The following is a 124,232-nucleotide window of genomic DNA, read 5'->3' on the forward strand; positions in this document are numbered from 1 at the left end:
TGGCAAGATGGATCTCATGGGGTTCATGTCACAAAAGCTGAAAGAAACATGGCAGACAGTCTGGTCCAAGGCCTCCTCCATTTCACAGATGTGGAAATCGAGTCCCGCAGAGGGGCAGGGACCTGCCAAGAGCACACAGTGAGGCCCTGGCAGGGGAGACTAGGACTAAGGGCTCCTGCCCTCGGGCCAGCCTCCTTCCTCCATCCAGGGACCCCCAGTGGGGAGGCCGTGGTGTCCCCAACCCAAAGGTCTGGACCACACATACCCGCCCCCTCCCGTCACGCTCCCTCCTCCCATGAAACCCTGGGCTCTGAGATCCCAGCTCCGACCGGAGGGTTGCCAGACCAGCCATCTTCTCCAAGCCTCAGTTCCCCCAGGGAAACTGGGCACCACACCAGCCCATTTCTTGGCCTGCGGTGTGGGCCTGGCACAGAGAGGCGCCCGCCTCCTCCCCCCAGGCCGCCCGCACTCTGAGAAGCCTGTCTGTCTCTCTCTCGGCCCCCACTGTGAGTGCCTCCTGCCTCCTCCACCTCCACCTTGGCGGGCTGCCCTCCTGGCTGCTCACCCGCCTTGCCCCCTCCCAGTGCTCCCGCCGCTCAGCGCTGTGAAGATGATCAAAACCCCAGCTGCCAGGCAGGGAGGGCGGAAGCGCGGTGGAGAGCAGACTGGCTGGCACTTAGGATCTAGGCTCAGAAATCTCGGTGGTCCCCACCCACTCAGCCTCCCATCTCCAGCCTCCTGCTCTCACCATCCCCCTTCCAAGTCCCCAGACCCCTCCAGGCCCCTGACTCCGTCAATTCCCAGTCTCCTCGAGCCAGCCCCTAGCCCCTTCCCAAACTCCAAGACCCCTCCAGCTCTGCAGCCCTCCCACCCTTTCTAGATCCCCATCCTCAGACCCTTCCAGCCCCTCAGCCCTCTCCAGATCCTTCCAGATGTCCCCGACCCTCTGCCCCCTAGCCATCCCATTCTCCTCTAGTCCCTCCACTTCAGGCCTCTGATCCTCAGGCTCCCCCAAACAGAGGGGTGGGCAGAGCAGTGGGGAGGGGCCTAAAGGGTGGAGAGGCTGAGTGCTGGTCACCCACCTATCTGGTAGACCAACAGAACCTGGAGGCTCTGAGAGCCACACTGGGCTCCTACGCTGAAGTGGTAAAAGCCGCCCCCCGCTGCCCAGCCCTCAGGGCCTGACCTCAGTGATCTTGGCCTGAAGCAGGTTTTAGGTTCCCACCAGAGACTGAAGTCAGGCCATGACACTGAGCGTGCTCAATCCTAGCCATTAAGCCTTGGCCTGTGTAGAAATGAATTTTCACGTAGAGATGGAAAGTAGTGAAGCAAGTCAAGTGTTTATTAGGAGGAGAACGGGTACATGTGCATAGACACCTGGGTGGGCTCAGAGAGAGAGTCACACACCCTCGTGGTGGTTTGAATCGCTTACATGGGGCATTTCTTGTTTCCTTTGGCCAGTCATCTTGCTTGGCCTCTCTCTGAGTCTGTATCGGTACATCTCAGGGTCCTCCCATGGGTGTGTGGACATCTCTTAGCCAAGATGGATTCTACTGAAGCGGCTTTTGGGTAGGTTGGCACCACTTGCTATGAGGTGACGCCCCCCTCCCTTTTGACCTCCAAGGAGCCTTTCTGCACATGTGTAGCTGGAAAGGTCTCCTTGACTTCAAGAGTGAAGAAAATGTGGTCTTTCATCTCTTATCAGGGCAAGGTTCAGCTTCTCCTCCCTTCTGCTATTTTGGAGAATCTGTCCACAGCGGACGAGCTCTGCACAAGCTGGGGCCCATCTGTCTCCTGCCTCAGGCCCACCACCCTCTCCCGACTCTGAATGACAGACACATCCTACCCTGGGCCCCCCGTACCATGCCCACAGCTACCTCTGCCACCAGCAGCAGTGCACACACACACACACACACACACACACACCGGGGAGCTCTAAGCCCCCACAGAAGCCCCTGGCGCTCCCCACTCTCAGGGGCCAGGCAGACAGAGCACTGGGAGAGACACGGCCTGGTCACACACCAGGAAATTCTGCCTCGGAGCCCACCTCTGCGGCCACCTAACAGGCTGCCTTTGTCTCCTGGTCCGCCCCGCACTGCCTCTGCTGGTGGCAGGGAGGTGGATAACGTGACAGTGGCCCTGGCCGTCTTGCCACCCCAGCTCCTTTCCTGAAGACTCGCATGCACCCAGCCTCTAGGGGAAGCCCAGACTCCTTAGCATGGCCTTCACAGGTCCTCACATGCTGGTCTCTTTCTCCTCTCCCTGCCCACACTGGTCCCCTCGGCCAGTGGGCACCCAGCCCTCCCTACCCCGCCACTCTCTCCAGCAGCACGACAGCGGGCAGTGAGGGGCAAGTTTGTGTGCAGTGCCCAGCTTGGCCACTTCTTAGCTCTGCCTTAACTTCTCTGGGCCTCAGTTTCCTCACCTGTAAAGTGGGCAGTCATGGTACTCACCTCATCAGGTCATTGAACACCTAGCACCCAGTAAGTGTTCAATCAGTAAGCCATCATCACCACTCCGCCCCCACCTCCATGTGCTCCACCAGACGCCCACCCTCCCAGGTTTCCCTTCTCTGCCCACTGAGCACCACTCTCCCCAGGGCCCTGGACCTCCTCCACCTTAGCGCTAACGCCCCCCACCATCATCCACAGGGGTCAGTGGGCCCGTTCCCTGCCTGTGCACCCTCCAGACTGTGAGCCTCTTCCTAGTCATCCCCACTTTCCCCACCCTCTTCGCCTGTCACCGTGAAGTGTCCTCTGCCAGGAACACCCTCTCTGCTCTTCCCTCCCCAGCATCCCTATAAGCCACCTCCCCCAGGAAGCCCTCCCAGTGCTCTCCATGGTGACCCTGGGTGGTGTACAGGCGTTAGACCTGGGATGATCTGGGTTCTCTCCCTGTCTATGAGACCTCAGGCAAGTTGCTCCTTCTCTCCAAGTCTGAGTTCCTTGTGTGTAAAATGGATTCATAAATGCCAACGGCACACAGTAGGTACTCAGCAAACCCTGAGGCACACACCTGTCCCCCATGAGGGATCACCCCTGGACTCTTCTGTGACTGTCCATTGTATGAGTGCCCCCCGCCCCCCCGTGCCTTTGACCCTCATACTGAGCCTAAATGCAGTGCTAAGCACTTCTCACCTGTTCTCACCTGAATCCTCTCCACTACCCTCTCACAAAACTCCACAAGCCACAGTTTCTTTGTCATTAAAACAGAATGATAATATGGACTAGAATTTATATGAGGGTGAAATGAAAACAGGGCAGCCACGGTTATTTCTGAGTTTGTTGTTGAAACCCATTTCCACCCCCAGAAGACCTCAGACCTGAGCATGAGGTGGACCCTTCCAACCAGGCCACTTGCAAAGGGTTGGAACGGAGGGGCTGGAGGAGCTGAGGTTGTCCCGGCTGAGGCTGGGAGGACCAAGCAACCCAGCCCAGGGTCCAGAGTGTCCTGGGGCCTTTGCGTCTTGGAGAGCCACAGCCACGTCCAGGGACCGCCTTTCATGGGGGATGGGTGTGTGCCTCAGGGTTTTCTGAGTACCTACTGTGTGCCCTTGGCATTCAGGCATCCATTTTACACACAGGAAACTCAGGCTCCCAGAGGCAGAGCAACTTGCCTGAGGTCTCACAGGCAGGGAGAGAACCCAGATAACCTGGGGCCAAAGCCCCCGCACCACCCCCTGCCTGCAGAGGCCCTGGCGACGGCTCCGACCCCACGCTGTGGCCTCCCCACCTTCCTCCTCTTATTTCTCTTTGGAATTGCTTCTCCAAAAGTTCATTTTGAGACAAATCGATTTCCAAGCTGCTTGGAGATGCAATTTGGGTTTTTCATTTTGAAGAAAAGATGGTTAAGGAGAAGTTCGGACCCTTAATCACTGTGGAAGGCCATGGAAATAAAGCATTCCCCTCTCTTGGCCAGCGACAGCGGGGCCTGTGTGTCCAGTTCTCTGAGACAGCAGAAAAAAGGTGTGCACGGGAGGGCATGGGTACTGGACACACACATGTGCACATCAGCACACATACAAACCACACACACACACACACAATACACAGACATGCGTGCACATGCACACATACACACAATCCATGCTCAGTGAACTGCCTGCACCCACCCCACAGGGACGCCCAGCCACCTCCCTGCAAACCCCTCAGCAGGGCAGGGAGGGCCCGTGGTTGGACTACCTCCATCCCACAGCACTTCAGAGCATCCTGCTCTGGGACCAACCTCACTGTTGTTATTTCTGGGATGGACTGGCTTCCTTACCTCTTCCAGAGGTCCATTCCAGATCTGAAGCTGCAGGTATGCAAAATTGGACATCCCCACCTCATTCATTAACATTCATGGGCTCCCTATCACCTGACTGAACAAAGATTACAGCCATATCCATGGGCATAAAAACCCTCTCCTCCTGGCACTGAAGCACACGTGCTCTCGACATCACACGTGCTCTCGATATCACACCTCCCCCAGCAGCCCCTGACCGATCAGGCAGTTTCTGTGTCTGGGACTGTGGCCTCCAAGTTGTGATGAACATGGAGCTCAGAGAGGCTGAGGGGTTCACTCAAAGTTGCTCAGCTGGTAGGTGGCCACACACACACACACACACACACACACACACACACACACGTCACTGGGCCTCCAACCTGCATTATCATCCCATTCTTTTGCATCTGGAAGATTTCAAAGGTTTCTCTCTGAAGATGCATTGTACCTGGAAAGGTGTAATATCTGATACTCTAAGGCCAGGGACTCCCAAATTCCTTAAACCTGGGACCAGGAGAAACTCTAAATTTCATCTAGTCCAACTCCTCTGATATTCAAACTCCCTTCAGAATATCCTCGCCTAGGGCCATTGGGCCTGTACTAGCACCCCTCCAGGCCTGGGGGACTCACTCCTACCGGCTCCCTCCCAGCTCCTATGAAGGTTGAGGACCCTCTCTTAGGCTGAATGCTGGCCATCAGGGTCTCTCCCACCTTGGGTCCTGGGTCTCTTCCATGGGACTCTAAACCCTCTCCTTCTCTGGCTGCTGCCAGGTTCAGAGGACCTATAGAGGTTTCCCAGATCACCCCCCCCCCACACACACACACACACACAAACTCGTACACACTCACATGTGTGAATCAGGGGCTATCCCTTGAGGTGGACAGCTCCTGGGGCACTGTGCAGAGAGAGGGGGGTCCTGGGGGTGATAGACAGAGGGCCCTGCTTTGAGGGTGGACGGGGATGAGGGCTTCAGGAAACAAGAGGGGGGCACAGATGAGCACAAGGGCCCTGACTGAAGAGGCAGGAGACTTCCTGGAGAGTCTCCGCCCATGGTCTGGGCATCTCTCATTAAGGACAGGTTGCCACAGGGAGCGACACTCAGGGACCTTCCCTAAGCCCTCCCTCTGCCTCAAGCTCCCAGGTTCACCCATCAGCCAAGGGTGCCTGGGACGGGGACAGGGAGGGGATGCAAAGTCAGACCCTTCAGGAGGTGAGGCCACACTGGGGATGGGGAGGATCCCAGCCACTTGGTGGATGTGAAGTGATTGGGGGTGATCTGCCCTGTTCCTGGGACTCACGGTGTCCTCACCTCTTACATACTTACCCACTGGCTTATCTCCCTTTTGTTGTGCATTTCCTACATGCTGAGGGCTTTACACCATTAGTATGTCCCTAAGTATCTGTTTTTTTTCTTATTTTTAGTTGCACCGGGTCTTTGATGCTGCTAGGCTTTCTCTAGTTGCAGCGAGCTGGGACTACTCTATGTCGTGGTGCACAGGCTTCTTGTTGCAGAGCACGGGCTCTAGGTGCACAGACTTCATTAGTTGCAGATGCTGGGCTCTAGTGCGCGGACTCAGCAGTTGTGATGCACGGGCTTAGCTGCTCCACGGCATGTGGAATCTTGCTGGACAAGGGATCCAACCTGTGTCCCCTGAACTGGCAGGTGGATTCTTATCCACTTCGCTGCCAGAGAAGTCGCCCAGATGTCTGTTGAGCACCTACTGTGTGCCTGTGTGCCAGGCATTGGCCTGGGCTGGGTGGGTGACTCTGGTGGGCAGCCCTGGGTCTCTGGCTCCCCCACAGCAGTGTGATGGCCTCGTAAAGGCCAAGCCCTGACCATTAAGGATGTCTGGGTACAGGCCCCCAGCCTCACCACTCCGAGCTTGTGCGATCAGAGATGAGTTACTTGGTCTCTTTGGGCCTCGTGGTGGGTGGAGCCAGGAGCTGTGGTTTGTGAGGTGCAAGCCCTGACCAGTGGATGGACAGGGAGTCCTGCCCTGGACTCCCCCAGCGGGGCAGGCAGCAGAGAGGTGTCAGCGCACAAGGCGTGGCCCTAGGGACCAGCCAGGCCGCTGGCCCAGATTCCCTGCACCTGCCCCAGTTTGACGGACCGGCCTATTTCTGCTCAAGGATGTTTGGAGGTTCCTGAGAAGCATGCGGGGTCGGGGTGGGGGGCGATGTGTGGAGGGCTTCCCCCCTCCCCCCAGCTCCAGCCTCAACTCCATCTTAGACCCACACCCTGACTCCCCTGGCACCCACTCCTCCCTCTGTAGAAAGAAGCCCCTATGGGTCCCGGGATTCAAGGAGCTGAAAGAGAGCCCCCAGCTCTGCCCACACTGAGGAGCATTTTGAAGCAGACCCAGGTGCCCTACTGTGCTCCTCCCCTCCTTGTTGCCCTCCCGCTCCCCACCTCAGGTCTCTCTCTGGGCCCATCTGCCTTCTTTTCCTCGGATGGCATCCCAGCAGGGCTGAACATGTGTGATAACAGAGCCTGAAGTCCTGTCATTAGCTCTAATTACCCCAATCAGCATCGTGGGGGACAGAGGGCGCAGCTCTGGCGCCCACCCCAGTCATCAGCCCACAGAGTCAGAAATGCCAATCACCCTGCTCTATGCAGGGGGTAGGCACCAGTGCCCAGCAATTTCCCATGAGCCAGGGGCCACTTGACCCCCGAGACAGTCCCCTCTCACCTCCAATGGCCCCAGAAGCCCCCTTCCCTCCCTTTATGATTCTCTCTCCCTCCTGCAGCCTGAGAGGCAGGAAACCAGGAAACCAGGACTCTTCTCATCCTGCCTTCTGCGCTCCCGCTCCAGTGGCCGTGTAACCCCAGGTTAGTCATTTCTCCTCTCTGGGCCTGTTTCCTCCTCCCTTAAACCAGGAGGTGGCCTTTCTTGCCTCCCTTCCAGCTGCATCATCCTGCCAAACTCTCCTCCCTGGCAGCCACCAGTGTCAGTGTCCACCTGCCTGTCCCGAGGGGTCAGCTGCTTCCTCTGCCCCCTCCTTCCTACACGTCTCCCCCGTCTCCCACTCACCTCCACACCCCCTTCTCTTCTTTCCCACCTCCCCCCTCTCTCTCCCGACTCTGTCCCTCTCTTCCCCAGCCCCCCCCACACCATCCTCTCCCACCCCCAACCCTCAGCAGCCTCTTCTCTTCCTGTCAATTAGACTGGCTCTGGCAGGATGCTCCGAGAGCAGACCAGGGCACCCAGCTGGAAAATTGGGTGTCGGGAGCTGTCTGGAATCGCAATGCCCCCAGCCCTGCCCTCCCCTGACCCTCGCCTCTCCCCTTCTGCTGCTCCCCCTCCTCCCAGAACACTGGCTCCTCTCACTTCCCCAAATGGGAGCAAACCACCCCCTCCCCTTGCTCGGCCGTCCCCTCCCCCAGCTCTAGCTGCTAGTGGAATTCACAGCTTGGAGGAAAGAGTCCTGGGCTGACAGTCCAGAGACCCCATCCTGGCCAGTCCCCCTCTCTGGGCCTCAGTTTGCCCATCTGTAAAATGAGGTTCCACCTCAGAGCCCTTCCAGCTCAGGCTATGTGGCTTCCAGGTCTTTCGGTTTTTCCTCCGAAGCAACAGGCTCCATACCTGCTCTCATGGCTGACCTCATTTTGTGCTTTTGTCTTTCTTATGAATGGTTTGAGCTTCCCTGGTGGTTCAGATGGTAAAGAATCTGCCTGCAATGCGGGAGACCCTGGGATCGAATCCTGGGTTGGGAAGATCCCCTGGAAAAGTGCACAGCAACTTACTCCAATATTCTTGCCTGGACAGAGGAGCCTGGCGGGATACAGTCCACGGGGTCGCAAAGAACTGACCCCATGGTCGACTTAGCTGACTGAGCGACTGAGCACACAGCACATGAATGGTCTGGGACTGGGCACAGAGTTCCTGATCCTCACAAACCCTCTCACTCCCTCTGTCTCTGGGGGTCACCTCACTCATCTTTGCTCCTGCCTGGCCCCTGCGTAGTGCTTTTGCTCCTCCTGGATTCCTTGGGCTTCCCAACTCTGAGATAGCAGTCACCCAGGGCTAGCAGGCATTTAGGGAACCCAAGTCCCACCTCCGCCTCCTCCCAGACAGTCCAAGACAGTGCCTCTGAGTGGAATGGAAGACTCACTCTCCCTGGCCCCCACCTACTCCCATCCAAAGCCAACCCCTGTCTCAAGGGTCTAGCTCGGTTTCAGTTCCTCAAATCCTGTAAGTGTCAGAAGTTGGCCAGGGCTAAGGACACTGATGGTTCACTCAGATCAATAGTTTTCCTTTATAACTGCTATTACTTTTTAAATTATTTTTTAATTACCCAGGTAACAAGAATCCCCAACAAGAAGACCCTTCTCCACACAATGCACATTCCATCAGCTGGTGGAGGACACACAGGATCCCAGGGGCTCTCCCATCAGTCCAGACTCCAGGGATCTTTGGGGGCGAGTCAGTGTCAAGTTCTTACTGCGTGCCAGGAGCATGCTGGGACTCAGGGCACAGCAAGGGACCTGACAGACGAGTCCTCTTGTCTCACAGTCTACAAATGGGGAAGTGCTATGGTAGATCATTTCAGAGAGACCAGCATTAGGAAAGAAAGAAAACAGAGGGACAGGATAATGCTTCGGGACAAGGCCAGCTTCGAGGACTCTGGGAAGACACCTCGGGGGAGGTGACATGGAGATGGGGCTGGAATGACAAGAAGCTGATATGACAGGGTTTGGGGCGCATCATTCTGGATGGAGGGACTGAAAATACAGATGCCCTGAGGCTAGAACATGTGGTTGTCTGAGAACCAGCAGCCAGTGTGGTTGGAGCAGAAGGGGTCAGAGACACTGTCCCCGCTGAATCGCATCTTGCCTGGTAGATCCTGGAAGTTGCTGGCGATGCATTCTAACCACAACGAACACCCGGTAGAGCTTTTAAGCACAAGAGAAATGTGTTCTATTGTTCCTGTAAAAGATCTCCATATTCTGGTGGCTGGCACAGGATGGGTTGTTGAGGGTGGGGTGGGAAGAATAGAAGCTAGGAGGCCAGTTAAAGGGATGTCGGCAAGGGATGTTGCAGAGATGCAGGCAAGAGATGCTGGTGGCACAGGCACAGTGGCAGCAGGAGAGAAGTGGCTCTGGAGAGCAGAGGGAGGTCCACGGGGTGAGGTCCACTGAACTTGTTCCACCTATGGCAGCAGGAAGTGCTTTCCCAGGATCCTCCCCCCCTTCACATTCCTCACCTTCCACTCCATACCCATACCTCGGTTCTTTTTCATTCCCTGTCTCACCAAAATCCTGCCTCCTCTTGCCTCCAGCCTTCCACATGGGCTTTCCCGTCCTTCTCAGCTTTATCCAGTCCTGCAACTGCTCTGGTGGGGAATGGGGCAGGGGAGGAGGTGCAGGCAAATCAGGTCTTCAAGGAGAGGGGGGAAGAGTAGAGCCCTCATGGGGTCCAGTCCAATAGCAGCACTTCTTTAAAAAGCAACCAGACCTTTTACACTGCAAAGATCAACCTCTGGCTAAGGGTGTTCTTTATCCTGTACTGTATTATATAATGCAAAGAGTGTCCATTACCTTCTCAGCCTTGAGCCAGTTTACAGCAGTCTCCCTTCTATGACCTCAGCCTGGGTGTTGTCCAGAAAAGGATGCAGCACTGTGAAAGAAAAGACAAGACACTCCTTGGGAAAAGATACTTACCAATAAGACTCCATTACAAATCAGCGGGAGAAAAGGAGATAACCTAACAGAAAAGTGGACAAATGACTTGAGGAGGCATTTCAGAACAGAGGATATCCAGAAGGTCAATAAAGATACTTAAAAAGCACTCAACTTTATTTACTCAGAGTAATGCAACTTAAACTCGCAGTGATTAACAATTCGCACACCCACGAGAGGGATTGAAATGAAATTAATAGACTGTATCAAGGGTTGGTAAGGATATGGATGGCACAATCAGAACCTTCATGTATAATTGGGGAATGTGTAAATTGGTGCGAGCATTTTGGCAGCTCTTTGCTCATATCTAGTAAAACTGAGCATAGGTGTGTGTGCGCTCAGTAATGTCAGACGCTTTTTCATCCCCATGGACTGTATAGCCCACCTCTGTCCATGGGATTTCTCAGGCAAGAATATTGGAGTAGGTTGCCATTTCCTCCTCCATGGGATCTTCCTGACACAGGGATCAAACCAGAGTCTCCTGCACCTCCTGCATTGCAGGCAAGTTCTTTACCACTGAGCCACTGGGGAAGCCCCCAAACAGAGCATATACACACCCTGTGGTGGAATGATCCAGACCCAGGTACACACCCACCAAGAGGGAGTACAGACGCCACCAGAAGAAGGGTAAATGAATGTTCATACCAGCTTCGTTCATCACAGTGCCAGACTAGAAGCCACCCAAGTGTCTGTCAGCAGTGGAAGGAATAAACGGTAGCCTATTTCAGAGGAAGAGGAACAAACTACTGTTACACTCGTGTTAGTCGTGTCTGTTTCTTTGCGACCCCATGGGCTGTAGCCCACCAGGCTCCTCTGTCCACAGAACCTTCCAGGCAAGAATACCTGAGTGGGTTGCCATTTCCTCCTCTAGGGGATCTTCCGGACCCAGGGATTGAATCTGAGTCTCTTGCATCTCCTGCATTGATAGATGGATTCTTTATCACTAGCGCCACCTGGGAAGCCCTAAATGCATATATACATACTGCGTGATTCCATTTATATGAAGTTCAAAACAGGTTAGCATCCAGGAGAGTTATTATCCTTGTAGGGCAGTGAGGACTAGAAGGCGACAGAAGCAGCCTCAAGGAAAGCTGGTCATTTTGTCTTCGTCTGGGGTCCCTGTGTCATGGGTGTGCTCACTTTGTGAAAAATCCATCATTTTCATCTATGTACTTTGTGGGTATATATATATATATATATATATATATATAAACTTCAAATTTATTAACTTTTAAAAAACAAAACACTGCAGAAGGATTTAGAGTAAGGAGTATATTCATGCCCTATCCCACATGACCTTGGAGTGTGAAAGAAAGTGAAAATTGCTTAGTCATCTCCAACTCTTTGAGACCCTGTGGACTATACAGTCCATGGAATTCTCCAAGCCAGAATACTGGAGTGGGTAGCCTGTCCCTTCTCCAGGAGATCTCCCCAACAGAGGGATCGAACCTAGGTCTCCTGCTTTGCATGCGGATTCTTTACCAACTGAGCTACTAGGGAAGCTCAAAAATACTGGAGAAATGGGTAGCCTATCCCTTCTCTAGGGGATCTTCCTGACCCAGGAATCAAACCGGGGGTCTCCTGCATTGCAGGCGGATTCTTTACCAACTGAGCTATCAGGGAAGCCCATGGAGTGTGACCTCCATAAATTTTCTATGCAATCATGTAGCTTAGTTCAAATTTTAACAACAGTGGGATTCCACTGTAGCTTACTGAGTTGTTTCTCATTTTATAACAGGGATCCTCACTATTGACATTTTAGGCTGGAACATGCTTTGTTGGGAGGGCCACCCTGTGCATTGTGGGATGTCTGCGAGCATCCTTGGCCTCTACTTACTAGTGCCCTCCTGTCAGTCACGATAACCAGAAAGGTCTCCAGACATTGCCAAAGTCCCGAAGGCAGGGTCGCCAGATAAAATACAGATATTCAGTTAGTAATGTACTCCCTGGGACTTTTTTTACTTTAAAAAATTATCCGTTGGTTATCTGAGATTCATATTTATTCTGTATTTTTATTTAGTCAATCTGGCAACCTGCCTGGGGAGAAAATAATTCCTGGTGAGAACCAGAATTATCTCCTGTGGCTGGTTCCCTTTCTAGACACAAGGATCCCGCTCTTCTTTACAATGGCTCTGCCATGTTCCACAATACTGACGTGCCCTGATTTGCTAAGACTTCCCTTCTGATAGGCATTTTGCTTGTCCATCAAAGGTTTCCTGCTGCAAGTAACAGAAACCCCTGCTCAATCTCACGTCGACCACAAGCATATCCCCATTTCTGCGCAACAGGAAGCCTGGAGTGAGATTTGGGTTCCGGGGTGCAGGAAGCAGCCTCTTCCCTCATTGTGCTCACTCCCATCTCAGTGGTGTAGCAGACATCACCGCCAAGCTGGCTGTGTCGGTAGACTCCGCAGCACAGTCCTGGCTGCTTCCCTGATGTTTCATTGGGTGGGGTTGGCCACATGCAGACTCTTGACCTATCACTGACAGAGGATGTGTCATCCTTAGGCCAATCAAGAGCACCCGTGGTGGTGATGGTGGCGGCGGGGGGCTTGTGTTCCCTGAAGCAGTTGCTAGAGGCCAGAGGGCCCAGGACAGGTGCTGTTATTGTTAAGACAAGATGGGCATGGGTGCCGGTGGGCAGCAGATACCACTCTGCTGATTCTGAGTCTGCACTGTTGCCACTAACTCCCATCCGCTCCCTGAGCAACATGCAGAGGGCTCTTCCAAATCAGATCATGGTGCTCCCTGCAAGGAAGCCCCTCAGTGCCTCCCTCTGCTGTTGGAAGCTAGAAAGCCTTCACTAGGGCTCTTCCCTTCGCCCTGCTGGCAGGATCTTGTGCCTACCTATCTGGCATCCTTGCTCTTCCTCAAACAGGGCAAACCCCACCCTGTCTCAGGAAATTAAATCTGCTCTTCCCCTTAGCCAAATTGTGTGTCCAGGGCTCCTTCTCCTTGTCCCCTCCCTGCTCAGAATTCTCCAGAGATGGGCCTCCCCTGAGCACCCCATCACCTATAATCACCCTGGGATCTCCTTCCCCCGTGTTACCAGAGGTCAAATTACCTTGTTTACCTACCTGTATTTGTCGATTGTCTCCTCCTGCTTAGATGTCAGCTCCTTGAGGGCAGGCCCTCAAAGTCCTGGTCACTGTTGTGTCCTTGGGCACTTCTGGGAGCATCCATGGCACCAAGACATTCCCCACTCACACTGACTTAATCAAGCCTGAGAAGATGCACCTCTGTGTACCAGGCAAGTATAGGCCGGGCCCTTATCTGCAGCCATAAAATTCTGGTGCTCAGAAGATCTTCTCTTTACCTAGATGGCAGCAAACCTGACCCAAATCAATGTGAGACTATTTCGTCTTTGTGTATCTCACTTACTGTGAATATGTATGCAGCTTGCTGAAGAAATATTAAAGTGTTTCATTAAGGGATTATTCTGGGCTGGGCTCCCTAAAAGCAGAGCCAGAGACAAGACTTGGGTGCTGGTAGTTTATTTGGAAGATGATGCCAGGAAGCAGGAACTAGGGAGTGGGAAGAGAAAGATAGGAACAGGGAGAAACCAAAACAAGGGTCATTGCCGAGGTAGCTGCAGAGGGGCGGTCAGTCCTCTGGGACTTCACGGGTAGCCTGGAGTATTCGCCTGAAAGATGGAGTCTACTAGGCACTTACCCACCTGCTCCTGGGCCCTAGCCAAGGGTTGCCCCAAGGAACTTCCACTCTCCGGAACATCCCAGCCACACTTGAGGTGGGACCTGTGTGCACGAGGCTGAAATCAGAAGTGGAACTGAAGACCCCAGTGTGGGACCCCTCCAGACCCTGTGGGAGAGTGATGAAGAATGTGGCGTAAGCACTAAATTACCTTTTTAAAGTCTGGAACATATCTGGCCGCAAGGATTTCCACTTCCTAGAGGCAGAATTGCTCCATTAGAGCAAAGTTTTAATAGATGCAACCAAGAACCTTCTGGAATGGCTCTCTATATTTCACACCGCCTCTGCCCCAGTCAACAACAGATATGATAAAGTAGCAATTTTAAGGGCAGGCACATTAGTGCCTTTTCTAAGCATTTATTTCCCACAATACGCACGGAGAAGGCAATGGCAGCTCACTCCAGTACTCTTGCCTGGAAAATGCCATGGACAGAGGAGCGTGGTGGGCTGCAAGTCCACGGGGTCGCTAAGAGTCGGACATGACTGAGCGACTTCACTTTCACTTTTCACTTTCATGCACTGGAGAAGGAAATGGCAACCCACTCCAGTGTTCTTGCCTAGAGAATCCCAGGGACGGCGGATCCTGGTGGGCTGCCGTCTATGGGGTCGCACAGAGACGGACACAACTGAAGTGGCTTAGCGCGGCAGCACTAATACTGTGTTCGTTTTTTTTTTTTTTTTTTAATCATTTGTTTCAGGTAAGGAACCTGAAAAGGGCATGGGACACAGAGATTACATAATTCATCCACATTTCCATAGCTGCTAAATCCGAGGCAGGAGTCCAACCCAGGCGGGACATTAACCACAAGGCTACACTGTCTCCAATGATATAATCATCTTTTAATTCTTATCAATATCATAAATGAAAAGTGACAGTTTACTGTCATTTTATCAGTTAGGATCAGGCATGGGTACAAGTAACAGAGACCTAAGCCAGAAATGTGTTGCTCAAGTAAAATCTTGAGGCTGATAGTTGAAAACTGGCATGGTGGCTCTACTCCACAGTATCAATCACTCAGGCTCCTTCTCTTATTACTTCTCTGTGTATGATCTCTGTTCCCAAGATCTCTTCTCAGTCCAGTATAGCTGCTGGTGCTCCAACCATCAAGTCCAGTCTTCCAGTCACAGGAAGAAGGGATAAAGACAAAAAGCACCTACCAGTTATCTTTTCAGAAGATTCCTGGAATCTGCTACTTTGCATTGGCCAGAACTTGGGCATATGGCCTCACCTAGATGGGAGACTGCAGAATGTCTTTATTCTAGATGACCATGTGCCTAGCCAAAAATCAAGGACTCTGCTCCTATGGAGGAAGGAAAGCTAAATTGGAGAACAGCCTGTGATCTCTGCCACACTGGAGGAGTATCTTTGCATAGAGTTTTCTTGCAAAGAAACCTCTGTGTATCTCACTGAGTCTTTGGGTATCTCACTGTGAATGTGTAAGAGCTCTTCCCCTTTTCACTTCTTTGCCTCAGAATTATCTTTTCGTAGTCTCCATTTCTATTGTATTAGTTATTCTCATTTTTAGTGATGCTTCTTGTGGGGAATGACTGTAACAATGCTTGACACTAAGGATTTGTGTCCCAATCACATGGAAGACAGTGGTGGACCCAGCTCAGCACCTGACTCATCTTAGGTGCCCTGCAAATATTGACTTCCTTCCCCTAAGTCAGGGGACGCCCAGTGCTGGTGTGTATCACAAGCCACTGGAGTGCAAAGAACTCAGAGTCTGGGACTCACTGAAAGACAGGGACTGGGCCTGTGGTTTTACCAAGTTCCTGAGGTGAGAACAATGCCCAACAAGTTTGAGTTTGCCCTAAATTGTTAGCAAACTTCTTTATGCTGTCATTCTCTTCCTTTTGGTGGTCTGTAGTAATACAAACATGGCTGATCTCTCCTCCATTCAGCCACCCCCCCCCCATACATCTTGAAGAGATTAATGAGGCCATCCACTGAGCCTTCCCTTTGCCAGGCTAAAACCCCCATTATCTTACGTGTCCATTGTCTGACAGGATTTCCAAACCTTCCAAATGGTATTGTTCTCAGGAGAGGGGCCCCATTGGGTCAACCTCTCTCCTGAATTGACCACAGTTTCTCCAGGTGGGGTCTGGGCAATACAGAAGAGTAGGGAACCCTCACCTCCCTCGGCCTAGACCCTATGTTCTATTAATGCAGCCCACAGTTGCATCAACCCTAGAAGCAGTTGTCGCTCTGTGAATTGACTCTGAGCCTAAATCTACCACAACCTCCAGGAGTAGGAGTGACATGTTGATGGTGTGTATCTGCATATGGCTACAAGTGACACAAAATCCCTATTCAAGCGAAGTTCCAGCTAAAGAGACATCATCTCACATGAGAAGGCAGAGGCAGACAGGTCCAGACCCAGTGCGGTCCTCAGCTCCATTTCTTCAAATGTGCTCTTTCCACTTGGCTTTCCTGGTGTGTCAGCAGTGCTCACAGAGAAAGCCCTCGTGGCCACAAGGCTGAAGTGGTTCCAGTATCCGCATCCCAATCACATACAACAAGGGCATCCGGGAGAACACAGAAGATCCTTCCCCTTTCAAAGCCCACCAGTAGGTTTCCTTCCCTTGGTAGGAAATGGGTCAGGTGTCCATTCCTAAACCAATCACTGGCAGGGGGCGGGGGTGGGTAGGGCCACCATGATTGCCCAGCCCAATCCACATTTACCTGGAGCTAGGGGTGGGGCGATGTCCAGTGCTGAGTGTAGGTGGGGAAAGTTCTCCTGAACCTAAGGAGGATTCTTTTAGGGAAGGTACAGGGAAGAAATGGAGGCTCGGGGGGAAATCTCCAGCAGAGAGAACAGCAGGTTCAAAGGTCCAGAGGCATGACTGGGTGAAGAAGGGTCTTCTCAGCCTGGCTGAAGGAGGCGGTGAGATTATTTAGACAGATGAGGGGCACAACCAGATGCATGCCCATCATGATCCCTGTGCCCGTTTCAAGGAAACAGACTGGGGCCTGCACCCCAGCCAGAGAGGCCAGTTAGGAGGCTGCTGCAGTTGCCCAGGTGAAGGGTGATGTGCTTGGACTACAGGAGAATAGCATGCACGGTGTCAGATTCGAGGTGGGTTTTCAGAGGCAGGTCAGTAGGATGTGCTGCAGCCTCAGACCTGGGGAACCAAGGGGAGAGCTCAGTAGAGAGGACCCATGGTGCTGGCTTGAGCAGCTGAGTGGTGCCATTTACATAGAAAGCAGGTTGTTTTGGGGGGCTGTTGGGAGTGTCTGGGTCGGATATGTAGCTGAGAGTCATCAACATATGGATGGTATTTGAAGCCCTAGGACCTCAGAAAGTGTATTAAGGAGCAAGTCAACGAGTGGGTGTTTTTGTGAACCCACACCTTTCTCTAACCGTTGTAGGAATCCGAGAGACAGACAGACAGGTCAAGATTAAGGTGTACTAGAGAGGATGGACTTCAGATGACTTGAAGATACCACCTGTAGGCCCTCTGAACCTAAGCAAATGCAAGTAGGGAAGGAGAGGGAGAAATCGAGCTAATTTGCAGGTTTGGGCTTCAGAGAGGACTGGGTGGTACAAGGTTCAATGTTAACCATTAACCCTGTAGGCTCTGCCCTGCCCAGGGCCCAGGCCTTCCCCAGAGCCCACACTGAGGCCTCCCCACACGCTGCTCGTCCCTCTTTTCTTTCATCCCACTCTGAGATTCTCTTTGTTTCCCTCTCTGGTTTAGAGCTGCCCCCACATGCCTCCCGCCATGGGGTCTGTTTCTTTTGGACAAAGCATGTGCTTCCGCTGCTGTGTTGGCCACTCCGTCACACACTCTTCCATTCAGCTAACATTCTTGGCAGCCTCCCTGGGCCGGGCCCTGGTAGGAGTGCTCCTCAGCTCTCAGGTCTTCAACACCTCCCTACAGCTCGGGAGGTGGATGCAGCTATAGCTTTATTTCACGGAGGTGGAAACTGAGATTCTGCAGTTGGGGAAGCACTCTAAGGTTCACCATCCAGCCACCATACTCCTCTTATCAGAGTCACCCCGGGCAGTCAGTCCAGCGATTGGCTCTAGACTGGCCTGGGACATATTATCTATTGATGGCTATTGAGAGGCAGTCAGGTCTGGGGCAGGGGCATGATCTGGGGGAATCTGGTCTTGCCTGTGTTAATCAACACCTGCTGGGCCTCACTCCCCTGGCCTGTACACTGGGGCTAAGAAGCACGTTTAATCTCATGGACATACTGCAAAGATTTAACAACCTAATGCCTACCTCATGGTGCTATTGTGAGGTTTAAGTAGCTGAGCACCATGCCGATACAGTGAGGTCCTCCAGGGCAGGAGCCATGGCCCACTCTCCTTCCCACCCCTGAAAGCAGCCCGTGGCAGGTCTGGCCCAGTGACAGCTCAAGGACTGACTATCAGGAATGGATTGCATTGGTAGTGAGGCTTCTACCCTCAGGTCCTAAAGCCAGAACAGTCCTTAGGCTAGAAGTGGCTGGGCAAGGGGGACCCATGGCCCGAACCTGGGGTTGCTAGGATCAGAGGTGACAGCAGCAACACCAGAGAAGTGGAAGGATGGGGGGCTGTAACAAGCTTCTGGGCAGGAGACAAATGAGCAGAATAAAGAAGGAGCTTCTGAGTAGAATTGCCATGAATCCTAAATGCAATCTAGAGGTACTTCAAGAGAGCAAAGAGTAACATTCCTCTTTTATTGCTGTTTGATGGGGAGGCTAGGCTGTTTGGAATAGGGTTCACTTCAGAGACTGAGCCACAGACGCCCCTCTTGTCTACTAGGGTTACAGCCCAGCATTCATGCCTCACCTGAAGAACTTTACAAGTAGTTAAGGGATGGTAACATCCTGCAGCTCCCATGCCTGGCCCTTGCCCCGACTCTCACCCCCATGCCTCCACCCCCACCCCCGGAGGCCCTTGTTCTGCCTCAACATCTCTCGGCTCCCAGGAGCCAGAGGCTGTGTCTTCTTGAGCTTTCTCCACTGCATATACCAGCCAGGGCCAGGGCTGCACATAGTACATAGGCTCGTGGGTTAACCCTCAGAGTAAGAAACTAGGAAACCCATCTGGGCTGGGGATTCCGCTGAGTAGCAGGAGAGGGAAGAAAAAATTGGCCATTTACTCAGCAAGGCAAAGGAAGGACACACCCCAAATGCAAACGGCCTTTCTGAATTCATCTGATCCCTGCCACCTCTCTTCCTGCAGAAACCGGTTCCTTCATCCTCTCACTCCTCCAGGAGATGAGTCCAGCCCCCCAAGCCAGGCCATCTCCACTCCTATTTCCTCTCCTCTTTTCAGTGTCACGCCCTCTCCGGTGACTGGCTTCCAAGCCCATTCTGCTCCTGCCCAGACATAAAAAGGCAAAACCATTTACTCGTCCAACACCATTTATTGAGCCACTTTCTCCAAGCAGTGGGCCCCTCCTCCCATCCTTCACTGAGGGCACCCTAAGCTCCCCCCAGCTGAACCCCTCCAAGTGCTAGTAAGGCCTGGGCAAGAATACAAAGGGAAGCTCAAATACTGTAGGTCTAAATATTTAAGTTATAAATCAAGCTTAGAAATCATTAGCAGATCCTTCTGCTTTGACAAATATACCTTCATAATGACCTAGGAAGACATGAATTTCAAATCCTTGGATGCCTTGAGCGTGGCAGGTCTGGGAAGCCGAGCTCCCATTTTCTGGCCCCCCACACACCACTTCTCTGCTTTTCCCCATGCTTTGTCACAACTTAAGGGGTCTCACATGCAAATAGCAGCCCCCCCCAACCCACACATCTAAGCTGTGTCCACACTTGCCACTCACAGCTACCCCTTGGCCATCTCCTGTGCCCACGTGGGGTGGCCCAGCTCACCCTGAGCAGACAGACCCTGGAAGCAGGCCTAAGGCCAACTGGACAGATGATCCCGGGATCCCAGGTTATTTCAAGCAGGATCTAGAAGGGGGAGACCCTGGGCATGCACATGTTGGCCCTGTAGACTCACTGCCCGGCAGGGAGGAACAGGATGCTGGAGGTAGGTCAAAGCAGGCCCTCTGATGTGTGCGGCCCAAGGCAGGTCCCTTCTTGATGCTAGTCACATCTGCCTCCTTCCCTTCCCTTGTCTGGGGCCTAGTTGAAATAGTGTAAGACCTGACCTCCATCCTCCCAGGTCATACCATGCTCCCATGACTGGGAAGGCTTTCTCCCCCACCCCCTATTTTCTGGACTTCATTCATTTCATCTTGAAATGAGGAATTTGTATAGATATATCAGAAGTAACCAGAATTCTAATAGCAAGAATCAGAATGCAGGGTCTGACAGTGCTTAGGACATCTTACCTCGGTCTGAGGCTCAGGATGGCCACAGGTCCTGGGTCTGAAGCTGGCCTTCCTCCGCTCTCTGTTGGAGCCTACAGGTTGGGATGTATCCTAACTGGGCCTCGGGCCTTTGGGCGCTGTCCTGAGGGGATGTCTGGATGAAGCTATCTAAAGGAATGAGCAAAACTTGGGAGTCAAGTGGGGTGGAGTTCCCTCCCAGGCTGCCCCTGATAAGCCATGCCAGCTCAGGGGAATCCCTGTTTCTGACCCTGTTCCATTTCCCAAATGTAAATCAGAGCCAAAACATCAACTTCACAGAGTTTTTATGGGAATTCGATTTAACTTGGTCTGTACAGTGGACAGGCGGGATTGGCCCATTGCCCTACAGTGTACCTCCTGGCACTAGGGAGGCCAGAAAGCTAAAAAATGGCCCAAGTAAGACCTTATTGAAGCTGAGGGTCAGGCGGATTCGGTTCTGCAGATCAGGGGCTCTTTGGAGAGAGGTGGAAGGAGGCAATGAGCCAGAGGGTATACTTCGGTGACCATGCCCTGCTTTAGCAGAGGAACCTTCAGCCCATCATCAGCTTCCATGGGCATCCACTGGGCCGCTGTTGTCCTGGCACCAGAAGCCTGGATCCTGCTAATGGACCAAGGGGCAGCTGCCTCCTAGGTGACCCAGGTCTGCACTGTTACTTAGAAAGTCGGTCCAGAAAGTACAAGCTCGAGTCTGGGTCTTCGGCTCACCTGATAATTCTGTACAACTCTTGGTCCCCCTCTTTAACCCTTCTCTGTTTCAACTGGTTACAGAAAATTCTGTTGTCTTCAACAGAGTCCAAACCAAATTCATAGCTGTTGTGTCTCGCTAATAGGGACAGGGACAAGAAATGTTTTTTGTATTGACTAGAAGAAGGAATGGATGAGCGGGTTTTACCTCCCGGGCCATTATAGATTCTGATGCAGAGGGGTGGCTGCTGGATGAGGAGGTCAGGAAAAAGGCAGGCAAGAATATTGAGGACAAGGACTTTCAGAGGCTACAACTTCCAGGTCTTCACCTCTGTCACTGTGACTCCCACATGTGTGATCTTGCTTAGTTTGGCAAGAACCATGACGACCCAAGACAGGCTGTCAGGGATATCATGGAGGGAAGTATTGCAGTCCAAGAAAGGAGATTTGGGGTGGGACTTCCAATTCTCATGGGAGCTGGGCAGGAATGAATGTGACAGACTTGGTACTGAGGAGAGAGGACAGATTGGCTGGCAACCCAGGCCTACGGGAGAAAAATGGGGACCTAGGCCAGGCAGAGAGGCAGCCTTGGGCCTCATGTGGAAGGTGGACTGTGGAGACCCCATCACATACCCCTTTGGGCACCAGTGAGAGAGTGGGGAGGGAGTAAGCCCTGAGTTAACTGCTGATGAGGGTGGCAGCATCAGAGGCCCTGCCACCCTGACTCACACATCAGGATGTCCTAGGGCCAAAGACAAGCGTGAAGGGGGAAGACACTCTGAGAGCTAAGGGCCCATGGAAGGAGACAGTAGCTGAGTTCCCAAGATGGCAAAGATGAGAGCAGGGCTAGGAACAGAGAATGGGTGACCCACAGGAGGGGGAAGGACAGACAATGAGTGTGCCCAGAACTGTCACATCTGACCTGTATCTTTCTTACAGGTAAAGAGCCCTGCGAAGGTGGCTCCTGGGGGCTGAGTCCTCACCCTGAGCGAGACTACAAATGCAGAGGCTGAGAAGCGACAAATTGGGACCTGAAATCAGGCAAGCCTTTCATATAGTTCATGGGGTTCTCAAGGCAGGAATGGTGAAGTGGTTTGCCATTCCCTTCTCGGTGGACCATATTTTGTCAGAACTCTCCACCATGACCCGTCCGTCTTGGGTGGCCCTGCATAGCATGGCTCATAGTTCCATTGAGTCAGACAAGGCTGTGATCCATGTGATCAGTTTGGCTAGTTTTCTGTGACTGTGGTTTTCATTCTGTGGTCCTCTGAGGGATAAGGATAAGAGGCTTGTGGAAGCTTCCTGATGGGAGGGACTGGCTGTTCAGGTATCTGGGTCTTGCTCTGATGGGCGGGGCTCAGTTAATCTTTAATCCAATTTTCTGTTGTTGGGTGGGGTTGTATTCCCTCCCATAGGGGTAATGGTGATAATGGCCACTTCCTTCAAAAGGATTTATGCTAGCATGCCAGGGCTCCCAGGACTGTTGTATTCAGTGTCCCTGACCCCGTGGCAGACCACTGTCGACCCACACCTCCACTGGAGTCTCCTGGATACTCACAGGCAAGTCTGGTTCAGTCTCTTGTGGGGTCACTACAAGATAAGGAAATGAGTCTTGAATATTCATTGGAAGGACTATACTGAAGCTGAAGCTCCAATACTTTGGCCACCTGATGCAAAGACTTGACTCATGGGAAAAGACTGATGCTGGGAAAGATTGAAGGCAGGAGGAGAATGGGATGACAGAGGATGAGATGGTTGGATGGCATCACCAACTCGATGGATATGAGTTGGAGCAAGTTCCAGGAGTTGGTGATGGACAGGGAAGCCTGGCATGCACCAGTGCATGGGGTCTCAAAGAGTAAGACACGACTGAGTGACTCAACTGAACTGAATCAGGGAAGTGGGATGAGCTGGGGCCAAGAGAGAGTCCAGACCCAGAACTGGATTCTCCAACCTCACAGTCTAGAAAGCAATGAGGAAAATACCTCAGTTGCTGTGAGACCATCTTAACTAGCCTACTGTTGGGGAGCAGAATTTGAGGACTTTCTTGGAAGAAGGGGTTAGCAGACCCCCATCCTCACAGCTATGGCATAGGGAGACCTCATGAATGGCAAGGGGAAGGCAACTGGAACAGGTGGCCCTGAGCCAGAGCTGGGCTGAGGGACCCTAGGCCAGTCCTGAAATGACAGAGCCTGTGAGATTCCAGCACCTGTTCTCTGAACCCCCCCACACACCTGCTCCCTCCCCCTCCACCAGGGGGCAAGTTACCAGGGAAGCAGGACACAGTTGCTCAAGAAGAGCTGAGGAGCAGAGGGAGACCATGGCCTGGGCTGTGACCACTTATGACAGCGGCACAGAGGGTGCTTGAGGGCAGCTTGGAGGGGACAGGATACAAGCTGGGGCTCCAGCCTGGGCCTTTCCGGGGAGCCCTCCCCCCAATCCATACCAACTCCCAGGGAGGCAAAAGGCTCCAGGAGAGGCCCACAGGTCAGGAGCCAGGGGGCCACAGGGAACACGGACCCCAGCTGGGACTGCCGAATGCCTGAGTGTGGCCTCACTCATGGGGAAGAGCTCAGAGTGAGGGAGGCCAAGCTCCCTTAGAGCAACCCAGGCTGAATCCAGGGGCTGCCCAGAGGTGGGGGGTTGCAGCAGTTGGAGAGCAGAGGTCTGGGAAGAGAGGGGGAGGGGCTCTGAAACCATTTACCACAGATTGAGACTCAAATCCAGTCAAAACCCTGCCTGGGACTTGAACCCACGCGGCTGGGACGTGAACCCAGCCAAAACCCTGCCTGGGACTTGAACCCACGCGGCTGGGATGCAAACCCAGCCAAAACCCTGCCTGGGACTTGAACCCATGCAGCTGGGACACAAACCCAGACAGAACCCACAATACCTGAGGACCTAATGAAGCTTGGGTTCTTGTTCTCTCATCAGCGAGAACTCAGTGGGAGACAAAGTGATAAGAAGTGGATTTATTCAGATTCAGAGAGAAGCACTCTCCACCTACAGAGTGTTGGCCATCGCAGAGGGTGAATGCCACGGCTGTGAACTGTGGCCTGGTTAGTTTTTATAGGCTAGGTGTTTTCATATGCTAATGAGTTTGGAGGACTGTTCCAACTATTCTGGGGAAGGGGCAGAGATTTCCTGGATTTGGGCCACCTCCCGTCCTTGATCTTTTAATAGTGCCTTGCAACTGTCATGGCACCTCTGGGTGTGTCATTTCACTTGCTGACTCAGGATCAAGGTCTAATCTTGTCTGCCATCTTGGTCCCATTTGATTCTAATCAGTTTATGTTGTGTCCTTGGGCTATGTCATTCTTTCAAAAGTTGCGCCCTGCCCCTTTCCCTCCTGTTACAGCTCTGCCTATAGGGGAGACAGAGAGACTGGGGTTGGAGCTGGGCTTCAGGCTCCTCCACTTCCCCTTCCCAATCCAAGCTTGGCAACTCAGCCTGAGGTCACGGGATGAAGCCTGAGCTCCATGCCTGTCCAGAAAGACAAGTTGCATCTCTTGATCCCTGAGAAAGAGCAGGGATAGTTTTAGAACCATGGAGAAAGGGCCCACAGACTGGTGTGGTCAGGCAACAGGAGACAGTGCAAGTAAGAGGGTTCATGTGCAAGCAGAGGTCCAGTGAAGTCTGGAGGCTGACCTTGCCTTGGCCTGAAGGAAGCAGCCTGTGGGTGCCCCAGATACTCCAAGCACTCAAGGCAGAGATAGAAGGAGACGCCTGGAACCTGTCACAGGACATTGGTGCCTCACCCCTGGGAATAAGCTGAAAGCCGGCTATACCCTCCGATGTCACTATTACTGCAAATTCTAGGCACCTTCCTGCAAGAAGGCATTTCTAATCCCAACAGGATGGCAAGGGTCTGGAAGAAGGGCTGATGGCCTAGCAGCAAACAATAGTGCAAAGTAGCTGGAGATCACTGGATGAGGACCTTCAGGGTCCCCTGGGATGAGAAGGATATTTTCTATGCAGTCCCCTCCTCCTTCCTCAACAGTGGGTGCCTTGGGCCCACTGCCAGGCCCTCCCTACTGCAGTTTGGGGTGACCTGGCTTTGGGACATGCACTTGGCTCAAGCCACCTAGGAGCAGACTGTGTAGGTCCCTGCAGCTCCCTGAGGCACTCAGCTGGGAGGAAGAGGCTGTGAGGAGTAGAGGGACCAGTTGGGGGGTACAGGCCCAAGGAGACCGGCAAGGCATAGGCATGGGCTGCAGTTTAGGCCTGGGAGGCAGACCACCTCCCCACGCCCTGCCCCACCCCCCACCCCCGTCCACCTTCCCTCAAAATGAAGACTTCATGTGACCCGGAAAGGTAACTTCCAGGTTGAAAGAAAGTCCTGGAAGGGTTGGGGCCTAAGAGAAGCACAGACCCAGGTCCTAGCTACTGGCCTTACAGTGTGTACATGACCCTTCTAAGAGCCTCTTTTCCTAAGGACTTCATTCCAGGTCCTTCCTGGAGGATAGGTTGTAGACACATACACCCCCTCCCCCATCCTCACAATGACAGCAGGGGAGGGCAAGGGAGAAGGCAGCTGGTCAGGGCACCCTGAAACTGACCCAGGCTGGGGGACTTCGGAGCAACCCCAGCTGCAGGCCTGAGAAGACAGAGCTTGTGAGATTCTAACACCTGCTCCTCTGACCACCCCCATAAGCCCCATAAGCCTGCCCCTTCTCCTCCTCCTCCCATGATGCAAGTTCATAGTGAACCTTCCCTTAGGAAACAAGACATGGGCTATATTAACCTAAAATAATAAAACAGCCAGTTATTCTACCAGCTAAGAATTGCAACTTGGGGACATGTAACTATGGTGAAATAGTTGTAAATCCCAAGAAAGTGAAGGAGAGGAAACTCTTTTATAGAGGAGAAGGGGACATGGGAGGGGCTGTTATAAACAAAAAGTCCATTGGAGAAAAGTGCTTTATACTGGCAGGAGTTGTGACAGTCTCTCACGGGCTCAGCTGTTACCAAGCCAGGAGAAAATCTTCCTCCTGCTGGCAGTGCTAAGGTAGTGTCACTTCCTGCCAGAAAAGCAGGGTCTATCTCTTTCTGTTGGGATCAGTATTGATAGCTAATGGTACATGCCTGAGCACTCTCCCTTCTGGTCTCCCACGTCCATTTTAGTGAGGTTTCCCTTTATCACTATTCACAGCTGCTTGGGAAGTCAGTAAACAGCGTGACTGGGACCAGGCTGTGGCCACCTTGGGACAGCAGACAGAGGGTGATTGAGGTCAGCTTGGAGGGGACAGGATACAAGCTGGGACTCCAGCCTGGGTCCTTCTGGGGAGTCCCTGCTAACACCGCTTCCCCAATCCACACCAACTCCCAGGGAGGCAAAAGTCCACAGTAAAGGTCGATGGGCCAGGAGCCAGGAGGGACGCAGGGCCCACTGACCCTTGGTGGGGCTGCTGAATATACCTGTGCGTGGCCTCACTCATGGGGAAGAGCTCAGAGTGAGGGAGGCCAAGCTCCGTTAGAGCAACCCAGGCTGAATCCAGGGGCTGCCCAGAGGCAGGGGATTGCAGCAGTTGGAGAGCAGAGGTCTGGAAAGAGAGGGGGAGGGGCTCTGTCTACTGGGGACACAGGGAGGCTGGGGCTTGGAGCTGGGCTTCAGGCTCCCCCACTCACCCTTCCCAATCCAAGCTTTGGCAGCTCAGCCTGACATCACTGGATGAAGCCTGAGCTCCATGCCTGTCCAGAGAGACAAGGTGCATCTTTTGACCACTGAGAAGGAGCAGAGTTGGTTCAGAGCTGTGGAGAAAAGGGGCCGCAGACCATTGGCAGCAAGTAGGGAGACAAGGTAAGCTAGAGGGCCTAGGTCAGGGGTCCTGCCAGGCCTAGAGGAGGTGGCCCTTGGGTCCTACAGAAACCTCACCCCCCCAAGGCAGAGGCAGGAGGTGGCAACCTGGGAGAAGCAAGGGTCTGGGAGTCACAAACCCTGGGCTGCCTCAGAACCAGTGAAGCCCCAATGGACTCAATTTGAGGGTGTTTCGGGAGAAAGAACTTTTTGTTGTTGTGAAGGCAAAGTGGGAGCCCAGGGGAGGGGAACTGAACTAAGTGACTAAACAGAAGTTCCCTGGCCAGCAACTGTGAGGGGTCACAGAAAAACCTAGGAACTGTGAACACCTTCAAACCAAGCCCCGGTGGAACTCGGGTAGTGGGGGCTCTTGTATATAGGGGGTGTGTTTGTGAATGTGGAGGAGGAGGAAGCAGTCCTGAGCTAGACAGGGTCAAGGTTGAGAGGACATGAGGGGGCTGGCAGACTTTCTGGAGAAGGCAGAAGAGCCATGGGCGCTGGTTTAGAAGAACCCCAATTTGGAAGGCACGACACAGAACGTGTAAAAGTGGGTGCCTCCTGGCATTGGGCTCTTTCTATAGCACCCCAATCGCACCCGAAGCCTCAGGTCCTTGGGAGCCGTAGCCCAGCAAATTTTACCCAAAATTGCTCACAAGGCATTTGTTTCCTTACTGAATGAATACCGCCTCATCCTAGAAAGAATTAGAAGTTGGTACTATATAGGTATGTCACATTTGCCTAATTAATAAACATTTGTGTTGAGTGATCTCAGATATTTAGTGTTCTGGGTATTTATGATGTTTGTCTGCTCTGTTAAATGTTAAAGCACCAGTGTCCTTGACATTCAAATGGATGATTTGAAAATAAGGAATTAGTTCAGAATTGTGATTTTCCTGGAAATACCACTAGTGTGATAAGAAGCTTGGGACATGACAAGAACCCAGAGTCATGCTAGGAGTAAGCAGAAACTTAGCAGGATACAAGATTCCTCACAAAAATGAAGTATTGAAAAAGGAAATCAGATATATTAAACTTCCTGATATAGTTTTGGGAGAGTTAAGGACACTTACTTAATTACATGTGTACACAGAACTTAAATTAACCCAAAGTCCCCTTAAGAATGAATGTTCAAATTGACTAGATTTATTCATAGAGTAACTTTTACGTTGAAAGGGCATGGGTCTTTGAACCTAACTTTGTAAATAAAAGTTCATTTTGGAATCAAAGTAACAAAGGAACGAGCCTTTCTGTACCCCAAAGCAAAACTGTCTTTGAGGATACTTTCCAAAGGCCCAGTAACTATAAACTCCCTAATCCCAGTGGTGTGGTGGCACTCAGCGGGGTGGGGGAGCTGGGGCGGCCAGAAGGGGGACGATCTGACCTGACCCCGACACTGCTCCCCCTACACACATGTCCACATTGGGTCACATCTTTGTTTCTTCAGGAATAATAAGAATTTTCCAAGAGAAAAGGCCCATGCTGATGAAGAGAAACCAAGACAGAGTGTCAAAAGAAGGTAGCTGGGCTGGGCAGGGGGACCCTAGGCCAGTCCCACCTGCAGACCTGAAATGACAGAGCCTGTGAGATTCCAGCACCTGTTCTCTGAACCCCCCCACACACCTGCTCCCTCTCCCTCCACCCAGGGGGCAAGTTACCAGGGAAGCAGGACACAGTTGCTCAAGAAGAGCTGAGGAGCAGAGGGAGACCATGGCCTGGGCTGTGACCACTTATGACAGCGGCACAGAGGGTGCTTGAGGGCAGCTTGGAGGGGACAGGATACAAGCTGGGGCTCCAGCCTGGGCCTTTCCGGGGAGCCCTCCCCCCAATCCATACCAACTCCCAGGGAGGCAAAAGGCTCCAGGAGAGGCCCACAGGTCAGGAGCCAGGGGGCCACAGGGAACACGGACCCCAGCTGGGACTGCCGAATGCCTGAGTGTGGCCTCACTCATGGGGAAGAGCTCAGAGTGAGGGAGGCCAAGCTCCCTTAGAGCAACCCAGGCTGAATCCAGGGGCTGCCCAGAGGTGGGGGGTTGCAGCAGTTGGAGAGAAGATGTCTGGAAAGAGAGTGGGGGGGGGGGGGCTCTGTCTACTGGGGACACAGGGAGGCTGGGGCTTGGAGCTGGGCTTCAGGCTCCCCGACTCGCCCTTCCCAATCCAAGCTTTGGCAGCTCAGCCTGACTCACTGGATGAAGCCTGAGCTCCATGCCTGTCCAGAGAGACAAGGTGCACCTCTTGATCCCTGAGAAGCAGCATGGATGGTTCAGAGCTGTGGAGAAAAGGGTAGCAGACAGCTGGAAGAGGCAGGCAGTCTGGAAGTTGGCCTTGGCAACCTTGGCCAGGAGAAAGAGTATTCCCACCATCCCAAACTTCTAAGGACAGAGAGCTGTTAGAGGCAGGTCTATGAGAAAGTGGGGTCCTTGGCCACTCACTATAGTGTGTAACCCCCAGAAATCAGCTGAGACTGAAGTGATGCCCAATGCTTCTCCCACCTCTACAGTCTAGATCCAGTGATAATGGAGGCCAGGACACCAGGAGGGGAAGTGGGGGCACGTGGCAGTTGGGCTCCCACGTTCCTAGTGGGATGACACCACGAAGCCCCCAGCCAGCTAGCCTTGGGGCAGGGAAAGTGACACTGAGTTCCCAGCTGGCCCATGTGCTGTCTGGGGGACACACTTCTTTTTTCCTTGACCATGGGCGAGGACTTGCCCATTTGATAGGCCCCCTTCCTTAACCCTGTGTGTGAGGCTCTGGTGAGAAAGGGAAATGGGAACTGGCTACCAGAAACTGGAGGCACTAGGATCCCAACTTGCAGAGGGAGGGGCGACATTCAACAAAGACCTTGGTCCTATTGTTTTAAATAAGAAATTTATTGCAAATATAGAAATTGATTCTCTCCATACAGGAATCTCCGAGTTGAGGAAAACAATTTCGTGCCATTCAGTTTAAAACAGGAAATAGGGAGGAGGGAGAGGCAGATATAGGGAAGAGAAAATAAATGAAGTTACCCCTCCCCCCACCCCAAAAAGAAGAAAAGGAGAGTTCAGGCCCCGCCACGGGAAGAAAGGTCCACACACAGCTGGGGTTCACAGGTTCGTAGCCCGGGGCCAGGAGCCCAGCTCTGCAGGACCCAAACCAGGTGCCAAGCTGTGGGGTGGGATGGAGGGGCTGGTGGCCCCAGGGCCGGGGTTGGGGGGCGCAGAGGAAGCCAGGGGACAAGAGTGGACCCCTTCAGCCCTGCCCAGCCCTGTGCTTGTTTGGTGAGGGGCAGGTGAGGGAAGGGGAGGCTGACCAGACCCTCTCAAGCCCACCCCATTCCACCCCCTTTTCTCTCCCTACTTCTCAGCAGCACTGATGGCCCTTAATGGGGGACTCTGTGGCAGGCATGAGAACAAGGAGTCTAATACTGGTTCTGTCTTAAAGGTGGGAGGATAGACCAGGAGCACCGCAGCTCCTAGGACTGAGGTGGCTGTGTAGCAGAGGTCTCGGCAGAGAGGAGACCAGCCCTGCCGTCAGGCAAGCCCAAACCTTCACTCTGGCCTGGCGGGCTCCTTAAGCCCTGTGGGGCTCTGACATCCCCAGGCCTCCTCATGCCTGGACCACCCATCCACCACCTCAGAAAGAAGGCCCCCACTCCCTCCTCAGGAATGTGGTGGGATGCTGCTGAACCCTGGGGTCCTTGCAGGGCAGGGCCAGAGTGGTGGAGGTCACCGGAGGAGGTACGCGGGGGCATCCAGCCCCTGCTAACAACCTTACTTCTCCCTCATTCCATGTCATCCTCCCCTGGCCAGTGGGCTAGTCCTCTGGCTCTGTCGTTCAGAGCTTGGCTCCCCTGCCCTGAGGACTCCCCCGGCCCCTGCCTCACTCTATTCTCCCAATTTTTAATTCTCTGTGCAACGTACATTCACTGGGGAGCACTTTGTGGCTGTCCCTTCACTGCATGTAAAGCCCCTTATAAGCCAGGACCTGTCACTCTTGTCCCCCATGTCTGGTGCCTCTCCTGGCCTTAGTATGTTTTGAGACCCTAGAAGATTTCTTTCCTTCCCCTCCCTGTACTTCTGCTTCCCCATCTTTTAGCATGTCCAGGACAGGAGGGGTGCAGGTGGGCAACTCCTCGCTAGGAACCTCAGAGCCCTCCGGCCAGGCTCAGACTCTCCTCCCTGTGCCTCTCTGGGATTCTGCAGACCTCCTCTTCCCCAGGTGGGTCTTTCTACTCCAACCTACCCCCACCCCCCACTCCCGCAGACAGTTCCTTCCCAGCCTGGACACAGGCCACCACCGTCCTCCTGCTCTATCCCCTAGGAGGGGTCAGGGGCGAGGAGCCTCTGGGGGGCCAACACAGGCCCCCCTGTGGAGAGGAGACAAGCCTGGGATCCCCGAGGAGGTGGCCACTCCAGACTAAGCTTTCTTCCTGTCAGACCCCCACTTTTCCCTTCTGGAAGGCCATTAGCTCCAGCAGAGGGGTCACGGTCCCTAGTGCATTCTCCAGGAGACCATGGGTGCCCCTTCCCGGGGACAGGCGCCAAGGAAGCTCCTGTGAAGGTTTATTCAGAGGCCAGCCAGCCTCCAGAAGGTCCAGGGTACAGCAACCCCACTCCACCAAGCCCTCCTGTCACCTGCTCCCTGGGAGACCCCCACCCTTTCCCTTCTCTCTTGATTGCCTGCCCTCCTGACCGGCCCAGGCCACGAACCCGGGGCCCACCGTGCTCATTGCCATTACAAACACAGGACCCAGGCCAGCCAGATTCCTGGACGTAAATGTTCACCGGTCTTTGGTGAATATTTTTCCCTGAACAGGACACAGGACATAGATGCAGGAAAGCCTCTGGGGTGAGCGACAGTGTGTAACCCCTCCCCGGAGCTTTGGCCTGGCCTGGGCACCTAGGAGGTCATCTTATTCTGCATCATAGACCTGTATGCCCTGGGCTGTGAACGTGGATTCACCTCCTGAAGTGAAAGACCCCGGCACCTAGGAGGTCATCTTAGTCTGCATCATAGACCTGTATGTCCTGGGCTGTGAATATGGGTTCACCTCTTGGAGTGGAAGACCCTTGCAGTTAAGATGGGGACCTATCCTCTGAAGCCCCACAAAGTCAGCCTATCTGAGGTTTTTATAGGTCATCTTCAACTAGGAATGACAGAGGATTTGAGGGGAGCTCTTGCTCCTGCTGCAGGATTCCTCCCTGTGGGCAGCACTGTCCCCAGGCCAACCTCAAGGGAGGGGAGCCCCTTATGGGTTCTTCCCTCAGGGCCCCAAGCCCCCCACTTGTAGAGCCATCCATGAAGCCCCAAGCTCTTGGCCTCCTGTACTCAGCAAGGTGACTGACTCTCCCAGCAAATCACCAGACCCCTCCCTTTTGGGGAGCTCCCACTTCTTCATCTGCAAAATGGGAGCAAGTGGGACAGAGGAGCAGTCCTCCCAGGCGGCCTTCCCTGGGGCTGCCCTTCCCTGGCCAGGAAAAGGCTGATGGGAGGAGGGGAGGCGGCACTTGTGGGCTGGCCCCGACGTCCAGAAAGACAGAGGTGGGTCGGGGGTGGGGGGTGTTTTTGGTGGCACCTGTTTTGGGTCTTTTGCAGAGCGGGCCCCTCCCTGGGTTTCAAGAGCTGCTTGTCAGATCACAACAGAGGGAATGTGGGAATGGGAGCGTGGCGGGGAGGGAGGGCCAGGGAGTCTGGACAAACTGGCACATACACGACAGATGTTTGCTCAGAAAAATACAGTAAAATCGTCATGCAAATATAACAGGGAATCTGCTTTCTCACATCACTGCTTCTCTGCTTGCTTTTCTGTTTCATCAATCCGGTGTGAGGAGGGGTTGGGGCAGGTTTTGGGGAGTTGGGGGAGGTCTGCTCTGCATATCCATGCTGGCCCCCTCCCCTCCACTCCCCCAGGAGAACAGTCCTTTCTTTGCAAATGTCATCCCCAAAGTGAGCCCCAGGCTTGGTCCATCTCCCAAGTGGGGCTCAGTTGAGCCCTAAGGCCTCTTTCCCCTCCACTGTCCTCCCCCAGGAAGGTCACTGGAGTCCACCACCCAGGGAATGGCACTACCTTTCCTGGTCAGCATCTCCTCCACAGTATAGGTCTTGGTCCCATCCAGCACCCACCCTCACCCCACAGTCACACCCCCAAAACTCAAGAACCCAACTGAGTGACAGGCCGAAAGCAGGAGTGTGAGGAGAGCCCAGTGGGCTCCTTCTGCTCCTGAGGTGGGTGGGGCGCCAAGGGGCACATGGGCAGGTGGGCAAAGCTAGAGTCGTCTCACTCCCCACTGGCCCACCTCCCATCCACAGGTGCAGGGGAGCTGACTCTGGCCCCTCAGCACCCTGACAGTGTTCAAGACAGTCTCCAAGACAGTCTCAGGACCCCAGATCCGTCCCTTAGAGCTGACCCCAGGAAGCCCCTAGCTCGTGAGAAAGGCAGCCACCCCATCTGGCCCTGCCCTCCCTCATCGCCCTCTGCCACCCACAATGACAGAGAGAGAGCCCAAGAAGCCCAACGGTCCCAACTGCCAGGCTCTGGGTTGCCATGGCGACAGAGGCAGGCCAGGGAGGGGGAGGGGCCCCAGGAACCCAGCCTGCTCCTTCCCAGGAGGGGTGCGGGGGGTGTTCACCATTTGTGCTTTGTTCGATGTTGGGTGGGGGTCAGCATGGGAGGAGTGGCCATTTCCATGGAAACATGGGGGCCTCTCAGGCCAGTGGGTAAGGTGGGGATAGGCAGCCAAGAGGGTGTGAGTGGAAAAGCCCCAGAAGGCACTCCTTCCTCTGGGCAGGCTGAGATGCTGCCCAGAGAGCCCACAGCAGGGTTCTGGCAGGTGGAAGGCCAGGACGTAGGGGCAGAAGCAGGAAGGCCCCCAGTGGACTCCACCTCCCGGCTGCTCTCAGGTATCCCAGCTCACCCCTGCCCTTCTGGGATAAGCAGGGGTCTTGGAGGCCCAGAGAGGCTGGGGGACTGGGGTGTGGAGGCCTGCACCTGAGATGGCGAGGCCGCTGGCCCAGGCGCACTCCTCAGACCCCATCCACAGCTCCCAGGCTACTTGGAAGACACTTGAAGGGGGCTGGTGAGCCGTCCCATGTCTGCACCTCCCCTATGACCAGGACCTCCCACTTCTCCTGGGTGCTGGCATCAGGGGGCAGAGACCCCCCCACCAACAGCCGTCCATGATGAATCACAGTTCCACGCCCTGGGGGCGTGGCCATAAGCCTTTCTAGAAAGGAAAAGCACCTGCCTGACCCCTCAGCTCCAGGAGACCACAGCTCTGGAACCGGGTAGTGGATGAGCAGAGGGTGAGGGCCCCAGAGGAGCCACCGGGGGAGTGGGGGACCGCACTGGGCTTGGAAACTGGGAGACTGCCTCTAACCTGCCGCATGACCCTGGGGCTATCACTCCCTTCCTCTGGGCCTCGGTCTCCCCATCCATAAAGGGAGAAGATGATGCCCGATGTCCATCTGCTACTAAGTCTCCCAGTAACCTGTCCCCCATCTGGGGGGACCCGCTCCCTGCCCCAGGGGAGCTTGGGTCCATCTCCACCCCAGGTTCCTTTACCCCAAAGCCTGTCCCTAGTCCCAGGACCCCAGACCCCACACCCTCTTCTGGCTTCCTCGTCTGCCCCTGCCCCGCCCCCAACCCGGCCCGCACACCCCGGCAGAGTCCCTGGGCAGCACAGTAAAGACGACTGGTTTCGGTATCAGTGTGTAAACTTTAAGGAGAACATGTCTTTGTTTTCCTGTCCGTTATTGTCGGGTGGTGGTTGTTCACAGTCAGGTGGTGGTCAGGTGTGTGCGTGGGTGCGTGCGTGCGGGTGTGCGTGTGCGTCCACTCCTCGGCCCCCAGCGCGCGCGGCCCGGCCGCCCCGGCCCTTCCCCGCGTGCCCCTGGCCCTCCCCCTCCAACCTCACCAGGGTCGGGGGTGGGGAGAGGGTCACAGCTTCTGCTGGGCCGAGACCCCCTTCCAGTAATCGAGGATGTCATGCAGGTCCTCGTCCTTGGCGAACTGGACCTTCTTGCGCAGGGCGTGGCCGGCGGCCATGTACACCTCCTCCCGGTGGTGCTTCTTGTAGGGCCGGAAGCGTTCCCAGATCTTGTGCGTGCTCTCGGACGAGTACTCAGGGCTGGAGGAGTAACCTGAGTAGTAGTGTCTGGGGGAGAGCTGCGAGTAGGTGGAGTCCCGCTTGGTGCGGGTCAGCGGCTTGAGGAAGGACACGCGCTGGCTCAGGCTGTCGGTGCCCTCCTCGTAGTACAGGGCCGGGAAGCTGTGCCGGTGCTCGCTGCAGTGGTAGGCGGGCTTCACCTCCAGGTGGTGGACGCCGCCGCCACCGCCGCCGCTACTCCCGCTGCTGCTGGCCGGCACCAGGGGGAGCCGGTCCAGCGGGCTGTTGAGGGGGCTGCCCTTCTCGATGTACTTGGAGTCGCCCTTGGCCAGCCCCGGAGTGGCCGGATGATCCGGCACATCCAGGCTGAAGACCTTGGCACTCTTGATGGAGCCGCTGGAGGAGACGCTGCAGGTCTTACGAGCCACGGCGGCATCGGCGCTCAGCTGGCGCTGCAGCGGGTGATGGGAGCCCTCCTTATAGGGGGGCGAGAGGAAGCTGGGGCGCTCCAGCACCCCAGGAACAGGGGTGGCGGTGGAGGAGGTGGTGGAGGCTGCAGGGAGGGACTGGCACTCGAAGGCCATCTCGGGGTCCCCACCACCACTGCCACTCCCCAGGAAAGAGGCCGAGTCCAGCTTGAGGGCATCAATGCAATTGTTAATGATCTGGTTGACCTTGTCCACCTCTTTGGCGATGGTGGAGATCTCAGCAGCCGAGCCCTGGCCGTTCTCCAGCTCAGGGAGGTCATCCTCCGGCCGCGCCAGGCCCTCGCTGCCCGTGCCCGTGCGCACCTCGATATAGTTGCCCTTGGTGGCCACCTTGGGCGTGTCCAACCCAGCCTCCAGCCCCTTGGAGGTGGTGGGCAGCTTCTCCCCGATCATGGAGGGGATGGAGGACATTCGGGACACGGGCAGCACGGGGGGCTCACCCAGCTTCTGGGTGGCGTGGACAACGGAGCCGGCGTCCACGTCAGCCCCGTAGCGCATCTCCAGGATGGTTTTCTTGACCTTGACCGACTTCTGCTTCTCCTCCTGCATGCGCCGCTTGCGCAGGCAGTAGTAGACGGCTCCCAGCACGATGACCATGCCGAAGAGGCAGCCCAGGATGGTCATGATGTAGTGGGTGGTGGTGGAGGTGCTGGGTGCCAGGTCGCCGGGCACTGGGTCCCTGGTGGTGAAGGTCAGGCAGGTGTGATTGAAGCGGCGGCTGTTTCGCAGCGAGGTCACGCAGAACGTGTACTCGGTGTGTGCCCGCAGCTTGTCCAGCGTCACGATCTCCTTCTTGTTCTTGAGTGTCATGACGTCGGAGAAGTAGCTGTTGTTGTATTGGACCAGCACGTACATCTTGCTGTAGGGGTGCGGGATGATGACCACCAGCGTGGCCGAGGTGAAGGTGACCTGGTGCAGCTTGATGGCCGGCCCCGCCGATGCGTCCGTGGTGGACGAGGCCGGCGGCTCCACCGACAGGATCTCGTCGGGGCTGAAGCCTGAGTTCTCGTCAGGCTCCCTCTGGGTGTCGGTGGAGTAGGGCGTGGGGTGGCTTGCAGGCCGGGCAGGCAGCGAGCCGTTTCGGCACTTGGCCTGGAGCACGGTGATGGCGTTGAGGCTGTGGTAGGGCCGGGGCACCAGCAGCGGGTAGCCGGCAAACTCACGTGGCGACTCACACTGCAGGCGGTCATAGTTCTTGGTGACATTGTTGAAGACCACGAGCCAGGCCAGGAAGCCGAAGAGGTCGCACTCGCAGTTGAAGGGGTTGCCGGCCAGCTCGCACACCATGAGGCTGGCCAGGCTGGCGAAGGTGGCGCCGTCGAGACGGCTGAGGCGGTTGGAGGACAGGTCGATGCTGATGAGGCTCGGGCACTCGGAGAAGGCAGCGGGCGTCACCACCTCGATGAGGTTGTGCTGCACGAAGAGGAACTGCAGACGACCCATGCCCCGCAGCATGCCCTCGGTCAGGTTGCTGAGCTTGTTGTAGCCCAGCTGCAGCACCTGCAGGCTCGACTGGCCCAGGAAGGCGCCGTCCTCTATGTAGGAGATCTCGTTCTTGGTGAGGTTGAGGTCGGTGAGGTTCCCGAAGCGGTTGAGCGAGGAGTAGAGCACGGCCTTGAGCTTGTTCTCGTTGAGCCGCAGGTCGTGCACAGTGCTGTTGATGTGCTGCGGGATGGTCTCGTAGGGTGGCTGGTTCTGGCTGCAGATGGCCAGCCACACGTACCCCTTGTCGCCCTCGATGAGCCAGCAGTCGGCGCGCACGGTTCCCGGCCGGCACACGCACAGCAGCGCGGCCGCGCACAGCCCCAGGCGCAGCATGGCTCCGGCCACGGCCCCCTCTCAGGCCTGGCTCAGGGTGGGGGGCCGGGGCGCCGGGGGGCCTAGTGGCCAGAGGTTGGGGCCAGCAGCACAGTCCTCCCTGGGGCTGCCACCATCTTTGGCGGGACCCCCAGCTCGGGGGCCCCAGGTGACGCGGGCACGGCCAGTGCCAACCGTCAGGGGGCCTTCTGGGGTGCTACCCACAGTCGCCAGGCACCAGAGCCAGACTACGGCCAGGGGGGCTGCGGGCCCCACAGCCTGCTTTCCCGAGGTATTCCTTTCCTGCCAGGAAGATGCCCAGGTTCTCGGGGCTTGACTTCTTCCGCCTCTTCCTCTTCCTCCTGGGACTCCGGGCTCAGAGTTTCAGACGATTCCCACAGGAGGCTGGAGACTGGGACTCTGAGGGGGGAGCACGAAAGACGGGGACAGGAAGGAAGGGACCCGTCTGTCACCTGGTTCCTGAAAGGCAGCACCGAGAAGGGGTGACGGATCAGTGTGAAGGCTCAGGGCAGCCCTCTAAGCTCCAGCACAGGCCCCCAGCCCCACTCCCACCCCCTCCCAGGGTGTCCTGTGCCAGCAGCACTCTGGGTCCCTGTTACATAAAAGAAGAGAGGTGGCAGGGGGGCAAGAGGGGGAGGAGGGGGCCAGAGGACCTGGGAGGAGGGAGATCAAAGAAACAAGAGGTAGGGGGGAGGGGAGTGTCTGAAGCCAGTAGACAAAGAAGGGAGACTGGAGACTTAACAGGGCAGGTGCAGATACACATACACACGTCAGCATCCTTGAGTCCACACTCGTCCACCTGCCTGCGCAATGCCCCCAGGTGAATCAGAACTGCATGGCAAGCTCACATATAGACAGGTGCACGCAACCACACACACACACACTCACAAGCACACCTACAGTCTTGTGTACGACAACAGGCCCGTACACACATGGCCACGTACCCGAGTAGCCACCCTCCAATCCAGAAAAGAATTAAGGAGCCCAGCAAAATGCCTCCTCTCCTCCATGCCCAAAGATAAATAATTCATTTGTTGTGTAACTGCTCTTGTTCCAAAAATAATTCCCTTGTCTCGGCTTCCATGGGGGAGGGGGAGCAGAGCAACATGGCTGTGAGCCCCCCAGGCAGGGGGGTGCACAGCGGCTGGGGTCTCCCGCAGTGGGAGGGCATGAGATGAGCTCTTCTTACAGCAAAAGCAGAGCCGAGGGAAAGAGAGGGTGAGTCTGGGAACCCAGACACACTCCCAATAGCCCCTCCTCAAAGTGCTTTCCGGTAGGGGGCACCCCCAACCCTGATCCTGCAGGGGGTGCCTCAGGCAGAAGTCAGAGGCATCTGGAATGCCCAGGCATCTCCTCAGTGGCTGGAGAGTTAGAGGCCCAGAGAGGGGCAGTGACCTGCCCAGAGTCACATACTGCAGCCTGGGTCACGGCCAGGATCAAGGTTCCTGAGCCAGCAGCAATCAGGCCTGGAGCCCCATCCACCCTGCCCAATTAGTCAGATGGACTGCACCACCTCTTAAGTCTTGTCTCCACATCTGTAAATTGGGGACCAGGCCCCTATGGGGGGAGAAGTAAAGTGAGCCATGTTGCCCATGCTGGACTTGCAGGGGGTCAGGGGAGGCTGTGCAGGGCTCCTGGCCTGCAGACCCTCAATTTCGTGAATTTCAATCTAGGGGGGACCTGCCTGGTCTCCCAGCAAGCCAGACACGGCCCCGCACCCAGATGAGTCAAACACACCCAGTGCTCTCCTGACTGTGGGAAGAACTCTGCCCTCCCTCCTTCCAACCTGGGCACTGGCCAGGGATGTGAAGATTAAGCCAGAGAAACCCATGTTTGGATCAAGGAAGCCAAAGACTGTTCACAAGGGCCACCTCTGCCTCCCGCTCCTCCTCCCGGGAAACTCCAGGAAAGAGAGCGCTTTAAGAAAAAATGTGAAACCTTTGCTGTTAAAAGCAAAACCAATTTACAGCCCTGAGCCCCAGAGGGCTGGAACTGAGGAAAGGGAAGTGGAGAGGGAGAGAAGTCCCCAGAGCAGCACAGGCAGGCAGTTTTCATTGAGGTGGCAAGTGAACAGGGCGTCCAGACGTCCCCTCGGATGGAAGGCGGATGCAGCATCAGAGGCTGTGATGATCGCGGTCGCCACAGGGGGTCAGCCTCACACCTCCTGGCCACCCCCCGGCCCCCCCCCCCAAGCCCCCACCACCAGTCCCTGGGCCAGCTCAGGCTGAGAGGCTGGATGAGGGCAGGGGAGGAGGTAACCACGAGGCTGCAGGTCAAGATGGGGGTCCCCAGGCAGCAGAGAGCATTTTTGTCCTTGGCTCTGCCAAGCATATTCTCAGGGCTGGAGTCAGGAGAACTGGGCTCCCTTCTGACATGGCAGCTGGCTCCCAGGGGGCCTCAGGCCAGTGCTACCCCTCTGGGGCCCCAGTGCCCCTCCCCGCCAGGCAGGGAGGTTGAATGGGAGGAGGCTGACTTGGCAGGTCGGAGGACCCTCCGTCTGCGCCTCCGCCGGCCGGGAAGTCTAGGGACCGCATCTGTATGCAGGTGATGTGCAGGTGTGCGCTGGCTCAGAGTACCGGCTGTGCCGGCGTGTAAGAGTAGACGAGTGTGCAGGCCAGCGTGTGCACAGGTCATGTGCCCGCCTGGCCAGCTACAGGAGTGAACGGCGGGGTAAGAAGGGGCGATCTGCGAGTGGGGGGGTGGGAAGGGATGCATGTGGGGCATCTCATGGAAATGCAGGCATTTGCCTGCCTGTATATTGACATGTTAATAAGCATGTGTGTCCCACATGAATGTGTGTATGTATGCACATGCGTGACTAGCCGCGTCAGCGCCCCCCCCCCGCCCCCCCACCCCCCTCAGATCTGAGTTGCTCAAAGCGGAACCCACTCAGGCAGACCTAGCAGCTAGCAGGCAGGCAAAGCTGGCCAGACTTAGAAATCCCAGGCCAAGCTGAGGGTGTGGGAAGAGGCAAAGGGGAGGGGAGGGGAGTAGGTGAACGGGCCCAGGCTTGAGAGAGGGCTGGGGCGGGGCGGGGGCCACACTAGTCCCTTCCTGCCTCCTCCTTCCCAAACAGTCCAAGGGGTGCGGTGGCACCCGTGCCGCTCCCCCAGCCCCTCTGAGCTCTGCCCACCTCGGCCCTCAAGGTGACCCCGCCCTCTCTCCTGCTCCTCCCGGTGTCCAGCTCCCCCCACCCTCCCCCATGACTCAGAGTGGGGAGGAGGCTCCCCATCACCCCATCCCATCTTCCCGTGTGCGTCAACCGCCTGTCCCTGTCCCCGGGCTGCCTGCCCACCACCCATCGAGGCCTGACGCAGCCAGGGAGGGGGGACGGCAAGGCCGCTAAGGCGCTGACAGCAGCACTTGGCCCCCTGCCCGGCTGCACACCCACTCGAGGTGTGGGGAGGGGTGTGGTGCTGCCAGGCCTAGGGCTGAGCGTCCTGGGGGCCGGGCCTCCCTCTGCTCCCGCAGGAGTGATGCCCCAGCCCAGACACTACTGGGAGGAACCAGGGCCCCATCCGCCCCCCCCACCCTGCCCCGCCCCACACGCCAGGGGCTGGTGAGAGAGGAAGTGAGGAGCTGCAGACCAGAGGCGAGACCTGAGGAGGAGGGAGAAGCCAAAATCTGGAGCCAGCTGAGCAAGGAGAGGCAGAGGAATAGAGATAAATGGAGAGGGAGCATGGGAGACGGAGGAATCGATCGGCAGAGAAGCTCGGCGAGATGACAAATGTGGGGGCTTCGAGGGAGGGCACACAGTCCAGCTGCCCACTCCGCCCACCCACCCAGGGGCCAGGGAGACAGATGAGCTCTGAAGCCACCAAGATGCTGTCTGTGACCAGCCAGAGGCATGAAGCGGCTGTTGAAGCAGAGGTCTTTACTGCCCAGGAGGCAACCGGTGCAAAACCTGGGAGGGTGTGGCCACCCTGGGAAGCCAACGGTGGGCCAGTGGCCAGGCGCCAGGGCTTGTGCGGCAAGGAGTAGTGCTCCCAGCTGACTTGGACCCCTCCCCTAATGTCCCGCCCTCGCCCCACTCCCATAGGTGTGGGGTATTGAGTGACCTCTGGCCAGAGAGGGGGGCAGACCGGCATCTCTCTGAGGGTCTCTGTCTCCTGCCACCACAGAGGTGGAACGTGGCAAAGTTGGGGGGCAGCGTGCCATCGAGGGGTCCTGGGGACCCCAGTCTAGCAGGCTACACACTGCATGATGTCCGCTGTCATGTGGACACCCCTGCACAGAAGGAAGAGTCGGCGAGACCATGAGGGTCTTGAGGAATTGATGAGGGGCCGGGGGTCTCTGTTTGGAGCTAGGCACGGCCTCAGAACATCCAAGTCACTCTGGGCAGAGCCCTCCCCTCTCTCCGGGGTTCAGCACCCACCCTCAAGTCACCGGTTGACCCTGTTGGATTCTACACCCTCCTCCAGTGGCCAGGATTCAAGACCCCTCCATGGACTCAGAATCCTAGAGCCTCTGAGCAACCTGGACGAGGCGTCCTGGCTCTGCCCAACCCGTCACTGTCAGAGGGGAAGCTGAGGCCAGGACTGGGGAGGACACGTCCAGCTGGTGGCAGGTCTGCGCAGGACCCAGGGTTGCAGCGACAGACCCTGATACTCCAACCTCGAATCCTCTCTGGGTGCTTACTCCCCCGACAGGGGCCCCGCCCCCCAGCTGCCCCAGGACGCTGGGCGCGGGCGAGTTTCTCTGCCTGGGAAGTGGGTTTGAATGATCCCTCCCTGCAGGGCTGCAGGGCAAGCACGCTGCCTGGGGCAGAGCAGGTGGCCTCAGAGAATGTTAGCTACCGTCCTTCATGAGGCTCTTCTCATGATTTCCTCAGAAGCCCATCAGGGTTCCCCTGGACTCAGGCTCCCTGAAGCCCTTGGTCACATCCCCCCAGACCCTTTCACTTCAGGCCGACCACCAAGCTCCCCAGTCAGAGAGGTTAAGTCAGAGCCTTAACCTCTCCACCCCAGGCTGTGGGGCTGGGAGGGTTAGGGGGTCATTGGGCCACTCCTGCCTGGGCCCAGGCTCAGGGCGGCTGGGGTGGGGAACAGGGGTCAGAAGGTCAGAAGGCAAGAGGTGGGGCTGCTGACTCAGAGACCCTGGGTCCTTGCCAGACCTCAGTTTTTCCACTTGTGTGGCAAGGTGAGTGTCTCCCATCTTGCAGGGCTCCCACAAAACCCTAGGACACAGTGGAGACAAACACTCTCTACAGGGCAGTAGGTCTGGCGAATGCACAGCTCCTGCCCATAACGTGACACCCTCATGGGTGTTGGTGGGGTCCCGGGAGCGGATGGGGGAGATGCCGTGCGTGTTGGCCCTCCCAGGAGCAGGACGTGAGGCTTAGCCAGGGAAATCTCATTTGCAGCAGCTGATCAGCCCTGGCACGGGCTTCTCCCTGAGCCGGCTGGCCAAGGCTCCCTGAGGTGCCACTGACACTGTCTGTGTCAATGCCATTACCCAGGATTAGGAGAACCGAGGACCCCTGGGGTCCAGCCAGAACTCAAGGGGCTGGCGGCCACCTCATCTCTGCTGGAAGCACAGCACCAAGCTAGGGGTCCCAGAGGTCGGCTGCCACCGCTCTGCCCTCAGGGACAAAACCTGCCACCCCCTGGGAACTGGATGCTGGGTCTTGTCACTGCCTCCACATCACCAGGGCTCCCTGGGCAGGCTGCTCTGGGCCTTGCTTCCTCACCTGTGAAATGGGATAATTATACCTTCAGCCCTGAACTACTGTCTGGTAAATGAACCATCAGGATTTCAGGTACAAAGGGCCCCAGCTGCAGGACAGAGAGAAAAAAAGAAAGCATGAATGTGGGAGGCAAAGGGTCCTGAGAGTGACTGCTGTACTATGTGACACAGGGCACTTTAATTAACCTCTTGGGGCTTCAGTCCCTTTCCCATAAGAGCCAAACAGACTCATCTGCATCTGATATTTCACATTCCTTGAATCTCGTATTAGCCCTGCATGGTTGGTGCTATTGACTTCATCTAACAGATGAAACACCAAGGCCCCCCCCGTCCCCAGCTTCCTCCAAAGAGCTGGGTCCATCACAGGGACTGGACCTGTGGGCTATCTTTTGGGTTTCCTGCCCCTTGAGTAGACACCTTCCTCCCGATCAGAAAAGCATGTGAAAGTGGACCAGCCATAAACTGAGAGAGAATTCAACATGTCCACTCATCAGGAAGTACTTAGTCCAGGCCAGCTATGCTCCTCCAGTTTCCCCAGGCACACGCCCGCCTCAGGGCCTTTGCACATGCTACTCTCTCTGCTTGGTGTGCCCTTCCCCTAATATCCACACAACCCACTACCTCACTTCATTCAGGTCTCTACTCAACTGCTCTCCTCAACCTCGCCCTCCCTAATACCAAATCTTAGATGATTCACTTGCTTTGGTTCCTTCAGAGCCCTCAACAATACCAGACACCATTTAGTTCCTTATCATCCCCTCGGCGCCCCCATCATAAAATCAAAGGAGGCTTTACCTTGTTCGAAACTGTAACCTCCATGCCTGGAACAGGGTCAGACATTTAGCAGGTGCCAGAACATGATGTGTGGAGTGACAGATTGGGGACAGGGACGAGGGACAGAAAGAGATCCTGGAGTCCCTGACTCCACTGAGTCAGGACTTGAACCATCAGCGGGAGGGGTTCCACTACTGATGAGATGCTCATGGTGTGCAAGAAATGTGCTGAGCCTTCTCTTTAGCTTCATGGCTCTGCTGATGCCTCCTATTTCTCAGGTGAGGAAACAGGCTCAGAGAGGTGCCATCATCTGCCCTAGACCACATAGCCAGGAACTTGAACTGGCCTGAGCTCTTAGAACTACCAGACTTCCCAGGATCCCTGCAGATATGACTTCCCCTGACTTGCATACCCCCAGGGACAGGGATCTCAGCACCCATCTGAGGTTACTGACTCCCTTCTTGAACAGCTCTGATTGTTAGAGATTTCTTTATATTACAAAGCCAGACCTAGCTGCTGTACCTCTGTCCACTCATTGGTCCCAGCCGGCCACTGGCCAGACACAGCCTATCTGGAGCCACTGCGGCCAAGAGCCCTCCTCAGAGGTCCTTCTGGTATTTGTTCAACTGTTATCTCATGCTTCTGCCATCCGCATATCCAGCCTAAACGGCCTCAAGTTCTCTACTGCTCTCCCTACTCCATGGTGTCAAGTCCCACACCCTTGGGTCCAGCCGTGCTGGGTCATGCTTGCTGTCAGGGTCCCTCCTAAAAGGTGTCACCTAGAGCTAAGCCTCAGCACCAACATGGTTGGAGTGGAGACAAGCACCAGGGACCCTCTGCCTCACTCGCTTCGGCTCCATGCTTGTTAGAGCAGCGTGAACATGCACAGCAGTGTGTCCTCACCTTGTCCGAGATGTCAACCAACCCCCCAGGCCCTCTCGCACATCCTGCCAGGCTGCCCCGATGCCCTCAGAATGTCATCAGGCAGCTCCGGGAAGTATCTGTTTTGGTTTCACCCGAGGTGCCGGGTTTCCGTCCACTCCCATTCAATCACGTCTTGTTAGTCTCAGGCCTCCGTGCCAGCTGCTCCACATCTCGGAGGAGCTGGCTCCTGCCCCCTGACGCCGTGGCACCTGCTCCCGGCTCCGTGCCCCGGTGCACCAGGGGAGCAGGATGGGCCGGCTGCATCCATGTCACAGATGGAATCAGGGAGCAGGCCCGCAGCTCAGCGCTGGGGCAGGGAGGGCACGCCGTCCAACCAGCCACACACTCGCCCACACTCTGACACACCCACACACCTTCACTGCACACCCTCTGTGTGCCTGTGATGTGTTTTATTGCAGACAGGCTTGCTCTACCTTCACCGGGTTTCCAACTTACCCAGAAGAGCTTAGTAAGAACACGGCCATATCAACAGCAACAGTTACAGGGGTTAATTGGGTTGGCAAGGCCTCGATGCACTGTGCACCCATCTCCTAGAGGAGTAACCTCGGCCAGAGAAGGGGGCTGGGCCAGCTTGCTGTGCCACGCGCTGTTACGACACTTGGAGGGCAGGCTCTCTGTGTCACCTTGGGCAGGCCAGCGCCTTGCCCCCTCTGGGCCTCAGTTTCCTCATCTGTTTATAGGGGGGACAGCTGAGTGCTTGTCTCTCTGGTCTTCTGGGGCCATCCCCAGCCCTCTGTGACTGATTACTGGGTCATCTCCCAAGAACCCCACTGGGGCCTGGGCTTCCCCTGCTCCCAGGGACGTAGGATCTGTTGGCACCAGTGCTGGGTCCAGACCTCCATGGAAGGAGGTAGGCAGGAGGATGGAAGGACTTTTGGGAAACCACCCAGCCTCCTGGTAGGAGAGACCCTGACGCTGGTTCTATGGGCAAGTCTTCACATGGCCCACTCCCTGGTACCCACCCCCCGAACCTAAGCAACACACCATCCACCCCAGCCACCCCCAGGACTCCTGTGTAGAGCATGTGACCCCCCTGCTCACAGCCAAGAATGACCTGTATTAAAAGTCTGTCTCCCAGTCCCACCGCAAGAGTCATCTCTGACGTTCCCAGAATCCTCCAGGCCATTCAAGGGACTGCCTCCTCCATCTGACCTGTGATTTCCCAACTGACCCCTGCTTTCCCCCACCTGACCCTTGCCTCCCCACCTTGCCCCTCACCCCCACCTGGCCCCTGCCCTCCCCCACCTGGCCCTGCCTTCCCACCTGGTCTCTGCCGCTCACCTGGCCCCTGCCTCCCCCCACACCTGTCCTCTGCCCACCCCCCACCTGCTCCCTGCTGGCCGCTTGGCCTTGGCTCCGGCACACCCCAGGCCCCGCTCAGCTGCAGCCCCGGGCACTACTCACCAGTCTCCACTGGACCCGCTCTTTCACCAGTGCCTGCGCACGCACGGCTGCCTCTGCCTGCATGGCCTCCATTCATTCATTCAATAAACATTTATGGAGCACCTACTATGTACCAGGCGCCGGCTAGGCCCACCCTCCCGGCTCTGCTCCCTCTCCAGGGCCCCAGGGGGTGAATATTTCCCTGCTTTCCAACACCCTCAGGGCTGTCCTAGGGCAGACTGGCACGGCTGGAGCCCACGGGGAGAAGCGGAGGCTCCGGGTGGCAGAGAGCGCAGCCCCGGGGGCAAAATGAAAGCAGAGTCCTGGGCTGACACGGGTAGGCCTAAGCACTTCTCATGTGAATTCACTCAATCCTCTGCACAACCTCATGAGTCGTGCTGTTATTATTCCCACTTTACAGAGGAGGAAACTGAGGTTTCACAACTGCTACAGAGTGGCTTTGACCCTCCATGGCACCAGGCTCTGGGTCAAGGCATACTATGAGTGCCTGTTTCATCAGGACAATGGCTTAAAAAAAATTTTTTTTTAATTACTTGCCAATGTTGGTAACTTGGGAGATTTTATTTTTAAAATCCCCACTTCTGGAATGACTGGCAAACCTGGAAGAACTGGCTGCCTACCTTCTACATCCCTGTGGAGATAGGGCAGGTGGCACAAGCCTCCCTAGTTCTGTGGCTCTGGGACACTCTGAAGGCATAGATCTTTTTGTGGGGATGGCAGGTCTCTGATTACGAATCTGGGGCTCAAGAGTTCTGTAGTTCCTTGATCCTAAAAGTCTATTTGGCCTCTTTGTCACTGATGGTACAGGACTGCCCTGGCTCATGCACAACCCTTGCTCACCTCCAAGCAGGCCCACCGGAGTGGGGACCCCAAACCAGGAGGGCACCCCCACACAGCCCCCTGACCTGCCTGTTGCCCTGTGGGGTCCCTGGCTCTTCAACAATGCTGCTCGATTTGCTGGGTCAAGTTGGGGGCTCCTGCTGGGGTTTGGGAGTAACAGGCTCCCAAATACAATTCTTACTCCATAAAATGTTGCCAGCCAAGGCGGGCTGAGGCTCCCACCAAGGCTACTGTGAACACCAGGAGGCCTAAAGCCGTGGCTGCTCAAGTCACAGTCCAGAGGGGGTACTGCGGCAAAGGGCTCTGGGGCTTCTAGAATGGCCCCTTGCTCCTGCCCCTCAACCAGAGCTCAGGTTCCCCTTGCTCTGCTCACCTGGGACTCCTGCCCACCCTCCCCACGGCCTCTCCCAGGCCACCACCTGGGCACATAGCCAGCCAGGGCCAGGCCCGTCCCAGGGTGACAGCCCATCACAATCCCGAACCAGGTGGTTGCATGGGGTCCCTCTCCTGGCCCTGAGATTAGCTTCTCTGCAGGGGGGGGGGGGGGGGGCGCTGGGTACGGCTTGCAGGGGCCTGCAGCTGTGGCATCAGAGAACAAGGAAGCTCTGTTTGGGCAGGAGGAGCCCCGGAAGTGCCCAGGGGAGGGCCACCCCATGGACTGCCGGCTGCACAGAAACCACAGCCCAAGACACGTGTCCACCAAGTCTGTGTGGCCAACCCATGGAGACTGGCCCTCCTTAGTGTTCTCCTGGAAGGACAGGCCACCTTCAACTCAAATCCCAGCCCTGCCACTGAATGAAGAGTGTGGCCCAGGCAAGCTTTCCTCTGAGTCTCAGTCTCCTCTTCTGTAAAATGGGACTAGAAGGGCACGACCTCAGAGGGTGGGAGAACGAAAGCTTCAGAGCAGGTCTGGCACATAGTAAGTGCTCGTGGCTACCTCTAGATGGTTAGGATGGCCTGGCTCACAGATGTGGCACAGTGCCTGGCACAAACAGGGTCCCTGTCACCCATCGCTGCAGCAGTGGCAGCGAGGAAGGGATGAGGCCTGCCCCTGGACAGTATCTGCCTTCCTGCCTGTTCCTGCCCCCTCAGAGACCTGCTCCCACCCCTGCCTTTAGCCTGCTCCCCAGCCTCGGTTTCTCTCCATTGCCAAAGCACAATGGCTGTTATAATTAACGGATTATCTCAGTGCGACAGCTGTGGTCCTTTGAAAATTGGGTTGAATAACAAGATCCCGGCGTATGGTAATTTCTTTTCATCCCCTGCTCCCTCTTTCTCTCTCCCTCGCTTCAGCCTTGTTATGCATGCAAATGTTTCTTCCCCTTTCCCTCCTTCCCAAACACCTCCTCCTCCTCGGTGGCCCCCTCCTCTTCGGGATGGCAGTGGGGGACAGACTACGGTTCTGCTTCCTGGTGAGAGCCAGGTGGGAACTTCACCTCCAGGGCCCCTCCCATGCTCCTGGCACTGGGCAGATTGCCTGACACACGTGACTTCTGTCATCTCCTGGGCAGACCTAAGTCCCTACACCCCGGGATTCCTCCTACCTGCCAGGCAACTCCCGCTTTGGGCTACTTTGCAGGGACCTTCCCTGAAGTCCTGGTCCCCACCCTCTGATCTTCCTAAATCCACTTTCCCACTCCTACTGCCCAGCATCTCCACCCCTCCCAAAGCTTCTGTTAGCAGCTTGGTACCAACCACCATCTCCCTCCCACTGCCTTCTGGGCCCCTCCCTGGCATGTGAAACTCAACCTGTCCTCACCCATGACTGGACTCGCCTCCCACTACCCGCCCGCTCCCCGACCCCTGCTTCTCTCCCCTGTCCTTGAGCCAGCCAGGAGCATCCCCACGTGCCCACACCTGGATGGTCTTGGTGTATGTCCGCCCACTGCTCCTGTCCTGCTTCAGTCTCCTTCCTTGCCCCAAGTGAATTTCTCAATCTGCATGCTCAAGGGTCTCCCTGCCTCCACTCTTAGCGCCCCCTCCACCCAGCAGAGGAGGAGCATTCTAAAACATACATCAGAGCATGGTGCTCCCCTGCTCAAAAGCCTTCACCGGCTCCCTTACTGATCTGAGAAATTTCCAACAAGAATCATCTGAAGCCCAGCCTCTGGGGTCTTGCGGAGCTGGTTTCCTGCTTCCCTCTCCTGCCCTCCTGCTTCCCTCTCCTGCCCTCCTGCTTCCCTCCACCAATCAAAACAGTCTGGCTGGGGTCCCTCCTGTGGGTTCCCACGGCACCCTGGGCTTCTTCCATCACAACCAGAATGAAAACCGCTGCTCTGACTCCTGAGCTGAGTTCTCCGAGTAAAGGTCTGATTCTCCACTAAAGCCCAACAGCGGACACCCAGGAGGTTCTGAATAAACATGTATTGATGACTGAATGAAAGAGGCCTGCTGTCTCCCTTTATAGATAAGAAAACTCGAGTAATAACTTGCTCAAGATCACACTGTTTGTGCAAGACAAAACCAGGATTTGAACCCAGGTCTGTGATTCTAATGCCAGTCTTTCCCACTCCCTGGGGGTGGGGGGAGGGCTGTAGGGGTCAGCTTCTGCACAGATCTCAGGGGATTTGAACCTCCCTCCAGCCTCAGCTGGGTGATAAGATGGGGCTCCCTGCCCATACTGTCACTGCATTGACCTTGGACTCCAAGGGCCTCAGTCTGCTCATCTGTAAAGTGGGAAGGAGCCCTGCCTCACTCCCATCTCAGAGGATGTCTGTGGGGACAGAAGCTCAGATCTTGGAGAAAGCCAGCCCTGCTAACATCTGAGGGTTTGCCCACCCCCAACCTCCAAATCCAACTGCACTGCTCTTGGCAGGTACTTCTGTGAGCTTGGGGCTTCTGAGGATGGCTGGTGTCACACAGGACAAAAATGCACCCCCCTCAAAAAAAGTGAGAGCTAGTGGAAGAAGCATGGGAAAACTGAGGGTCAGATCATGACTTTGGGCAAAAACCTCCCTCTCTCAGCCTCAGTGTCTTCGTCTGTGAATGGGCCCAGTAATGCCCACTTTATGGGGTTGCCATGGGAACTGATGTGTAACGTGTCCAGCAGATGCAGGCACCACCATGGTTACAGGTTCTACAGGAACGTGACGGTCAAGTGTACGCAGGAGAGAGGGCAGGCGAAGGGGGCAGCACAAGGTGGGCCACTCTTACTGACTCTCGGTCCTCAGCAGCCCACAGAACAGAGCTCACACCCCACCATGAAGCCGTGGGTCCCCCCTCCCTCTCTAGCTTCACACCCCACCACATCCCTTCTCAACCTACAGAGTTACAGGGATTCCCATCTGCGTGTCCCCTGGGCCTTAGCTCAAGCTCTTCTTGACCCTGGGGTACCATTTCCACCTTCCCTACCCCCTTGCAGCCCAGGCTTCATGCCTCCTCTTCCAGGAAGCCTTCAGAGGTTTCTTCTCCACAGGAAGGGTGTGGGCCTCCCTACCGTGTCTTCCCCCAGGCCCTGATTCCACCCTCCTGGTCCCCTGGAAGGATCCTAGAGATTGTCTCACCCCACCCCACCCCACCCCTTGTTTTACAGATGGGGAAACTGAGGCACAGGCGAGGGACAGCAGCTCTCCAGGGATGTACTTGAACCCAAGTATCTGCTGCTACCAAACCTACAGGCAGCTTCTCTCCTGGAGCTGAGCTGTCCTTGCTCAGCCCTTGCTTGTCTTCTCCTCACCCCCCAGCCCAGAGCTACCTGAGGACGGGCCTCCATCTTCCTCTCTGCGCCCCCACCCCAGTGCCTAGCCTAAGGCCTGGCGCATAGTAGGCACTCAGTAAATGTCTGTTGAATTGAATTGCGCTCAGGGCGGCCAGTCGTCTCTGCTCTGTAAGAGAAGCATAGAGTTAGTGGAGCCGTTCCCATGGCGACGGGGATGGGAACCAAGCTGGTGGGGTGAGGGGGCAGCCTGCCCCAAGGACCCCGAGGGCCCTGGAAAGGAGAGGGTCTGGGAAGCTGGAACATTCAGACTTAGAGGAGTCCGAAATTCTGCTCCAACAGGCAGCACGGCCCTGACAAGTCGTACCGCCCCTGGGGCCTCAGTGGCCTCCTCTGGCCGTTGGATAGGACACTCCAGTCCCTAGGGGCTCTGAGGACGGCTTGTGATGAGGACCAGAAGAGATGTGAGGAGGGTACACAGTGACTCCCGCTCACACTGAGCCCTCAGTGCCTGGAACACCAAGTCAGGTGGGAATGATGGCCCATTCTACAGACGAGGAGACTGAGGCTCAGGGAGGCGGGGAGGCTTCTCCCCTGAGGCCGCACAGCCCGCATGCTTGATCCCATGCTGTACACACAGTCTCCCTGCAGAGAAGGGAGGAAAGCGAGGCATAATAAAAAAAACCCCAAAGACGCTGAAACCACCAAAAGGTGGCTGGAGCCCAGGCCCGGGCTGAAGAAAGAACTCCAGGCACAGGGCCCAGCATGAGCCCCATGGCTGTGAAGGTTCAAAGCCTTTCAGATCCAGAGGCTGCAAAGGCCTGGGCAGGCCCTGATGTTAATATAGATCAGCAGAGACTATAAATACTTGGCCAGGCCAGGTATTGCAGGGCCAAGCCCACGGAGCAGCCCAGCAGGGGCTCAAACCCTGGCCCCCTCCTCCTTGGGCCTCCGTTTCCCCATCTGGCAAGAGCAGGCTACAACACAACCATGATGGCTCAGGTTCTTTATCCAACAACCTAGAGTTCCCTGACCCAGCCAGGCCGGCAGGGGGGCCTCGAGGCCCAGGCTAGAGTCCCAGGAGGAATGAAAAAGGATGCAAGAGAGGCTGCCCTGGTCTACCTGGGACAACCAAGGGAGGGCTTGGCTGGGCCTCTGCTCCCTGGCCTGGAGCCCGGGAGAGCCAGGGCAAGGGGCCTAGGATGCCAGCCATTCACTCCTTCACTTTCTCATTCATTCCAACGGCCATTCTCTGAGGATCTCCTGCTGGGGGAGCCGAGGATTCGCTGTCAAAAGGCACAGCCTCAGGTAGATGCTCCAGTGAGGAAGACAGCAAGACAAACAAGCCCGGCAGGGTAGAGGCCGACCTCAGGCTCCGTGCCCCATCCCAGCCCGTGTCACCTGACACTAGATTCACACCTGCGTCTGCCTGGACCAGTACCTCGTCAAGGCCAAGGACAAGGAGGGCAGTCTCGCTCTTCTTGTAAACCCAGAGCCCAACCCGGCACCAGGAAGCACTCCATAAATATTCACAAAAGGACCGAAGAATGAATAAAATGTCATGGAGCTTAAAAGAAAGGGCGCCAATATACAAGGCCATGACATGGCGGGGGCGGGGGGGTGGGGAGCGGGAAGGAGCTCACACAATTAATACACAATTTGCCCACTTGGAGGATGGAGAAATGGAGACTGAAAGAGGCTAGGGGATGTGCCTAAGGACCTCAAAGCTACAAGCATGGCCCAGGACCCGCAGCTCCCCATATATAAGATAGGCTGGTGCATATAAACTCCAGGTACAGCTACTTCAAGCATCAGAGGGGTAAACATTTGCAGGGTCTGAGACTCCCCGAAACGCTAAGCACAGGTGAGGGTGCACTATCCCATCTTCTCTCCAAAGCTTCAAAACAGCTCTGGTTGGCAGACAGACCCTCATGCCACAGACAGAAAAACTGGGGCTCTGGGAGAGGGTGCAGGATTCCCCAACCCCAGGCCCTTCTTGGTCAATACCTCAGTGGGACTCTCCTGCTGACTGGCAGTTCCACCTCCGTCCCCTCCGAAATTCACCAGCAAGGGGTGCAGACCTGGGCCTGGGCCTGAATCTGCCTCTGCCGACTGGGTGACTCAGGCAGGGACCAGCCCTCTTTGAGCCTCAACTTTTCCACGAGCCATCTCCTCTGCCCCATGCAGCTGCTTCAAGGAGCAGAGGAAAGAGCATGCGTGCACGATCAGTCACTTCAGTCGTCTCTGACTCTTTGCGACCCTGTGGACTGTACCCTCCAGGCTCCTCTGTCCATGGGATTCTCCAGGCAAGAATACTGGAGTGGGTTGCCATGCCCTCCTCTAGGGGATCTTCCCAACCCAGGGATCGAACCCTCATCTCTTATATCTCCTGCATCAGAAAGCAGGTTGTTTACCACTAACGCCACCTGGGAAGCCACAGAGGAAAGATCAACCCCCTTACAAACTGTAAAGTGTTAGTGATATTGAGGGGAATTTAATCATTACTGTTATACTTTCCTTCCTCAACCACTCCTCTACCCTCCTTTCTAACAAGGCAATGACAGTTTTTATCAGATGCCCGCACTACGCCTGCTTCTGGTACTAAGGGGTTGTAATGAATTTCATCCCCAGAATCTTAGGAATCAGCTACTATTTTTATGCCCATTCTGCAGATGAGGACATGGAGGTTCAGAGAAGTGATGTGACTTTCTCAAGATCACACAGCAAGAAATGAGAGCACTTAGCCATGACCCTGTGTATCTGCTTTCAAGTATCTGTATATTCAGCCCTTTGGAGCCACTAGAGTCCTCCAGTTCATTAATGCCCACCTGTTCCCTGGTTTATCCAACTTCCCAGATGTATGCAATATTCATATTTCCATCAGCAGCAGCTCACGCACCCCTCTCTGAGGCCTTCGGGAGCCCCATTAATCATTCAGACACACCTGCATATTCATTAACTTACGAATTAATACAGGGCCCCTTATTACTTCGGGCCTGCTGCCTGCATTAAAGATACTTCGACTTCATTCATTATTAAACTCCTCTGATAAATGATCACATCCTTCCTTCACAGAGTGGGGCAGCGCCCCGGCCCCCAAGCTAGTAGGTCTGCACCAGCTGCTGTGTGACCTTGAGCCAGGCCCTCACCTTCTCTGGGCCTGCCGTATGTTTACCTGGTAAAATGAGGCAAAGGACAGTCTCCAAACACTGCCCGGGCTTGTCAAGATTGGCCCTGTCCCACCTTCTGCAGGCTCCTTCAACCCTTCCCTGCACTTACAAGTCTTCCTTGGGCTCACATGACCTTTTGTTCTCCACAAAACAGGACCCAGTTGTCCCTGTTGTTTTCCGGATCCTCTCCCACCAGTGGCCCCCATTCACACCTGGGCCTGAGCCTGGGCTTTGCAGCCATCATCATGTATTCTGAGCTAAGCTGGCTTGGCAGACCAGAACATTTCCCAGATTACAGAGGCCAACTGACTCCCGTAGCCAGTAAGGGTGGACTCCGGCTGCCACACAACAACAATGATGACAACAACAATAATCATAAGTGCGCCCAGCATTTCCTGAGCACATACCAGGCCCCAGGCCCTGGGCAAAGTCCTGCAGTGTCTCAGCCTTCTCAGAACCACGTCCACTTTACAGATGGGGAAACCAAGCCCAGTGAGGTCAAGGCCATTTCCCCATCTCACTTGGGATCCCCAGCTCATCACCATCACATGCTTTGGTTGGAGTTGGGACCCTCAGTCAGCATCCTGCCTTGGCTCCATCCTTTCCTGACTGGTTCCTCTGTACACCGACCCTACCTAATGGGGGGGGTGCAGGCAACACAGAATGGGCCCCCACTCCCTGACATATGCCCTAATCGATCCCCTGATGCCTGGCACAGAGCAGAGCCCGTGAACAAAGCGTGAGGACGCTGCCCTGCTGGTTGCACTGCCCTCCTGCTCCGCGCCTCGGGCGCCTCTGTGTGGGGCTGCCGGGCTGCCAACAGCAGAAGGGCCAGGCTGCTGCCTCATGCCGGTGCTGGGCCTGAGGCTTCACTCTCTGGCTGTGTGACTATGGGCCCATTACCAAACCTCTCTGTGCCTCGGCCGCATTATCTAAACCACACCTGACTCCACCCCCTGCCTCATCCCTCATCTCCAATCCATCCTGACACCTGCCCAGGCCACATACCTGAGTGTTCAAGTCACTGATGGCCCTTGCCTAGAAGGCAGCACTGGTTCCCAGCAATTCCAGGTGTCCCCTGGGTGCCTCCCCAAACCCTTAGCTCAGATGCCAGAGAGCCTCTCAAAACAGCCTGTTTATTGTGGACCCGCTGAGGACCCTCTCTTAAAGCCCTTCCAGAATCTTCTGTGGCTCCAGGCTGAAGCTGGAAGTCCTTCTGAAGGTCAAGGCCCTATGAGGCCTGGCCCAACCTCCCTCTCCAGCCCCCTCTCCTGCGTCTCCCCTCAAGGCAGCTCTCCCCTCTCCCATGGAGTCTCTCCTGGCTCTTGTCTGACCCCCTTGATGGCATCTGTCCCTCCCACGTCGCCCAGCCATTGAGCACAGGGTGTTCTCCACTGCAGCTCCAGCCCCCGGCACAGTCAGCCTGCCAGCTCTGTGGCCTGAACCAATGCCTCTGTCAAGTCCAGAGAGCAAGCCCATAGGGCTGCATCATGCCAACGAGGAACTCAGCAGACCCGGTGAAGGCCTTGCCACTCTTCATCGGCATGCAGACACAGCCCCCGCTTACACAGCCCCCTGTGACCTTGTCAACAGGGAGACAAGGTGAAGGTCATCAGACCTATTTCTCAAGTGAGAGGTTCAGAAAGAGAAAGTGGGCTCCCAGGTCACCCCTAGTCAGTGGCGGGGCTGGGGCCAAGCCTTACTGCCTGGGCTCCAGGCACCGAGCACTAACTACATGCCAGACCTCAGTCAGGTTTTTTTTTGTTTGTTTTTTTTCCCCCCACTCCCTCAGTGAGGTTTTACACTAACTCATTCAAGCCTCTCCATAGCCCTGGGAGATGGGCACAATTATTATACCCATTTGAGAGATAAAGAAACTGAGGCCCAGAGCAGTGAAGCCACTCATCCAAGGGCACACAGCAAGGAAGTGAAATAGCCTGGGACACCCCGAGTTGTAGCCGTGGAGCTAGTCTGTCCCCCCAGCTCTGCTCAAATCCCCCTAGGCCTCTGATGCCAGGGCTGCCCTTGGTGAGAAGCATCTCCACCGTGGCTCCCTCACCAGCCCCAGCTCCATGGCAGCAAGGACTTGAGCCACACCATTCCCTTTCAAGCCCCAGATTCATCATCTGGAAGAGTGTGACAGACACACCAGGGGCCCTTCACCAGCAGCGTATGATCCCCACGCCTAAGAGCCTATAACACACCAGGCCCTGGGCTGGCAAAACAGGTCTCTGGTCCACAGGAGATCACCAGGGGGTGAGGGACCCTGGGTGGAAAGGGGCAGGGGTCTCATTCACAGTTTGGGAGCAACAGGGTTCAGGTGCCTGCCTGTTGTCATCAAGAGTAACAGGAGGCCAGAAGAGAAGACGATGGTTAACTGAGGGGCTTGGCACCTCTGAAGACCTGCCGCCCAGGACCCAGGGGGACCGGGCATCCCCAGAAAGGACTGCACCCTGCCAACTAGACAGTCCATAGCTAATAAGCCCCTGCTGCGGGGCTGGACTAGGACTCCCGGCACAAGGCAGAGGAAACAAAGATGGGCAAGGAAGTCTCTGGCCAGGAGGGAATTCAGGCAAGAGGAGACTCAGCACACACGCCCTGGGATCTTGGCTGTTTAAGAAAACCCTCCTGCAGATTATTGGGTTGGCCAAAACATTCCCTCACCGAGGGTTAACCCTGAATGAACGTTTTGGCCAATCCATATTTTGTACAACATAGAAAGTGTTAGTTGCTCAGTCATGTCCAACTCTGTGACCCCACGGACTGTAGCCCACCAGGCTCCTCTGTCTATGTAATTCTCCAGGCAAGAATACTGGAGTGGGTTTGCCATTCCTTTTTCCAGGGGATTGTCCCGACCCAGGGATCAAACCCTGGTCTTCTGCATTATAGTCAGATGCTTTACCATCTGAGCCACCAGGAGGCGAACCAAGCTCTAATTTCTCTTAAGAGAGAATCTGAATTTTCATAGATTGGGGTTGCTAAAAGTGGGGTAACACCAGTGGATTTCTGGGTACTTTCTCACTGCACTCCCAGGGAGAGTGCTGAGGGTGGGGACCATGGACGGGTCCCCTCTCTGCCCTAGGCCCCAACTTGGGGGGCTGGCACACAAAAGGTGCTCAGTAATTCTGGCCAAACTGTTAGTGCATCATTTCCAGGGCCCTGTATCAAAACTACTGTGTGTGGGGAACCCCCCCAGGTCACCTCCCTCATCCACTTTCAGGCCCTCTGGGGTACTTGAGAGAAGGTCAGAGCTGGCAGCCCCCTCAGCATATCTGGGCTCCTGACATGTAACAGGTAAGGAAACTGAGTCCAGAGAGGGTGAGAGTCTTGCCCAAGACTGGCAGCCACATCCTTTCTCCTTCAGGCCCCCGCTTCCTGCCTCAGCTCCCCAAAGGCTGCTGTCCCTCTAGGCTCTGTCTCCACCCACCTATGTGTGCATCCCCCTCCAGGGTGACCTCGGGCACGCCTTTGGTCCCCCAGATCCTGAACTTTAGCTTGTCAGATATCTCCCCAGGTGCCCTGAAAGGCCCCAAGCTCAGCCCCAGGTCATCCTCTCGCCCAAGCCACTTCTGTGCACGTCTTCTCTTGGTCAAGGTCACCACCATCCTGCCTGCCTTCCCAGACCACAGATCCCACCATCACAAACTCCTCCTGCCCCTGCCGGAAAAGAATATTGAGACCAGCCGCCAACTTCATCCTCGAAACGTCTCCCCCATGTGTCCTCCGCTTCACACCTCACCAGGGCCTGCCGCCATCATCACTCGCCCCTTGCCCATCATGGCCCCGTTTTTCTCCAGCCCCTCCCTCATGGCGGCCAGGGGGAGTCTAGAACAGGGCAGCCCTGACCCTGTCTCTCTCCCTCAGAATCTTTCTGGGAGTTCCCTGCAGCCCCGAGGACAGGGGCCAAGTTCCTTCCTGGCATGTGAAGCTTCCATGAGGGGACTCCATACCACCTCCTGCCCCGGCCCCTGCTCACTTTCCTGGCCCAGCCCCCTGACTGACAAAGGCTCTTTCCTCTCCCTGCCACTTGCCACCAGCACTGTGAACCCCTACCAGCTTCAGCTCAGGCACCACCTCCTCCAGGAAGCCTGAGCTGAACCCTAACCCTGGCCTCACCATTCCACAGCATCCCCGGGCTCACAAGCTCCAAGTGGTGTCCCCCCGGACAGTCACCATTTCCCTTCCTGAGAGCCAAGGCAATACAGCGTGTCCCTTCAGTGCCATCAAGAGGCCTGGCACGGAGGAAGTACCTGGGGCATGCAGACTGAAAAAGCACAAGAATCACACGGCCCCCAGGCATGTCCTTCCCAGCTGGCCTCTGTCCCTATTCACCTGCCCCCCTCCCCACTCGCTGAGTGGACCTGTTTTTACTACTGATGACAACACGGCCTCCCAGCTCCTTATCATTATTATTATGACCACTCAGGCCTCAACCAGTGCTGTGGCTCCCGTGTTCACCATGGTCCCAGCCTGCTTGGGGCAGCATGGTCAGGCAGGGGCAGAGGAGCGGAGGAATGGAGAGAAGGTGGACAGAGCCCCTCCTGGGAGCCTCACCCGGGCCAGGGGGCTGACAAAACTGACCTTGAAGAAGACCCAGCAGCTCTTATCTGGGCACGCAGGGCCTCTGTTTACAGATGAGGAGACTGAGGCTCTGACCAAGGGCAAGCAGCTAATCTGGAGCCTCATGGCCGGTAAGGGTCAAGCCAGGGATTCGAACCTGCCCACCAGACTCCTGTCCACTCTCCTTGCACCAGATCTGGTAGCTCTCAAAGTCAAAGGAAGGGACTTGTTCACCCCGAGTCCAGGCATTCCAGGAGGCCTCAGGCACTGAGGAGAGAGCGCTAAGACTGGGGTCCTGCACACCCTCAGTTCAGATACTTACTCTGTACCTCTGTCAGCTGTGTGGCCTCAGAGAGGCTGAACAGCTTCTCTGAGCCGATTTCTCATCTGTCCCTGAGGATGGGAGGCTGCCCTGCAGGCCTGCCATGAGTGCTAAAGGAGACAGAAATGACCACAGACAATAACTACAGAGAATCTCCTAGGCTGGGCTACAGGTAGATTAACTCCCCTAAGTGGCCCCACAAGAGGCAAATTCTTACAATATCCCCATTTTACAGACAACAAAATGAAGGCACAAAGGATCTTCCCAAAGCCTTGGAGCTGGGCATGCAGCGCTGGGCAGAGAATGATCAGCACGGGATGGGTCCTCACTAATGATATTCCTTTCCAGCTCAGACCTTCCCTTTAATCCTTCAAAGCCATCCTGAATAGACTGGCCTCTCCCATCTCCACTGAAACCACCTGCTGGGTCCTCCTTCCACCTTCACAGAGTGAACCCTCTCACCCTCAGTGGCCCGGATCAAATACCACCCCTCCCCTGAGCCCTTCCTGAGCTCCACCACCCTCCGTCCTCTCCATTGCCACCTGCTAAAGTTCCCCGGATGGGTCCCACGGCCTGGCAAACAGACACGTAGAAGACCTGCCCCTGCCCAGCCCCTGCACAGCTGCCTGAAGAAACTTCTTGAAGCATAGGCAGGTTCATGGAGCGCCTCTCTGCTCGGAAGCCTCTGGTGCCTCCCAGGCCCTTATCCCCACAGTCAAGATCGGGCTTGGTCCCATCTCTGCAACTCTGCCCGCCGACACCCTTCCTGCAATGAGGCTACTATCCAGAGACACGGCAACCCACTCTGCACACAAATGCCTCCACACACACATGCCTGTGCACACACATGCCTACGCACACGTGCCTCCCATACACATGCCTGTGCACACATGCCTCCGCACACACATGCCTGCGCACACACATACCCACACACACACATGCCCGCACACACACATGCCTACACATGCATGCCTCCTACACGCATGTCTGCACATACACGCACACACATGCCTACACACATGCCTACACACGCCTACACATGCGTGCTTCCTACACACATGCCTGCACACACACATGCCTGTGCACACACACACCTACACACACGTGCCTGTGCACACATGCCTCCGCACACACATGCCCCCACACACATGCCTGCACACACACATGCCTCTGCATACACATGCCCGCACACACACTGCCTGCACACACACACACACACATGCCTGTGCACACGTGCCTCCCCCACACATATCTGCACATACACATGCCTGCATATACATGCCTCCGCCACAACCTGCCTGACTCCTCCTACCTGGGACTCTCCCTCGAGCCCCCTTCTACTACACCAGCCTCCCACTCCTCAGCCTAACCCCAGAAGAGCACCTTGGAGAACTCCCCTCCCCAACTCCTCAGCTCTTCCCACTCCTTCCGTCCTGATCCGCATCATCCGCAATACCATTTCTGAAAGCTGGTGGCAGGCTCTCTCTTGCTGGAAGGCTACACAATTTGGACTCCTCTGGCTTGCCTGGAGCTCACAGGCCCTGCAGAGACTCCTGCACACTCCTTGCCCACTGCAAAGTCCTCACAGAGGAGCTTCTTACCCTTCTCACCCAACACCTCTTGGCCTTTCCCCTTGAAATGGCCACAACCTGTCATGTCCCGCTCCTACCTCCTGCCTGCTACTCCTCAGACTCAAAGCCACCTCCCACAGGAAGCCCTCCAGCCCACCCAGGCAGCAGTCAGCCTCATCTGCCTTCCGCTTGGCTCTGAGATTCCTAATGGCAGGGACTGTTCTCATTCACCCCCCCAATTCCCCAGAATCCTGCACGATGCTCAGCCCACACCAGACGCTGGAGAACTGTCTGCCGAATAAACACGCTGCTTCCCTCTTGAGCTCCTGGAGGCAGAGGGAACAAGTTCCATTAGCCAACCGTGACCAATGTGAATCCACCCGCTTCTCCCCACCTCCGCCAGCCTCCAGTGGCTCACATGAACTACTGCTGTGGCCCTCACCTTCCTCCCCGCTGACACTCCCACCTGCCTGCCGACTCCCATCAGGCCTGAAGAACCTCCACAGCCCTCCCTGACTTCCTGGCTTCACCTCTCTCCTCACTCGTGTGCTCCAGCCCCAGGGAAGGCCACCTTACTCCTCTGGGTGAACGAAAGAATAAGAGTTTGCAGCTTCCTAACCCTCGACCCTTATTGCACCTGTTTTTTTGAGTGCAGCCTCTAAGACTCTGAAGGGCAGGACATGGCTTACTCTTCCCAAGATCCCCAATACCCAGCACAGAGCAGGAGTTCAAAAGTTTCCATGAACAAATAAATGAAGGACTTCCCTGGTGGTCCAGTGGCTAAGAATCCGCCTTGTGATTCAGGGACCTGGGTTTCAAGGGAACTAAGATCCCACATGCTCAGAAGCAACTAAATCCATGCACAGCAACTACTAAAGCCTGAAGCCCATGCACCCTGGAGCCCACGCGCCACAACTAGAGAGTCTGTGCAACACAACGAAGATCCCACGTGATACAACTAAGATCTGACACAGCCAAATGAACAAACTCTGGTTGTTTAATCGCTCAGTCGTGTCTGACTCTCTGCAACCCCAAGGACTGCAGCATTCCAGGGCTTCCCTGTCCATCACCAACTCCCAGAGCTTGCTCAAACTTATGTCCATCGTGTTGGTGATGCCATCAACCATCTGATCTTCTGTCACCCCCTTCTCCTCCTGCCCTCGATCTTTCCCAGCAACCAAAACAAATGAATGAGTGCTGGATTCAAATCCTGACGCTCCTGCCTGGGCCTGTTTCCTCATTGCAGTCCTTGACCTCCCTTCTCCAAGGCTGGGGTGAGGGGAGCACAAGGGATGTAGGGATCAAAAGGTGGAGATCAAATGACAGCCATGTCTGAAAGTGCTGTAAAACCACACATCACTACACGCCTGGAAGGGGCTTTTCATTCCAGAGCAGTGAAAACGAGGCTGAGGTTAAATATTTCACGGACTCATTCATTTAGTACCATTTCTCAAGCCCTGGGGCAGGAGCAGGGCCTCCCAGGGCTCTGGACACAGTGGTTCTGCCCTGAGGACATTCACAGCTCAAAGGCAGGAGTGCAGGAGACCAGGCATCTCAGGGAGAAAGTCAGGGAGCCATGGGGCTTCAAGACAAAGTGGCTGAGGCCCAGTAGGGGTTCCAGGAAGCCTCCTAGAAAGGGGGTCTGCCAGTTCTCACATCATCCAGCTCCACCGGAAACAAAGGGACCCAAAGAGCCAGGTTAACTAGGAATACGGGCAGGCCAGCCCCACAAGCCAACGTCATCTCAGATGAGCATGTGCTGCTGCTACTGTCCCCATTTCACAGCTGAGAAAAATTGAGGCCCAGGGAGATGAAACCACATGTCTCAGGCCCCCCAGCTCTTGGGCAGCCAAGCTGGTGGTCTCTGGGCCTCCTGCACCTTCTCAGGCCCTTGGAGAGACTACAAACCATGTTTAGAACATTCAACCTCTGAACCAAGGGCCACGTCACTCTGATGGCATCCAGGTCAGCTGCTTCTAGACACAGCAAGGACAGCCACAGCTGTTGGTGCCAGGCACACAGTGGGCCATCAGGAAACGGATCTGAAGAAACCCCAGAAAACAGCTACTTCCTGTGAGCTGAGGGGCAGGTGCCCTGGGGGACTTGTGAGCATCCAGGTACCACACTGGGCCCAGGGAGCCCTTCCTGAATGCATGCAAATGAATGGCATAAATTTCTACTTACTTAACTTCACAAATGCTAACAAGCTCATAAAAAATAAGTTATTCTTCCTCAGCTCCACAACACCCTGAGTTTGTTTAATTTTGTTTTTCCTCCTTCTCCCAGCCTCCTCTCCAACAGAAACGAAAAGCCATATCTTTGGGGGTTTCCCTGCCAAGTGGGTCTGCCCTTCCCCCTACCCCATTCTGCCCTCCAGATAGGAAACCAAAGTCCCGGGAATGGGCCCTGCTCCCTACCCCCACAGCTGTGTGATCTTGGGCTCTGACTTAACCTCTCTGGTTTCACTGGCTCAGTTACCAAGTAGGAAGCACGCTTGCACTCAGCTGGCCTCTGGGTCAGCGTGAGGATCAAACACGGTAATCCTAGTGAAGTGCTGAGTCTGCTGCAGGCACAGAGCAAGCCCTCAATAAATGTCAGACCTTATTATTATGTAAAAAAAAAGTTAAACAGCTCCCTTTCAGTTAATCCATCTGTAGGGTTTGCCTTCTGGGGCCAGCTGGCTGCCCATGGATCAGTTTTATTGGTGGGCTCAGAGCTGATGCAAATCTTGGTTTGATGCTATGAGGCAGAGCCTTTACCACAGGCCCCATCACACCCTACTGCCTTCCTCGGCCCAGATGCTCACTTTTTGTGACGAAGCCCCCATGGGTATCTGAGTTAGCTACCCCTAGTTTATGCTTCTCAAAAACTTTTCCAGTGGGTCATTGATCTCATCATTAGGCTCAACTCATAGATGAGGAAACAGGCCCACGGATGGGTAGCGACTACCCACAGTCCCTGAAGGAGGGGCTGTGGAACGGAGGAGAGTTCCCCCCAGTCCTGGCCCGTTTTCTCTCCAGAGCCCCTGCCTCACCATGCCAGCTTAAGAGCCACCTCCCTGATGGCCCTGGAAAAGCAAATGGCCTATTAGCCAGACGATGGCAAGCCTAGCAGAGCCCAGCACTGGGGCCTCCAAAAGATGGGGCCTGGGCATCAGAGCTGCCCTTTCCTCTCAGGTTCCCTCTACAACATCTACCTTGAGTGCACTTCCAGGAACGGCCCTGGCCAGACAGTGCACCTCGTTTGCCCACACTGGCCCCCTTCTGCTGGCACAGAATCTAAACAGCCATGGCCCCGGCCAGCTCCAATCAGTTATCACTAGCTCCAGCCCCGTGAGCTCCCATTTTGCAGAAGAGAGAACTGAGGCCCAGGCAGGAGAAGAACATTCCCTGTGGTTACAATGAGGGAGACTCAAGCCCTGGCTTTTGAAGATCTGGCTTGTCCCACCCTCCAGCCAGCATCAACTAGCAAGATCCAGAGAGCAGGGCCAGCCCCTGAGACGCCAGCTACAACTGCCACCACTGTCCCCTCCCCCTGCTGGCCTTGATTTTTCCATCTGCAGTGCGACGGGACACAGTGAGCCCGTCCTAGAGAGCAGAGAGGTAAGGCTGGGAGTCTCAACAACTCAACAGTGTGGCCGTAATCACCATCCTCAACTTCCCCAAGAAGAAGGTGGGACCACTGTTCCGTGTTCCTCACAACCCCTCTCACAGGGCACCCCCTGGCCCGCAGCCAGCAGAGGCACAGAAGCAACGAGTGGTTAGCACAGACTAAATATTAACACCACGCTGGGGGCTTTTCACACTCACTAGGTGGATGCTGTTATGCCCATTTTCCAGACAAGTGGAAGCACAGAGAAGCTAAGTAACTTGCTCGGGGTCACCCAGGAAGAGACAGTGCAGAGTGGACTGGTGGGCAGACCAACAGACAAAAGATGGAGAACACAACCCTGGCTGTTGGTGTCCAGTCAGCAAGATGCAGGCTTAGAGGATGCCAGGAAGGTCGGGATGGAGGGGGCAGAGCTGAGTCAGAACCTGCGGCCAGGGTAGGGGGCCCCAGAGCTGCTGCCAGCTGTAGCTCTGACAGCTCCCGACCCTGGACACCTGCTGCTGCAGTCCACATGCCCACTGCTAGTCTCAATGGTATCACCAGTTCAGGCCACTTTCATTTTTCCTTTCTTACCAGTCTCTCAAATCCATTCACGGGTACCCCTCCCCAGGTAGGTCAGGTCATAGCATGGTTCCCAGTGGTTCAGGACCTTGCCCAAGCTCCCACCAAGCCAAGAGTGTCCTAGTGGGGACGAGAACCCAGCTCTTCGATACACCTATCCTCTCTCCCTCCTCGATTCTCCAAGGGCACAAGGGCACCACCAGCTGCTGCTGGGGAAGAGGTGGGGCCAGGGCCTTGAGGGGTGGGGCCGAGAGATGCAGGGGCGGGGCCTAGGAGGTAGGGGCAGGCCGGAGAGAGAAGACTGGATCCCAGTTGCCTTGGCAACAGAACTAATTAATTCCAACTCTGGTTCCATCTGTGCCTTGGCTGGATGGGTGGTTTGGGCTCGCGGGTGTTTATTTTGAAGGAAGGGGAGAGAAGTGGGAGGAGCTGGGAGGCTGTGGTCTCGGGGGCTAGTGAGGGGCTGACACCCCCACAAGGCTCACATATAGCATCTCCACCCCTAACAGGAAGAGACAGGTTTGGGCCTCCAGAGAATCTCAGACCTCCTCCCAGGGAGGCAGCGCTCATCCTAGCCCAAACACTGCCTGGCTCAAAGGGCAGACAGCAGTGCCTGCTGAATGCGCACATGTGCAGACACACAGAGACACAGATGGGGGAGAACACAGGCTCCACAGCAAGAGACTTAGCTTTCCGAGTCTCAGCTTCCCCATCTGCAAAATGGGCAACACTGCTCCCTGCAAAGGGCTCTTAGAATTAGAAGGATGTCCCCAGTGCAGGGGAGGGAATGTTCTACTGAGGGTGATCCTGGTGATCAAACTGCCTGCACAGAACCCAGAAGGTAGCACTTCTGAGAAACTGCAATGAAGCCAGGAGACAAGATCACAGCATAGGAGAAGGAGGGGGAGCCCAGAGGCAGGAGCCCTGTGGCTGGGCCAAGTTCAGCAGGTCTCAGAAGCTAGGCTAAGGAACTTAGACTTAAGCCCCAGGACAACAGGCAACCAGTGACATGCTAGGGAGCCCAGGCCAACAGAAGAGTGCAGGATGAACTGGGCAAAATGAGAGCTGGCCTTTGAGGAGGCTGCTGCGATAATCTAGACTCATGATGGTGACTTGACGCAGATAAGGGTAGCAGGGAGGACAGGCAGTGGGATAATCAGAGTGCAGGACTTGGTGACCTGCAGGCTGGGAGGCCCGGGGTGAAGTTCAGAGATGACTTCCAGGTCCAGGTGGCTAGCTGAAGTGACTGGCTGAGTGATGGCAATGCCCACACTGGAACAGGGAACTTCAGAGAAGAAGCTAATGGGCCAGAAGGCAGGAGGAGAAAGGAAGAGCCTGCATCGGACAAGCTGAGTTCTTGGGGCCAGAGGGACACCCCAAAAGGCATGTTCAGTCAGCAGGTAGCCACACCCATTGCCGAACAGCCAGAGAAGGATGAGACCTGGGCATCCCCTGTACACGGCTGCTAAGAGGAACCAGGGAAGCAGAGGGATCGCCCAGAGACCAGGCAGGCAGGATCAGCCCTCAGGGGTGGACACAGTTGGGAGCCGACACTCATGCTCGGGAGTCTGCCACACGGCTGCACCAGGACCCAGACCAACCAGGTTCAAATCCCGGACCCTTCACCTCACCAGCTGTGAGAGCCTGGGCAAGTCATTTCACCTCTCTGAGCCTCAACTTTCCCTCCTGTAAAATGGAAATAAAAGTAATACCTACCCCATGGGATATTATGAGGAGGGCCATCCCCCTGGACCCTTAGGCTGCGCCCCAGAGACACAGGCTCTCCAGGAGCCAGCCCTTTCAGGGAGGGTAGAGGCCAGGACCTTTGCTGAGCATCTGCCAGGCCCACGGCACCTCACAGGGGTTTTAGACCACACACAAGGGCCGCAATCAAGGAGGAAGGGTCTGGGGTCAGACGGCACCTGGCTGAATCCTGGGCCCCTACTTACTAACTGGGACCAGGAGCGGCCCCTCACCTCCCCGGACTTTGGCTTTTGAGACTGTGAAGTGGGGTGATTAGGCTGTCTGCCACGGCTCCTGGGATCACTGTGAGCATGGAACGTGAAAACACGTAAAGCATTTGTCACCAGCCTGGCACCCAGAAAGCACTACATTAATCATCACTTAGTTGTCATCAGTACAGCTGTTGTTACCGCTTTCCCCCACAACCCAAGAAGGTAGATGGACTGGCCCCCATCTAACTGAGGAGACGGACACAGGCCTCACCCACCATAGTGTCCAGGACCTGGGCTGGCCACCATTTGGTCAGAGGATCCTCTCTCCCCCAGCCCAGGGCAGGGCCACATGAGACCTCCTGGGTATGAACCCTGCCCTGGCTGCTCCGAGCTGTGTGACCTTAGATTAGTCACCTCACCTCTCTGAGCCTTAGATTCTGAGCCTGAAGAAATGAGGGTCCCTTACCTGAACCATCATCTGAAGATTGAGCAAGGAAATACACAAAAGGCATCTAGCCGAGGGGATGTACACAGTAGGTGCTCAATAAAAGCAGCAGTTATGACTAATTTTTGGATGTGAGGACCTGAAGGAAGGAATGAATACAGAGGACCTCTGACAGAGGGGTCCCAGGTGTGATGCCCTCCCAGGGGGTTGCAGCCTGGGCACCTACCCACAGGCACACCTGCCCTGGCATTCCTCCACCAGGCCACCCCATTCGACCGTGCCCTCCATCCACACCGACCCCCACCCCTGCCACCCCTGCAGCGAGCACATAGCCACGCGTGCTCCCATCCAGCCCCGTGACCAACCCCGCAGTCCCTCCCCCTCCCCCGCTCTGCATCTGCTCAATTAGGGAAACTGGGGAGTGAAGAAAACAAAGACTTAATTTCTGAGCTAATCAGCCTGCCTCATACTAATTACCATCCTCCCGGGCATTAGGGCAGACTTCCCGGGGGAGGCAGGGGGAGTCTGGTCCCCAGGAATGATACCGCTTCCCTCAAACCTAAGACAGCTTCAGTGTTGGGGTGCGGGGACCAGAAGACTTGGGCAGGTGGGCCTTCAAGGTGGGGCTGGAAGAAGGGAACACAGAGAATTCACTGGGTTCACAGCAGGGAATGTACTTTGTGGGGGGGGTGTCACTTGGACAGATCACACCTTCCCAGGGCCCCCTTCCAGGACCCCTGCCCCTTCCTGGGACAGCCTCAGGCTCTGGGAGAGGCCCCAGAGCAGGTGCCTCAGTAGGTGTCCAGCCCACGGCCTTGGCAGAGAGATGGACAGATGGACACTTTAAAGCTAAAAAGCTAGAAAATTGAGCAATGATCAGCGTGAAGCTTTTGAATCATGGCATAGAGTATGTGTGCATTTTGGAGTGTGTGTGTGTGTGTGTGTGTGTGTGTTACATCTGTTTACAAATGCACAGAGGGCTCAAGATGGGAGCCAGGAGGCCTGGCTGTAGTTTCCGGCTTGGCCCTGGGCAATTCTCCACTCCCCGCCCCCCTGCTGAAATTCAGACTCTCTGAGGAGACAATGCTGGAGGGATCACTCCTAAGGTCACTTATTCCTCACCCATTGTTTACTGAGCATCTACTGCGTATGCACCAGGCTCTGTGCTCGGGAGACAGGCTCAGCTGTGACAAGGTCCTGTGCTTAGGGCTCCTGCTGTGGTGGACAAGCCAGGGAGTCAGATGTAAGCAGAGGCACAGAGCGGAGACTGGAGAAAAATCCCCTGCAGGGCATAGACCCTGCAGAATGAGAACCAGTGTGGCCAGAACAGGGCTACTGTGGGAAGGGTTGCTGCTGCATTCCTGCTCAGCAATGACTTCAGATAATCTGAACTGTCTGTGGGCCCCAGTACAAATCCCTTCTCTGTTCCGGGCCTCAGTTTTCCATTTGCAACAACGAGGGAGCAGGACCAGAGGGTCTCCAGGGTTCACCCCAGCCCTCACAGGAGAGGATGCGCCATTGTTTCTCCACAGTGGGTGTGTCTGTGTGTGTCCCAGGTGGGAGGTGGCCCCAGTGATGAGAGGGACGGGCAGTACATCCCCTCAGACCCATCCTCTCCTAATCACAGGCTCCCAAGGGCACACACTCTCCTCTCCTGGCACAGGGCACCCCTTAAGCTGCCTCCCTCTCACCCTGTAACGGGGCTATCACAGCTGCCACCACATGCTGAGTACCCCCCACAGCGCATTGCATCAAATTCTCATAACAGCCCTGCCAAGTAGATACTGTTACCCTGTTTTACATATGGGGAAACTGAGGCTCGGCTAGGGCAAGTGCCTTACTCAGTAAATGATACACTAGACACTCAAATCTGGCCTGATCCCAAGCTGCCACAACTACGGGATGCCAAGACCACCTTCCTGGACCACTGTCAATGCTCAGACCAGGGGACCAGGCTGGCCTAGGAGTCAGTTCAAGCACTACCCTCTACAGACTACTATGGCATGCAACACAGCAAAGCAGCTGGGACAGCCCCGGAAGCCGGATGGCCCAGGCTCAAATCCCAGTCGCACCACTGACTCCCTGTGTGACCATGGGCAGAAGTCTTAACCTCTTGGGGCCTTGATTTCCCCATCTGTAAAATGGGGATAATGGTATTTTGCTGGATTGTTGTGAGTTTTTATTTCTATAAAGTTCTTCAAACAGTGCCCGCACAAGGTAAATGTGTGTGCGCAGTCACTCAGTCCTGTCCGACTCTGCGGTCCCATGGACTGTAGCCCACCAAGCTCCTCTGTCCATGACATTTCCCAGGCAAGAATACTGGGGAGGGTTGCCATTTCCTCCTCCAAGGGATCTCCCCAACCCAGGGATCAAACCCGCATCTCTTCTGTCTCCTGCATAAGAACCTGCAAACGGGTTCTTTACCACTAGTGCTACCTGGGAAGCTCCAAATGTTATATGGATGTTGTTAAATAGAAGGAATACATGACTCGCTTTGATTCCATGGGCAGCCTGAGGATTGGGGCCCACTGAGGGTTGGGGTAGAGCTGACACTCAAACCCTGGGCCCAGCTCTCTCCTGACAGCACTGAGGTGTCTCCAACTTAGGCAAGAGAACAAAGAAGTTCTGGGACTGACCAGACTCAGGCCCCTGGGGATGAGAGTGCAGCTTGGGGGCCAAGCTTCTGGACCCTGTCCCCACCTCCCGAATCCCCGCTTCTGGGGGCTGGAATTCACCCACCTGCCCCTGCCCCAGCTCCCAAAGGCTTCAGGGACTCTTGTGGCTACTCAGGGAATCTGCCCAGCCAGGTCATAAAGCAACTGCTCTTGGTCTGGGGACCCAGCAGGTGGGGATGGCAAGGGATAGCTTGGCCCCCAGCACTGCTACAGCCATCTTGATCCGGGCATCCTGCTCTGGGGACAGCCGGGGACTTCCTAGCTTGGGACCCCCACACCCCACTGCTCCCCAGGCTCCGGTGGGCCCCGCAGGAAGGAAACCCATTCAGAATGGGGGTCCTGCCTAAAACCCTCAGTCCACAGTGGAGCACAGCCGGCCATACTCAGCCCTGGCAGCAGACCCCCACAAACGAGGGCACAGGGAAGCCGGCTGTCACAGGGCAGCTAGCTGGGTGAGAGAGGTGAGGATTTGAAGTCATGCATTATTAGTGAAAGTGGAAAAACTGTAATTGACACAGTCACCCATAGCATGGACAGCCATGTGAGGGGACCCCAGGTCAAGGTGGATCGGGATGGGTCCCGCTGTGCCCGAGGGGAGATGCCTGGAGCGCGCAGTCACGGCCCCCTGAGTAGAGATGGCAAGTTGAACCCCATGGGCAAAAGGCTGGTGTTCAAGTGTCTGTAGGTGCCCGGAAACATGGCAAGGCCGCCAGTGATGCGGGGGCAGCAGCTGTCCCAGAGCACGTGCCAGGCCCCTAGTTAGAAAGAGGGTGCACACACTCCAACACACTGCAAACACATGAAACCACTCCGGGCGTGTGTGCTCACACCCACGCACACCCGGCTCTAGTCCATCCATCTCCCTCAGGTGGCTGAGGGAAGGATACGAAGGCTGCCCCAAACAGACAGGGAGGGTCAGGCTGTTGGGGGTTGGTACAGGCCAGAGGGTGGGCAGATGCTGAAGAGCAGACAGAGGCCAAGCTAAGAAAGTTCAACCCAGGCCCTGGGTGACCCTGTTCCACCTGCAGTCATTTCAGCCTGGCCCAGAGGTGCCATAGAAAATGAAAGTGCCCAAGCTAGAAGTTGCCAGACCATGTTCTACCTTCAAGCCCAGCCACTCAGGGCAGGGTGACCCTGGGCCAGTACCTCTGTGGTCATCAGCCTGTCCGTGGGTGCAGGTGTTCCTACAGATGCTCTAGATGGAAACCTCCAGACTTCTAGGGTCCTGATTTCCCATCAAATCCCACCTCCCAACTGTCCCCAGGGTCCTCAGCATCTGCAGCTGCCTTGGAGACTCAGATTGTCTCCAAGGACAGCTCCCACCTCAAGCTCCCTCCCGAGTCCAGGACAGAATTTCTGGGTCAGTTGCCATCTCAACTAAGATGGGAATTCCATTTCCAAAGCCCCTCACCTGCCAGCAACCTCAGCACCAAATCAGTAAGCGGAAGAGGAGAAGGAGGATGGGAAGCAGTAGGTATCAACAGCGTTGGCATAGGACTGGATGGGTACCGCCTTTTAATCCTCATAAAAGCCTTTGATCCCATTTTACAGATGAAGACACAAAGGTTCAGAAAATGATCCACCCAGAGCCAGGCAGCCAGCAAGCGGATGAATGAGCTGCGATGGAACCCACGCTGCCTACTCCAAAACTCATTATCTCTTTCCACTGCATCTTGCTCAGCAGGCACTGGGGAGAGTGGGAGGAGCCCCAGTGGCAGACACCCCCACATTTCCTGCCCTGGCATCCCAGGCTTTGGGATTCCACAAGCCACCGCCTGTCCTCAATAGCCTGAAAGGTGGTGGCTGGAATGGCTGTGAAGCCCTTGCCTGCCTGCTCCCAGGAAACCCAAGAAGCAGAGTTAGCATTTATTGAGTATCACTGTATGCCAGGCACAGGGCTAAGCACTTTATAGCATCAGCCTTATGAGGTGGTTACTATATTTATTTCCATTCTGTATGTGAGAATACTGAGGCACTTATGGGTAGAATTGGGGGGAGACCCAAAATTTGAACCCACATGCTTGACCACTGTGTCACCCCCTTTTACAGCACCAGGAGTTTCTCTGTTCTGACCTGCTGGCCCTAAGCCAGAACCCCAGAGTGTCTGGCAAATGCAAGAAAGGCCTTGCTCCCCCAGGCTCTGCTGAGCTCCAGGGCCCCTGAGCCACCATGGCCTGGGGTACCTGCTCAGCTCTGCCAACCCCTTTCTGTAATCTGTCTCCTACTAGGATGCTCAGGGTCCTTGGCTGGCCCCAACTCTACCCTGGAGGTCCAGAAAGAGGGAGGGACCAGGCAGAGTCACACAGTAAGTCAGAGGCAGGAAGGAGCCCTGTCTCCACCTAAGTGCTCAGCCTAGACTCTGCCCTCCCTCTTATGCCTGTAAAGATCGAAGCCGGGTTAGCGGAGCTGTGACCACGGGTGGAGGCAGAGGGTGGGGGAATGGGCTTTTGGCAGCTTCTGGAACTCTTCACGCAACTCCCAACAGCCCTGTGGGCCTACTCTGTGCTCCTCCCTCCAGCCCCATTTCATTCCATCCCCTCCAGGAGCCTGGCAGTGTCCCCATTTCACAGACAAGCAAACTGAGACTCAGGCACACATGACCACTCAGAATCAGGACCTAACCCACCAGGCCTTGCTTCCAACCACAAAACAGGCCCTCTTGTAGGCCCCGCCTTGAATCCAACCCCTTCTCAATCCTCAGGGACCACCTCTTCCAGGAAGTCTTCCCAGAATTCAGGGAGACTCTACTCAGTTGGACCATCCTCTCTTCCTGCACTCAGAAAGCAGATGGTTCCAGAAAACACCCACAATGCTTCCACCCTCAGACTGGGTCTCCTGGGAGTTAGGGCTGTGTCTCCCTCAGACAAGGATCCTGGTGGCTTGGCCTCTCCCCACCTCCCCTAAGACCTGAGGCTCCCAGAGGACAGGGCCACCACACTCTCTTTCCCTTAGACTAGGAGTCCTGAGAGTGGGACTCCCACCCCGTCCTCCTGCACCTCCATTCACAGAGCCCCCCGCCCAAGGCTCTGCCCCAAGCAGGACTTCAGACCACGCCCACGCCCCCTCCTCTCACTCCCTCCTGGCACTCATTCAGGCCTGGCCCGTACCAGGCAGGCTACCCCCTCCCCTGTCTTGTCCATGAATCCCACCTCTGTTGGGTACCACAGACCCCCCTTTCTCCTCCCCAAACAAATGGGGTCTTGAGTGAGACACTGGGATAACCACACACAAGGCTAGATCTATTCTCGGGGTAAGTGAGGCTGCCAGCACTCAGTGCGGGGGAGTTGGGTTGGTGGGAGCGGTCTGCCCATCCACAACCCCTTGAGGTCCAGCCTCTGAAATCAGAGCCACTCTAAGCTCCCATCCTGGAGGGCTGAGACCAACAGCCCTCCCCAGGGAACCCCAGAGCAGACCCACCCCAGACACTTTCATCACTCTCTCCCCTCCTCCAAAGCAGAAGAGACAGAAGTCTCTGAACCTAGGTTCAAATCCCCGCTCTTGTCCTGTGGACGACTTCCCCAAGCCTGAGTCTGGGCATTTGGAAAATGGGTATAACAAACCTGCTTGGCAGGTGCTGCTGCGACTGTGAAAGGGGATACATACAGGAATGGCCCTGGCGCATAGTAGGTGCTCAATTAAAACCTATCTCTTCTCTCTCTTTTTCTAAGGGCAGTAGGTGTGGAGTGGGACTAGAGAGACCAGGCTGCTAGGGTAGAAAATGGCCTGTCCCAGGCACAGAAAAAGTCCCCTGTTCAGAACTAAAAACCTCAAACCCCTCAAGGGCTGACAGTGGGGCCTCTGGGGACTGGGGTGATTCAGCAGATGCTGTTTTCCCACCCTGAGGAGGGGACCATGGAGGCAAGTCTGCAAACCAAAGCTGAAAGCCCACTGCCTCCCAGAAGCCAGCTGAGATCAGCCAAGATAGTATCCCCATTTTATGGACAAGTAAACTGAGACACAGAGTGATTAATTTGCCTAAGGCCACATAGCTAGCAGGCAGCTGAACTGATCTCTTTTGACAATTATGACTGCTACCAAAATCTTTTCCTTCCAGCAGGAGTCTTCCCTACTTAAAGGCCTTTCTGTGATTCTGCCTCTGTGTTCAGAGTAAAGTCTAAACTCTATAGCGTAAAATGCAAAGCTCCCCACAGCAAGGAGGTGTGGTAGGCAGGAAAAGGACTTGATCCAGAATCAGCCCAATCTGGGGTCAAGTGCCAGGTCTGCTACCTACTTCCGGTTGCGTGTCCATGGGCAACTACCAACCTTCCCTAGAGCCACTTTCCTGTGTAAAATGGGACTGATGAGATGACCCTCCAGGTAGCCGGCATGCTACCCATCCATGCTGCCATCAAGTATTTATTGAACATCTACTATGTGCCAGGCCCCATTCAAGGCCCTAAGGACAGAGCAGGGAACAAGACAGAAAAAGCTCCTACCTTCATGGAGCTGATACTCTACGACAGTAGGAGGGTAGATAACAAGTGCTCAGCAGCTCAGTCACATCAGACTCTATGACCCTTTGGACTGCCAGGATTCTCTATCCATGGGAGTTTTCAAGCAAGAATACTGCCTTCCTTCAGGGGTTCTTCCAGACCCAGGGATTGAACTCACATCTCCTGCGTCTCCTGTACTGCAGGAGGATTCTTTTACTGCTGAGCCATTGGAGAAGCCCCATGGATAATAAACAAATAAGCAAAATAGCATAGGCTGCATTAGGGGTTATAAGGAAACAGAAAGAAAGAACCAGAACAATGAACAGAGTGGTAGGGGGTGGGGGAAGCTCCCTGAGGAGTTGACAATGAGTCAGAACAGGAGACGGCCATACCACAAGCCTGAGGAGCAGCAGTGGGCATAGAAGGAACAGTCACTCCTGTAGAAGGAACAGCAAGTGCAAAGGCCAGGGAATTCAATGAGACCCGGAGCATGTGGGAAAATGCCTGGCACGTAGCAGAACATCGGTAGAGAGCAGGTGTCAGTATTACTGCTATGAACCCCTTAAGCTTCTTGAACCTTGCTTTCTTTCTGCTTCTGGAAAATGAGATGCCGTGCGGATTCAAGGGACTCCTAGATCTCTTCCACATATCTGAACTCATTTAACAGAACACTTGTTCCATTATTATTCCTCCTATCTTGCAGGTGGGGAAACTGAGGCTCCCGAGATCCCACAGCCCATAAACGGCAATATTAGGACATGAATCTGGGTCTTGTAATCCTCAACTCTTGCCCCTGCCAGTCTTCTGTGGTCTCACTGCACTTAGAGCAGTCGGTTCCTCCTCTACCCCATCTGAAGACAGCTCTGATTATTACAAAGCCTCTTGGGACTAACAGAGGTCTGTACCTGGTTGGGCCCACTTCTGTCATTTGGGGCCACCCAGGACCATCCCTCCCCTCTTACCCAACTCAGTCTGAAAGGTGAAGAAGGCTGACAGGTTCTAGAAAGAGGAGCTGCCACTCCAGGAAACACCCCCCTGTAGGTTTTAACTTCATTCCCCTGCCTCACATCGTCAAGGTGATCTAGCAATTCTCACTATGCCCATTACACAGATGAAGAAACTGAGGCCCAGAAAGGCAGAGAAAAGTTGCTAGGCCCACCCACCGAGACAGTGGCAGAGGCAGGATCTGAACTCAGATCTCTGGCACTGGAAAGAGATCCTGCTGGTCACTTCCCAGACCCCTCAGATGTCCCTCTTTGTATATCCTTTTCGGTCCCTTGCCTGGCTTGTCCTCTGGTGGTGCCAAGAGGTTAACAGGACAGCCTTCCCCTGATACTTCCAGGGTACCACCAGCCAGGGGTGGCTGAGCTGGCTCAGAACCCTGGGCCCTGGGGAGGAAGCCAAGGGGCTGCGGTACCCCAGCACAGCTAGGGGTACAAGGCCCACAAGACTAAAGTGCACGCCCAGGCCCCTGGAGCGAGCAGGCAAGGAGCACCTCACAGGGAGCATCAGACAGGGAGTCAGCCTGGAGCACCAGACAGGGAGTCAGCTTCCATCCTGACTTGACAACCAGGCCCTGCCTCCTGCTTCCTTGATGTCAGGTCAGCAGCTCCGCTGCTCAACGAGCACAGAGAAGGACAAAATGAGGTAGATCTCTGGTGAGAAGTCACCCTGTCCACCCCAGGCAAGTAAGAAAACCATTTTAAAGTCATTCTTTTTAAAGGAATTACGATAATGGTGGTAGCTACTACTTCCTGAGAGTCTGCTGCATGCCAGGAACCAGGGCATCCCAGAAGTTATCTCAGGTGACAGCAACCCTGAGAGGCAGAAGCATCATCTCCATCTTACAGAAGGGGAAACTGAGGCACAGACTCAAACAGCCGTAAGCAACAGAGTCAGGATTTAAACTCTGTGCTCTTCCGTGTTGCCTCTTAGTGACATTAAAATGGAATGTGTGCTTCTGGAGAATATCTGGGGACTGAGACAACTCTGAATAGGGTGGGGAGGCTCTGGAGGAAGGAGTTAGGCCTGAAAAGTTGGACCTTTGGGGAGGCAGGCAGCCAGGATCAAACCCCAGCTTCAGGGCATCTGTGCTGTGTGACCTTGGGCGAGTCTCTTCCCCTCTCTGATACCTCAAAGGCAAGCATCAGCGCTGGCCTTCCCAGAGCTCAGCAAACACGAAGGATAGGGACAAAGTCATCTGGGGACAAGGAGGGAGGACGTGTCCAGATGAAGGATGAGTGAGGCCCTGAAGAGGGAGAGGGCTCAAGGAGCAGAGGCAGGAGCACTTGGCCACGAAGTGCGCAGGAGGCCTGGGCAAGAGGAGGCCATGGGAGAAGGGATGCCAGGGGTGTAGCAGGGGCCCCAGTCTGGTCTGGACAGGGCAGGGTGAGCAATGGGAGCGGAGAGCACAGCTCAGACTCACCCAGTGTGCCTCACTGCCCCCACCAAAGAACCCTCCTTCAGCCTGTGCCAGCAACACCAAGACCAAAGCAGCAGCCCCTCCCCCACTGTCCCCTCCTCTGGTCCTCCATGGAGCACCCACCACCCCTACTCCCTCCCTCCACAAGCCCCCTCCAGAGCACCCAACACCAGCCCTCCCCTGGGGAACCCCAACACCTTGCCCAGCCACAGCCCCTCCACATGGGGACCACCGCATCTTAGAGACAACATCTCCCTCTCCTTAGCAACCACCAACACCAGGCCCAGCCAGCCAGCCTCCTCCCTCTGTCTCCTCTCTCCATGGAGACCACAATGCCACAGAGGCAGCTCCCTTGCCACGGCAACCACCGTCACTCAGCGCCCCGCCTGGACAACAACTCCCTCCACGTGGCCACCAGCAGCAGAGCCACAGTGACAGTGACAGCCTTGGCCTCTCCTCTCCGGGCCGCCACCAGCCCCAGCTGGGACAGCTCCTGCCGGCTGCCCTGCCTGTGGCCTCCTAGTGTCAGACTGCCTGCCTCCTTCCAAGTTCAATGACACTGGATGCGGCCTAGTTCTGATGCTGCCGGTGCTTCTCTGCTCCCAGCTCACTCCCATTCCCTCAGGCCACCCCACATGAAAAGGCCCCCACCTGAGGCAGAAGAGGCCATGCTCTCCCAGGCCATCCCCTGGAAACCAGTCCTTCCACCCCCAGCTGGGCCACAGATGCCCCCGGGGCTCTGGGGCTCAGGCAGGCCCAGTTCAGGCTCTCAGCTGGGCTACAGGGCAGGAGTGGGGTCTCTGAGCCAGCAGGGGCTTCCTCCCCGCCCTTCCCCAGTGGACTGCCCCAGCCCCTCAAAGGCCTGCGTTCTGCCAGCTGCCTCGCAGGCCCTGTGGAAGGGAAGCTGGGGAGGAGCAGAGTGGGGGGTGCCTGCAGCTGGGGGCAGGGGCGAGGGAATAGGAGGCAGAGGCCAGGCTACATCACGGGTTTTCAAGGCCAGGTCATGTGAGCCGTGATCACACACAGCCACACACTCACACACCGTGAGAAGGACCCTGTCCTTACCAGATCTCTGCAGGCGGAAGGAGCCCCTCTGACCAGCGAAGCTCTGTCTCTGGCCTGGTCTCAGGCAGGTCCCCACGGTAACAGCAGCGGCAGAGGCAGCAGTGGGGTCTCAGGTGCGGCGGCAGCTCCTCACCCAAGTACTCTCCTTCTGTGAGGAGGAGGAGGAGGAGGCAAGGGGAGAAAGGGGAGGGAGGGAGAGGAGGGGGGGGGACAGCAGGAGGGAGGGAGGAGGGAAAAATGCTGAAGTCTTGAAGGGTACACTCACTTCTTTCTTAGGTTTCCCATGGCAACCGAATATACCACAAATGAATATCAGTGTGAGAAGAGGGAGGGAAGGAGTGGAAGGAGATGGAGGCAGAGATGGAGAGAGATGGAGGCAGAGAGATGGGGCGATGAGAGCAAAGAGATGGAGACAGAAAGATGAGGGGGCAGAGACAGGGAGGGGAAGGGGCTCGAGACCCAGACGGAGGGATGGGGACTCCCCACCCTACCCCACAAGGTGCAGGAGTGAGAGGAGGGGAGGGGCGGGGGCCACAAGACTTCTTCCAATCTCTCCATGGCCCCTGGGCAGGAGGTGCAAACAACAGATGGAGAGATTTTCTGGGAGCTGAAGGGCCCCCATTCCCACCCACCTCATCCCTTCCCATGTCCTTCACTCCTGGCTGGGCCCACAGCCTGGAGGGTCCTCCCAAGTCATGGTCCCAGCCTCACACCTCACTCCCCGTCACAGACACACACCCAAGTGGGGATGGCCACACACACCCCGCACTGACCTGATGGCCGGTACCCACGCACACCCCTCCAACCACGCCACCCTCTTCTTAGTCACCTCAACACTGACTGGGCCCGCCCCCTTCTACAGCTGGGCCTCTTCCTCTCTACTGTAGGGAAGAAGCACCCCTCCCCTACCCCCAGCACATCTCTTGTTCGGAGCTTTGCGAGGACCGGCCCCCACCCGTGGCCCCCACCTGTGCTCTGCCGGCTGTAGTGTCTCTGCCCCACTGCTCAGACACCCTTAGAGCAGCGTACCTGCCTGACCTCCACCTGCAGAGACTCACAAACCCCCTGGCAGACATGCCGAATCTGCCCTCCATCTGCGCGCACACGTGCACATGCATACAACTCATCCCGTCCCGCGGAGGCCCCTCTCTGCCTGGCCCCACACCTCATCAGCCCAGATGGTACTCCAGGCCCTCCCCCGCAGGCAGGGGCTCACACCTCGGCCCCCTCGACACGGCCATTCACAAACATATTGTAGACCCACCGCGTGCTGACAGCCAGCGGCAGCAATGAAACAGAAACACACACTCAGCCAACCCCCCCCACCCCCACCGTCCCCGCGATGCCTCAAATCCACCAGTCCCAGCTGGAGCGGATAAGGAAGCAGCCAGCTAGCTCCAGCTCCAGGTCCGGAGGGACACTCTCCCCAAGCCACCGGGCTCACACTTGCCCCTGCACCCAGTGGCCAACAGGGATGGGACGCACCCTGCAAGGATGGGCTACACACTACAACCTCGCACACACACCAGCACCCATGGGTCACACCCAGACAGCAACCAACCCCCCAGAATTTCACTCTCCCGCAGACACACGTGTACACACAGACCCTGAGGTACTGGACCCAGCTGCCCACAGAACACAGACACGGGGGCGTCTGCCCTAACTTGGCGACTGGCACATGTGTCAACACACCTGAGTCCCTGCCAGACACAGGTCAACACACCCACAGAAACACACCGGCCCCTGCTCACTGCGGACCATACCCCATACACACCCAAACGAACAAGCCTACAGGGGCCCCTGTAGGCACACACAGGCCAACACAGACGTGCATCCCCAAGTTGCTCACACTGGGGGGCCACTCTGCACACGCGTGAACACGCCTGCATCCCCGCCCATCTTTCCCAGCGCAGTTCACGGAGGCGCACCCCAGCCGGCCCACACCCACCTGACCCACACACCCCATCGAAAACACGGGGCCTCGGCGGGTCCTCCTCGGCCCCCTTTCCGTGGGCGCGGGCCGGTTTACGATCGCGCGCACCGCGCCGAGCCCAGAGGCCGTGAAATTGGCTTCGTGCGCCCGGAGATGCGGCTGCAAATTCTAAACACAGGAAAGTAAGGCAGAAACCTGGCCAACGCGGCCGGGCCGGCGGCGCGGGGCTGGGGCTCCGCAGAGGGACGGGCGGCCGGGATGGGACCCCGCGGGGTCCCGGCTGCCGCACTGGGCGGAGGCCGTGTGGGCTTTCCTCTCCCCGCCGTCCTCCTCCCCCGCTCCGTCCTCCTCCCCGCCCCTCCGGCTGCTCCGGCTCCGGCCCCGCCGCCGCGCACGTGCCCAGGAGGGGGCCTGGGTACACCGCGTGGGCCAGCCTGGGGACTCGCCCTCTGGGCGGAGACACCCCACCTCCCGCCAGACCCCGGACCTGCCTCGGCCAGAGTGCCCACCGGATGAACCGCCTCGGGCCGCCGCTACGCGACTCTGCGTCGCCGCCTCCTCCGGGACGCCTTCCCGGCTCTCCGCCCTCCTCCTCCCGGCAGCTCCGCTCCGCACTCCACCCCTGCCTCTGGCCTCTGCTCACAGGCACAGCCGCAGGCTCAGCTCCACCCGCGTCCTCTCACCAAAGGCGGGGAGACGGGAGGGCATCGCTCCTTCCTAGATGCTGGGGCAGGCCCGCTCCAGCCTCACTTCCTCCCCACCCCACCACACTTCAGGCCTTTACCAGCAGTGAGGCCGCGAAGCGTGACCCACACTCTGCCTCCATCTCTCTGTGCAACAGCGAGGATGTAGAGGGTCGTTCTGAGGGTTTGATGAAGGACTCCTTGAGCAGGCTTACAACAGCAGTCGGTGAACACGAAGGTTATTAGTCAGTGTTAGTCAGTATGGGCCTAGATCTTAATGTTGTGTCACCCAAGAGAGGGCGCCTAGCTCCTCTGTGTTCAGGCCCACTTTGTAAATCAGATATGGCTTTGGTGCCTACCAGGTTGCACTGGAGAGTTGGGAAGATCCCCTGGAATAGGCAGCAGCCTCCTCAGCTGCCATCCACTCCGCAAACAGCGTGAATTCATCTTCCGGAAATGCACTAAAAATGCAGGTTCCTGGGCTCCCCATCGACCCTACTCTCTGCCAGCAGGGCCTGAGGATCTGCATCTAAATCAGTACCCACAGACTCTGATCCTCTCTGACAGAAAGGATAATGCTGGATTTCTTAGCTCTGATTTTAGGGTTATTTAGGTTGTTGTGTGGTTGATCCCCAAACTTCATGTCCAGACTCATTGTCCCAAATTCCACTCCGGGCTTTCCTACCTCCAGACCTCAGCTCACATGGTCTCCACCTGGCATGCCCCCACCCTAGAGGCCAGCTGGACCTCTTCCACAATCCTCCAGCCAAAATTAAACAAGATAATAGACAGTGTTTTGCCCTGAGCCTGGCTTGTAGCGGGCATGCAATCCTGGGGACTCTGCAGTGCCCAAAGCGGAAGCCATCCCCTCTCCGGCTCTGCTTCCAAGGCCGGCTCAGCACCAGTCCCTGGTCTGCCAGGTCACAGACTAACAGGGACCGCCCATCAAGCAAGCCCTACTGTGTGCAGGCCCCATGCCAGGCGCCTGACAGACAGACAATCCAGGTGTCTCGTGTCTCCTCAGGACAGGAACTCATCTCTGGGGGTTCCTGTCTGAGTCCCAGACACAGCAGTTATACCTGAGGGAGACATCCTTGTAATAGTATGTATGTGTGTGCATGTGAACTGAATACAAAATACATCAGCCCATTCTCAGTAGCTGGGAGATGAAAGAAAGCTGTTCAACAAGTACCTTTTGAGGGCATGCTAGTCTCTGCCTGTTTGGAGCTGACACTGTGAGAGAGGCAGACAGGAGACCTCCCCCCCACCCGCCCCAGGTAATGACAAGGGCAGGGAAGGGAGGATGGCAGGCAGGCTGACCCCACAGCCTGTGTCTCCCCCCAGATCCAAGGAGAACTGTAGGGGAAGAGAGGCAATAGAGACAGGCCAAGGAGGGAAACTGAGTCAGCCTTGAGGCTGGGCCCTTGGGAATGGCTCCCTGCTTGCCCAAGAGAGGTGGTGACCAGTGTACATACACACACACAGACACACGCGCAAAAACATGCCCTGCTCCCCTCCCAGCCCCTCTATACACTCCAGCTGGGAGGTATGCTGCTCCCAGGTTCTTCTCATGCTTCCTCGGGTTCCCCTAGCCTGGCTCTAGAAAACAATTTCTGTGCATTTCAGGGAATGAAACTACAGGCTGAAAAGAGAGAAGGCTGGAGACACACACACACACACACACACACACCCCAAGCCCCACTCCAGAGAACCAGGAATGAATAAAGGAGACAGATGGGAAGGGGGAGGGAAATCATCTAATTGACACCTACTATGTGCCAGACACAATGCTACATGCTTGTCATTCCCTTATGTAACCAACCCGAGTTAGGAATTCAGTACCACTACCCCCCCCCCCCCACCCTGTACATTGAGAGACAGAACCTTCTGGAAGTGAATTCTCTTTCCCGGGACACACATCAAGGAGACAAAGAGGCAGAAAGGGGACCCTGAGCTCCCGCTCTTCCACAAGTCAGACAAGGAGAGGGAGGGGGAGTGGTCCAGGGGGCCCCGCTGAGGCTTCGACAGCCTCAGGCCTGAGGAAGATGGTGATCCTACAGCAGCATCCCCTCCATTACCCAGGAGAGCCCCTAGGGAGCACCCACTGTGCGCCCGGCACTGTGGGAGGCACTGTGGGAGAATCTGGGAGCAAGGACCTGCCTTCCAGAATGTCACAGGTCAATACAGAGGGAGGGGGCGCAGGGGCTGAGACCCAGGAGCCTCACTGAGCTTCTGTCCCTGCAGCCACACCCACTGATTCCCTACAGCAGGGTCACTGCCCCAATTCCCAGACAAGCAAAGTGAGTCCCTGAGGGGTCCCTCAGAGAGAGGGGAACCCCGAGATGCCCCGGGTCCCCTAGCAAAAGGCTTCATCAGTTAATGGTTAACAATGCAAAGAGTACACTCATAGGTCTTCCAGTCCTGGTTCTGATGCTGTGTGGCCCAGAGCTGGTCAGTAACCTGTCTGTTTCTTGTCTGGGAAAGGAGGAATAATAACAGCTGTGCTGCAGAAGGCTTACTGGGATTAAACAACGAGTACGCCTATAAAGAGCTTCCCACCAGGGCTGGCTCTCAGTACAGGCTCGATGAATATCAGCTAATATCATTATTATTATCACTATAATTATTGCTGTCAGCAGTACCATGCAGCCAGCGCCCTTCCCCTAGCACCCCAGGTGTAAGCTTGCTCAGGTGGCTCCCCATTCCTCAGGGGCTCTCTAGGGCCTCCCTGGGGGCTGTCTGCAGAGCTGGGGGTGGTGAGAAGGAGGGGATTATATTATTCCAACCCTCCCAGACACCATCCCCAGTACTAGTGACAGCGCCTCTGCCCCAGGTGCTCATTGAGCCAGGAGAAGGTAAATTTAATAGAGGATTGGGCTGGGACAGCGGGAGGCAGAGGACTGAGTTAACCTGGACTATTAAAGCTTTCCCCAAAGAGGCCTGACTTGTTAAGGAGACTTGGGGTTTAAGGCAATCTGCTTCCTGGCTGTCGGGTCTGCACAGTGCGCTGTCACAGCAGTTTTGGAGCGGGGGACATGGGGGGGGGGCGGGTGGCAGGATGGAGGGCCTGGCTTGGGGGCACTGGAGCTGAAGTGGTGAGAGAAGCTATGATGGGTACCATCCCGACTGCCCGAGGAGGTGCCACTCTCTCCCGCTCAGCAGTAAGCCTGGGAGGCAAGCAGCCGCCACCTCGGAGACAGACGGGGAGGCTGATCCCTGCGTCACACACGGCCAGGACACAGCAGAACTGTCCCTGGAACGAGGACTGTGTCCACAGCAGGCATCCCGCCAGACCTCAGGGGACAGGGAACCAGCCTGGGGAGCAGGCTCAGAGCCCCCGATGAGCACCCCAGGCCGACCCCACTACAGGAGGCTTGGCGTTGGACGCAGCCGCTCCTATCAGTCGGGCCACCTCGGAATCTCCTGGGGCGCCAGAACAAGCAGGCACTGGACTGGAGTCAGGACGCCTCTACCTCCGCCACTGAGCTCCCGGCCTTGGGCTCCTCACCCTGACACTTCCCACTCCTCGCCCCACTGCAGAGAGCTCCCTGTCCCTCTGTTAAATGCAGGTGCCCTGCCCATCAAATGGGGGTCTCCCCACACCCACCAGCAGGGGAGTTCTCACTAAGGAATGAAACAACAATAGCTCACTTTACCCTCTGGACCTCAGTTTGCTCATCTGTCAAATGGCCACACAATAGCCGGCCTGCCAGCCTCATAGGACTGCCATGAGGATCCAAGGAGAGAAAAGAGAGCTCTTGACAAAGTTCGACTTAAAGCAAAACAGGGAAAGAGCTGCTTTAGGTGGGGCGGGGGGTGGGGACAGAGGGCCAAGGGATGGGGCTCACTTCTACCATGTGCTGGACATCTGGCCCCCCGGAAGCTCACTGCTTCCTGTAATTCCCCGCTCAAGTCACTAACCATCTCCCAGCCGACAGATGAGAACTGGAGGCCCAGAGAGATGATGGGAATGTCTGTATCACAAAACACAGATCGGCAACATGGAATGAGAACCAAAGATCTCTGGCTCCCTCGCTGTGACTGTTTTCTGTTGTCACCTGCACTTACACGCGCACACACACACACACACACACACACACGTTCACCCACCAGAACACAGTCACCTAAAGGTCTGTGTGGCCTGACTGGGATGGGATGGAGAGCAAGGACTGGTGGGGTGCCAGGCAGAGGGCAGAGAGGGGACATGGGTAGGAAGAGGCAGCAGAGATGTGCCATTGGTGGGGCAGGCCTTGTGGAAATGGGTCCCACATCCACTCAGGAAATGGGGCTTCTTGGGAAGGGCTGCTCACTCCAAAGCTCCACCCCTCTCCCCTTCTCACCTCTCAAAACACAGGGATGTGACCCCGCTGAACCACACACCCTCACGGTGACACCTCCCTCACCTGCCCACTGACATCATCCTGGTCCTTGGGGGTGACCTCTCACACCGCTGTCCCAGTGACGTCACTGGCAACCTGGAGTTGACGTCACACCCAGAGATCCTCACTGACGTCACACAAACACACCCCCCTGAGACCCCCTTCAGTTACTCTGCTTCCTTCCTGCCCCGGGTTCGATGGCCCAGAGTTCCCACTGGTGTACACAGCTCACTCAGGATGGGCATTTACAGACAGCACCTGTGTGTGTGTGTGTGTGTGTGTGTGTGTGTGTGTGCGTGCGTGCAGGCACAGACCTTACTCTCCCCGGACACATGTTTACACATATATGTGGACCCACATCCCTGCTGATGGCCTAGACATGACACGTCCCACAGGTGCCCACAGGCTCTGAGAACAGGTGTGTAAGCCAAGCGCACACACACACAGAGACACATGCAAATACTCTCCCCCCAGGCCGCTCCCCAGATGAAAATGTCCCTCCGTAACTAAATCTGGTAGCCTGGGGCAGGCAGCTTCCACCACATCCCTCCAGGTGCTGCCAGCACCCCCTCCTCCCCCCTTCTCTCCTCCGACAGCCTGGCCTGCTGACAGCAACAGCCGCAGCCCAGACACACACACACACTCTCCTGTCCAACACCTGTGTCTCAGCAAGGGGATCCAATTGTCCTCCAAAGGCAGGCACTGGGGTGGGAGGGGTCCAGGTGGAAGGGACATAGCAGGGAGCCCAGAGCTGCAGAAAGTGCCTTCAAGTACCACGTACCACGTTTCTCCGGAGCTGAATCCAGCAAGGGTCAGCCCACCATCCCAGTCAGCTCCCTCCTTGGGCACGCCTGACACACCACAGTCTGGCTGCCTCCGTCCTGGACACAAACTCCCCCAGCTCACACGTAGACAAACACACAGACTCTCCCCTCCAAATATTCTACTGGACCACAGACAGAGAGAGAGAGAGAGAGAGAGAGAGAGAGAGAGAGAGTGTGTGTGTGTGTGTGTGTGTGTGTACAGACAGAGCGGAGTCCACCTCTGCACACAGCCTTGTGTGCGCACACAGAACACACATCCTTCCCCACGTGCACACATCATCTTACCAACCAACACACCCACCCCCTGCCCCCTCTTCTGCCAGTTGTTGGAAAACACACACACACACACACACACACACACACACCAGCATTGGCCCTGGCCCTGCCAGAGCTGCAGTCTGCCGATTTCTGCTGCCTCGCTGCTTGCCCCACACCAGCGCCACCAGAGGAAGGGGCAAAGCCTTTGCAAAGGTCCCCACCCCCTGAGAGCCCCCACTCCCCAAAGCTGGTCCTCTTACCAAACCATCGCCCTCCTGCGGGGTAGGGGAGTAAAGCCCCACCCTAGCTCCCACCCCCCCACCTCAGCTGTCATCCCGCACCAATCAACTCCCCCTTACCAGCTAGAAGATGAATTCCTTGACCCCCGCACCACTCCCTGAAAGAGGGGTGCGAGGGAGGGCCCCCGAATCGCAAAGATGGGGGCAGAGAGGCGCGCCGTGGTGCTGGCTGGTACGACCGTCCACCATCAAACCGCTGCACCAGCCCCGAAACTGCTCACCTCACCGACCGTCCTCCTCGTCCTCCCACCCCGCCTCCGTCCACCACCCCCAGCCCCGCACAGGGTGGTCCTCCCCCGAGGCGGGGGGCGTCTCTCGGGGATCCCCCGACCCAGGAGGCGCCGGGGGTGGCTTTCCCCGTCTCATCCTCCCCCGGCTGGGTCCTCCTCCAAGCCCCACCCCCATGGCGGAGCGGGTGTCCTCCGGCCCCAGCGCCCACTCCCACCGTCTGGGCCGGCTGCGGGCGCTCGGATCCGAAGGAATTCACTCACCTCCGGCCCCTGCCGGGCTCCGGGCCGAGCACCGCCTCCGATCGCGCCGGCTGCGGGGCCTGCGCAGGAGTGTGAGGGCGAGTGCTAGTGCGGGCGCGGGGCGATGCGCTCGGCGCCCGGCGGGCTCGGTGCGTGGCGTGTGTCTGTGGCGCGGCCGGTGTGTCTGTGAGCCGCCGCCGGGTGCGCGCAGCCCCCGCCGCCCGCCTCGCGCCTCTGCCTCGCCGGGGCCCGCGCCCGGGAGGGGGCTGGAGCGCAGCGTGCGTCAGGGGCCGCGGCCGCGGGCTGTCCGCCGCCCTCGCCGCCCGCGCCCGCGCGCTCCGCAGGCCTCGCCGCAGCGAGACCCCTCCCGCCCCCTCTCCAGGCTCGATGCCGCCGCGGACACACGCACGCTCACAGACTCACGCCCGCCGGGCGGGGGCCGCGCCGGGCTCCGCGGCTGCTAGCCGCGGCCCCGCAGACGGCTAAGTCCTGAGCACGCCCTGGCCCCCGGCCCCGCTGACCCTGCGGGGACCCGGTGCCACCACCGCCCCCGGCGCATTCAACAGCTGGAGGCAAACTTACGGCGGGGCGAGCCTCCCTAGGTGCGCGGCGCCCCCCAGCGCCCGCCCGAAGACGCCTGCAGCCCCTGGACTCCCCCCTCCCCAGCAGTGGAGCCCCCTCACACCCCATTCCCGATCGTCGGTCCTGTGCTCAATCCCTGGCAACTGGAGGAGTGTGGCTGCTGCGTCCCCATTTTACAGGCAAGACAACTGAGGCTTGAGGAGCTCAGGGAACCCCCCAAGGTCAGCAGCCAGCTTGGTAGCAGGAACAGTGCCACGAGACTCCAGGTCTCCCTGTCCTTGGGCCAGGACTCTGGGCGGCGCTCACTACCTTTCCCCAGCCCTGCGCAAAGTATGGCCAGGGGCGCATTGGGCTCTGCTGTAGCCCAGAGATGCTTCCTAAGGCCTTCGAGCCTTAGCCTCTCGCTAGCCACCGTCCCCCGCATAAACACAGAGGGAGGAGATGCAGGAAGAAGCTCTGGCATGAGGGGCCTATAACCCCCACCCTACACACACACACACACACACACACAACTTGGGCACACAAGCACCCAGTGAGAAAACTTGGCTTATGTCCCTCCCGTGCAGAAACAGGCCCCTCCTCAGCCGCTGGGGCCCGCAAACCTACTGGCTGAAGCCCTGCTCCGGACAGGCCTTATGCGTCTCAATCACTTTTATGGGGCCGCATGCGCCAATGCCAGTCCTCAAGTCGTGCACAGCAAAACGGGCTGCAGGAACTCCCAGAAGAAGCATCTCATCCAGGCCAGGAATGGAAGAGACTCTCTGGAAAAAGCCATTGCCTGAGCTGAATCAACGGATGAGTAGGAGTTGGTCAACTGAAGAAGGTGGGGGAGGATGTCCCAGACTGCGGGAGCATCATATGCAAAGGCACAGGGGCATGAGATCACCTGTTGTGTGCGAGGAACTCCTCGGAGTTTAGGTGTTACTAGAGCATAAAGAATCTGTTCAGAAATTCCTCCATTCTGTCAACTGAGAACCGAAAAGCAGGTCCAGGATGAGGCAAGGAGAGCAGACAAGCTCTGAGAATTAGGCCACCGAGGTCACGGTTTCTCCAAGTAGGAGCAACTGTTGGGCGTCCCACTTCTGCCCTCCACAACTGCACTCCAAGCTGGCTGGCACACTCCTACCCACCCTTCAAGGCCCCTTGCTGCAGACCCAAAGAAGCCATTACGTTGTCTCTGCCCTCTAAACTGAGCTCTCCTAGAGGTCAGGGACCACATGGGCCATATGGCCCTGCACAGGGCCGGCGAGAAGCAGGGTCCCAGTCCAGAGTCCTTGCTAGAAGGAAGGACTCGCGCGCCGCACCGCCCACCTCAGGCGGATGCACAACAGCTTCTGCGCCCTCTGGTGGATCTAGGTAGCAACAGCAGAAAGCTCCCCCAATCTACCCTATGGCGGAGGCTCTGCGGTGCAGAGGCCTGCCAGAGGCGGGCGCTGGAGGAGGTCCACCAATTCTGCTACGGCCCAAGAACCTCAGCAATGATTCCAAGGAATACGAGGCAGCAAAACAGTCTGTTCTGCTTCAGTTTGCATGACTTTCCTAGTCCTCTGCCAAAGGACAAGGCACACCCCTTTCTGAACCTCGTGCCCCCGTGTGTGCCAAGTGGCTTTGGTCGTTGTCTGACTGTGTGAGCCTGTGAACTGTAGCCCATCAGGCCCCTCTGTCCATGGGATTCTCCAGGCAAGAATACTGAAACGGGTTGCCATGTCTTCCTCCAGAGGATCTTCCCCACTGAGGGATCGAACCCATGTCTCTTAGGTCTCCTGCAATGGCAGGCAGATTCTTTACCACCAGTGCCCCCTGGGAAGCCCCTCTGAGCCTCAGTTTCCTCCTTTGTGATATGAGAGTAACAGAAGCAGCCCTGTCTCCAGCACAGTGCTGGGAGTCACCACGAGGGCACTCCCTTCCCCTTGGAACCTCCAAGTCTGGTGGATTAGCTCTGAGATTACTTTAAGCTCTGAGTCCATTCTAAGATCCTCCCTTCGGAGGTTTTGTCCTTAGCAGGCAGACATAAATTGGCAAGACTTTCAGGCTCTTAACTTAGTCACTGCCACCAGGTAGAAGATGGAATTGACCTAGGCTAACTAGGGTCATGGTGGTTCACATGATCTGGACACCCAACTAAGCTTTCTCTAGACTAGCGCTGTCCAATAGAACTTTCCGTGGTGGTGGAAAGATTATATATCTGCATCATCCAATACAGTAACCACTAACCACATGTGGCTATTGAGTGCTTGAAATTGTGGCTAGTGGGACTCAGGAACTGCATTTAAAATTTTTACTTTATTAATTTAAATTTAAATGGCCATATGTGGCTAGTGGCAAACCCTGTGGGTTAGCGCAGGTCCAGAAGTACAACACCTTTCTCCCTACAATGGAGCCCAGACAGAGCTAACACACACACACACACACACACACACACACACACACACACACACACAGGACCCTGAGTTCCCTGACTGGGCCTGGGGGTAGAGATGAATCCACTGCTTGCAATCTCTAGCTGGACAGATAAGGTTGAGACAAATGCAAGCAGCAACAAATCCATCCCCATGGTCCTTGTCCTACGTTAGGACTTACCATCTCTCACTTGAACACCTGCAACAACCTCTCTCATCACCCACCTATTTCAACTCTCCAGTAGCCCATGCAAGGATGAAGTGTGTTCCTTTTTTCATGATGATGCCAAGTGATTCACAGCAGCTACCTGGGTGCTTCCTTTGCAGACAGTATCATGATCGATTGGTGATGTCTGCCTTGGGTGCAGACACAGAGATGAATGGTACACCCTCCTTGCTAAGGAATAAAACCCAAACTTCCTGCCTTGCCCAAATAAGACCCTCAGCCATCAAGTCCTTACTTACCTTTCCAGCATCATCTTGTATCATCCTACACATGCTCTGGATCCCAGATACCAGTGCCTGCTCTTTCCAGAACATACCATGTTCTTTGTGCTTTTAAGCATACTGTTCCCTCAACTTGTAAGATTTTCCTACTTTCCTATTCCTTCCCTACCAGTCCAGTTCTAGTCTGTCATCAGGTATTGCTCAAAGTCTGCCTCCTCAGTGAAGCCTTCCCTGACCACCCCTGAGCTAAGCTGACCAAGGTACTTCTTCCTCCACTGGCTCCCAGAACAGTCTGTGCAAGTTTTAATAACAGCACCATCAAATCCTATTATTATTCATTCTCACATGTGTCCTCCCCCAAATTATTTCTCATGCTGACACCTCTCTCATAGTAGCTAGCTTGTATGGGGCTCACTGAGAGCCAGGCACTGTGCAGGGCCCTTAACATAAATGATTCTCATTAAAAAGTCACAAAGTTATTTTTAAAAAGTCATAAAATGAACATTAGGGATTTTTTGTTCTGGGAACCCAACATCTCTCCCCCTTCCCACCTGCCTCCCAAGTTCCTCTCTCCCCACTACCATGTACAGTCTTGGAAGAATTTGAGTCAAGGTGCCTCCCCCAGCCCCAAGCTGGGCTGTCTGAGTTGTGACTAGAGTGATGTATGGACGGGAAAAGCCACAGCAGTTTTGCTGTGGCTACAGAAGAACCATCCCAGAAGCCTCAGTGCCAGATAAGGTGCAGGCATTTCCAGCTGCCTGGCCCCCTGTCCTGAATCCCAGACCCTGGGATCTTCTGGCAGTGCCTGGGAGTTGCCCCTCACAGCCCACCTGCAAGAGCCCTAAATTGACCAGATGTGGCTCACACCCGAATGACCCCACTGCCCTGGCCATATGACCATAAGAACCTGTTTCTGGAAGATCTTCCTTTCTTCAGGCTTAGAGAAAAGAGGAGTGAGAGTGTGAAGAAACCATAAATTGCTAAAAAAGCTTCATGGGCTGTTTAAGGTGAATAACAAGATCTACCCTTTGTACTTAGGTGAATTTTTTTTTTCACTCAGTCTACATGGCATTTCGAGTTGATGCTAAGAAAATTAGGTTAAGTGATTCTTTTAGAGAAACATACACACACTGACTGTGTATGGGGTGTCATATCCCTATTTTGGATCCAGACCAAAAATCAGATTTTCTGCTGTGCTTCCAATGCTGGAACCAAGGGCTATGATCACTCAGAACAGGAACCAGTGATGAGACTCAGAATCCAGAGGACAAATGATGAAAATTCCCCGACTAAAACCCCCGCCTCTTGTCCACCATGGAACCGTCCCAGATTGAATATAAAGAGATAGATGTGGGCCGTCTTCTTGGGAAAGTGGGGCCACTTAGCTGAGGGCATTTTGTTTAGCTGGGCACTGTGACAGGTAAGGGTGTGCCAGGTTAAAGGTAGAGGTTAGGGAGCAACTATTACTGGGCATAAAAAGGATGAGAGGATTTGCAGCTGGGAACTGAGGGAAGGTTGGCAATATAAGGACTTCCCGAGGGGTTCAGTGGTTAAGAATCCACCTGCCGATACAGGAGACAAGGTTTCAATCGCTGGGTCGGAAAGATCCCCTGGAGGAGTAAACCCATTCCAGTATTCTTGCCTGGGAAAACCCATGGACAGAGGAGCCTGGCAGGCTGCAGTCCATGGGGTTGCAAAGAATCAGACACAACTAAGGGGCTGAGCACGCACACTTCAGCCATACAAGCCCCTCCCCCACTTCAGCCTCCCTTACCCCTTCCTTCAGCAAAGTCTACATGCTTATCATATATAAGTCATCTATTGCTGTGTTACAGATTACCTCCAAGCTCAGTGACTTCAGATAGCAAAAGAATAGTTAATATTTCACAATTCCTGTGGTCAGGAATTTGGCAGCGAATGATTTCAGTTTCAGCTTCCTGGTGTCTCGGTAGTAAAGAACCCGCCTGCAAAGCAGGAGCCACAGGAGGCTTGAGTTTGATCCCTGGCCTGGGAAGATCCCCTGGAAGAGGGCATGGCAACCCACTGCAGTATTCTTGCCTGGAGAACCCCATGGACAGAGGAGCCTGGTGGTCTACAGTCCATGGGGTCGCAAAAAGTTGCACACGACTGAAGCGACTTAGCATGCATGTATGCTTCTGGCCTGAGATCTCTCATAAGATTGCAGTCAAAGTGTCTGGCTGGGGCTGCACTCATCCGAAGACTGCCCTGGAGGGCCTGTTTCCCAGATGGTTCATTCATTTGGCTGGCAAGTTCGAGCCGACTGTTGGCCAGAGGCCTCGGTTCCTAGTCACATGGCCCTCTCAACAGGACTGCTCGAGTGTCCTCACAGCATGGCAGCTGCTTCCCTCAGAGCGAGAACAGGGAGGAAGCCTTCATTCTCACGTGACCTGTCCCCAGAAGGTACACTGACATTTAGGCCAATTCCTATTGGGTACACAGGTCTGCCCTGTTCACTGTGGGAGGGGACGACCCAGGTGTGAATTTTAGGAGGAAGGTGGCGTCAGGAGCCGTCTTGGCAGGCCAGTGGGCTTGAGGTCGATCAGTTGTATTCAGGAAAATTGAGGAGGTTCCATGTTCTGCATTCAGACTAGCAAGAGTGAAAACAGAACTGGGGGTGTGGATACAGGAGCTGGAGAATCTAATTCCATAAGATTAGGTCTGGGTCTATCATCCTCCAAGAATCAAGGGCAACTCAAGGTCAACGGGGCTTGAAGAATGTACATAAAATTCCTGATGAAGCCAGGCAAGAATGAAGGGTGGCTTGGTGTGTGGCCCCCATGAGCTGGTGTCTTTGAGGGTCAGAGGCTAAGACCAGACCCTGGGGGTATTTTGAAATGTCCAGGTGGATACCATTTGATCCAGAAATCCAGATATGGGAGGGGCCCCAGGGAACCTCTTTAGGGCTGCTGATAACATGCCTGGCTTGGAGCTGGGGGTGAGGTTGGACAGCCTGCCTCCCTGCCAGTCTTGGTAGAGCAGGCCTGGAGCATACCCTGGGGCAGGGAAGGAATGTGAATACCCCTGTTGAAACACCAGATGCCTCCACCAGAATGTGAACAACTCCCAGACCCCAAAATGCCTGACCTGTTCCGTGCCCTAGGTGCCCAGACCCTCGCAAGATACAACATGTGCTGGGGAGGGTCCTTATAAGTGGCCCCATCCACTGGTGAAGGGTCAGACTCAGAAGAGCCCTCCAACACAGGCATAGTTCACAGGCACTGCAGCCCTCTGACCGACCACCCCCTCCAGTCTTCTGAGCCAGAGGTCTCCTCTGAGACCTTCCAGGGAGAGCTGGAGGGGGTGGTGGGAACGCTTGGGGCTCTGTATACCTTCCTGCTGTCTGCTGCCCACTAGCCAAAGGCCTCTAAGCCCTGCACCATGGGGGGTGTCGCCATTTGGGGCTAAGCATCCTTATGTGGGGGCTTCCCAGGTGGCTCAGCTGTAGAGAATCACCTGCAATGCAGGAACCACAGGAAATACAGGTTCGATCCCTGTGTCAGGAAGATTCCCCTGGAGGAGGGCATGGCAACGCACTCCAATATTCTTGCCTGGAGAATTCCGAAGACAGAGGAGTCTGCCAGGCTACAGTCCACAGGGTTGCAAAGAGTCAGACATGACTGAAACAACTTAGCGCACACGCATCCTTATGAGGGGGGGTGCAGGGCATGGATCTCAGCTGGCTCAGCAGCCACGAGGTCAGCCAGGCAGCCGCATTATTAAACCATCTATCTGGCTCTGCCCAGAGGGATGCTGGGGGTTGGGGTCGAACTGGCTTCTCCTGCCTGGGTCCAGAACTGGGGCAGCTGGAGGGCTCTGGGAGCTGGAGGTCACTGGCCTTGTGACTGGGCTGTCACCACTGGCCTGAGGCCGGCTCCAAGGCTCTGGATGCTGCAGGGACTGGAGAGGCACTGACTGGCTGCTTTCCCTGTGTTCTTCCTCTGCTCAAAAATGTCCAGGCTCTGACTCCACCGGGTAAAGTGCCAGCTCCTTACACCAGCATCTGGAGCTTTCTGCAACCTGGCCACACTCTACCTGGAATCATAATAATAGCTTGAAATGGAGGCATTTACTATCTCTTTCAGGTTGGATGCCAAGTGTTCCCCATGAATTACAGTCTCAGTGAAAAATGACAGCAATCTTACAAGATATTTATGTTGTTATTCCTGTTTTACTGATGTGGCTCAGAGATGCTGAGCGATTTGACCAAGATCACACAGCAAACAAGAGGCAACACTGCAGCTCATCCAGTTTTTCCTGCTGATGGAACAGTGCTTTGACTACGGGTTTCTTAGGATAGTCTAGACTAGTAGCTCCACTCTTAGCCCCTATGTAGCTCATCCTTCCTAGCACCTTGCCTTTATACCTAGTATTCTATCAGTCTAGAATCCAGGTATGAGAGTGGGTCCGGGTTAGGGTAACTGTGTGTTCCCCAAGCTCTGTGCAGAATGGTTGATGTATGTTACTTAGGCCCCAAACCCAGATGCCACCTTGATGCCTCCTAAGCTCCCTGCAGAACTGATCCATCAACAAATCCTATCAGCTCTGCTTCCAAAATATACCTAAACTCAGCCCCTTCTCTCCCTGTCGCTGCCACAGATGCAAGGGCAGGGTCCTCGCTATTCACCTTGGTTTGCTCAGGATCTGGCATGCAGCCGGCACTCCAAAAATATTTGTTGAACACAATGATCAACTCATGCCTGAGTGAACAGACGAAGAAAGGAAGAGTAAGCAGATAAGGAAAGAAAATGCATGGGAACAGAAAGGCAAGTGAAGTCAGTACTGTCCTAGAGACAGGGCCGGAAGTGGCGGGAAGGTGGGCAAAAAGAAAATTTCACAAAAGAAAAGATGCTCTGACCTTAAAAACACAACAAACTAGTGACTATAAAAAGAAGCAGACTCACTGATTATAGGTAACAACCTAGTGGTTACCAGTGGGGAGTGGGGGGGGAGCAATAGAGACCTGTGAGAGTGGGAAGTACAATTACTGGGAATAAGAGAGGCTCAAGGATGTGTTGTTCAACATGGGGAATAAAGCCAATATTTTGTAATAACTGTGAATGGAAAGTAACCATTTTAAAGTGCATAAAAATTTTTAATTACTGCAAAACAAGAGAGAGAGAGATGTTCTAGCTGTCAGCCCGACAGGTGGGGAGGTGCATGCAGGCAGAACCCCTGGAAAGAACAAGCCACAGAGGCATGAAATGGCCAGGACAGGACTTAGGGGCAACTGATGCCCAGGACAGCAAGCCAGGACCTGACTCCTCCCTCCTCAGGCTGAGCAAGGTCCTTCCCAGCCCAGCTCCAGGGCAAGGTGGCTGCGTGCCCTCAGTCACTCTGCCCTGGATTTCCCTGGTGGTGTCTCTGCCTTCCTGGCCCAAAGCCCAGACCTGAGATAAAAGAGCGACTTCTGCCCTTTCTCACTCAAATCCTTCTGATTGCTCTGCCTGCGGTTTCTCTGAAACCTCCCCTCACATCTCCTGCTCCCCCGCCCACCTCTCACTTGGGGCCCGTGGAACTCCAGTCTCCACAGTTCCTCCAGTTCATTCTCAGAACAATCACTAGACGAACTGTGGCTTTCAAACACCCAGCTTCACCTTGATTTCAGTCGGTCTGGCCAGGCCAGTGTTAGGATTTCCCCCCCGTCCAATTCTGAGGAGGAAATTTGCTGCCAGAGGTTAAGTTCCATTTCCTCCTCCCTTATATCCTTCCCAGAGCAGAGCCTAAACTCAGCTTCAAACTCAGCTCCCAGGAACTTCTCTGATGATCCAGTGGTTGAGAATCCGCCTTCCAGTGCAGAGGATGTGGGTTCAATTCCTGGTTGGGGAACTAAGATCTCACATGTAGCGGGGCAACTAAACCTGCATGCCACAACCAGAGAGCCCACATATTGCAATGAAGACCCAGCACAACCAAAAATTAAACACACACACACACACACACACAACAGCTCACAGCACCAAGAGGAGGAGGCTAGGAGCAGGGCCAGAGGTGAGAAGTCGTGTGGTATTAGCTGGGCTGGTATTAAGCTGTATGCCTAAGGCGGGAGGGGAGCAAGGCCTTAACCAAACAGGCCGAAGTTCACAGCAGGCCCCAGACTTCCTGGAGAAGAAAAAATATCCCTCACCATGAGCCAGATTATATACAAATGGCACCGAATCTCCACAACAACTGGATAGGATGTTATGTTAGGACTCGTTGGATGCAAGTGACAAGCCCACCCCGAGCCCAGTTTGAACTGACAAACTCAAAGGAGGATACACCGGTTCTCACAAAAGGCCTCCCTGAGGAAGAGTGAGAAGGAGGAGGCCATCTTGAATGCCATCCACATTCTCTGCCTGTCTCTCTCTCGGCGACTCATTCTTCTGAGCCACAGTCTCCACTCGGTGCAACCAGGAGACCCCAGGCTACCAGCCTGACAGATTCATGGCAAGAATGGGAAGGTCGTTCAATTCCAAGCAGCACAGTTCTAGGGGAGGACTCTGATTGGTCCATTGTAGGTCACATGTCTACCGCTTGAACCAATCACAGTGGCCCGGGTGATGAGGGCAGATTAATGGCCCGGGCTGGGTCAGGTGCCCCCACCCCTGTAGCCAGAGGAGGACCTGTCAGCAGAGGAAAGGGGGAGGGACTTAGAGCAGACAAAGGAAGAACAGCAGTACAGCTTCCTTGAGGTTGTTTTTTTTTCCTTCTAATGTATATAAACATCTTATTTTGGAACAATTTTAGATTTCTATAAAAAGCTTCAAATATAGCACAGAGAATAGCTGTATACCCCTCACACAAATTCCGCTGATGGTAACATCTCACATCACCACAATACATTTGTCAGAATTAGGAAATCAGCACAGATGTATTGCTGCTGTTGTTCAGTTGCGCAGTCGTGTCCAACTCTCTGCGACCCCGTGGACTGCGGCACACCCGGCTTCCCTGTGCTTCACCATCTCCCGAGGCTCGCTCAAACTCACGTCTATTGAGTCGGGGATTCCATCCAGCCATCTCATCCTCTGTCGTCCCCTTCTCCTCCTGCCTTCAATCTTTCCCAGCATCAGGGCCTTTTCTAATATATTACAACTAACTAAACTCCAGATCGCATTCAGTTTCACCCATTTTCCACTAATGTTCCAGGATCCTGTCCAGGATCCCACATTGCATTCATTCTTGTTTCTCCTTAGTTCCCTCTAGCCTATGACAGCATCTCATTCTTTCCTTCCTTTTCTAAACCTTGACAGTTTTAATTAAAGGATATTTCTCAGGTATTTGGGGCCTTCCCTGGTGGCTCAGATGGTAAAGAATCTGCATGCAATGAGGGAGACTCAGTTTCAATTCCTGGATCAAGAAAATCCCCTTGAGAAGGGGAATGGCAAACTAATCCAATATTTTTGCCTGGAGAATCCCATGGACAGAGGAATCTGGCAGGTACAATCCTTGGTGTCACAAAGAGTTGGACACAACTGAGCGACTGACACTTTCACTTTCACTCAGGTATTTTGGAGGATGTCCCTCAATTCAGGTGTGCCTGAAGTTTTCTCATGATTGGTCTGGGCCATGGGCGGGGAAGAAGAGCACAGAGGTTTGATGTTCTTGACATGGCTGTGTATGAGGATGTTTATGACCAGCGGTTAATGTGAGGTCTGCACCCATTTAGCAAATTGGTAAACTGAGGCTGGGAGAAGCTAAGTTGCTTGTGCCAGAGTCAGTGGTGGGAGGAAAGTGAACCAGACCTGACTCCCATTATCAGTTCTTTGGAATTTTAGCCCAGGTCTAGGAAAGGGAAGGTGAGAAAGACTGCACCATGAAATCTACATGAAGTCTGCAGCAAGAGCACTGGGCCCAAGGCTTCTTGGAAGACAAAGCCCTTTTGGGATTGGCACAGACTCAGCAGGTAAGAAGGATGAAGGAAGAGGGGAATGGTAAGGATGATGGGCCAGATAATCCAGGAAGACTTCCTGGAAGAGAAGACCACCACTGTCGGAATAGTCAGGAGGGCAGCTCAGGTGTCAGGTCTGTCCAAGGAAACAGAAGAGCAAAGTGTTTATGACCACGAGCCTTGGAGTCTGACGAGACTAAGTCCAATTCCTTGTTTGCCTCTTCCTGACTATGGTCTTGGGCAAGTGACTGCTTCCCAAGCTGATTCTGGACTTTTTAGCCCCCAGGCTTTGCCTGTCCCATTCTCCCTGCTGAAATGCTCATTCCTGAGCCAGCTCTGAGACCTCCACACCCTGGACAAACTCTATAATTTGTGAGACCCAGTAAAAAATGAAAAGGCAGAACCCCCTTTTCAAGAAGTATTAAGAATTTCAAGACAGCAATGCAGAGCATTCAGTTCCTTTAAGGAACTGGATATGGGTTCCTTTAAGGCAGGGGCCCCAGGGTGACTGCACAGGTTACATGCCCACGAAGCTGACCCAGTCCCCAGACCTCAGTGACCATCCTAACCCAATGATCTGACCCTGCCATATTTCCTCTACAGTTCCTTGCACATTAATCATAAGCCTCCTATTGATGCTACTCAGGCCACTGTATTGAACTTTGCTCTCCCATGGTTTTTCCTTGCTTTATTCCAGGTGGAAGATTGAATGAGATGAACTCCAAGGTGCTTCCAACAGTTCAATTTGATTTCCTTTAATTTTATGGCTCTAATATTTTCTGCCAGGAAGCTCCAGCGCTCCCGTGCCTGATACTAAGAATCGAGGGGTCTGGACTTCCTTTGTCTGAAACCCTGACCTCCCTGTGCAGTTGGGAGTTTTCCGATGAAAGAGGAAAAGTTGGAGGAATGTCATTCGCTTCCATTTTGCAGTTTTGAAGTGGAATATTGTGACTTTTTGCAGGTGCTGTAGCCTGGCTGGCATACTTTAACATTTTGTGTATTCCTGCTTATTGGTTAATTTTGCTTCCTCCCCTCTCTTATTGTCAAGAGGCAGAATGTTAGAATCAGGCTGCCTGCACTCATCTCTTATCTTTGCCATGAAAACAGATGCAAGTTGCTTAATCTCTCTGGGGCTCAATTGCTTTATTTGAAAAATCAAGATGAAATGAGTTCTATGTCTTCTGGTTACTATTGCTGTTGAAAATCTCTAGCGGTGAAAAAAAAATGCACATGCAACCATTTTATTCTGTTCACACTTTTATGGGTCAGGAATTCTGGAAGGGCTCAGCTGGGCAGTTCTCTCTGGGGGTTCTTGCGCAGGTATAGTCAGATGCTAACTGTGGCTGCCGTCATCTGATGCATCATCTGGGCTGCCCTGGACGTCCAAGATCGCTCACTCACATGGCTGGCATCTGGTGCCCACTGGAGTCTGGCAGCTCTGCTGGAGCTGGTGCCCACATCTAGCATGGCAGAATCAGCGGAGTTGGTGCCTGGCTTCCTCTAGAACAAGTGTCCCAGGAGAACCAGGCAGAAACTGCATGTCATTTTTGCACCTGAATTTGGAAATCAGAAAGCGTTACTTTTACTGCCTACTACTGGTGATAAACGAATCAGTAAGTCCAACTCAGATTAAAAGGAAAGGGATGTAAATTTCAGCTCTTCACAGGAGGAGTGTCAAAAAAAATAAATAAATAAAAATGGAAGCACGTATTAACACTGCCACAATCTATATAAAGCACTTAGTATAGTGCCCGGGATGTAGCAAGCTCTCAAACATGTTTGTGTCATATTACAGCTTCAAAGAACAAAATGGATTGAACATGAAAAATGGTTTGTTGAAACATGAAACTAGGGATGAAAATATTTTTAAAATTCTATAATTTAGAATAAGGCATAACCATAATCAGTGGCTAGGATTTTTTATTTGAATGCTCTGGTTTGAAGAGGTATGATTTTTGCACCAGCAAAGACAATGAGTAAAAATAGAAAGTACGACCCCATGTACCTGCCAGTGGATCTGTGTTATAGCTACAGCCAGTGTGGGGTCTCTCATGTCAGGTTGTCTAGCGGTCGGTAGGAGCCTTTGAAGTTTTCACATCTGTTTCCCTAGAAAACAATCATAGCATCTCTCTGGGAAACCATTGGAGTGTTTCTAGAGCAAGCACGAAATAAAGCTTTCCAGTACAAAATTGATGGCTTCCATCACTAACGGCAGAGTAGAGACCAGAAGCACAGAGGCATTATTCTAAGTGGCTGGCCCCATAGAAGAGCCAGGTACAAACCACTCTATCACCAGGACCCTTATAAAGGCAGCCACACAGTGAGTGACAAGTCAGAGCAAACAGGTTAAGCTATTGGCAAAATTATTTTATCTTTTATCAAATAACACTATTGGAGTTGGGAGCTGTGGTCCATGAAATTAATGGCCAATGATGTAGAAGACTTGTAGTGATCACACAGGCATAGTGGCTGCCTGTGCATTCTTTAGAGATGCACAAACCCCTGGGGGGCAGGAAGCAGCAGACCTTGGCACAGGCATGGGAGGGAATGGCAGGCAAGCCCCCTTCCTTCTCTTAGCTTAGCTCTGGCTGCATTTGATGAGGCAGTGTGCCCTCCTTTCAACCGGTCTTGAGAGTCCTGTTCCTGATTTCCCAGCCTCCCTTGCAGCTAGGGGTAGCCCTGTGATTCAGTTCTGATCAATAAGATTGAAGCAGAAAGCAGCAGGTGGGTTTCTAGGAAAGATATCTCTTTTCTTTCACTTTCCTTCCCCTTTCCTCCTGCCTGAAATACTGGCATGATGCTGGAGACAACAGTGACAGCCATCTTGTCCCTCCTGGAGGCTTCTTGTCACATGTTGACTTCGTTTCCTTTTTTCACTGAGGATACAGGAGTTATCAGAAGAGGCTCCACCAATGCCCATGTCACTCTTTCTAAGACCGAAGCTCCATTGTGCCCTCATCCCAATCCCTCTCATCTCCTCAAGGATCTTCCTCTAGCATTTCCCCCATCTTTCTCTTTCATCTTCATTTTTCATTTTCCTCTGAGATCATTCCCATTACCACATACATACTGTATTTCTCAATTTTTAAAAAACCTGTCTTGACTTCACACTCCCACTTCTCTCTTTTTTTTGTTTTACAGAAAGAAAAAATACCCAAAGTACTGTCTGTATTCACTCACCCCAATTCAGTTCCTCTCCAGGAGGCCCCTTCAGTCAGTCTCTGCCCCTCCTCTCCACTCCTTGTCTAGGTCACCAGGCCCTTACCTCACCTCTGATTTGTCCCATCAGCCACCTTAGGCACAGTTGACCATGCCTTCCTTGAGACCCTCTCTTGTTGCTCTTCTCACACATTAGTATGAGCTCTGGAAGAAACAGAATATTTGCTGTCTTGTTCACTGCTCCATCCTCACCCCCGTGGGCAGTCAATGCTATTCACTGAATTAATAAAGAGACTGCCTGGACTTTCCTGGTGGTCCAGCTATAAATTTCCATGCTTCCACTATGGAGGGCATGGGTTCGATCCCTGGTTGGAGAACTAACATCTTGTATGCTGCGCAGTTCAACCAAAAAAATAAAGTAAGTAGACTAAAGCATATAGCTAAGATGCTTGCTCCTTGGAAGAAAAGCTATGACCAACCTAGACAGCATATTAAAAAGCAGAGACATTACTTTACCAACAAAGGTCCATCTAGTCAAAGGTATGGTTTTTCCAGTAATCATGTATGGATGCGAGAACTGGACTATCAAGAAAGCTGAGCGCCAAAGAATTGATACTTTGGAACTGTGGTGTTGGAGAAGACTCTTGAGAGTCCCTTGGACTGCAAGGAGAACCAACCAGTCCATTCTAAAGGAAATCAGTCCTGGGTGTTCATTGGAAGGACTGATGCTGAAGCTGAAACTCCAATACTTTGGTCACCTGATGCAAAGAACCAACTCATTGGAAAAGACCCTGATGCTGGGTATGATTAAAGGCAGGAGGAGAAGGGGAAGACAGAGGATGAGATGGTTGGATGGCATCACCGACGTGATGGATATGAGTTTGAGAAGGCTCTTGGAGTTGGTGATGGACAGGGAAGCCTGGTGTGTTGCAGTCCATGGGGTCGCAAGGAGTCAGACATGACTGAGCAACTGAACTGAACTTAACTGAAACTGGGAAATGTACTCTTTATCTTGGCAGCTATGTACGTCATATTCAGCAAAACTTCTATTAGTACTGTAGAAGAAGGGGAGAGGGGATACTGGTGGACAACTAGTGGTCTCTTCATTTCTTAAATAAACTACTTCAGTTCAGTTGCTCAGTCATGTCTGACTCTTTGTGATCCCATTGACTTCAGCATGCCAGAATTTCCTGTCCTTCACCATCTCGTGGAATTTGCTCAAACTCATGTCCATTGAGTCAGTGATGTCATCCAATCATTTCATCCTCTGTCATCCCCTCCTCCTCCTGCCTTCAATCTTTCCCAGCGTCAGGGCCTTTTCCAATGAGTCAATTCTTTGCATCAGGTGGCCAAAGTATTGCAGTTTCAGCTTCAGCATTTGTCCTTCCAATGAATATTCAGGACTGATTTCCTTTAGGATGGACTGGTTGGATCTCCTTGCAGTCCAAGGGACTCTCAAGAGTCTTCTCCAACACCACGGTTCAAAAGCATCAATTCTTTGGTGCTCAGTTTTCTTTATACTCCAACTCTCACATCCATATATGGCTACTGGAAAAACCATAGCTTTGACTAGATCGACCTTTGTTGGCAAAGTAATGTCTCTGCTTTTTAATATGGCATCTAGGTTTGTCATAACTTTTCTTCCAAGGAGCAAGCGTCTTTTAATTTCATGACTGCAGTCACCATCTGCAGTGATTTTGAAGCCCCACCCCCTCCCGAAAATAAAATCTGTCACTGTTTTCACTGTCTCCCCATCTATTTGCCATGAAGTTTTGGGACCAGATGCCGTGATCTTAGTTTTCTGAATGTTGAGTTTTAAGCCAACTTTTTTACTCTCCTCTTTCACTTTCATCAAGAGGCTCTTTAGTTCTTCTTCACTTTCTGCCATAAGTGTGGTGTCATCTGCATATCTGAGGTTATTGATATTTCTCCTGGCAATCTTGATTCAAGCTTGTGTTTCATCCAGTCCAGCATTTCTCATGATGTACTCTGCATAGAAGTTAAATAAGCAGGGTGACAATGGCCCTGTGACTGGATTTTGGCCAATGAAATGAGAGCAGAGAGGCACTGTGCAATTTCCCACTCATGCCTTCAAAAGGAAAGATGTATACCTCTCTTGTTTTTCTACACTTCTCATAGGCTAGAAAGCAGATGCAGTGGCAGGAGGTGGAGCAGCCATCTTAAACCAGATAGTGGAGCTACCTGTGGGATGAGGAAGACAAGTAATAAAATAAAAAGCTGTGGTTTTTTCCTATATTCCCAGGAATGCACCTTATTTATTAAAGTACTTACAGTTGGATTTTCTTCTGTCACCTGGAGCTTGGTTATTGTACATATATAAGGGAAATGTGCTCTGTGATTTATTTGGGTCCTGTTCATCACTCAGCTTTGATGATGCAAGAGAGAACTTTGGAGGTTAAGTTGACGGTAACTTTGTGAGTCACGATGTGGACTGGAAAGGGACACAGGGATCAGAACTGACACTCAGCCACCCTATGGGCAGCAGGGGAGGGCACAGCTCCATGGATGGAGGCACTAGCTCAGGAATACCAGACCTCACGCTTGTTCACCAAGCAGCTGGCAGGCAACAATATACCTCCTGATCTTCATTCAGCGTTGAGAGAAATGGAGAAAATAGCAACCACAATCAAACCAAGGCCACTGAGCAGATGTCTTTTCAGCAGCAGTTAAAAGAGATGGGCAGAGCAAAACTCTGCTTTTGCAACCTGAGCAACACTCATTGTTGAATAAAGGTGCTCATCAAGTTTTTTAAAATGAGAGACAAGATTGAACGTCTTTCTCTACAACATGATGATGCCAATAAAAACCACTCCTTTGATTTTAGAAACATGACCTGACTAAACAGTCAGCACCTTGAATAATCTGACTCTGTCACCTGGGGGCTATGTGATAATGTTCACATTTGATAAAAGATACCAGGGTTTTGTAAGACCTGATGTGGGGCACATTTCTTGATCCCCAAGAGCCTGATTCTGCCCCAGCTCTTGACGATTTTCTCCACTTGCTCATGGGGAGAAATCAATGACACAGCAACGAACATATTAAAAGCCACATCCAGGAGCTCATGCTGAACAAGAAGGAATCCTCTCCAGTGTGAAATGCAACCATAGCCCAGGCCAAGCTGTTTGTTCCCATGCTTGCCAGCTCTCGAGGGTGGTGCCTTCTCTTCTGATGGGTGCTAAAAGAGGCTGCCGTGAGAAATCACTTCTTGGTCACCTCGGGGCTGTGTCTAATCCTCAAAGCCCAGAACCACCTAATCACTACCAGGCACTGGTCCCCAGCCCAAACAACCTGTGGCTGGCTCATGTGCTGTCAGGTTTGGTGAAATAAAGAGAGAAAAGAGAACCAGCTGCCTGGCCAAGTACCCTCAACTGCAGGTCAAGGAGGCTCCTCATGCGGCCAGATGGGAGGCCTGGTTCATCCATTCAGCAAAGGATAAGTGGGGTCCTGTTATTGGCTGGGGATAAGGAGAGGAGCCTGGAGTATCAATGGTGGACATTAAAAAATAAAAATAAGAAAGAAGGATTACAAACAAAATCATCTCCCTCAATTGCAAAGAAGCCTTTTATTGTGCTAAAATATACATTAAAAAGTTGACCATTTTAAAAAGTATGCTCCACAGTATTAAGTACATTCATCATCGCTATCCACCCCCAGAATATTTTTATCTTCCCAAACTGGAACTCTATACCCATTAAACACTAACTTCTCATTTCTCCCTCCACCAACCCCTGACAATCTCTTCTCCTGTCTCTACAAATTTGACTATTCTATGTACCTTATATAAGTGGAATCATACACTTCCATGAGTGTATAATATGGAAAATTGAATTTGACTGGAATCAAATTTGGAAGTTTGATTGAAAAAAGTATGGAAATCAAATGTCATTTTGCATCTGGTTTTCTTCACTTAGCATAATGTCTTCAAGTTTCATCCATGTGGTGGCATGTATCAGAATTTTATTATTTTGTTAAGGGTAACTAATATCCCATTCTATGTACTTGTAGTTTTTATACCTTTATATATGTTTTGTGGGCTTCCCCAGTGGCCCAGTGGTAAGGAATTCACCTGCAATGCAGGAGAAACAGGAGATGAGGGTTCGATCCTTGGGTCCAAAAGATCCCCTGAAGGAGGGCATGGCAACCCACTCCAGTATTCTTGCTGGGAAAATCCCATGGACAGAGGAGCCTGGTGGGCTACAGTCCGTTGGGTTACAAAGAGTCAGACACGACTGAAGCGACTAAGCGCAAAGGTTTTGTTCTCTGTTTATCCATTCATCTGCAGATAAGCATTTGGGTTGTTTCCATCTTTTGACTATTGTGAATAATGTTACCATGAGCACTGGGGTACAAGCTGTTTGAGCTTTTGCTTTTTCAGAGGATGTACTTTCCAATTCCTCTGCGTGTATACCTAGGAGTGGAATTGCTAGAGCCTATGGTAATTCTGTTTAACTTTTTGAAGGCCTGCCAAACTGTGTTCCACAGTGGCTGCACCATCTTACATTCTATCGTTTATTTTAAACACACTTTATCTCAATGTTTTAAATTATGGCCAGTCTTGGAGGTGGTTGGGGGCGGGGCCGGCCTCACTGCTGAGGGTCAGAGCTGTGCTGTGTGAATGGAGCTGAGGAGGCAGTGACGGGACAGATGCAGGAGGAGATGGCGAGTCCCGGGGACCCACCCGAGAGCAGCCATGCGTCCCAGACACCCTGCCCAAGTTGGCTGACGGCTGGCTGGGGCTGGCATTGTGTTTGGGAAGAGCTGAGAGAAGAATCACTCATTCATTCGACCAACATCCTCCAAGCACCAGCCCCACTGGGAGCTGGCCTGCAAAAATGGGAAAACCCAACCCTCTGTGTGTCTGGACTTTCACCATATCTGACCAGCCTCCTACTCATCTCCCCCAAGGACCCGCACAATTAGGGGTTCAGCAGGTGCCAACTGCATTCCAAGCACTTTACAGAAGTTAATATTTCTTTTTTACTTATTTTATTTATTTATTTGGCTGTGCCAGGTCTTAGTTGAGGCACGCAAGATCTTTAGTTGTGACTTGTGAACTCTTAACTGAGGCATGTGGGATCTAGTTCCCCAACCAGAAATCGCACCAGGGCTGCCTGCATTGGGACCACAGGGTCTTAGCAACTGGATCACCAGGTAAGTCCCCATAACTTAATACTTAATCCTTACAACAAACCCCATGTCACAGGTGAGAGGGTAACTGAAGCTCAGAAAGGCTGAGTAGCTTCCTCAGGATCACACAGCTGGGAAATAGAATAGTCTACACTCCTCCCCGCAAACTGTCTCTCTCGATGCCAGAGTCTTTTCTGGAGACACCGAAGGTGACACCATCAAAGGGACCGATGTCACACACTCCACAGGATCCCATATATTCCAAATCCCTCTTGGAGCCTAGCACATCAGTAAGGATTTCTCCCTCCAGCCCTTCTCAGGTATCCCTGGGTCCTCCTTCCTTCTGCCAGATTTCCGCGGTGCCCAGCCCCCACCCAACCCCAGCCCTCTGCCATGATGCACTTCTCCTCCTCCTGGAAAGCAGGGCCTGACCCACCCCATCCACCATGGCGGCCTCCACGGAAAGCCAGGCCCTCCGGAGAGCAGCTCCATCTCCCCGGGCGCAGGCAGAGCTGCTGAGAGCAAACATCGTTTCCCCATTGTCACATAGAGTAATAGACTCTTGAAAAATCACAACTCCGAGGACCAGAGCTGAATCTTATAATCTGAGGCTTTCCATCAAAGAACCTTAGAATCATCGACTAATAGCATCTTGGAGTCAGTGACTGGAGAATCCCAGAACGCTACGAGCTCTCCATCACTGACTGGGCGGCGGCTGACGTCATGGAGGGGCCCAGGCCAGCAGACTGCCACAGAGCAGGCCAGGAGGGTGAGGGGGTTTGGAAGGAGAGGGAGCCGGGAGGGTGCAGAGGACAGGCAGGGGTGGAGGAGAGAGGCTGGGCCTGTCATGCTAGAGGAAACAGTTGGCGGGTGAGGCCCCGCTCTGTTACTGATGGTTTTTAATTATGTAAATCAGCCCAGGGCCTGCGTCTGGCACAGGCTTGGCATCTATCAGCTGGCAGCAGAATTAATCAATAAATAACCAGCTGGATGGGGCCCGTGAATAAGCACCCAGCCACACCCCCACCACCTCTCCAAAGCAGTCCCCCCAGGCTGGTGGGGGTGGAGAGATTACATGAGCTGGAGTTCACAAGTGTCAGTACAGCTGCACACGCGTACACATGCATGTCTGCACACATGCACACTTGCGCATGCTCCATACACTCGACTGTGGCTTTGGGCGCACCGTGTTTATGCACAGGTGGACGCAGCTGCACCCACGGAACCTCAGCTGCAGCCGCCCTGTGTGCCCGGCACACACCTCCACGTGAAAAACCCAGGACCACAGCAGTAGGAGGCAAGGTCCTCACTCCCACCTCACATTTGTCCCCTCTTGGGTGGGACAGGGCTTTGCAACTCATGGCCATGACCTTTCTCCTCCACAACCTCCCTGTGAGGCTGACCAGCTGGGCTGAGGCTCTGGTTTTACAGATGGGGAAACTGAGGCTCAGAGAAGGGACTTGCCTAGGGCTGTATTCTTTGTTCCTTCCCATCCCACCCCCAACTCAAAGATTCAAAGATGCTACAGACCCAGGAGAACTGGGGGAGAAAAGTGAGAGGTACTGGGAGCCCCAAAGATAAGTTCCATCCTCCTGAGAGCAGGGCAGGCCAGGGAGCCCAGTGGGGGCCAGGCCAGTGGAAGCCCTCCCCTCTCCCTGGGAGCTGTGATGAATTGCTCTCTCCTGCAGTTGATGCCCTCACTCCCGCTCCCCACTGCTGGCCCCATAAATCAGCCTCCTCATCTTGGCCTTGACTGTTCCTTGGTCACTTTCCAGCTTCGGGGGTTAGGCTTTTTCAGCATCCCTAGTGACAGGAGGGGACTAGCAGGGAGAATCGTAAAATTAATGGACAGGTTTCCTCTTCCCCCTTCTTTCTCTCTGCCTCTGGCTTTCTGCTGGCCTCTACTTCGCTCTGATCACTAAACACTGAAATGAGGGAATGAACTGAGACATAAATGAATTTCTGAGACGTGGAGCGGCGGGTCTCTGTCTGTGGTTCTGGCTTACTTGCAGCTGAGGTCAGCTCTCAGCATTCGCTTCCCTCAGCCTTAGCCAAGGGGGCTCCCAGACGCTCCAGGAGGCAGGGAAAGGAAGCAGGAAGATGTGTGGTCAGCGAGCCCTGAGGAAGCTGAGAAAGGACCTTGCAAGCCAGGGGCACCTGAAGCAGTCAGCCTCTTGGAGTCACCACTCCCTGGAGTCACTGATAAAAGCTGTGGGCTTCTGAGAAGGCCAGGATGCACAGCACTGAGAATTCAAAACAGTTTCGAGCAGTGGTTAGTGACTCAGCCTCTGAAGCCAGGCCCCTGGAGTCCAAGTCTGGGCTCAGTCATCTAGTATCTGTGTGAACCTGAGCAAACGATTCACCTCTCTGCATCTCAGTTCCTCATGTGTAAAGTAAGGTGAGTAATAGCATCATAAGTGAGGGGGCGCATACTCTTTAGAAGAGTCACTGGTGAGCACAGTTAAATGCTTTAAAAATTAGCAATTGTTACCATAATTAAAGGCACTGGTGCTCAGACATTTGTGTGCATCAGAATCCCCTGGACGGCTTTTAAAACATAGATTGCTCTCCCCACTCCATCCCCCAAGTTTCTGCCTTAATAGGTCTGGGAAGGGGCCTGAAGTTTATATTTCTGATATGGGGACCCCTGGTCTGGGGGTCATAATTCGAGGACCCACTAAAGTCTATGTTGGTGCTCAATATCCAGCTCAGCCCCCCATGCCCTTTATAACTTGGGATCAGAGGTTCAGAGAGATGAGCTAGTGGCCCAGGCTTCAGCCTTCCAGGAGGCAGAGTTCTCAGCAGGAAGGAAAGGACCCTGGTAGCGGAGATGGCTCCATCACTACCACCCCCCAAGCTGCACCCCAGTAACACTCTCACCCCTCCCCCTCATGGCTCTAGGAGCAAAGAGGCAGAATTTGCCTTCCCTGTCAGAGGTAATCTTTTAATCTCTTTGGCTTTAATCTTGCAGCCCAGCATAAACCCAAATCCACACAGGGAAGGAAGGGGGTGGGGGACACAGAGCTCGTATTCTGGGGAGGCTTTAACCCTGCTCTTCCCCACAGATCTGCCATCCCATCTCTGCCTTCCTCACCCCTTGCTCCTGGGAGGCACTTCTAATAGAGGATGGGGAGGCAGGGAGAGCAGCCAGGTGGGGTAAGGCCAGATGGAGTCATGTGTTAAAAGACTCCTTGGGGAGGAAAAGCCAAATAGCCAAAGCAGTCTTGAGAAAGAGGAAAGGAGCTGTAAGAATCAACCTTCCTGACTTCAGATTATCCTACAAAGCTACAGTCATCAAGACAGTGTGGTTCTGGCACAAAACCAGAAATGTAGACCAATGGAACAAGATAGAAAGTCCAGAAATAAACCCATGCACCTATGAGTACCTTATTTTTGACAAAGGAGGCAAGAATATACAATGGGGCAAAGACACCTCTTCAATAATGATGTGGGAAAACTGGACAGTTACATGTAAAAGAATGAAATTAGAGCACTTCCTAACATCATACACAAAGATAAACTCAAAATGGATTAAAGACCTAAATGTAAGACCAGAAACTATAAGACTCTTAGAAGAAAACATAGGCAGAACACTCGATGACATAAATCAAAGCAAGATCCTCCATGACCCACTTCCTAGAGTAACGGAAATAAAAACAAAAGTAAACAAGTGGTACCTGATTAAACTTAAAAGCTTTTGCACAGCGAAGGAAACTATAAGCAAGGTGAAAAGACAACCCTCAGAATGGGAGAAAATAATAGCAAATAAAACTACTGACAAAGGATTAATTTCCAAAATATACAAGCAGCTCATACAACTCAATGCCAGAAAAACAAACAACCCAATCAAAAAGTGGGAAAAAGATCTAAACAGACATTTCTCCAAAGAGGATGTACAGATGGCTAACAAACACATGAAAAAATGCTCAACAACACTCATTATCAGAGAAATGTAAATCAAAACTACAATGAGACATCACCTCACACCAGTCAGAATGGCCATCATCAAAACGTCTACAAACAATAAATGCTGGAGAGGGTGTGGAGAAAAGGGAACACTCTTGCACTGTTGGTGGGAATGCAAATTGATACAGTCACTATGGAAGACAGTATGGAGATTCCTTTAAAAAGTAGGAATAAAACCACCATATGACCCAGCAATCCCACTCCTAGGCATACACCCTGAGGGAACCAAAGTTGAAAAAGACACATGTATCCCATTGTCCATTGCAGCACTATTTACAATAGCTAGAACATGGAAGCAACCTAAATGTCCATTGACAGATGAATGTATAAAAAAGTTGTGGTACATATACACAATGGAATATTACTCAGCCATAAAAAGGAACACATTCTGATGAGGTGGTTGAACCTAAAACCTATTATACAGAGTGAAATGAGTCAGAAAGAGGAAGAGAAATATCATCTTCTAACACATATATACAGAATCTAGAAGAATGATACTGAAGAACTCATTTACAGCACATCAGTGGAGAAGTAGACATAGAGAATAGACTTACGGACATGGGGAGAGGGGAGGAGAGGGTGAAATGTATGGAAAGAGTAACATGGAAACTTACATTACCACATGTAAAATAGATAACCAATGGAAACTTGTTGTCTGGCTCAGGAAACTCAAATAGGGGCTCTGTATCAACCTAGAGGGGTGGGATGGGGAGGGAGACAGGAGGGAGGTTCAAAAGGGAGGGGTTATATGTACACCTATGGCTGATTCATGTTGAGGCTTGACAGAAAACAACAAAATTTTGTAAAGCAATTATCCTTCAATTAAAAAAAAAAAAAAAGAATGACTCCTTCGGGAGGAAAAGTGTTTTTAAACATGACACAAAAACATTAACCATAAAGGAAAAATTTGTAAATTGGACTTCGTAATAATTAAGAACTTATATTCAGCCAAAGACACCATTAAGAGAAAGAAAAGCCAATACACAGATGCAGAGAAGATAATTCAATACCTGTATCTGACAAAGGACTAGTATCCAGCACATATAAAGAACTTCTACAAATCAATTAGAAAAAAAATCACAATTTTTTAGTAGGCAAAGATATGAAGAGGCAGTTCACAAAAGGGAACATCAAAATGACCAGTATGCACAAAAAGATACTCTACATTAGCAGCTATCAGATATATATGCAAAAGGAAACCACAATAAGCTACCATTCACACCCAAAGGAATGGTCAAAATGTGAAAGACTGATAGTATCAAATACTGCACAGAAGGAAGAGGATCAACTCTCCCACAAAGCCAGTGGGACTGTCAGTGGTTCACCCTGTTGAAGAACTGTTCGGCAGTTTCTCACAAGGCTACAGCCATTCCACTCCAAGGGATTTACCCAAGAGAAGTAAAAGCACGTGTCCACACAGAGACTCGACATAAATTCTCATTGCAGCTTAATTCATTATACTATGACCAGAAAACAACACAAATGTCCATTAAAAACTGAAAGAACAAGCAAATGGTGTGTTTCCCCACCATAGAGCATCACTTAGCAATAAAAAGAATCGGCTGCTGATATATGTGCCACAACCTGGATGAATCTCACAGACTTTACACTAAGTCCAAGAGGCCAAAAGCAAGAAAACATGCTCTATGGCTCTGTTCAAATGAAGGGTAAGAACAGGCAAAACCAGTCCCTAGTGACAGAAGTCAGGGTAGTGATTGCCTTGCGGGAGAAAGGGTTGGTGACTGGGAGAGAACACACGAGGGAAACTTCTGGGATGCTGGGCATGTTTGATACACATATGCAAATCTGTCAAACTATACATTTAGAATCCATGCATTTAATTTCCTTTCCTGTATGTAAATCATACCTCAGTTTTCTCTTAAGTTAAAGCAAATGAGGAAATTAGGACTTGGTGCTTTCAAGACACAGTTGAGCCTCCCTCTCCCCAGTCCTGGATGCCTATCTCCTGACATCCTTTATATAAGAGAGAAATAAGCCTCAATCTGGTATAAGCCACTGTCATTTCCAGTCTCTATGATTGGCAAAATGAAGCAACCCCTAACTAAAACACAAAAGCCTTGTGAGGTAGATATGACGGTGCAACCTCCACCTCTTGCACCCCCATTTTCCAGGTGCACCCTGAGCCTCCTGTCAGATGTTCCAAGACACCAGCACTCAAATCCCAGCTCCCAGACACTGTGAATCAGCCTTGGCCTGAACTGGAGGGGGCCTCACCAACCAGCGTGTGGTGCTCCACGCTGATCACTGCGGCTGGAGCTGTTGACACATGTGCAGGTGAGACAGCAAGGTGCTGGGCTGAACATCATACCTGGTGCAGAAATAAAGGAAGAGCTGGAGAACATCTGCATACCACAAAGAGAAAATACACCAAACGAATACTAGCCACGTGGGGTAAAAGTCTCTTTCAGACTTGTCTTCCCCTGTCTTTGCCATGTGAAACCGAGGCTTGTGGGTCTTCCGCAAGAGGAAAGAAAGTGTTAGTAGCTCAGTCTTGTCTGACTCCTTGTGACCCCATGGACTGTAGCCCACCAGGCTTTCTGTCCACAGAATTCTCCAGGCAAGAATATTGGAGTGGGTTGCCATTTCCTACTCCAGTGGACCTTCCTGACCCAGGGATTGAACCCGGGTCTCCTGCATTGCGTTCAGATTCTTTACCATCTAAGCCACCATACAGGAAGGAACGGCATTAAACCCACACTGAGTCTACCCTAGAGGACTGTCCTACATTGACCTAGTGGCTGGGTGGTAGGCAAGGGTACCAGCCAGTCTGGGTTCAAATTCCCACTCCATGAACTGTGTGATCTCAAGGCAAATTCTTTACTCTCTTTGTACCTTAGTTTCTTCATCTCTAAAATGGGCACCCTGGAAGTCCAGTGGTTAAGACTCCATGCTTCCAATGCAGCGAGTGAGGGTTCGATCCCCAGTTGGGGAACTAAGATCCCACATGCCATGCAGCACAACAAAAAAATAAAATGGGCATCATAAGGTGGCTTTGAGGGTTTCAGGAGCTGACCTGGGAAGAGCTTGGTGCCTGATATGTAGGAGGAGCTATTAAGTATTAGCCACTGTTGACATGTTTCGCTGAGAACTCTCTTTGTTTATCACATGTTTGTTATAGGAAACTGGATTTACTCACCAGTTTTGGAACATTTCATCTGTGGACTTCACATTTACTGCTTCTGATCATAATTAATCCTGTGTAGAGTCTCCTGGCACCAGGAGGAGCAACCCAAAGCTTTTCCTCTTGCTTAGGTTTACACAGGTAAAACTAAACGGTGATTATACGCAATTCATTTGTCAAACACAAGGTCAAGAATCTCAATTTGTCGCATGTCACCAAGGCAGCACCAGGAAGCGCCCCACATCCCAAGCCATCTCCCCTCTGACACTGACTGAAATGCCACCATTAGCACCAGAGAACCCCTAGGAGGAGAAGCAATTTAGGAGCAGAGCATCTTCCTCTTCGTGTGAATACACATATCCAGGTGAGCCAGGGGGAGGGAATCCTGGCAAGCGAAGGGAAGGAAGGAAACACCATGGGCAAAATTTTGGACCTTTTTGGGGGATAGTTGAGGATTCTGCAACCCCTAAAGGCTGTGAGCTCAGGCTCACCCACCTATACAAGCATACACACAGACACAGACACACACACAGACACAGATACACACACACACACACACAGATAATCGCTTTACCCCAGCAGTAGGGGCTTAAGCGGCTATCTGGGCTAGCACCATCCCGCCCCCAGCTGCACCAGCACCTCTGCCCAAGGTGGGGTTCCCAGAGGCTCAGCAAGGAAACCCTGCAACTGGAAGCTAAGTCCCACAGAGCCAGCTGCTAGCGGTGGTCACATGCAACCTGCTCTCTCTGTCACACACACTCACGTGCAGACACACCGCCGGAGACTAAACACCAGACACAGACGCACACTGAACTGTCCTCCCAAAGGCAAGACAAATCAGGTGAGACCACACGGAATCATCCTGTCTCAGAGAAAGCCACAGCTACACACTCCCAGAAACAAGGGGGACTCACACACGGAGAAAACACTCACCCACAGACCGCTCCCTGGGCTCTCTCTGCCCTGTGCCCAGCTAGCGCTCTGACCTCAGTCTTCTTCTCCCGGGGAGACAGACTTCATCGGGGTTCCCTGTCCTCCTCCATCCCCTTTCCCAGGTAGGCGGGCTCCCCAGGCATCGTCACACTTGCACACCTCCGCTCCCAGGGGCTGTAGACAGTAGGTGCTCGCCTGCACGCCTCCCCCTCCCCCTTGCCTGGGGTTCACGCCTCAGCTTCCCTCCTCCGTGGAGCTGGCGGCTCTTCTCATTTTCCAGCGAGTGCGTGAAAACACAGATTAGAGCAATTAGAGAAAAGTCATTGCAGGGCAAGGCAGGAGCCACCACCGCACCTGACTGCCAGCTCCGGCAAGGCGTGGTGAAGCACAGACTTACTCACACAGATTACAAATTGGAGCAGATTCCAAAGCAGGAAGGAGCAGAGAGGAGGGGCTCCAAGTTCCATTTTAGATTCTCCTGTTTCTCTTCAAACCTGTTCTTTGCTGTGTGCAGCAGTTTTCACAGCCACGCTCCCAAGAGAGGCAAGTGGGGCAGAAATTATTTCAGCTCCATTTTATAGAAGGGAAAACTGAGGCCCAGGGGAAGAACAGTTGTAGAAGGCCCCATCCACCTGGACTGGCCTTCCTGGCTGTAGGTGGGGATCAGGGTGGCCCCGGTCCCCAGGAGAGCCCCCCTTGGCCCCCATCAGCTCTCTCCTCCCCCTGGAAAGGATCAGCAGAGGGTTGAGGTAGAGGACAGGGTCTGGATCAGCTGTAGGCATGTTGTCTGGTGCTTGTGATGGGCTCAGTATCTGCACACGGGGTGGCCTTGCCCTTCACCAAATGGCAGGGATGGGTTCATCCAGGGCCGCTGTCGCCAGCTGCTCACGTGTAAATAGATGTACTGGGTGCTCTTTTCCCCTGTAGGGAAGAGGGGAAATTTCCTAGAATCTGAGCGCAGGGGCCCCATTTCAATGCCTCCTTATCCCGTAAGGCTCTTCAAAAGCCTGGCCTGGTGCCCCTCAGCAGCTTGCCCGCCACCCTCCCCTTCCAGCCAGGCCCACCTTGCCCTGGCCCTGGCCTGGGCGAGAAGCCAGCAGTGAGGCAGGAGTGCCCCCTGGCGGTGACAGCCTACACTACCCACTGGGACTCCACCCCCAGGTCTAGCATCAGGGCCTGACTGCTTTGGGTGAGCAAGGCTCAGTTCTGGTTCCAGCAGCAGGGAGCAAGGGAGGCTCCTGGGTGACTGATGGACACTAGGCATGGTCACGCAAGAAGGCAGGGGACGATGCCCAGTATCAGGCACGGCCCATCAGAGGAGCTCAGGAAATATGGGATGGATGGATGAAAGAATGAGTGAACAAATACAGAAGTGAATTGTTTCCTAAAAGGTGGTATGAATCTCAAAGTAATATACAAGGGACCTTTTAGTCAGTAATTTACTTTTTAGATAGTAGTGTACCTTTTAGGCAATTCTTATTTTAAGAATTATGTGCCTATGTTGAAGTATGATCGATTTAATAGATCTGGCCCATCAAACCCATTACATAAACTTTCTGTTTAAAACAAATGTCTTGGGACTTCCCTGGCAGTCCAGTGGTCTAGGATTTCCCCTTTCAATGCAGGGATGAGAGTTCAATCCCTGGTCTGGGAGCTGAGATCTCACATGCCTTGTGGCCAAAAAAAAAAACCAAAACATAAAACAGAAGCAATATTGTAACAAATTCAATAAAGATTTTTAAAATGGTCCACATTAAAAAAGTTTTTAAAATTCACCCCAAAATGTCTTTAGGTGCGTAAATAAACTAGACAAGTAACATATGGGTATCCTCAGGATCTAGCATAGAAGGTTCTATAAAAGTTAAAAAAAAGTTCAATAAAAGTTCGCGTGACAATGAATGACGAGATGACCAGAAGGTGATGATGGTCTTTATAAAGTAGAAACAGACGATCCCAAACTTTGCTGTAAACTGAAATCACCTGGGGAGGTCCCCCCCCCCAAAAAAAAAATAAAACCTCTGGGCAGTTATGTGTCTGTAAATCTCAGGTGGCTGAGGAAGAAGCCAGTGTGTTCTGGACAGCTCCCAGAGGAGGGGAAAGCCCCAAAGCACCCAATTTAGGTGACTTCTAAGATGCATCACGGCTTTGCTGCCATTTGAGATATTGTCAAACTGTCATCATTGGAGGAATCAGCAGTGCTTGGGTGATCTGGGCTTCCTTTGTTGGGTAAGAGTTTGGACTGGATGAACTTGAAGGCATCATGCAAGGAAAGAGAAGTGAGTTATTATTTAGGTAAACTAGTTTCTACACTGACACACAGTACAAAGTGAATTGTGCATATACTATGGTTTTAACATACTAAGTATTTCTCATTTACTCATCCTGCACATCAAGTCTTATTTGACATATATCTTTATTATCAGTTAATATAAATATCACATTAGTTGCCATGAAGAGCATATAGAATTTTCATCCTGAGTTGATTTATTAATATGTGTTAGTTCTTCATTTACAGGAGTTTTCGCCTCTGAAAAAAGTCCCCTTCTTAAAAACTGTGTCTAGTTAATTACGAACATTTATTAATATATTATAGTTAGTGTGGTCACAGTCTGTTTATCTCTTTTAATTGGATCCTGGCTTGATCACAACAACTTTCAGTTACTTTCTTAATTAGAAGCCAGAGGAGTGAGGGGTTTGGTGTTGGCTATGGAAAGCATGCTGTTTGCTTCTAAATCCACATATCACCTAAAAAGTGCAGGTTGAGTTAATATTTGATGTGTGAGTTGTTCCATGATCTTGTTAGATACCACTGACAACAGAAAAGAGTTTCCAGGCATGAATTTTCACGGCTATACCTCTGGGGGAAAAATGGATAAGAATAAATTTATCCTATTTGGAAAGATTGGCATATGTATTGAGATTGAGTCTGATTTTTTAAAAATCATTTTAATAAGCAGTTTTTTAACTTTGAATAGATTTTTAAAACATAAAACATGAATGGATTTGTCATAGCACAGGGTCAAAAATCACTGTTGATGACAAGTTATTTGATATTAATTCCATTTTATGAACAAATGCAATTAAGTTGCAAATCCCTTAACAGAGGGCAGTGTTAGGCCAACATTTTAATCGGTATTAGGAAATGTCAGATTAGCATCCCCAAGGAAGAATAAATCTTTGGCACAATGCTGAAAACTCACATGTTAGTTTTAAAGCTGCACCTTGCTCTCTTACATAGCTATAGGAACTATAAACTGGTGCATACTCTCTCAAGGGCAATTGGACAACATCTACCAAACTGACACATGCAGCTTTTCTTTAATTCATGAATCCTACTGCAAGGATTTCTCTTCCAATATACTCACACCTGAGCATGATATCATGTGTAGGAGAAAATTCATTATTGCATTGCTTGAACAACATATGATTGGGAACAACCTGAATAGCCATCAATAGAGGACTGGTTAGTAAAAGAACTGTATAACTCTTCTTTGAAATACTACGTGACTGCAAAAAAGAATGAGATCTCACCACCAAGAACAACAACAAAAAACAACCCAATTAAAAAGTGGGCAAAGGACTTGAAAAGACATTTCTCCAAAGAAGATATACAAATGGCAATAGGCATATTAAAAGATGCTTAAAATCACTAACCATTAGGGAAATGTAGATCAAAACCACAGGGAGATGGTTCATACCCACTGAGGAGACTTCATACTCATTAGCGTGACTGTTACTTAAACACACACACACACACACACACACACACACACAGAAAACATGCTGGTGAGGATGTGGAGAAATTTGAACCCTTGTTCTTTGCTGGTGGGAATGTAAAATGGGGTGGCTGCTGTGGAAAACAGTATGTCAGTTCTTTAGAAAAAAAGGCACACAGAATGACCATATGAATCTGGAATTGCCCTCCTGGGTATATTCCCAAAAGAATTCAAAGCAGACATACAAACAGATATTTGTACACCAGCATTTACAGAAGCATTGTTCACAATAGTCAAAAGATGGAAGCAACCCAAGTGTCCATGGATGGATGAAAAGATAAAGAAAATGTGACATATACAGTTGATGGAATAGTATGCAGTTGTGAAAAGGAATGGAGTTCTGATACCGGCTACAACATGGATGGCCATTACAAAAAAGTTTTGGTGGTGGTTGTACAACACTGTGAGTGTAATTAATATCACTGAAGTACACTTAAATGGTTACAATGGAAAATTTCATATTATATATTTTAACACATTTTTAAAAATTAATAATGTAATTTCTTAAAGGCAAGGGTGGGGCCAGCCCTCTCATTGAATATGAGCTGGCCTTGGTTGATGCTGCTAGACTTCCTAAGCCAGATCATAAGAGGCAACCCAGCTTACTCTCTTGGCTGGAAGCCCTGAGCCAGCATGTAAGAAGTCCAGCTACCCTGCAACGTCATACCAGAGGGACCTCATAGAGAGAATGACAATAGCAATTTGAGTCTTCCCCACCCAGGCATCAGATGTCAGAGCCTCCAGATGATCCAACCCCAGCCGGAGCCGCCCCAGTGGACACCAAGCAGAGCAGAGATGAACTTTCTCACCAAACCCGCCCGAATCACAGATGCATGAGCAAAATAAGGGGTGTCACTGCTTTAAGCCACTACATTTTGGGGTAGTTTATTATGCAGCAATGGGTAAGTGGCACCGAAAACATATTACCAATGTATTAGAATTTATTTAGATTTAATTTAAAAATAATCAGACACAAATAAAACAGATTTGGACTACATAAATGTCTCTTGCAAACCAACAGGTAAATTGGATGTTTTCAGTCTCACGGTCTGTATCGTGCTTCTGTAAAATCATTAAAGATGCAGATCTGCTCGCACCCAAATACTGAACAAAGCTGGAGTGAGGGAGGGTCAATGGGATGGAGAGAGCGGAACACAGATCCATCTGGAGACTTTTCCAAGAAGGCCAGGATACGGGTGGGAGAGAGAAAGGTCACTGGAGCTATGTAGCATGAAGGGACAGGTTTCTGACCCAGCAGGCCCAAATTAAAGATAAAAATTAAAGACAAACAAACAGCAGGTCCTTGAAATAAAATCCAGAAGGTGGAGTTAAAAGTGACATAGGTCATGCAAGATGGGGTTTCAGAAGGCTTGAGAAGGAGGTTAGCCAGACAAAGCTAAAGAATTTTAGACCAGGACCATTGAGAGTATGAAGGTTTACTCGTTAAGGTTGGAAGAATTTAAAAAATAAATCCATAATGTGTCCTCCAAAGATCCCCCACTGGCTCCTTCCTGCATGTGGCCCTCATTACTCCATCAGTTTCTAGAACTCCTGTTTATTTGTTTACCTGTTTGCTGTATCTCCCTGTATTAGTATTAGTCAGGATAGGCTGGGGTTTCCTGGATGGCTTCACATGAAATGAAGGAGATGTGAGAGACATGGTTTCGATCCCTGGGTGGGGAAGATCCCCTGGAGGAGAATCCAGTATTCTTGCCTGAAAAAAATCCCATGGACAAAGGAGCCTGGCAGGCCACAGAGAGTCAGACATGACTGGGCACAGATAGCACAGACAGGCTAAGAGCTGTGACAGACTCCCCAAGACCCCAAATCAACATCAGCTTGTTTCTGGTTCTTCTAACAATTCTGTGCAGCTGTTTGATGGACAGACTTCCACAAAGAGATTCTGGGACCTGGGCTCCTCCCATCTCCAGGCTCCTATAACCCAAGTCCTCTCCATCCAGCCAGCGATGAGGACAGAGAGAGATCATCTCGTAGGGGGGAATTTTATGGGCCAGGCCTGCAAGTAGGACACATCCATCAGCCAGAACTCAGTCATACGGCCGGCCTCTCACTATAAGGGAGGCTGGAAATGTCATCTCACTGGAGGCCAGGAGTGTTACCCTCCACCCCAGTTTACACCCCTTGCATGCCATCTCTCATGCACCTGGATTCTCAAGCACCTTCACAGTGACTGTCAGCATACCTGGCATAAATGCAATGTGAATGAATGAATGTGAATCTATGAGTGAATGAACGGTGCTGGGGCTGTGCCCCTGGAACCAGGCTGATGGAAGGATGTAATCACTCCTACTTCTCAGATTAGGAAACTGAGGCTCTGAAAGCTAAACAGCAGGCACAAGGCCACACATCTAGTCAGTCTAGAGCAAGGTCTCAAATCCCAAAAGCCTTTTCTGCCACATGTCTGTTCTCTCCACTCCCCAGGCTGCCTCTCCAGTGAGCACACTCGCTGACTCTGGGTCTGGTTATCTTCAAGGCTGCTCTCCTTTCTATCAGTCCATGAACCATATTTGACAAGCTGTGGGTTCCTTGGGGAGGCAGCTGTATCTTGCTCATTCTTAGGTGCCCCCTGGCTACCAGCACAGCCCTTGAACACAGTAGGCGTTCAAACCACCTTTGGGGGATTAATTTGTTCACACTGGCTCAGGCTTCATGCTTTGCTGCTTGCACAGTATGAGGGTCGCTTATAACTTGTAAAAGAAATAGAGGGGATATTCATTATCCTGCCTCTCCCCGTGCAGTCAGAGCTGTCTCCCACAGCAGGACCAGTGCCCACCCCTAAACTCGCTCCTGAAGCACAGACGAGGGCCGTGTCACATGAAGGCCAAGGCCACAGATGTCTCATGGCCCCCACCAGGCTTAGAGCATTAACTCCTGTCACATGCACACATAGAATGGCCTTGCCCCAGCTGGTCCCAGGAAAGAGAGGAGATAGGGACTGCAGTGTGGGGTTCTGTCCATGGTGCTGAACTCATCTCACATCCCACCTTGTTTGCTAAGCCAGGAACTACTCAGATCCTCTTGGGAACCGGGTAAAAACACAGATTCCTTGGCCCCTTCTTTGGGGACATGAGTTCTGAGGACCTAAGATGGGGCTTTAGAATCTGTTTTTACCAAGCATCTGTGATTCTAATACAGCCGGTTTGGTACTAGCCTGAGGTTGATTCACTTACCTAGTCTTTGGTCTGCATGAAGTGCCTGCTATGTGTCCGGCACTGTGCCAGATAATATGAGGCACAGAAATGCATTGCGCAGGGTCTCTGCCCTGGGGAGAATTTACACAGTCATTCAGGAGGAGATGTAGGAAGGGAACAAGGGTGAGAACTCCCTGTGTTTTATGTGGACACGGGGCTAGGTACATACATACTTCACCTTTACCCTGCATGGTGAGATAAGTAGGCACATGAAGACAGTAGTACTCACAACCATAACTAGCATTTTCACTTTCCTTCGGGTCTCCCTAGACTTATATGCAAGGCAGGATGTGACGCATTTCGTTCAGTCTGACATCTTCCTGGCTCCAGACGGAGACCTTCCTGATTCCTGCTGCCCCTAGAAATGAGTCCTCCTTCTGCCCTATGGTCACATTTCATCATCAATTACATGATAAACCATGTTTTTAATACTGCTCCAACTGGAATCTGAGCTCCCTTTTGAGAGTAGGGCTTACACCTGACTCCCCTGTGTAAACTCTAACACAGGGATCCCAGACACTCCCACCAGAGGAGCTGAGCAGTAAACTCTTATTGGATGGGTGATTAGGGGCAGTGGTAAGTGATGGCTGTGACTGTCACTGTGACTACCCAAGGAAAGTGCTGCTGGGCTATGAAGCAGCTGGGACCAGTGCTCAGAACCAAAAGAAATCAGGATGGGCCTCAGAGAAACCAGGAAACAGGCAACATGCAAGTCAGGAAGGGACCAGCCTCCAGTCAAGGTCTGCCTCTCCTTTCTCTGGGTGTTTGGGGAGAACAGAAAGTAGAGTCAGGACAGCAGTGTCTGATGAGAACAGATGTTCTCAGGCCTGAATGTGGGGCATGGAGGAAGGGGGAGGGGAGGGAGAAAGTTAAAAAGGGGAGAGGGGAGGGCCATAGCCAGTAAAACAGAATATCCACGGCCTTCTTATTTATTTAATTTTACTTTTTATGATGGAAAATTTCAAACACACACCCAAGTAAAGAAAATAGCAAGAATGAACCCCCGTGTGCCCACCACCCTACTTCAACAACTATCCCCACTTTAACATACTTATTTCATTCCTTGCCCCCAAGCATCTCTTTAAAAAAAATTATGGACAATATATCATTTCACCCAAATATATTTCAGAATGCATCTCTGACATATTAGAATATTTCTGAAAAAGTAACCTCATTATCATAGCTAATAAAATGAACAATTTCTCAAAACTATCTAATACGAAGTCCATTTTCAAATTTCCTTATTTTTCTCAAAAAATGTCTTTTTAGGATCCATTTATTTGAACCAGGATCTTAACAAGATCCAGGCACTGTATTTTGTTGCTATGACTCTTAAATCTCTTTTAATGTCTAACATTCCTTCCTCCTACCTTTTTTATGGTATTTTAGTTGTTGAAGAAACCAGGTCTTTGTCTGTAGAACTGTCCCCATTGTTGATTTGCCTGGTTGAACCCTCATGGTGTCATTTAACATGTTCTACTGTGCCCTCCCCCCATTTCCTGGAGAATGATATTTAGATGGAGAGGGTTCATATGTGGGGTCAATTACTTTGGCAAGCAGACTTCCTGGGTGAAGCTGTGTCCTTCCTAATGCACCATAATCAGGAGCACTTAAGGTCAGAATTTTTCCTTTGTGCATGATACTAAAAAAAAATGGTCAATGTCACCAACTTGATCTTTCCATTATAAAGCTTCCCCATCATCTTGTCCGCAAGGGGTTTTAGCACCTTTCATAGACTCTTAAAACTGACAAGCTGGAAGAGCTCTGAGAAGCTCACTCACCCATTTTTCAACTCATCCCACAAATATTCGTTGAGTGTGTGCCAGGTAGCGAGTAGCAGTGAGCAAAACCAACACCATCCTTGGGATCGCAGGGACAATAGTCAGACAGGGGCGAGCAACAAATACATGAGCAAGCAGGTGCACCCACAAGAGATGTGCCTGCGAGGTTTAGAGCCGCCTGGAGAGCTACCCCAGAGGGAAGTGATGGTGGTCAGGTAGCCACTTTGTGGTGGGTGACCAAGGAATGCCTCCCTAGGAGAGGATGTTGGGGCTTGACAAGAGCTATCCAGCCGTGCAGAGTTGGGGGACCATTCCAGGGAGAGCCGGGGCAGACAGAGAAACTGCGCAGCCACGAGGAGTAATGAGGAGCAAGGCGGAGGGGGGTCTGGGGGGAGACCAGCGAGGAGGTTGCTATGGTAATGCCCTTTTCACCCCCTTTTACAGCTGAGAACACTGAGGGAGACAGTGGTTACTGAGGAACTACCTGCCCCAGGAGCTTTTTGTGCAGCGTCCCAAAACCACACCTGCAGGCTACGTAGAGGTCACTCTGTGTCACAGGTGAAGCCAGTGAACGGCAGTCAGCTGCCCAAGGACTGAGAGGCAGAGGACAAAGGAGGCCCAGCCTGAGGAGGCTCTCCCACCCGCCACGGTTGTCCCGCACTGATGATCACTGTGGAGTCTCAAACCTTGGCCCTGGCCCCTAAAAGTCCCATGACCTGGCCCAAGGGCCTTCTCTCTGTGCCTCAGTTTCCCAACCTGTAAAATGGGAATAATACTTGCCTGAGGGGTACGGCAAGGCCAAGAGAAGGTGGCTCAACCTTGCCTCCCCGCCACGCTCCCAGCCCCTGCCTGTGGGGTCCGCACAGGTCACCCTAGCACAGCCTACAGGCAGCTTCCCCCTTCCCACACAGACTCACAAGGAGTTAACCCCAGGCTCCCTCCTTCCTCCATTCCAGTTCTGATCCTTGCTGACTCTGCTCCCCGCCCTACGTAGCTATTCTGGGACAATGGAGGCAGCAGATGGCTCGAGTCCTGTTCCCTCCACCCGACCCTCGGGATCTGGGAACAACCCATAAATCTGCTATTGCTTCTAAAAGTGGGCCAGCCGGCAGCCCTCCACGCACGGGGTGGAGAGGATGGCGGCTGTAGAGTACACCATCCCATCCCTACAGGCTGTGAGCCCAGAGGCCGCCCCACTCGGCTCGCATCCCACACACCCAGCATTAGGTCAACTCAGAAAGAAAGGAAGCCCCGCACCTAACAAGCACAGGGCAGCTCCTCTCGGGGTCAGACTCCTCCTTGGAAGAGAAGGGGCCAAGGCTCCAGTGGTCGGTAGTTACATCAGCCCACACAGAGTTGCGGCAGGGACAAGGTCCTTCGAGGGCTGGTGGACTTGCCTCAAAGAAGCCCCCAGCCCTGGCTGCCTGGATCAAAGCCCCTCTGTCCCTCTGGATCTCTGTTCCCTCCTCCCCCCTGCCCTGAGCTCCACTGTGACCCCCACATGTCAACATCTCTAAGCATGATGCGGGCTGGGAGCAGACACATCCTCTTCCTAGCCCTCCCCACAGACACCACCAGGCCTGAAATTTCACCATGATCACTTTCATTCAGTCATGCAACCTCTTTGGGACATGAAATTTTAAGGGCACTTACCTTTACCTAGCTCCTACCTGGGCTGTCAAAGTGCCCCTTTATCTGATACCAGAGGCTGAATCCCTCAGCTCCATTCTGCCTTCCCTGATTCTCTGGACACCTCAACCCAGGCCCTGAAGGCAGATAAAAGGAAGTATTGTCCTCAGCAAACCAGCACCTCATGACACACATGGGTTCACTCACATGCGTATCACTCACACAGAGGCGTGACAGAGGCACACACACATCTATACATCCCACATACATAGTTAGACACAGAAAAGCAGAGAAGGGTGCGTGGGCACACCCTTATACATCCCAGCACACCATGACACACCACACACTACTAGCCATCACTGTTCACGGAGCCGTTCCTTTCTCCATACCAGACTC

At 53.7% G+C, this 124,232-nt stretch overlaps 1 protein-coding gene across 4 annotated transcripts; it reads right to left on the reverse strand.

Moving 5' to 3' along the window:
- Positions 1-34,100: 34,100 nt before the first annotated feature.
- On the reverse strand, positions 34,101-86,091 carry ELFN2 (extracellular leucine rich repeat and fibronectin type III domain containing 2). Of its 4 annotated transcripts, none has more exons than XM_065921639.1 (3): positions 85,793-86,091; positions 76,926-77,070; positions 34,101-37,293 (listed from the first exon to the last, which is right to left on the reverse strand). In XM_065921639.1, the coding sequence occupies exon 3, from the start codon at positions 36,832-36,834 to the stop codon at positions 34,360-34,362; it is 2,475 nt and encodes an 824-aa protein (XP_065777711.1). In that variant the 5' UTR covers positions 36,835-37,293; positions 76,926-77,070; positions 85,793-86,091; the 3' UTR covers positions 34,101-34,359. The 4 variants fall into 4 exon arrangements, with proteins under 4 accessions (XP_065777711.1, XP_065777703.1, XP_065777721.1 ...); XM_065921631.1 differs by having other exon boundaries at positions 76,926-77,073; XM_065921649.1 differs by lacking the exons at positions 76,926-77,070; positions 85,793-86,091 and adding an exon at positions 85,362-85,406.
- Positions 86,092-124,232: the final 38,141 nt, after the last annotated feature.

This window comes from Muntiacus reevesi, chromosome 1 (assembly GCF_963930625.1).
Source record: "Muntiacus reevesi chromosome 1, mMunRee1.1, whole genome shotgun sequence".
Taxonomy (NCBI): domain Eukaryota; kingdom Metazoa; phylum Chordata; class Mammalia; order Artiodactyla; family Cervidae; genus Muntiacus; species Muntiacus reevesi.

What these genes read in the sequence shown, in the direction of transcription:
- ELFN2 (XM_065921639.1), bottom strand. Translation starts at nt 36,834, where the DNA reads ATGCTGCGCCTGGGGCTGTGCGCGGCCGCGCTGCTGTGCGTGTGCCGG.